At 43.5% G+C, this 118,291-nt stretch overlaps 3 protein-coding genes and 2 long non-coding RNA genes across 5 annotated transcripts in view; 2 read left to right on the top strand and 3 right to left on the bottom strand.

The window, feature by feature from the left end:
- col14a1b (collagen, type XIV, alpha 1b) overlaps positions 1 to 30,331 on the bottom strand; it is a gene marked incomplete at its 5' end in the record, with an annotated part of 113,270 nt that extends 82,939 nt beyond the window's left edge. Inside the window, 7 exons of the mRNA XM_084158273.1 lie at positions 265 to 502; positions 786 to 905; positions 1,232 to 1,384; positions 19,644 to 19,748; positions 19,908 to 20,048; positions 27,814 to 27,930; positions 30,241 to 30,331. Coding sequence (XP_084014399.1) covers positions 265 to 502; positions 786 to 905; positions 1,232 to 1,384; positions 19,644 to 19,748; positions 19,908 to 20,048; positions 27,814 to 27,930; positions 30,241 to 30,331 — 965 coding nt within the window. The remainder of the gene's footprint in view (positions 1 to 264; positions 503 to 785; positions 906 to 1,231; positions 1,385 to 19,643; positions 19,749 to 19,907; positions 20,049 to 27,813; positions 27,931 to 30,240) is intronic.
- A 3,807-nt stretch (positions 30,332 to 34,138) lies between these two features.
- LOC311123197 (DEP domain-containing mTOR-interacting protein-like) lies at positions 34,139 to 38,619 on the bottom strand. The gene is made up of 5 exons (XM_084158151.1): positions 38,395 to 38,619; positions 37,442 to 37,573; positions 37,245 to 37,315; positions 37,014 to 37,118; positions 34,139 to 36,845 (listed from the first exon to the last, which is right to left on the bottom strand). Exons 1-5 carry the CDS (start codon positions 38,411 to 38,413, stop codon positions 36,717 to 36,719), a joined length of 456 nt encoding a protein of 151 aa, XP_084014277.1. The 5' UTR covers positions 38,414 to 38,619; the 3' UTR covers positions 34,139 to 36,716.
- A 2,716-nt stretch (positions 38,620 to 41,335) lies between these two features.
- Positions 41,336 to 42,519, bottom strand: LOC311112336. The gene is made up of 2 exons (XR_014610861.1): positions 42,253 to 42,519; positions 41,336 to 42,176 (listed from the first exon to the last, which is right to left on the bottom strand). It is a non-coding gene; the product is annotated as an uncharacterized lncRNA (long non-coding RNA).
- Positions 42,520 to 61,407: 18,888 nt separating this feature from the next.
- Positions 61,408 to 103,872, top strand: enpp2l (ectonucleotide pyrophosphatase/phosphodiesterase 2-like). Its single transcript, XM_084154815.1, has 25 exons — positions 61,408 to 61,713; positions 63,298 to 63,403; positions 63,866 to 64,021; positions 64,308 to 64,433; positions 65,050 to 65,110; positions 65,377 to 65,474; positions 67,182 to 67,261; positions 67,479 to 67,598; positions 67,834 to 67,889; positions 68,432 to 68,497; positions 68,713 to 68,785; positions 69,092 to 69,200; positions 69,424 to 69,549; positions 69,688 to 69,719; positions 69,855 to 69,982; positions 70,112 to 70,196; positions 70,288 to 70,375; positions 70,542 to 70,711; positions 74,056 to 74,101; positions 79,622 to 79,761; positions 80,448 to 80,589; positions 80,834 to 80,911; positions 83,250 to 83,382; positions 94,921 to 95,074; positions 102,653 to 103,872. The coding sequence occupies exons 1-25, from the start codon at positions 61,696 to 61,698 to the stop codon at positions 102,821 to 102,823; spliced, it is 2,562 nt and encodes an 853-aa protein (XP_084010941.1). The 5' UTR covers positions 61,408 to 61,695; the 3' UTR covers positions 102,824 to 103,872.
- Positions 103,873 to 104,554: 682 nt separating this feature from the next.
- LOC311115524 lies at positions 104,555 to 105,517 on the top strand. Its single transcript, XR_014611278.1, has 3 exons — positions 104,555 to 104,841; positions 104,964 to 105,246; positions 105,364 to 105,517. It is a non-coding gene; the product is annotated as an uncharacterized lncRNA (long non-coding RNA).
- The last annotated feature ends 12,774 nt before the right edge of the window (positions 105,518 to 118,291 follow it).

Genomic DNA, 118,291 nt, shown 5'->3' with positions numbered 1-118,291 from the left:
AGAGAGAGAGAGAGAGAGAGAGAGAGAGAGAGAGAGAGAGAGAGAGAGAGAGAGAGGAGAGAGATGTAAACATGTTTCCCATGCCAATAAAGCCCTTTGAATTTAATTGAGAGAGAAAGAGAGAGAGAGAGATGAGTAGAATGAGACATCTCTAGATGACATATCACCACACTGAGTAGGTGTCAGAACAGGTGGCTTCACATTCAAACCAGACTGTATAAATGTTATAGGTGAAAAAATGTCCTCCGTCCGTCAAAAGTGTATCTGCATTCAATCTGTTTAACTACAGTAGTATATGAGCATTTAGAGAAAACTAAGATGAGGCTTTGTCTCGTACCAATGGCAAACAGCTCTATTCCCGCCTCTCTCAGACTCCGCGCTGGGGGTTGGACATCATCTTGAGACTTCCCATCTGTGATCAGGATACCAATTTTGGGAACACCGGCCCTGGATCCGGACTCGGGTTTGTAACTGTTCTCAAGGATGTACGTCAATGCAAGACCTAGAGAGAAAAAGATCAGCATACTGTCTAACTCCTGCATACACAGGGGTTATTGAGGACTGTCACATACAGTATTAGCATATTTGTTGGGTTATTGGGTTGCCTGGCTAAATGTCTAAGATATGGTCAAAATGTAATGGAAAACGGATTGTCAATCAGGTTATCTAATACAATGTGGTAGAATAACATTATGAGCGTAATTTGTGCCGTGTGGGTAATGTGTATTATGTGGAGATCAGTAGTATTACAGAGTACAGAGGAAGAAAGGATTCCTTTCCAGTACCCGTCAGTGTGTTCCCTCCTTTGTAGGGCAGGTTCTTCACAGCGTCGATGACTGCTTCTTTGGTGGTGAAAGTGTTCAGGTGCCACTCAATCCTGGGGTCACCACTGTACTGGGCCAGACCTGTGCAAAGGGAATCAACACTCAGGGTAGCTTCTCTCAACACACAATCACACGCTGTTATTGTACTGATGAGCAGCTAATAATTTATTACCCAGATGAAACACAACAACACAGAATGACAGTATCTGTGACTCGAGTGGGTGGAATAGAAAGGCTATGGCCATCACCATATGGCTAATTGGCTATCACCATCTAATCATGAGCGCTTTAGCAATGCTGCTTTCACATGCTTATAATTATAATGATGATGACAATGATAGGGAAACAACATCACCAATGAGGATGATAAAGAAACCAGTAAAATGGCTGACAGATTGTTTCCTCACCTATCCGGGTCTTGTCAAACTCCACATGGAAGGCGCTAACCAGATTCTCCAGGAACATGCGAACCAGACGGAAGTTTATCCGACCGATACTCCATGATCCGTCCACCAGGATCACAATATCCGCTATGGCCGGGGTCTTACACATGAACTGCTCTGTAAGGGAAAGACATACAGACCAGATATGTTTATACCAACATACTAATGACAAAGCATTAAAACATTAGCCTAGATAAAACACAAGAATATACAACACACCACTGCTGTAGCATAATGGGGAAAGTAAGGTCACTGAAGAGAGTAACTCAAATACTGGTAAACTGAATCAAACATCAAACAATTACAATGTTATCATGATAAAAAAAAAAAATATATATATATATATATATATATATATATATATATATATTATTTGAAGTGCAGCTTAGGTCCAAAGCATTTGTTTATTCAGTTCAATCCATCTTTCCACAAAATTCCCTGATGGACAATTTAGTTAATAATTCATGCAAAATAATGCTAGTGCTTATGAATACACCAGTCAATGAAGAGAAAATATGTCTTGATTAGGTGACATTTTATTTGAACACTCTATGATCCATAGCTTGTCACATAATAATATATATCATTATGCCTCTTCTCACAATCTGTGCCAATCCATAAAGTAGAGAGGCCTGTCATTAGACCATAAACAGACATGAGTGAAAGCCATTGAGCCAGAACTCTCTCTCTGTGTGGATTCAGAAGGTTTTTGCAGGATATGCACAAACCTGCATTGAATACTGTATGTCTCTTAAGTTCAGGAAAGAAACTCTGACTTTCACAGTTCAGAAAACTGTCAGACTTTCAGAATCTAAGACATAATTTTCCCAGAATCAAGATATTTTTTGTACAGTATATTTCTCCTATACCAATTGTTGTGTGTGAGAATTGTAAAATTGGGTGACCAGCAAAGACACAGATAACTGGAATAGGGCAGCAGTTTATTGTTTAAAAGCAAAATACTGTAAAAGTGATCCAGCATTCCATCACGCTTTATGGTGGATTACAATGATTGATTTCAGATTCTAAATTAGCTGTAGGTGGTGTGTGCCACTTTTCCGATTGAGCATTCAATGCACACAGCTGCAGTGGCACACAAATTCCGTCTGAGTTGAGAGGACAGATATCTTCTGGATGCTTTGCTCTACCTCTGGGGAGAGAGGAAATATAGTACAGTACATAAAGGCAATGTAGAGATCATCACTTAAACAATATTACAATCAAAAAGGTGTGGTTGCGGTATCAAATCCATGCAAAACATACACAAATTAAACAGGTGTACATACTATGTTGGTTGGAAAATATATAATATAATTCAATAACCATCTTATCCCTCAGATGTAGAAAAAATACTTGTTTACGCAATCTAGAGTGGAACTGCATTTTTTAAAGAGTCATTTAATTTGCTATTGACAGAAACAGAGTGGTCTATCACTTCCTACAAGTCTGTACAGTCCTGAATTTCAGTTTCCAAACCAATCAATATCTCAGCATAATAGACCTTAGTAAAGGAAATAAAACAACATCAATAACTTTACAGTATGAAGTGCTTTATGTGTGTCAACCTCATAAAATAACCTCCCAAAAGACCATTCTGTTTTCTGAACATTTAATTGAAGGGCAGGGCACCATTTTCGAGTGAATGAAAGAGCATTGTCTGAGTGCCTTTAATAGCAGGGCAGCAAACATAGCCAGGTGGATAGATGGTGGGAGAAGGGGAGGGAGAAGTGGGAAGAGAGGGAGGAGAGAGAGAGAGAGAGAGAGAGAGAGAGAGAGAGAGAGAGAGAGAGAGAGAGAGAGAAGAGAGAGAGAGAGAGAGAGAGAGAGAGAGAGAGAGAGAGAGAGAGAGAGAGAGAGAGAGAGAGAGAGAGAGAGAGAGAGAGAGAGAGAGAGAGAGAGAGAGAGAGAGAGAGAGAGAGAGAGAGAGAGAGAGAGAGAGAGAGAGAGAGAGAGAGAGAGAGAGAGAGAGAGAGAGAGAGAGAGAGGAGTAGAATGAGACATCTCTAGAAGACCTATCACTACACTGAGCAGGTGTCAGAACAGGTGGCTTCACATTCAAACCAGTTTTCCTAAATACACTATATAATAAGAAAGTATGTGGACACCCCTTCAAATTAGTGGATTCGGCTATTTCAGCCACACAAGTTCCTGACAGGTGTATAAAATCGAGCACACAGGCATGCAATCTCTATAGACAAACATTGGCAGTAGAATGGCCTTACTGACGAGCTCAGTGACTTTCAACGTGGCACCGTCATAGGATGCCACCTTTCCAAGAGAGGTATAGGAGGACAGAGGGAGGAGAGAGTGGTAGACACTATACAGACAGAGGGATAGGAGAAGGACACTGAAAGGTAGAGGGGATAGTAAGAATGGAGAAAGAGGGAGGGTGAAAGGGGGAGGGAGAGATTATATTAGAACATAGCTATTAGTGGAGGACCTCAGGCGCTTGTGGCTCTGACGGGTCACAGGGTCAACAGTCAAGGCCAAGGCGGGGTCAGGTTTAAGGCGACTGCAGTAACGCCTAGGGGGAGATGGAGCCAAGAATTCCCATTCCTCCATGTCAAAGCTGATCCATGCACCGGTCTCTCATCCGCATCCAGATTTATAATGTGTGTAATTTACACACACAGAGGACAGAAGTCACCATCGCTTCAAGCAAAGGGCCTAACATTCCTCTTCAAAAACATGAAAGGGCAAAATAGTTGTGTGCAGCAGCTAGTAGCAGATTCCACACGTGTATGTCCACTAGACAGATAACCTCAAAGGTCTGCTCATTAAACTACAGTATGAACATGGCAGGGTTAAAGTGATTGATTAGTGAAAGCTGTGCATGACAAAAGTGACACGTACGCACACATATACAGTACCAGTCAAAAGTTTGGACACACCTACTCATTCAAGGGTTTTTCTTTATTTTTACTATTTTCTACATTGTAGAATAATAGTGAAGACATCAAAACGATGAAATAACACATATGGAATCATGTAGTAACCAAAAGTGTTAAACAAATCAAAATATAGTTTATATTTTAGGTTCTTCAAAGTAGCCACCCTTTGCCTTGATGACTGCTTTGCAAATTTTTGGCATTCTCTCAACCAGCTTCACATGGAATGCTTATCCAACAGTCTTGAAGGAGTTCCCACATATGCTGAGCACTTGTTGGCTGCTTTTCCTTCACTCAGCGGTCCAACTCATCCCAAACCATCTCAATTGGGTTGAGGTCGGGTGATTGTGGAGGCCAGGTCATCTGATGCAGCACTCCATCACTCTCCTTCTTGGTCAAATAGCCCTTACACAGCCTGGAGGTGCGTTGGGTCATTGTCCTGTTGAAAAACAAATGATAGTCCCACTAAGCGCAAACCAGATGGGATAGCGTATCGCTGCAGAATGCTGTGCTAGCCATGCTGGTTAAGTGTGCCTTGAATTCTAAATACATCACAGACAGTGTCACCAGCAAAACACCCCCACACCATCACACCTCCTCCTCCATGCTTCACGGGGGGAACCACACATGTGGAGATCATCCGTTCACCTACTCTGCATCTCACAAAGACACGGCGGTTGGAACCAAAGGACAGATTTCCACCGGTCTAATGTCTATTGCTCGTGTTTCTTGGCCCAAGCAAGTCTCTTCTTCTTATTGGTGTCCTTTAGTAGTGTTTTTTTGCAGCAATTCGACCATAAACGCCTGATTCACACAGCCTCCTCTGAACAGTTGATGTTGAGATGTGTCTGTTACTTGAACTCTGCGAAGCATTTATTTGGGCTGCAATTTCTGAGGCTGGTAACTCTAATTAACTTATCTCCTGCAGCAGAGGTAACTCTGGGTCTTCCTTTCCTGTGGCGGTCCTCATGAGAGCTAGTTTCATCATAGCGCTTGATGGTTTTTGCGACTGCACTGCACTGAAATGTTCTGTATTGACTGACCTTCATGTCTTAAAGTAATGATGGACTGTCGTTTCTCTTTGCTTATTTGAGCTGTTCTTGCCATAATATGGACTTGGTCTTTTACCAAATAGGCCTATCTTCTGTATACCCCACCTACCTTGTCACAACACAACTGATTGTCTCAAACGCATTAGGAAGGAAATAAATTCCACAAATTAACTTTGAACAAGGCACACCTATTTTTTGAAATGCATTCCAGGTGACTACCTCATGAAGCTGGTTGAGAGAATGCCAAGAGTGTGCAAAGCTGTCATCAAGGCAAAGGGTTGCTACTTTGAAGAATCTAAAATATAACATATATTTTGATTTGTTTAACACTTTTTTGGGTACTACATGATTCCATATGTGTTATTTCATAGTTTTGATGTCTTCACTATTATTCTACAATGTAGAAAATAGTAAAAATAAAGAAAAACCCATGAATGAGTAGTTGTGTCCAAACTTTTGACTGGTACTGTATACACACACATACTTGCTTATTCCTATACAATGAGTGTACAAAACATGTTATTTCCATGACATAGATTGAACAGGTGAATCCAGGTGAAAGCTATGATCCCTTGTTAATGTCAGGGCCGTGTAGAAATGGTGTGGTGTGGAATCAGGTGCAGAAGCAGATTGATAGTCCAATAATCTTTACTGGAAAGTGCGAGGCAATAATCCAAAAACAGCCAGAGGCAAAACGCACACAGGCGTAAAATACAAGCGCGCATAAACAGGCGCGCAAAACTCTTCTCAACCGAGAAGTAAGCAATACAGTAGAGGCGTACCAAACACAGGTACGAAAATGACACCTAACACGAAACAATTACACACAACACTACACTAACAACAAGGAAACTAAATAGGGTGCTTAATAGACATAACACAAGACAGGTGTGGCTAACAGACAAAACTAGTCAAACAGAAAACATAGAGCGGTGGCAGCTAGTACTCCGGAGACGACGACCGGCGAAACCCGCCCGAACAAGGAGGAGGAGCTGCCTCGGCCGAAACCGTGACAGTACCCCCCCCCCTGACGCGCGGCTCCAGCCGTGCGCCGACTCCGGCCTCGGGGACGCCCAGGAGGGCGCGGCGCCGGGCGCGTAGGATGACCACGATGGAATTCGGTCATCAGGGACGGATCCAGAATATCCCTCCTCGGCACCCAGCACCGCTCCTCCGGACCGTACCCCTCCCACTCCACGAGATATTGGAGACCCCCCATCCGGCGTCTGGAATCCAGGATGGTCCGAACAGTGTACGCCGGAGCCCCCCCTTGAGGAGTCTCCTCAATCTCGAAGTCCTGGAGTGGACCAGCTACCACCGGCCTGAGGAGAGACACATGGAATGAGGGGTTAATATTCTTGTAATCAATAGGTAGTTCTAACCTGTAACACACCTCATTCAATCTCCTCAGGACTTTAAAAGGCCCCACAAACCGCCGACCCAGCTTCCGGCAGGGCAGGCGGAGGGGTAGGTTTCTGGTTGAGAGCCAGACTCGATCTCCAGGTGCGTACACTGGCCCCTCACTGCGGCGTAGGTCGGCGCTCGTCTTTTGTCGACGTATGGCACGCTGCAGATGGACATGAGCAGCGTTCCACGTCTCCTCCGAGCGCCCTACCCACTCATCCACAGCGGGGGCCTCGATCTGGCTCTCATGCCACGGTGCCAGAACCGGCTGATACCCTAAGACACACTGAAAAGGGGTTAGTCTAGTGGAGGAGTGGCGGAGAGAGTTCTGTGCCATCTCGGCCCAGGGCACATATCTCGCCCACTCCTCCGGCCGGTCCTGACAATATGACCTCAGAAACCTACCCACATCCTGGTTGACTCTTTCGACCTGCCCATTGCTCTCCGGGTGGTAACCCGAGGTAAGGCTCACCGAGACCCCCAAACGTTCCATAAATGCTCTCCAGACTCTGGAGGTAAACTGGGGGCCTCGATCAGACACTATATCCTCGGGTACCCCGTAATGCCGGAAGACGTGAGTAAATAGAGCCTCAGCGGTCTGTAGGGCAGTAGGAAGACCCGGCATGGGAAGGAGACGACAGGCCTTAGAGAACCGATCCACAACGACCAGGATGGTGGTATTCCCCTGAGAGGAGGGAAGATCGGTAACAAAATCCACCGATAGATGAGACCAGGGTCGCTGTGGAACGGGCAGGGGCTGTAATTTACCCCTGGGCAAATGTCTGGGTGCCTTACACTGGGCACATATTGAGCAGGAGGAGACATAAACCCTCACATCCCTGGCTAATGTTGGCCACCAGTACTTCATACTAAGGCAGTGCACCGTCCGGCCAATACCCGGATGTCCAGAGGAGGGCGACGTGTGAGCCCAATAAATCAACCGATCCCGGACCTCGAGCGGGACGTACGTCTGACCCACCGGACACTGTGGAGGACTAGGGTCGGTACGTAACGCCCGCTCGATCTCCGCATCGACCTCCCACACCACCGGTGCCACCAGACACGACTCCGGTAGTATGGGAATGGACTCCACGCACCTCTCCTCCGCGTCATACCGGCGGGACAGAGCATCTGCCTTCCCGTTCTGGGACCCAGGGATGTAAGTGATCTTAAACACAAACCGGGCGAGAAACATAGTCCATCGAGCCTGGCGAGGATTTAGTCTCCTAGCGGCCCGAATATATTCCAGGTTACGGTGATCGGTCAGAATAAGGAAAGGGTGCTGAGCCCCCTCAAGCCAATGCCTCCACACCTTTAGGGCCTGGACTACGGCTAACAGCTCCCTGTCCCTTACGTCATAATTCCGCTCCGCCGGACTGAGCTTCTTAGAATAAAAAGCACAGGGGCGGAGCTTAGGTGGTGTACCCGAGCGTTGAGATAGAACGGCCCCAATACCGGCCTCGGACGCGTCTACCTCAACTTGAAACGGTAAAGTGGGATCCGGGTGCGCCAACACCGGAGCCGAGGTAAACAGGTCCTTCAGTCTCCCAAAAGCCCTGTCCGCCTCAGCCGACCACTGCAAGCGCACCGGACCCCCCTTCAGAAGAGACGTAATGGGAGCTGCCACCTGTCCAAAACCCCGGATAAACCTCCGGTAGTAATTCGCAAAACCCAAAAACCGCTGCACCTCTTTAACCGTCGTTGGGGTTTGCCAATTACGCACGGCGGACACTCGGTCCACCTCCATTCTCACCCCTGACGCAGACAACTGGTAACCCAAAAAGGAAACTGACTCCTGGAAGAACAGGCATTTCTCAGCCTTGACATACAGGTCATGCTCCAACAGTCTCCTCAATACCCTGCGCACCAGGGCTACATGCTCGGCCCGAGTAGGGCTGTACACCAGAATATCATCGATGTACACCACCACTCCCTGCGCCTGCATGTCCCGGAAAATTTCATCTACAAACGATTGGAAGACTGATGGAGCATTCATTAACCCATATGGCATGACGAGATACTCGTAATGGCCGGAGGTAGTACTAAATGCTGTCTTCCACTCATCGCCCTCCCTAATGCGCACCAAATTATATGCGCTCCTGAGGTCCAATTTTGTGAAGAACCGTGCCCCGTGCAATGACTCCGTCATAGTCCCAATCAGCGGAAGTGGATAACTATATTTAACAGTCACCTGATTGAGACCGCGGTAGTCAATACACGGACGCAGACCTCCATCCTTCTTCTTCACAAAAAAGAAGCTCGAGGACGCGGGAGAAGTAGAGGTCCGTATGTATCCCTGTCTCAGAGACTCGGCAATGTAAGTTTCCATTGCCCTTTTCTCCTCCTGTGACAAAGGATACACATGGCTCCGCGGAAGCTCGGCTCCTGTCTGGAGGTCTATCGCACAATCCCCCTGTCTATGAGGTGGCAATCGTGCCGCTCGGGTTTTACTAAACACGAGTGCCAAATCCTCATACTCAGGAGGAATGTGCAGTGCGGACATCTGGTTCGGACTTTCCACCGAGGTCGCCCCTACGGAAACACCCAGACATAACCCCTCACACTGAGCAGACCACCCTTTAAGAGCCTTCTCTCGCCACGAAATAGTAGGATCATGGGTAGTCAACCAGGGAAGCCCCAGTACCACCGGATACGCAGGAGAGTCAATCAGATAGAGTTGAATCATCTCCTCATGACCCCCCTGCGTCATCATCCTAAGTGGCGCTGTGAGCTCCCCAATCCACCCAGATCCTAACGGACGACTATCTAAGGCATGTACGGGGAAAGGCTTATCGACTGGAAGGAGGGGAATCCCTAACTTAACACAGAATTTACGATCTATAAAATTCCCAGCTGCGCCTGAATCGACTAGCGCCTTATGCTGGGAACGAGGTGCAACCTGTGGAAAACAAACAGGTAATGTAAAGTGGACGACAGAAAGCTCTGGGTAAGTAGGGCGCCTACTCACCTGGGAGAACTCCCCACTGTATGGCCTGCCATCTCCCTCCTCAGGGAACCCTCCCCAGCACCTAGCCGCGGTGTGCCCTCCGCGGCCACACTTGGTGCAGGAGACTGCTCCCCTCGGGTTCCTTCCTCTTTTCGTTCTAGCGCCAGCCCCTCCGAGCTCCATCGGACTCGGCTCGGAGGTGCTGGAGGGTGGAATGGGAGGCCCCCATCTGGGACGCCCGCGGGTCGTGAGTAGGTTGTCCAGACGAATAGCCATGTCCACAAGCTGGTCAAAAGTTAAAGTAGCGTCCCTACACGCTAACTCCCTGCGGACGTCCTCCCTAAGGCTACACCTAAAATGGTCTATGAGGGCCCTCTCATTCCACCCCGCGTCAGCCGCTAGAGTCCGGAACTCCAGTGCGAATTCTTGAGCGCTCCTCATCCCCTGTCGGAGGTGGAATAGACGTTCCCCCGCCGCTCTTCCCTCTGGTGGATGGTCAAAGACCGCACGAAAGCGGCGGGAGAACTCCGCATAGGTGACTGTGGCGGAGTCTATTCCCCTCCATTCGGCGTTGGCCCACTCCAACGCCTTGCCGGTGAGACAGGAGATGAGGGCGGAAACGCTCTCGTATCCCGAGGGCGCCGGGTGTATAGTGGCCAGGTAGAGCTCCACTTGCAAAAGGAAACCCTGACACCCGGCAGCGGAGCCGTCGTACGCCCTCGGGAGCGAGAGCCGAATCCCACTGGGTTCCGGTGGATGAGTAGGCAGGTTCTCTGGTGGTGATGGAGCGACCGGTGGGGCTGTGGGAACACCGCTGATCTCCCAGCGCCGAAGAGTGTCCATGACGCCCTCCAACGCGTGCCCGATCCGATTGATGCGATGTTCCTGTCCCTGGAGACGGTCCTCCACGCTGTCGACTTGTGCTCCTGCTGATTCCATCGAAGAGGTGTGTAATTCTGTCAGGGCCGTGTAGAAATGGTGTGGTGTGGAATCAGGTGCAGAAGCAGATTGATAGTCCAATAATCTTTACTGGAAAGTGCGAGGCAATAATCCAAAAACAGCCAGAGGCAAAACGCACACAGGCGTAAAATACAAGCGCGCATAAACAGGCGCGCAAAACTCTTCTCAACCGAGAAGTAAGCAATACAGTAGAGGCGTACCAAACACAGGTACGAAAATGACACCTAACACGAAACAATTACACACAACACTACACTAACAACAAGGAAACTAAATAGGGTGCTTAATAGACATAACACAAGACAGGTGTGGCTAACAGACAAAACTAGTCAAACAGAAAACATAGAGCGGTGGCAGCTAGTACTCCGGAGACGACGACTGGCGAAACCCGCCCGAACAAGGAGGAGGAGCTACCTCGGCCGAAACCGTGACAGTTAAATCCACTTAAATCAGTGTAGAGGAAGGGGAGGAGACAGGTTAAAGGAGGACTTTTAAGCCTTAAGACAGTTGAGACATGGATTGTGTATGTGTTCCATTAAGAGGGTGAATGTGCAAGACAAAATATTTAAGTGCCTTTGAATGGGGTATGGTAGTAGGTGCCAGGCACACCGGTTTGAGTGTGTCAAGAACTGCAACGCTGCTGTCAACAGTTTCATTTACATTTTTGTCATTTAGCAGACACTCTTATCCAGAGCGACTTACAGTTAGTGAGTGCATACATGTTTCTTTTTTTTCATACTGGCCCCCAGTGTGTATTAAGAATGGTCCACCACCCAAAGGACATCCAGCCAACTTGACACAACTGTGGGAAGCATTGGAGTCAACATGGGCCAGCATCCCTGTGGAACGCTTTCGATATCTTGTAGAGTCCATGTCCCGACGAATTTAGGCTGTTCTAAGGGCAAAAGGGGGCGCAACTCAAGATTAGGATGGTGTTCCTAATGTTTTGTACACTCAGTGTAAATAAGCAAGTAAGAAATATAAAATCCTGTCACATATACCATGAATGTATGCAACTACTCCAAACAAACTAGCTCCCTCTGACAATAATAGATGTGATCAGCCAGTGGTCCCTCTGACAATAATAGATGTGATCAGCCAGTGGAGCTCAACACCAGCCCTCCTACCCCAGTGGCAAATCAAACCCTAATCATCTCATAGGGTTGACATTATTCACAGGAGCTGTCTCTGAGGAGCTCTACCATACAGGAGAATAATGAAATCATGCAGACCAAACTACACTGAACATAAATATAAACGCAACATTTAAAATGTAGGTCCCATGTTTCATGAGTTGAAATAAAAGATCCCAGACATTTTCCATACGCACAAGTAGCTCATTTCTCTCAAATGTTGTGCACAAATGTGTTTACATCCCTGTTAGTGAGCATTTCTCCTTTACCAAGATAATCCATATACCTGACAGGTGTGGCATATCAAGAAGCTGATTAAACAGCATGATCATTACACATATGCACTTTGTGCTGGGGACAATAAAAGTGCAGTTTTGTCACGCAACACAGATGTCTCAGATTTTGAATTTAATGTTCATTTCTCTACCATAAGCCACGTCCAACATCGTTTTAGAGAATTTGGCAGTACGTCCAACCAGCCTCACCACCGCAGATCACGCGTTGCATTTTATCGGTGGCAATCTGAATGCACAGAGATACCATGACGAGATCCTGAGGCCCATTGTTGTGCCATTCATCAGCTGCCATCACCTCATGTTTCAACATGATAATGCATGGCCCCATGTCGCAAGGATCTGTACACAATTCCTGGAAGCTGAAAATGTCCCTGTTCTTCCATGGCCTGCATGTCACCCATTGAGCATGTTTGGGATGCTCTGGAGCGGCGTGTACGAAAGCGTGTTCCAGTTCTCGCCAATGTCCACCAACTTCGCACAGTCATTGAAGAGGAGTGGGACAACATTCCACAGGCCACAATCAACAGCCTGATCAACTCTATGCGAAGAAGATGTGTTGCGCTGCATGAGGCAAATGGTGGTCACACCAGATACTGACTGGTTTTCTGATCCACGCCCCTACCTTTTTCTAAAGGTATCTGTGACCAACAGATGCATATCTGTATTCCCAGTCATGTGAAATCCATAGATTAGGGCCTAATTAATTGACTGATTCCTTTATACAACTGTAACTCGGTAAAATCTTTGAAATTGTTGCATGTTGCGTTTATTTTTGTTCAGTATATAAGGAGGAATCTCCATGATTCCCTCCCACAGGCATCTCACGGACTAGACCCAATAATACAAGCCTCAATATAGCGATGCTACTTTTCTCTTAATTCTATGCTAGTATATGGAATATGTGGCTGAAATATGTAAGGCATTAGATATGGGCAGTGCCTTATTAATAGTGATGGGATGGTGTGTGGTTCATACTGGTCCATTGATATCAGATTACGATAGGTCTCTATGGCATTCATAATTCTCTAGGGGATCAAGCTGGATTTTCCCTCATGCATTTCTCTAAACAATGCAGGAATAGGCTAATGTTTTTTGATGGGTAATTTAAAAAGAATCAACTTAAAACTGACGTTGTTGTGACAGAAAAATCTCCTTCTTTAAAACCTTTTGTCCAATAAAATCAAAAATGTGTCTACAGAACGTATGGCCTTCTGTCTGCATATTTTCCATCATACTTTCTCATACCATAAGCTTATTTGTGAAGATGTTAAAGCGTAGAGGCCCTACGGCCCCACTCCCAGTGAGTGATGTGACTACAGCGACTGGGGCAGAATGGAACAGGTAAAGCCTCACCTCTGGGTACTGGCTTCGTGATTGTGAGGCGATGTGGCATATGAAGAAAGGGCCGCGCTGTCGACCGAGCGAGGATGTTACTCGTTTATCTGTCAGCACCATCCGGCAGAGAACAGAACAATGAACAGACAATGTGACAACGTTCAGACGTTGTCGTGGGGACCCGGGGGAAATTACTGTAAGTCAGACGCATCCTTCGAATATTCAAATGCACTTCTGTCGCTAGAAACAATTAACGACAGACTGGAGGAGTTGGGGGATGTGACAGCCACACTGACTCACACACCTGGCAGGTGTGTGTGTGTGCGTGTGACATCTCAGAAAGTGTACTCTCTCTCACTCACTCACTCACTCACCCACAACCAAAACCAATAAAAACAAAGGAAACATCCCATTTTCTTTATAAGAAAACTGGTCCAAGCCTCCAAGGCTAAACACGTCCACCTAATGAATGATGCTGGTCAACAGAGGCCCATTCCACCTGACAATATGGACGTGATCACGTGCCATTTTTTCTCTGGAGGGGGTTAACTAGGTACCTTTAAACTTGTGCCTGCCTACCTGCCTGAGAGCATTCGTCACCTGTCACATTCCTAACCCTTCCATTTCCACTTGGGACTCCAAATTACTCTGTCTGAATGTCAAATTCCATTGATGGAGCTTTTGCTCCACGCTTCATAACTCAGAAAAGCATGCACTTGCATTAATGGAATGCCAGACTCTCTCTCAGTCTAGGCTACAGCACTATTTTGCTCACTTTTAATTTGGCTATATCAACAGTGCATCCGTCTGCGATGAGGCATGCTTTGATGATTCATCGTTCATCGTGATTTGTAGCATGGGGAAATGACATTGCGTTGAGTTGTTTGTTTATTGCTGATTCTGTACATAATGTATGGTGTAAGTTTGCAGTTGTCTGTATATGCATCAGCTAGAGCAGGGATGGGCAACTGGCGGACCGCGGCCCCCCTTTTGTAGGCCCGTAGATCAATAGTAGAATACACATGGTGCAATTTCAAAATGTGGTTGTGCATCAGCAGTTTTTCTCTTGTTATGTCAGTCAAGACAGTCACTCAATTAGCCCATGTCAGCTAACATTATTTTGATTGGATTGTTAGTGTAGCGTCCAGCTATCAACATTTTTAGTAATCATGGTTGAATTACCAACCTGGGGGCCACCATTGATCATCAGATATCATATTAAAAACTGCAAATATTTGTCTCCACCCTATGGCAAAATGTGTAGAATTGCAAGAAATTAGCTGTGAACTCCTTTCACCACAAGCCGACAGACCGAGCCAGCAAAGTGAACATTTTTTGTATGAAACTGTTATAAAACCTGTTATAACACCATGATATGAATGACATAATGACATAATCTCCCGAGTGGCGCAGTGATCTAAGGCACTGCATCGCAGTGCTAGCTGTGCCACTAGAGATCCTGGTTCGAATCCGGCGCACAATTGGCCCAGCGTCGTCCAGGGGAGGGAATGGCCGGCAGGGATGTAGCTCAGTTGGTAGAGCATGGTGTTTGCAACGGCAGGGTTGTGGGTTCGATTCCCATGGGGGGCCTGTATGCAAAAATAAGATACGAATAATGTATGCACTCACTAACTGTAAGTCGCTCTGGATAAGAGCATCTGCTAAATGACTAAAATGTAAATAATGCCTGTCACTCAATAGGAAGCAGTATCCCAAGTGTCCAGCATAAAAGTTTCAAATTTCCATTTGCCCATCAAATTATTTCCATTTCATTACAGTGTTCCTGCGTGTCTTACATGGACAGCATTATGGCTGGATATCAAAGGTACTGTACAGTCTGTTACCAAACTAATTAATTATAGGGAATTATAAATGAACACTGAGGGAATCCTGTGCCTTTGACACTGAACAGAGAATTCCAACAGTTATACTAGTTCAGCCTTTAAAAAACTGTGACTGTGTCCATGGTTAGAGATCCTGTAGCTACATTATTTTACCTCGGGTTGCTTATATGTCTTATGAAAATACTGTGTTTTCCAGACAGCCAAGAGAATTAGGAAAGTAAGCCATGCTTCAAAACACTAGTTTGCTCCTGTTAGTGCTGAATTAGTGCTATTTTACAAGGCAAATGGTCCAAAAAAAATCCACTACTGCACAGATATTTAATCGCATCTTAATCAACAAAAAATCTAAATAACGACCTCCTCCTTCACTAAACATTGCCTCAAAAGACACCACTACCATTACTTCTTCTGTCCCCATCTCTTAGCTGTTATTCATGAGCTTAGAGAAAACATCTCTGTCCTCCAAGCAGCCCTGCCTGTAGGCTACTGGAGACCACTAAAAGTCTTCCATGCTTAAAATATAACCTGTGGTTCCTGGGGGCTACACTACAGCGCGTTAGGGTCCCCTGATGAGTGGGGGACATCAGGAGCAAGCTGTGATTTCATTATCTCACCGGCCTCTCCGGATACAGTCCAATTACCTCCTTGTGAACAAATGACCGTGTAATTAAAGTTAAACAAATGGGCCATGTCATCGCAGCGTAATACTGTCTGGCAGCACCACATCCCCAACCACCTGCTAGTTAAGGGACATTGAGGACGCGTAATATCCTCCTTGACCCTCAAGCGACAGGGCGGATGATAAGCTAATGCTATCTGCGCTAACTTGAGCAGGTAGCAATGTAGCCAGCGGGAACTGAAAGCAGTCTAGCTGAAAGGTAAAGGATATGGTCTGGTACTGGTTGCGGTTATTGGTTCTGATGTACTGGTAACTGCTTATGCCGCTGCATATACAGTGCCTTCGGAAAGTATTCAGACCCCTTGACTTTTTCCACATTTTGTTAGGTTACAGCCTTATTCTAAAATTGATTACATTATTTTCCCCCCTCATCAATCTACACACAATACCCCATAATGACAAAGCAAAAACAGGTTTTTAGAAATGTTTGCTAATTTATTAAAAAATAAAAAACTGAAATATCACATTTACATAAGTATTCAGATCCTTTACTCAGTACTTTGTTGAAGCGCCTTTGGCAGCGATTACAGCCTCAAGTCTTTTTGGGTATGACGCTACAAGTTTGGCACACCTGTACTTGGGGAGTTTCTCCCATTCTTCTCTGCAGAGCCTCTCAAGCTCTGTCAGGTTGGATGGGGAGCGTCGCTGCACAGCTATTTTCAGGTCTCTCCAGAGATCTGGTTCAAGTCCGGGCTCTGGCAGGGCCACTCAAGAACATTCAGAGACTTGTCCCGAAGCTACACCTGCGTTGTCTTGGCTGAGTGCTTAGGGTCGTTGTCCTGTTGGAAGGTGAACCTTCGCCCCAGTCTGAGGTTCTAAGCACTCTGGAGCAGGTTTTCATCAAGGATCTCTCTGTATTTTGCTCTGTTCATTTTTGCCTCGATCCTGACTAGTCTCCCAGTCCCTGCCAATGAAAAACATCCCCACAGCATGAGGCTGTCACCACCATGCTTCACCGTAGGGATGGTGCCAGGTTTCCTCCAGACGTGGCGCTTGGCATTCAGGCCAAAGAGTTCAATCTTGGTTTCATCAGACCAGAGAATCTTGTTTCTTATGGTCTGAGAGTCTTTAGGTGCCTTTTGGCAAACTCCAAGCGGGCTGTCATGTGCCTTTTAATGAGTAGTGGCATCCGTCTGACCACTCTACCATAAAGGCCTGATTGGTGGAGTGCTGCAGAGATGGTTGTCCTTCTGGAAGGTTCTCCCATCTCCACAGAGGAACTCTAGAGCTCTGTCAGAGTGACCATCGGGTTCTTGGTCACCTCCCTGACCAAGGCCCTTCTCCCCCGATTGCTCAGTTTGGCCGGGCGGCCAGCTCTAGGAAGAGTCTTGGTGGTTGCAAACTTCTTCCATTTAAGAATGATGGAGGCTAATGTGTTCTTGGGGACCTTCAAGGCAGCAGACATTTTTCTGCACCCTTCCCCAGATCTGTGCCTCGACACAATCCTGTCTTGGAGCTCTACGGACAGTTCCTTCGACCTCTTGGCTTGGTTTTTGCTCTGACATGCATTGTCAACTGTGGGACCTTATATAGATATTTTTTTGCAAACATTTCTGAAAACCTGTTTTCGCTTTGCTATTATGGGGTATTGTGTGTAGATTGCTGAGGATTTGTATTTATTTCATCCATTTTAGAATAAGGCTGTAACGTAACAAAATGTGGAAAGTCAAGGGGTCTGAATACTTTCCGAAGGCACTGTAGAATGAAAACATAACTGGAAATAAATTAAAAGAGGTTAAGTAATGCCTATGATAATGTTATGGCAGTGTAATATACCACACGACACACGCCCATACCCATATAGTCATCTAGAGCCAAAAGGGGCTGAAAATCAATGTGGCATACATAAACTATGCCATTTTATCCCTTCACTGACTGACACCAATTACCTTTCGCTCAAAAATGTGTCAATCAACACTGAGCCTCGGTCCCAAACCCCGGCCACTGCACAACATAAGCGCTGCCATGGCGACGCATGAGTCATCCGGCCTTAATTACCTGTATGTGTCCCTTATGACACCACCGTCACCGCCGGAAGCGCCGACTCTGCCGAGCATGGCCCCAGCAGTTTCAATTAGGGCATAAATATTGGGGTCTAATATCCTTCCTGGGCCCAGTTCAGAGAGGGTAGGCGTGGAGCTAAGTGCTAGGTTGTGTGGGACTTTGGCTTCTGCCACACCTGTATGCCCTCTGGTATCCCTGCACACCCAGGCATGCAGGGAGCTATAGTGGGTTTACTTAGCAAGGCTGGAGCCATCCAAGAATGGGCCCCATGATAACATAGCAATGGTATTCTGCAAGTGTGGACAAGGAGCTAGCTGCCTGTGTCAACTGTCTACATGCAATGGAGAGAGAAAGGGAGAGTGGAGAGAGAGAGGGAGGGAGAGAGAGAGGGAGGGAGGAAGAGAAAATGGAGAGAAACAGTGAGGAGGAAGAAATGAGAGCTTGAGAGGGAAAGAAAGAGGTGGAAAAAGAGAGAGAAAGAGAGAAGAAGCTAGAGAGTGAGGGAGAAAGCAAAGCAGCATCATTATAGCGGAGTTAGTTTCCCCCTTCTGTCTTTTACTCATAGGCAATTCCAGCATTTTAAGAGCCTGCAGGTGATCCATCGCAGACCTCAAAGCACCACAGGGATCCTTACACCACACCCCATAACTGCAAAGCCTTCCCTCCTCAAACACTTTTTGACACCTCGGCCAAATCATAGCTCTTTATGCCAGAAGCACAGACGATCCAAGTCACCATGAGACACACACACCACAGGAGTTTCATAAACACTGTTACTATCTTTGTCTGAAAACAAACTCCTAAATCTCCCACTAATAGCCTGTTTCAGCCCACCAACAGCTCTTACAATATCCCTGTTTTTTTTTATATTGATGCTGGATACAGACAAGGAGGAATAATGTGGCAGACACTTTGAGATCAATCCTGTGCAAATAATCAATATTTAGTCCCTTAGGTCTCTTTTATCTGTTTGAACTCAACTGGAAGGGCATGTTAAAATACCTCTGCAACTATTGCATACATAACCTTTACCCTGACAGATGTTATTTCAGTTGGGGCTGAATCCTCCTATACAGTATTAGCCCTGAGACATAGCTGTAGATTCCTATGACATTACAGCTTTGTATCAGTGCCATGATGACTGGTTGTAAACTTTGTCATTCCTGTTTTTTAATAAATTCTCATTTATCATAACAGATTTATAACAACTTCATGCTCATTTTAAAAGGAAAACAGTTTAGGCTTACCTTGGTTTTGCAGAACACAGCAATCACTAGTAGATCATTGCTCCAAAATGCTTCAATGTCCAGTGCTTTTGGTTTAATCAGATCCACTCAGGCTCTTTCTGATTCAGGACCACAAGACAGTGCCTGTGGTGCCTCTGGTGTCTTGAAGTCCAATTACAAGTTTTGTATACTGGGATCCAATGTAGACTTACTTTTAACTGACCATTTTCCAGCCCTGGACTTTCCTTCAAAGTCCACTTGAAATGAAGCACATTGCAGTTCTTGCTCCAAGGAGTGAGCGAGAATGAGGATCACATTCAAGGCCTTTCTTCTTCAGAAAAGTTCAAACAAAAACATCACAAGGGCAATGTTTTCTAATTGTCGCATCCACTCCCAATTATAAATGTACAGCAGTCCACTCCACCACCAGGTATAGCCTCAGCACCAACCAAGAGGCCTTTGGAGCTTCAACTTACCTGTGTGTCATCAAGCTAATCTTCTCTATGTTGAAATCTTGGTTGAAATCCAGGTTTGTGTTGCGATTTGAAGACTGAGCCATGGCAATTTCCAGATTTCAGAGGTTGGTCACTCATACATTCCATACTTACCTTCAGATATCTCATTGTTCTCCTCGGTGACACTGGTGTCTTTCTGGTTCTTGGGTCGTACATTCTGGGGCTGTACGTTCTTATTGTCAGGCTCTGAAAGTTGGGCTGAAACAAACCAAACACATTTCCATTGACACATTATACTGTAGAATACATTTTGTCAAATATGTTGGAACAATGGCAATCACACAGACCAGCTATTTCCTTTGAATAAACCTCCTGAAATCGTAGAATAATTTGTAAAAGGTATAAGGCTCTTCTCACCCTCAAATGTTCCTAGAAGTGGCTTGCTCTCCTGAGCACCTTTCACAGCAGTGACCTTGACTGTGTATAACTTGCTGGGGTCAAAGTCTATGATCACTTTGGCTTCCTTCTTTGACACCTCTAGTTCAGTCTCCTCTGCATCTGTAATTGGGAGAAAGTAACAAAGAAGACCAAACTTTGTCAATATTCAAGAAATTGTTTTCACTTGTGTTCTGATTGTTTATTAAATGCATTCTATTAAAAATGAGTTACCATAATAGAAATATACTTTTTGAATATTTTGACTATTTTGAAATCTCCTTTTCAGGTGGAATGTCAGGAATGACATTTGATGTTGCAATGCAGGATACTACTGGATACGGGGGGGGGGGGGGGGTATCGGCAGTAAATGAACTGGGCAGTGGCTCAGCGGCTGCTGCAGGACAAGTAAAGAGAGGCCTCAGTGTTCCAACACACCTGAATTATTTTAAGCAGTACCCACAGGACATGGAGACACTCAGTTGGGACTCAAATAAAAAGGAGAGAATTCACTCACTGTGTAGCCTACTGATTCTAAATCAATTTCTATAAATCGAGACTGGCAGACAATTGAAGCACTTAAGGGAATGTAGCTAAAATGCACTATTTATGCATTGACCTTAGGTTTCATCATTCTTGTTTTGCATATCAGAACAGAACTACGGAATTACAATTATCCTGACATTTCACACTCATCTTTAACTGTGTTCACTGACACGTACAGTTCCTCCTTTATTACTATTTTGATATATCTGCTAAGCATGGCCTGAAGGCAACATGTTGCAAATGGAAGTGTGTAGGCATGTTGTAGAAATGGGGGTGTCAAGTCTTGTCAGGTCTTGCTTAAAGATGATTAAAAAATATATTTCGTGAGGGGATGCGCCCATCATAGGTAATTCATAGGTATTATGGAGGCCTTATCTGACACGACTAGACCTTAGATGCACCCCTATGAATGATTCAAACAATCTTGACCAATACTTCCGAATGTACAGCAGCATACTTGAAAAGCACTGATATTTTACTATCTTTTCAGCAAAATGTCTGTGTTCATACAACACACTCTGTATATATTTACATTTTAGTCATTTAGCAGACGCTCTTATCCAGAACGACTTACAGTTAGTGCATTCATCTTTAGATAGCTAGGTGGGACAACCACATATCACAGGCATACAAAATAAAATTTTCCTCAATAACGTAGCTATCAGCAGAGTCAGAGCTGGGGGGGGCTGTTTTTATGTCCTGCCAATGAAGGCTGATTTTATGTCCTGCCCAATGAAGGCTGTTTTTATGTCCTGCCCAATGCATTCGCCAAATAGTCAAATAGAAGGTGAGGAGGATTATTTAAGATACTGTTTGAAGAGGTAGGGTTTCAGTTGTTTTCGGAAGATGGGCAGGGACTCTGCTGTCCTAGCGTCAGGGGGAAGCTGGTTCCACCATTGGGGTGCCAGGACAGAGAAGAGCTTGGACTGGGCTGAGCGGGAGCTGCCCTCCCGTAGGGGTGGGAGGGCCAAGAGACCTGATGTGGCAGAACGGAATGCTCGGGTTGGGGTGTAGGGTTTGAGCATAGCCTGAAGGTAGGGAGGGGCATTTCCTCTTGGTCTTGTAGTGGATGCGAGCTTCGACTGGAAGGCAATGGAGTGTGCGGAGGAGCAGGGTGACATTTATTTTATTTATTTTTATTTAACCTTTATTTGACCAGGTAAGCCAGTTGAGAACAAGTTCTCATTTACAACTGCGACCTGGCCAAGATAAAGCAAAGCAGTGCGATAAAAACAACAACACAGAGTTATATATGGGGTAAACAAAACATAAAGTCAAAAATATATACAGTGTGTGCGAATTTAGTAAATTATGGAGGTAAGGCAATAAATAAATAGGCCATAGTGCAAAATAGTTACAATTTCGTATTAACACTGGAATGATAGATGTGCAAAAGATGATGTGCAAATAGAGATACTGGGGTGCAAATTAGCAAAATAAATAACAATATGGGGATGAGGTAGTTGGATGGGCTAATTACAGATGGGCTGGGTACAGGTGCAGTGATCGGTAAGCTGCTCTGACAACTGACGCCTAAAGTTAGTGAGGGAGATAAGAGTCTCCAGCTTCAGAGATTTTTGCATTTCGTTCCAGTTATTGGCAGCAGAGAACTGGAAGGAATGGCGGCCAAAGGAGGTGTTGGCTTTGGGGATGACCAGTGAAATATACCTGCTGGAGCGCAGACTACGTGTGGGTGTTGCTATGGTGACCAGTGAGCTAAGATAAGTCAGGGATTTGCCTAGCAGTGATTTATAGATGACCTGGAGCCAGTGGGTTTTGCGACGAATATGTAATGAGGGCCAGCCAACAAGAGCGTACAGGTCACAATGGTGGGTAGTATATGGGGCTTTGGTGACAAAACGGATGGCACTGTGATAGACTACATCCAATTTGCTGAGTAGAGTGTTGGAGGCTATTTTGTAAATGACATCGCCGAAGTCAGGGATCGGTAGGATAGTCCGTTTTACGAGGGCATGTTTGGTAGCATGAGTGAAGGAGGATTTGTTGCGAAATAGGAAGCCGATTCTAGATCTAACTTTTGATTGGAGATGCTTAATGTGAGTCTGGAAGGAGAGTTTACTGTCTAACCAGACACCTAGGTATTTGTAGTTGTCCACATACTCTAGGTCAGACCCGCCGAGATAAGTGATTCTAGTCGGGTGGGCGGGTGCAAGCAGCGTTCGGTTGAAAAGCATGCATTTAGTTTTACTAGTGTTTAAGAGCAGTTGGAGGCTACGGAAGGAGTGTTGTATGGCGTTGAAGCTCGTTTGGAGGTTTGTTAACACAGTGTCCAATGAAGGGCCAGATGTATACAAAATGGTGTCGTCTGCGTAGAGGTGGATCCGAGCGTCACCAGCAGCAAGAGCAACATCATTGATATACACAGAGAATAGAGTCGGCCCGAGAATTGAACCCTATGGCACCCCCATAGAGACTGCCAAAGGTCCAGACAACAGGCCCTCCGATTTGACACAATGAACTCTATCTGAGAAGTAGTAGGCAAGTTGCAGCGGAGGGTGCAGAGCTGGTGGCCGGGGTAGTGGTAGCCAGGTGGAAAGCATGGCCAGCCGTAGCAAAATGCTTATTGAAATTCTCGATTATTGTAGATTTAGTGTTTCCTAGCCTCAGTGCAGTGGGCAGTTGGGAGGGGGTGCTCTTATTCTCCATGGACTTTACAAGTGTCCCAAAACTTTTTGGAGTTAGTGCTACAGGATGCACATTTCTGTTTGAAAAAGCTAGCCTTTGCTTTCCTAACTGATTGTGTATATTGGTTCCTGACTTCCCTGAAAAGTTGCATATCGCGGGGGCTGTTCGATGCTAATGCAGTACGCCGCAGGATGTTTTTGTGCTGGTCATGGGCAGTCAAGTCTGAGGAGAACCAGGGGCTATATCTGTTCTTAGTTCTGCATTTTTTGAATGGGGCATGCTTATTTAAGATTGAGAGGAAAGCACTTTTAAAGAACAACCAGGCATCCTCTACTGACGGAATGAGGTCAATATCCATCCAGGATACCCGGGCCAGGTCAATTAGAAAGGCCTACTCACTAAAGTATTTTAGGGAGCGTTTGACAGTGATGAGGGGTGGTCGTTTGACCGCGGACCCATTACGGATGCAGGCAATAAGGCAGTGATCGCTGAGATCCTGGTTGAAGACAGCGGAGGTGTATTTAGAGGGTAAATTTGTCAGGATGATATCTATGAGGGTGCCCATGTTTACAGATTTTGGGTTGTACCTGGTAAGTTCGTTGATCATTTGTGTGAGATTGAGGGCATCTAGTTTAGATTATAGGTTGGCCGGGGTGTTAAGCATATCCCAGTTTAGGTCACCAAGCAGTACGAACTCTGAGGATAGATGGGGGCAATCAATTCACATATGGTGTTCAGGGCACAGCTGGGGGCTGAGGGGGGTCTGTAGCAAGCGGCAACAGTGAGAGACTTATTTCTGGAAAGGTGGATTTTTAGAAGTAGAAGCTCAAACTGTTTGGGCACAGACCTGGATAGTATGATAGAGCTCTGCAGGCTATCTCTACAGTAGATTGCAACCCCACCCCCTTTGGCAGTTCTATCGAGATGGAAAATTTTGTATTTTTTTGTTGTTGTAATTTTTGGTGGCCTTCCTAAGCCAGGATTCAAACACTGCTAGAACATCAGGGTTGGCGGAGTGTGCTAACGCAGTGAATAACTCAAACTTAGGAAGGAGGCTTCGGATGTTAACGTGCAAGAAACCAAGGCTTTTACGGTTACAGAAGTCAACAAATGATAACGCCTGGGGAGTAGGAGTGATACTGGGGGCTACAGGGCCTGGGTTAAACTCTACATCACCAGAGGAACAGAGGAGGAGTAGAATAAGGATACGGCTAAAGGCTTTAAGAACTGGTCTTCTAGTGCGTTGGGTACAGAGAAAAAAAAGGGGCAGATTTCCGGGCGTTGTAGAATAGATTCAGGGCATTATGTACAGACAAGGATATGGAAGGATATGAGTACAGTGGAGGTAAACCTAAGCGATGGGTAACGATGAAGGAGATAGCATCACTGGAGGCACCGACTGAGTTGGGGGTGGGACAAAGGAGCTGTCTAAGGCAGGTTGAGCTGGGCTGGGGGCTCTACAGTGAAATAGTACAATAAGAAATAACCGAAACAGCAATAAGCAAGGCATATTGACATGGGAGAGAGGCATAAAGCAATCACAGGTGTTATTCGAGAGAGCTAAGACAACAGCTGGTAATGGCGACAAGGTTTGGGCTGAGGCTAAACATAAACCGTACCGTATAAAGGAACAGTCCAGCAGGCATCAGCTGTTTAGCTGAGTTATCATAAGGTCCGGTCAACAGCAATAGGAGAGTTCGGAGGTAGTTCGGGGGCTGCTACAGCACTGGCGAGCAAGAGGCCTGGCTTGCGTGTGTTAGCGGGCCGGGGCTAGCAGATAGATCTTCGTGGTCGACGTCGTAACGGGAAGCCTGTTGAAACCACATCAGATGATTTCATCGGCAAACCAGTCGTGTTGGATCAGCGGGGCTCCGTGTCAACACTAGGAGGTCCCGTCCGGTTGACAGAGAGGTAGATAGCCGGGAGATGGGCCTGGCTCGAGGCTAGCTCAAGGCTAACTGGTGCTTGCTAAGGGGCAATGGTAATTAGCCAATGACAACAGCTGGTTGCGATGATCCGGCGCTAGGGTCCAGTGATTCCGGCAGAAAATCCGATATGCTCTGGGTCGATAGCACGCTGTGCAGACTGGCCGACAAATTGTCCAGGCTAGAGCTAGAGCTGGCTGGTGGGTAGTGCAGGCCACGGACAATGGTGAAGACGCTAACGGTGGCTAATAGCAAGTAGCCATTCGGTTGCAGCTAGACTAGTTTCAGCTTAAGGTTCTTGATAAAAGTTATAAAGAAATAATATAATCCTTTCCACGTTGGGTGAGGCGGGTTGCAGGAAAGTATATTTAGTTAAAGAATGAAAAGTAAAATTGAGAAATATAGACAAAAAAAAAAAAACTGGCTATTTACACAAGGACACAGAAAAAAACACAACCGCACTGCTTTGCCATCTTGGATTCCCATGCGAGAACTTGGGAAGGTTGAAAACCAGGCGGGCTGCTGCGTTCTGGATAAGTTGCATGGGTTTGATGGCACAAGTGGGGAGCCCAGCCAACAGCGAGTTGCAGTAGTCCAGCTGGGATAGGACACGCTTCCTGTGTGAGGTAGAGTAGTACTCTATGGATGTTGTAGAGCATGAACCTGCAGGAGCGGGTCACTGCTTTGATGTTTGCAGAGAAGGACAGGGTGTTTTCCAGGGTCACGCCAAGGTTCTTTGCACTCTGGGAGGGCGACACGGTGGAGTTGTCAACCGTGATGGAGAGTTCTTTGAGCCGGCAGGCCTTCCCCAGGAGGAAGAGCAGTTCCGTCTTGTTGAGGTTGAGCTTGAGGCAGTGGGCCGGCTCAAGCTGTCAGGAGGCCACCCTTACCCTAGGCTTACTATAACGAAAGCTGTTTCAACAGCAATGCATCGGGTGTATTTCATGCATTAGCCAAGAAGCCTATCCATAAAAGTTTTCTAAAATAATTGTCTACTTGTGAGGCTTTTGCCGTCATGCTTTTGCATTATTCACAATTCACATAGGCCTACCAGCAGTGCAAACTCCATTCGGCTTGTATCCATCCCCATTTCCAAAAAGTGCCTCTTGTCTGGTTACCAAAGACTCGCTCCACCAAACATATTAAAATGATTCAGTCCTACAGTTGGAGTTGGAGTCATTAAAACTAGTTTTTCAACCACTCCACAAATTTCTTTTTAACAAACTATAGTTTTGGCAAGTCGGTTAGGACATCTACTTTGTGCATGACACAAGTCATTTTTCCAACAATTGTTTACAGACAGATTATTTCACGTATAATTCACTGTATCACAATTCCAGTGGGTCAGACGTTTACATACACTAAGTTGACTGTGCCTTTAAACAGCTTGGAAAATTCCAGAAAATGATGTCATGGCTTTAGAAGCTTCTGATAGGCTAATTGACATCATTTGAATCAATTGGAGGTGTACCTGTGGATGTATTTCAAGGCCTACCTTCAAACTCAGTGCCTCTTTGCTTGACATCATGGGAAAATCAAAAGAAATCAGCCAAGACCTCAGAAAAAATTGGTATACCTCCACAAGTCTGGTTCATCCTTGGGAGCAATTTCCAAATGCCTGAAGGTACCACGTTAATCTGTACAAACAATAGTACGCAAATATAAACACCATGGGACCACGCATCCGTCATACCGCTCAGGAAGGAGACACGTTCTGTCTCCTAGAGATTAACGTACTTTGGTGCGAAAAGTGCAAATCAATCCCAGAACAACAGCATAGGACCTTGTGAAGATGCTGGACGAAACAGGTACAAAAGTATCTATATCCACAGTAAAACGAGTCCTATATCGACATAACCTGAAATGCCGCTCAGCAAGGAAGAAGCCACGGCTCCAAAACCATCGTTATATTTGGAGGAAAAAGGGGGGGCTTGCAAGCTGAAGAACACCATCCCAACCGTGAAGCACAGGGGTGGCAGCATCATGCTGTGGGGGTGCTTTGCTGCAGGAGGAACTGGTGCACTTCACAAAATAGATGGTATCATGAGGAAGGAAAATGTTGTGGATATATTGAAGCAACATCTCAAGACATCAGTCAGGAAGTTAAAGCTTGGTCGCAAATTGGTCTTCCAAATGGACAATGACCCCAGGCATACTTCCAAAGTTGTGGCAAAATGGCTTAATGACAACAAAGTCAAGGTATTGGAGTGGCCATCACAAAGCCCTGACCTCAATCCTATAGAAAATGTGGGGGCAGAACTGAAAAAGCGTGTGCGAGCAAGGAGGCCAACAAACCTGACTCAGTTACACCAGCTCTGTCAGGAGGAATGGGCCAAAATTCACCCAACTTATTGTGGGAAGCTTGTGGAAGGCTACCCGACACGTTTGACCCAAGTTAAACAATTTAAAGGCAATGCTACCAAATACTAATTGAGTGTATGTAAACCTCTGACCCACTGGGAATGTGATGAAAGAAATAAAAGCTGAAATAAATAATTCTCTCTACTATTATTCTGACATTTCACATTCTTAAAATAAAGTGGTGATCCTAACTGACCTAAGACAGGGACATTTTACTAGGATTAAATGTCCGGAATTGTGAAAAACTGAGTTTCAATGTATTTGGCTAAGGCGTATGTAAACTTCCAACTTCAACTGTATGTTTTCTACACTGCAAGTATGAAGCTGTTTGTGAAACACGGAACATCAGTTAGAAAGCGTAGTCCTTCAGGGCCGAATCGTAACTTGTTCGTAACATTGCTGGACCTTACCTGATTGTGTGCTATAAATAAATCTGTAGCTTTCAAAGTCTCCTTTAGGCTCTTTCCATGACACATGCAACTGGGTTGCGCTCAGGACTTTGAAACGAAGTCTTCGTGGGGTGGCACCTAGACAAAATAATAAACAAAACACCGTTTTTAACAATAACTGACTAACTCAAGAAGAGTTTGTAATATTGAATGCATGGTTAATATGACACCAAGACAGTGGTTGGGATTCAATCAAGCGTAAAAACCAATGTTCTTTGAAAAAACAGTCCCAATTCATTAACTAGTAGAGTGTGAAAGGTTTGGGGATTTTTTGCCAATCAAAATGCATGAAACTTGAGATTCCCCAGTTAAAAGTGATTATGAAACAGTTAGCAGCTAGATTGAACTCCAGCCAGAGTTTGGCGAGGTAACAGGCACTCCATCTGTGTTTCAACAGTCCTAAAAGATTGTATCTTGGCCAAATAAAAAAGATACAGATTCAAAGAGTGCCACAGATGTTACAAAAAAAGCAGTCACATTCTCTCCCTTTGCCATTGATAGCTCTCATATCTCTTTTGGAGGGGGGTCTTTTGTGCAGCACTTATCTCAGCATCAAAGTACCATCCCCGGTCTCATCATGATTGCATTTGGCTGGAGCAGTCGAATTGAGAGTGTATTACAAAGAGTGTGCTCTTTACTTTGAGGCCTTTCAGAGGAGAATGTGACTTTTTTTCAATTGCAGCAGCGACAAAGGGAAAGGCACTGGAATAGCATCTATTCCTGTCTTCAAGAAGATATCTATCTGCAAGTAGAACAATATACCACTTCACCACTTCCTCTTGGGTCAACATCCCATCAGCTCCGCACAGTAGTTAATACTAGGCATGACCAAATCCCAGAGAAAAAATACAAAATAAACATTCCCATCCAATTTTGTAATAATGGAAAGTGTTGCAAACAGTCCCACAAACTGGTCGTGTTTGTGTCCTCATTAGGAGCAGGAAACGATCTGGTGCCAATGTATTCTTTAAATACCTTCACTATGACTGACATAAATGAGAGCAAAGCTCTGCAGTTGAAACATACAGAATAATGATGTATGTATGGGAATATATTTGGAGACATTGATGTAGGTATGGAAAGAATACAACCAAGCACATAGAATGGAGTAACTCATCGGAAGGTAAAGAGCCCGGAGATGGTACATGGTGCAAACAGGCGAAAAATAATACTGTACTGAGCTCACCAACCTGAAAATGGGGGTGGGTATTCAGCAGGGCTTAACTCTCTCTGAAAAAAATATATTCTCTGAAGAATGTCATTTCCCAGAGTGAGAGAATTAGCAGGTGTGTTTGTGAGTGTTTTTTTTTTTTTTTTTTAAACCTTTAGAGACTTGATGCATCACCATGTACAGTGAGACAGGACATTTCCAGAACTGACGTCTCAGACTAGTAGTACGCTCGGTAAACAACATCTCCAAGACAAAGGACTTGCCTGTGTGAAAATGGGCTTAAGTTCTCATATATTTTTCATAGCCGTCTTGTGCAAACAGCCAGCAGGCTGCGGAGGGTTTAAGAGGCCTCAAGTACCCATGGGAAGTTTGGAAGTCAGATACAGAAAGTTTAATGCATTTTAATTCATATGTAAGAATTAGTTATAAGAAGTGCCATATTGGGTGAGCTGCTGACACTGTAGGGATGGGCATGTGGCCACATGCCATTGGGTGACAGTGACCTGTGTTCCCAGACATCCCTCCCTTGTCTATCGCCTCAAGGGCCGGATGCGTTCAGTTAAACCTCTTTAGCGCACTTTGAAGGAAACTTCTATTGAAGCCCACTGACAGTACACTTTGAACTCTGACCTGTAAAAAGGACAGGTTGTTTACTTTAAACAAGAGGGCGGTCCTTCAGAGCAGAATGCTTCTGCCGACACCCAATGGATGCTGTCCAAGGTGTAACGCTACAATACAACTCAAAGCGGCACTATGCTGTAGCCCAGGTTAGCACAGTGCAGAGTGCACGCTTAGCACAGGAATGCTTTGGTTCGTTTCACTTGAGGACTGGGCAACGGTGTCAAGACAAGCCCAGATAAACAAACTGCAGCTGTTTGAGGGTGCAGTTCTTGTTTGTCTTCACATCAACAAGGATAAGGCCAAAGGCAGATATTTTTTGCAACATTGGCTATATGGGCAAAGACCATAACGGTAGGTAGTTCATGTCAAAGCATATTCTCAAAACACTTGAGTCAACTGCAAATTGAATGTTAATGATGTGATTTTACACACAAAAATGAACTTATATTACCAGAAAATAGTGACTTTTCCCTTTGAAGTAAAATAATCACAAAGTGACAGTGACACAAAGACAAATGCTTCGACAAAAGCTGCACATCAAAAAGACACACACGGGACGACAGAGGATAAGAAGCAGCCTATATGATTGTGTTTACCTTGACCCTGAGCTGGTGCAGGTGAGAGAGAGATAAGAGCCAGACAGAGTAGATGACTCCATACCCACGTCATCAGTCCTGTAGCCGGCATCCTTCACACTGGTATAGGAGAGGCGCTCAGAAAACCTGACGAGACATCAAACGGAATGACAATACCTGATGCTATTGAAAATAAATAGATAAGTTCCGTTATTAAAGGAAGTCTATAGGAACAGCTTGACTGGAAGTCGTGTAGACTTTCAGTCATTGCGCTGACGCTAGTTAGCATTGGCTTGCGAAACTACAGCTAACTTCCTTCCTACGGGATGCAGAGACATAAAAATGTAATCCACAAGTTCATCTGACTCTGGGGAAGTAGATAAAGAGATTAATTGCCAAAATCTCAAACGATCCCTTTAATGCAATTTCATAATAAGGCGTGGATTTGGAGAAGTATTTAGGGATGTAACGATTCACCGATATGTATAGGTCCCGATTTAAGATACAAGTGCATCGGTCTGCGGACCCCAAACCGATCCAAATGAAGCATGTATCGGTAGGAAAATCGATTCAAATATTTTTTTTTGCTCATATTAAATTATTTCTGAAAATACCTCATCTTTTGTGACAACTGATGCATGCTCTCCTTCAGTGTGAAACTGCATGTAACTGTGTCTTGTAGTCATTGGTCTACAAGTCATTTTGTATGCGGAACAACCCCAGGCAATATCAGCAGCTTAGTCAAATTGCGCATTGTGCACATCAGAATTGAAACGCTAAAATGTCTTGCATGTGTGATATTAGGCTTTATTAGTTGAGTGACAACCTATGTAATTTGCTAGGTTATTGTTATCTATGCGCTGTTGAAAATGGTGTTTTACCGGAATTTCAACCAAAGAAATCTATGTAATGACGTTGTATCAACGTAAAAAAACTGATTTGCATTTGCAAAAAGTAATCAACGTAATGGCATTTTGTCTTTCTTTCACCCAACTTTTAACCATAATCCAATGACATGGTGATTATTATAATTTACAAAATTACATTGAATTCACGTTAGTTGAAAACTCAACCAAACTAGACATTGAACTGATGTCTGTGCCCAGTGGACACTCTCATCTGGCTATACCTGCTGAACGGGGCTTACTACAATATATTTTATTATAACTGTTCAGGTTTACCATCAGCAATAGTTATTGTAGTTTTGCTTTAAACAATCTGTGTATATGGTTATTTTTAGATATACAGGGTAAAGTTGATGATTTCATTATGAGGACAGTAATCACTGAGGCACACTGTATGGCCGAAGCAAGAGGAGAAGAGAAGATCCCTCCATAAAAACTTCCAAATGGTCAAAAACATTCCATTTTGAGATGGGGTGAAATCCAAAATTGTGCTATATATTCATTGGCTATGTCATAGCTAAAAAACAAAAAACATAGGCTACATTGCCCCCCTAATCTGATAGTGGTAGTGGGATGATAGATGCCTAGTCTCCCTTATTGCTCAGCTCAGGTGGCTACATACAGTAGTACATACAGTACACCATAGACATACATCATTTACACACACCACACTACACACACACACACACACACACACACAGAAGTCAGCTCAGACAGATCCAGCTCAGAGAGGCCCAGCTCATGAGCTCCATCAGCAGCAGATTTTAGTTTAGAATGAAAAATGAATGTGTTTATGCAACAAATGTTAGTGCATAAAATCGTATCACATCGAACCGAATCGCATCGATTTGTTCTCTAATCAAACCGAATTGCACGAATCGTTTCAAAATAAAACGTATCGTTCCTGTATCATATCGGAGCCCATGTATCTAGATACGTATCGAATCGTCCTGAAAGGGAAAGTTGTACATCCCTAGAAGTTATAGAGCAATTTTATGAATATCATTGATAACCTTCAAATAATTTTGGAAAGAATAAACTCATCAAAGCATCTAAACCATAATGACACCCAAAAATCATTCAAAGGATCTTTGCTCCTGCAGAGTACTGTGGCAGTAGTATTTTCTCAAACAAATGAAGGATGTAAAAAATAGATAAGCATGATGTCACACCTTTATCTCAAACTTATGCAAACACTTCAATAGGAATACTTCGTCATTAGGCTAGCTGGCATTTCAAAGCAGCACTTCAAATCGCCGTGCCTAATCAATTTACCTAAATAGCCTTCTAATCTTGCCATTATGACAAACTGAAGGTGTAAGAGTAGGCTAACCTACAGGTAAACCACAGTAGTAGTCCACTATCCTTGATGATGGTTCGTGTAGGCCTACAGACTTAGGTAAAAATGGAAAACGGCTGTACATTATTATTTTAATTATAAATATGATAAACAAACAGTATTGACGAAGTACAAAAACAGATATAGTAAATTGACCAAATCAAATTAGCATATATTGTCAAACGCGCCCCCACGTCCACTGTCGCATGAACGTGAGGTTCCACTTCCGACCACTTCTACTTTAAATGTGCTGTAATTAAACACTGACTTTATCCCAAACTAAAGAAAATATCTCATACCTTTTCAAAACATATGTTTACAGGTAATATTGCTCCCAAAGGACCCTTCCTCTGTGTCTTCCTTCGCCGGCTGTTGGCAAACTATCTTCAGCTCGCGCTCCTTCAGATTCAGACTTGCGAAGGTGGGTGTATCCCGTGCAGCTATTCATTCACCCATCCCTTGAGCGATTCATTCCTTCACCTCGTTTAATGTGTTTCGGCGGCAGCCAATATAAAAGAGGTGACAAGCTACGAAATATGAATTCTGTTCTGACCGCCCCCAGGCTAGGCTACCTGTTTTTACTCCTCGTTGGTTTGCTTGCTTTTTTTAAGGTATGTAATTTTCGCGCGCTTCTGGTCAGCACGAGCGCTACCTGCGCGCAATTCTTCACTGATGTGGCTGAAACATTAGAGGTAGCTTAATCTGGTAGCCATATGGTAATTTAGCATAGTCTATGTTATTATTATTATTATTATTATTATTATTATTATTATTATTATTATTATTATTATTATATTACACACACACACACACATAAGTGTTGTTATGTAGGCCTACAACAACAATATTTAACTGTCAACCTTTTACCTGCCTGGTTTCTGAGTAGCCTAGTCCTCTCAAGACCTGAATATGTCAACAATTTCAGGTTTCAAGGTTTCAATTTATAATACTATCTCCATCCTCATCTCTGCTCTATTATTTGTTTCCATTCCATCTATCTTGCCATCACTATCATCAGGTTGCAGCTAGTTGTTCTTGGCTCAATATGCAATGGGACATGTATGAAAGTGTCTATCAATCTTATGCTTATGCAACTAAAATATGTACCATCAGTCTATATTGTATTTGATCGGTTGGGTAAGAGATATAATAATTTCTGGAAAGTGACTTTGTTAAATTTTTTTTACTAACTACCTATATTGACCACATCAAATGTGTTAATGCCTTTCATAATAGGCCCCTATCTGTGTCAAGTTAAGAGGTCAGTGCAATCCGGTATCCTTGGGACGTCCCTACCCTAAACCCTAACCCTAACCTTAACCCCTCCTTAACAATAACCCTTACCTAGCCCTAACCTTAATCCTTACCTTAACCATTTTAAATGTCAACTTCAATGGGGTAGGGACATCCCAAGGATATCAGATAGCACGGACCCAAGTTAAGATACAGTACCATTAACTTTGATAATGTTGCACCAACCTTAATACAACCTAGCAACTGCTTCAAGAGGTCCTCTTGGACCTCTTGGAATAACGGATGTGTTACACTTACGGTCAGAGTGCCCATAAGGTTACCCCCGAATTTGCCACAGTGGTGTTATGAGTGGGATGGCACTCCGGTACAGCCTACATTTTTTTGAATGAATATCAAATGAAGTTGAATGTTTCACACAATAAATATTGTATTTTTTATTTAAATGGTTCCAAACACACAGGCTCTACTCTTGCTGTTGAAAAATATAGTTGTTTTGACTTATCTGAGTAACTTCTGGATAGCTGTTTTGATTAGACCATCTCACAGCAAACTAGTGCTCACTCATCAATGGACAGTTAACACGGCATTGACTAAAGGCTGACTGTGACTGAATACAGTGTGTTAGCATGGGTAGCCCATGAAGTCTTAGAGGCTACAAGAGCCCCTCGGGCTACACACCTTTCCCAGTTGGCTCCGATGTCGAATGTGTTTCTACAAGCACAGAGGGGTAGTTAGGTACGCTGTGTTTTATGCATCGCCATGACAGCAAAGTCATGGTCATGACAGAGGTGATAAAGAATCATCTTTTTAAAATCAATTACCTATGGAATCCCTCTTCAGCTCTCTTTATTGGAGGCCCCTTATGGGTTTCACGTTCCTGCAGTTATAGAATTGACAGTAGTAACTGTAGTTACAGTAGGATATGGTTACACTCTATCACTTACTCTTGCTTCTGAATACCATGTGCATTTGTGGATTTATAATGCTGAGCTCATCACTAGATGGAGTTTAAATAGCTCACAATTTCTGCCCTTGACATAAGACCTGACCCATCTAAAGAGCATTCCATGCTACTGCACATAAACCCTTGACCCCTTAACCCCTCTGCTGCCCTCATCAGAGTTATTTTAACATACGTTTCCTACACTAACAGGCACGAATCTGGATATTTTAGTATCCCTCTATTAATCTGTAGTGATAGCAACCCTAATAATAATGCAGGAAAAATCTATATAATGCAGGGAAAAAGCTTGTGGTTTGTTATTGTAATATTATTGTGGCAAATGTGACATCAAACAAACATGACAAACAAAAAAAAATCTCAAAGTACTGAAAAGGTCTTCACAGTAAAAAGCCTGTAAAAGAGATTTGGATATTCAGTCAATGAGATCCAATTGGGAAATATCAGTTGTATAGACGGTACATACTGCCACCTGGTGGTCAGAGCCATATCGTCTGCTTACGTTATTGAATGTTGTTCCTTATAGTTCATATGCCATCTACAGATATGATTGCACCATGCACACTCCTTGACCACTTAATCTTAATGTCAGTGTGATCCTGTTGATCTTGATCTTCAAGGTCATTTCAACTTTTATTGCAGTTTAAAGTTCATGTCATTGTTAAATAAATGCTCCTACTTTATTGCTATTAGATTGAAGCCGTTACAATTCTATCCATAATCTTGATGAAAATAAAAAATATTCCAGTGATGTTGCTAAAATAATTTGCTTAATTTGATGTGAGCCCTTATTTTAAAGATAATAAGATGTATTATTTGCAAGTGATGATCATTGCTTTAATATCATAAACATTGATACAAATACACATTTGCTAACATTTTAAATTGAGTTACTTTATTTCGTTAATTCATTGGCTAATTTAAATATTTTCACACTGATCAGACACTAACACAAATGTATATACTCTTTGCTGGCCTGCACCAATACCCTTTAAAGATCAGTTGACCATAGCAAATGTAGAGGGTCAGGCTATATGGCTATATAAAAGTACAAATCCTTTAGTGCTTTTGGTCCTTCATACCTTATGTTGGACCATGTGATCATGCATTACACTTGACATATTTTACAAAAAGCACAATATCACTGCTATAATCGCTCTGGATAAGAGCGTCTGCTAAATTACGTAAATGTAAATGTAATAATCTATCTATTTCTCTGTAAAGTGCTTTGACATAATTTGTTGTTTCAAAAATAAAAAAAGATTAACATGTTGATAGGCTACTACTGATTGATTATTTGAACTTTTATCAGTATTGTGGGCTTCCAAAAATATTGCAGTGGAATCAGAAACCAAGATGACATCCAAGCCTTTTTATGCTGCCACAAAGTATGTGGTCTGCAGTTTGACAGTATTGTGCTATTTTCAGTCCAATATGAATACAAGGTTTAAGTTACTCCTGCTACCAAACTTTAGAATTCAATGCCAAACATATTCAAAGCAAAATGCAAAGCTAATTCATCAAAACAACTTCTATTCAAAAACACCTCTGCCACGTCACAAAGTGTGGTGTTGTTTACAATATGTGCCACCTCACTTAATCAACAACACCCTAAGTACTTGTCTTTCTAGGAAGGGACCCTCCATTGGAGCAAACGAGGGAGTGGATGGAAAAGCAAACAGCAGGCAAGGAGTAGGCGCACAGGTCAAAAGTCTAAACCGCTGGGAGAGAACAAAAACACAAGCTGTATCCATGTTAACCACGGAACACTGGTCAGAGTCTCAGACTGATGATGTAAGCACACATGGCTTCACAGTGAGGCTCATCAGGTTTCTGTGGGGTCACTGTTGCTGTGACCCGCATCTCAGGTCGATCATGTAGCTAAGTCCATTTGGCTCCATATCAAGGTCATAAGGTTTCTATGGATTTGTTTCGGCCAATACAGTCCACATTCTTACTCTAAGCTTTCCACCACCAAGAGCCAATGGGTTACTGAGGCCTTAAGTTGACTGTAACCGAATACAACACAACCTCATCCTCAGCAATCAGACTCCTCCATAACCTCCATGACCACAGTTCGCGATCCAGTGAGGATGAGGTTGCTGACCGTCTTGTAGTCCAGAGACAGGACATCCAGACCATTGACAGAGACCACAAACTGGCACACCTGGAAAACAGACTTTGGTCAAATACTGCACGTATTGAAGATAATTTATGAGAGCTGCATATGGCAGAGGAAGAAGTTTAACAAATGTATTGATTTGACAAAGCTATCAACCTGTAGGCACTGGAGCTGCTCTTTGCACTAAATGTCCCACAATGCCATGGTACTCACTTTCACTCCTACTGCTGCTGCAGGGCCACTGGGGTCCACTGCCTGGATGTGACATGGCCTACTCCCCCTGACCACGAAGCCCCAGCCCACTGCATCACCCACAATCTGGAGATAGATTGATCACATTACTTACAAAGTAATAGAATCATGAAAAAGGTTATGGATTTTATTGATATTTGGTTGTGTTTCATTATTTTAGCATGAATAAGAAATAATACTGTGGTAACGTACTGTAAACGTCCTCTTTATGTATGGACCTCCTGGTCTCTGGAGCTCCTCTGGACTCACTTGTCTCTTCAGCACTGTCAATGGAACAAACACACTGTTAGCAGATTCTCAGTGTAATCATGAACAGTGGTGTTTAAATTGAATCTGCATAGTAGAGAGGACGTGATACAGCTTTAGGTGAAGACCAGAGAGATTCTTACCTGATTTGGGGTTTGACAGCACAGGTGAGGTAGGGGTAAGCATGGGACCTCTGTTACAATACCCATTGTTGCCACTACTAAGACTGTTATCATGCCCCCCAGACACCATCTTTCTTTCCTTGGATGGAGTGACTGAGAGAAGGAAAATAAGAATATATAGAGATATCACACAGAGAGCATAGACATGTTTTATGATTGAGAGTGATTGACAAAGTGTACTGAGAGGAAAAAGCACTAATAACAAAAGAAAGCCACCATGTTATTCATTCCGCACACACACATACACACACTCCAGTTTCAGAACTGTTTACTGTGCTGTAGTTTACAATAGAACACATCAAACACACCCCATATACCCCACTGCCTCCCGTTTCATATCTGAGTGTTATGAAATAACTAAGTGTCTGCTGCTAATCAAATATAGCCACATAATGTGCTGTATGAACACTCCCTGACCTGATTCATATCACAGTAACACTTCCTGACAAGCTAATATTCATCTAGCAGCCTATCCTGGAAGCTATGGCTACTGCCCTCACATAACAATCACCAGCATAGTATTATGATGACATATAGAATAAAGGTAAAATTCACCCCCAGCCAAACTCAATGCAATAATGCTTTCATCTGTGTTGGGTATCTCTTCTAATTTGTAGTTGCATATAATTGGACTGATCTATAATTTTCCATCAATAAAATGGTTCTCAATCTCACAAAAACAATGAATAAACAATACTTAATAAGAGCCCAACTAGGGGTAAAAACAGATCCACAGTCACTTGTGATACCATTGTATTCACAGCACTCATAAAGGTGAACTCAACACCAATGTTTATGATTTAACAAGAGGCACAATATTACATTAGCCATAGCAAATAAACCCAAACAAGTTCAGTAAACCTAAAATCAACACTTTCCACATATTTGCCTCACGTAATAAAAGTAGCCCTTACCAGCTGTCCGAGGTCCCATCGTAAAAATCACTTCAAAGGTTTGCCAGCCAAAGTGCCAAGTAACTTGGGAAGGTGCTGTCCACAATCCCTGATTATCTAGTCAGCTGTGGTGCTCCGGTGTAAATGTTAAATGTTAACCCCCAGAGAGAGTAAACAGTCTAGGCTGGCTGGGAGGGAGAGGGAGGGGTTGAGGGATGCCTTGTTGCCAGGCTATCCCAGGGTAGGAGATAAGAGCTGAGAAAGGCATATTGGGATCACTAATGCTCTAATGGAGGTAGGGAAAGAAACAGTGGAGTTTTCCACTGGTCACTGTGGTCAGGCAAGGTGGAGTGGAAGGACTGGACATTCTCTATTACATACAAGCGCACACAAACAAACACACACACACACACATTCTCTGTCATGGTACATGGATGAGAGACGTGGCCAGTGGGAAGGTTCATCAACAACAACAACATCCATATCAACAATGACTACATCCACAATGACATATGGACAAACAAACTGCTGATAATGGCCTAATGATAATGGCATTCTGTGAGATAAATCAAGAACATTCCTAGCTGTTGACAGCATGAGGCATTTGCCTCTATCTACAAATACAATATTCAATGTATTTACCCAATTATATAACAGGCCTATATAATAGCATTGGTCATTTGGAAACAAAGAAGCTGCAGGAAATGTAAAAGTAGTAGCAAATAGAACATAATAGGATCAAACATATTAGTTTCTAGAAACAAAAGTGTCCATGTGTTTGCTGGGTGCCATTGTGGTCAATGAACCTGTTCAATACTTTTTAAAACCATATGCCAATGACAGTCATCCTGCCATATAGTTTACTATCAATGTCCTAGATTATGTCAACTATATCCAAGAGAAAGTGTATTGTATCATTTCAATGACAAACCAAGATGATCATCAAACCAAGATGATCATTGACCACACACCAACACTGAGTGCATCATGATCAGTAGTATAACATTATGACCTCTATTCTGTGGCTCCTTTGCCTGGTTGCCCAGCCAGAGAGCAATATCCAATAGCAATGTCTCTCTCCTCTCACATTGCTAAAAAGTAGACATAATTCATAATGTATAGAGGTGAATCATGATCAATAGGCTGATAAAGTCTGATATGGATGACACACTGCCTGAGGTATTTAGAAAACATACAGCTCAATAACTTTACATACAGACGTAGGATGAGCATTCTTTTGTTGCTGAGAATCGTCCTGCACAGCAGGAAATGCAAACTTGTAGTGTATTCAAGGTTTAAAAAAGCTTCTAAAGTTTGTAATTTCCACTTTAAAATGTCAGACTTGATTTGCCCTAACGAAAAATGTATCAACCCCTACAAAAAATGTCCATAAATTATAATCCACATAATAATTCACATTTCCTGTTGCTGCAGGATTATTTTCCTGCTGTAGCAAATTGGCTCAAATTAAGATCCTACATCTATTTCCCCATATGTCCCCAAATAAAAAAACAGAATGTTCCTGGATATTAAACTACTATTACTAACAGTTAGGCTCTGCTCAAAGGTAGATGCCTCCGGATTTCAGAAAACGTACTGTGTGAGTGAGTGACTGTGCACAGACTCCGCTTATGTGATAATGCCCTAGAAGCTGGTGTTTCGAGGGTATATACACTACCAGTCATAAGTTTGGACACACCTACTCATTGAAGGGTTTTTCTTTATTTTTACTATTTTCTACATTGTAGAATAATAGTGAAGATATCAAAACTATGAAATAACACATATGGAATCATGTAGTAACAAAAAGGTGTGAAACAAATCAAAATATATTTTATATTTGAGATTCTTCAAATAGCCACCCTTTGCCTTGATGACTGCTTTGCACACTATTGGCATTCTCTCAACCAGCTTCATGAGGTAGTCACCTGGAATGCATTTCAAATAACAGGTGTGCCTTCTTAAAAGTTAATTTGTGGAATTTATTTCCTTCTTACAGTTTTTGCCTATTGCTTACACACTTTTTGCAGAATTTGGCTCATTATGTCAAAACTCAACACACAAGCCAATCAGACATAGCACTTGGAGATTAACAACTCACATATATGCCAAAATGAAACACTGCAATCAAAACTTAACACTCCTTTCTAAAAATGAAATTCTTGCAACAAAACCATACACACAAGCAACATTTGAATTACTCTTTCATATCACCAGCAACACACTGATGGGCTTTATATAAAACACTGCAGTCTTTGTGTTTCTATTGTTATTGTCATTTTATTGTCATTGTCTTCTGTAAAACTCAAAAGTAGAATTTCTGCATGTGGTTGCCGATCATATACTTTCCACGCCACGCTGAAAATAATTCCTTGATTGCATTTAGAAAGGGGCTGTAAGGGGGCAGGTATAAAACTGTGAAATTATTATGGTTGTTGAACCAATCTCAGACCAGAGCAGCCCGGTGGAAACTAACATTATCCCAGATGATAACAAACCTGGGCTGCTGTGGTCTGTCCTGCACAACTGCATGTAGTGCATCTAGAAATGCAATGATCTGTCCTGTATTGTAGGGACCTAGAGTGGCATGATGATGCAGGACTCCTTGGACACTACAGTTTTTTCCAACTGCTTACACACGTTTTCAAAACTGTCTCCTTTTTTCAAAACTCTACACACAATTCCCAAAACTGCACACACAAAATGCAAAATGCCTCACATCTCCTTCAAAATGTAACACTGCATTCAAAATGCCATAAACACATGTCAGAATGAAGCATTTGCATCAAATGGCAAACACATCTTTCATAATAGTAAATTTTTGGATATACCATGTAAACACTGTTGTTCTAAATCTAAAGCTCTATGGTCTTTCATAGGCTTATATCTACATTTCAATACAATGTTCTACAGTGAAAGTAATCTGCTGAGAGGGGTAACAAGTACACTGTAAACACCAATGCAATGTAGAAACAGAAAATATTTATTAGGCCAAACATTACTGTTGTATACAGTAGCACACAACAAAACCATAAACATATGTAAACCAAAAGTATATTCTTTAGAATACAGTAAAGAACACAATTGTGTGTGTGGGGTCCCGGGGGGCAGTCCAGGAATTGGTAGGGGGGTGGGCAGACACCAGTGCTAAGCTACGCTTCATCTCTTCTCCGGGTTGGGTCTGGCCACAATACTTTGTCCACATCACAAGATACGTTTTCTCTTGCCAAACATTGAGGAAAGTATCTCCTAGCATGGCATACCCAACCTTGGACAGAGGCAACCTCTATGTCCCCACATGCGTCCTCCATTGCCTGGAGAAGCGGCATGTGGGCATAGGGTTGGCGATCATACACTTTCCAGCGCCAGGCTGAGAATAATTCCTCTATGGGATTTAGAAAAGGTGAATATGGGTGTAGGTACAAAACTACAAATTGTGGATGGGTGGCAAACCAGTTTTGGACCAGAACAGCCCGGTGAAAACTAACATTGTCCCATATAACCACGAATCTAGCAGGCTCCTAATCTGGATCAGGGACAAGCATTGTGTAAATTGCATCCAGAAAAGTGAGCATATGGCCGGTGTTGTACGGACCCAGTGTGGCATTGTGATGGAGGACCCCGTTTTGAGTGATGGCAGCACACATAGTTATATTACCCCCACGCTGTCCAGGGACATTGGTAATTGCCCTCTGTCATATTACATTTCTTCCGCGGCACCTGGTTTTGGTGAGGTTGAAGCCAACTTCATCCACATAAATAAATTCATGGCGAATTACATGGGCATCCATCTCCAATACTCTCTGTAACAGACAAAAGGATATACAGATGAGTAAATATGGTATGTCTGAAGTACTGGAAGTAGTGTTGCATACATACCTCTACAAAGTCATGTCACAGATTCTTGACTCTGTCAGCGTTTCTCTCAGATGGCACCTTGTAAAGTTGTTTCATCGTCACTTGGTGCCGTTGGAGGATGCGTTGTATGGTTGACAGGCTTACAGCACTGATGTTGTTAAATATGGTGTCATTATTCAAGATATGCTCTCTTATCTCTCGAATCCTAATTGCATTGTTGGTCAAAACAATATTTATAATTGCAGTCTCTTGTACATCTGTAAACAAGCGTCCTCGTCCTCCATGATGTCTTTGCCTTTCCACTCTGTACAGAATTCAAACATAGTATGTGTTCAGCATAGGAACTGTAAACAATGTACAAAAAAAATGTGTACAGCATGATAACCAACCTCATTCATTCAATGCAGTGCAGTAAATGGATGGCTTAGAGTTACAAATGTTTATGCAATACTATGCAGTCATACGTATTTTACAGTACATTACTCTAATGCTAAAATAGTCATTAGATAGTTGCATACCTGTTCTCATTTCTGAAGGTTCGAATTATGGACGCCACTGTAAATCGACTCAAGTTGGGCTGGACTCTCAGTCCAGCCTCTCTCATGGTCAAACCGTGGTTGATCACATGATCAACAAGTGTTGCCCTAATCTCATCAGAGATGGCTCTCCTTCCTTCTCTTCTTTGGCCTCGTCCTAATAGAAGGATTACTTTATCCTATCCCAGGTATTCCTTAAAGAGGTGGGGTTTCAAATGTCTCCGGAAGGTGGTGAGTGACTCCGCTGTCCTGGCGTCGTGAGGGAGCTTGTTCCAACATTGGGGTGCCAGAGCAGCGAACAGTTTTGACTGGGCTGAGCGGGAACTATGCTTCCGCAGAGGAAGGGGAGCCAGCAGGCCAGAGGTGGATGAACGCAATGCCCTCGTTTGGGTGTAGGGACTGATCAGAGCCTGAAGGTACAGAGGTGCCGATCCCCTCACAGCTCCATAGGCAAGCACCATGGTCTTGTAACAGATGCGAGCTTCAACTGGAAGCCAGTGGAGTGTGCGGAGGAGCGGGGTGACGTGAGAGAATTTGGGAAGGTTGAACACCAGACGGGCTGCGGCATTCTGGATGAGTTGTAGGGGTTTAATGGCACAGGCAGGGAGCCCAGCCAACAGCGAGTTGCAGTAATCCAGACGGGAGATGACAAGTGCCTGGATTAGGACCTGTGCCGCTTCCTGTGTAAGGCAGGGTCGTACTCTCCGAATGTTGTAGAGCATGAACCTGCAGGATCGGGTCACCGCCTTGATGTTAGCGGAGAACGACAGGGTGTTGTCCAGGGTCACGCCAAGGCTCTTCGCACTCTGGGAGGAGGACACAACGGAGTTGTCAACCGTGATGGCGAGATCATGGAACGGGCAGTCCTTCCCCGGGAGGAAGAGCAGCTCCGTCTTGCCAGGGTTCAGCTTGAGGTGGTGATCCGTCATCCATACTGATATGTCTGCCAGACATGCAGAGATGCGATTCGCCACCTGGTTATCAGAAGGGGGAAAGGAGAAGATTAGTTGTGTATCGTCAGCGTAGCAATGATAGGAGAGGCCATGTGAGGATATGACAGAGCCAAGTGACTTGGTGTATAGGGAGAATAGGAGAGGGCCTAGAACTGAGCCCTGGGGGACACCAGTGGTGAGAGCACGTGGTGCGGAGACAGCTTCTCGCCACGCCACTTGGTAGGAGCGACCGGTCAGGTAGGACGCAATCCAGGAGTGAGCCGCGCCGGAGATGCCCAGCTCGGAGAGGGTGGAGAGGAGGATCTGATGGTTCACAGTATCAAAGGCAGCAGACAGGTCTAGAAGGACAAGAGCAGAGGAGAGAGAGTTAGCTTTAGCAGTGCGGAGAGCCTCCGTGACACAGAGAAGAGCAGTCTCAGTTGAATGACCAGTCCTGAAACCTGACTGGTTTGGATCAAGAAGGTCATTCTGAGAGAGATAGCAAGAGAGTTGGCTAAAGACGGCACGCTCAATAGTTTTGGAAAGAAAAGAAAGAAGGGATACTGGTCTGTAGTTGTTGACATCAGTGGGATCGAGTGTTGGTTTTTTGAGAAGGGGTGCAACTCTCGCTCTCTTGAAGACGGAAGGGACATAGCCAGCGGTCAAGGATGAGTTGATCAGCGAGGTGAGGTAGGGGAGAAGGTCACCGGAGATGGTCTGGAGAAGAGAGGAGGGGATGGGGTCAAGCGGGCAGGTTGTTGGGCGGCCTGCAGTCACAAGTCGCAGGATTTTATCTGGAGAGAGGGGAGAAAGAAGTCAAAGCATAGGGTAGGGCAGTGTGAGCAGGACCAGCAGTGTCATTAGACTTAACAAACGAGGATCGGATGTCGTCAACCTTCTTTTCAAAGTGGTTGACGAAGTCATCCACAGAGAGAGAGGAGGGGGGGGGGGGGGGGGATTCAGCAGGGAGGAGAATGTGGCAAAGAGCTTCCTAGGGTTAGAGGCAGATGCTTGGAATTTAGAGTGGTAGAAAGTGGCCTTAGCAGCAGAAACAGATGAAGAAAATGTAGAGAGGAGGGAGTGAAAAGATGCCAGGTCGGCAGGGAGTTTAGTTTTCTTCCATTTCCGCTCCGCTGCCCGGAGCTCTGTTCTGTGAGCTCGCAATGAGTCATCAAGCCACGGAGCTGGAGGGGAGGACCGAGCCGGCCGGGAGGATAGGGGACACAGACAGTCAAAGGATGCAGAAAGGGAGGAGAGGAGGGTTGAGGAGGCAGAATCAGGAGATTGGAGGGAGAAGGATTGAGCAGAGGGAAGAGATGATAGGATGGAAGAGGAGAGAGTAGTGGGAGAGAGAGAGCGAAGGTTGCGGCGGCGCATTACCATCTGTGTAGGGGCAGAGTGAGTAGTGTTGGAGGAGAGCGAGAGAGAAAAGGATACAAAGTAGTGGTCGGAGACATGGAGGGGAGTTGCAGTGAGATTAGTAGAAGAGCAGCATCTAGTAAAGATGAGGTCAAGCGTATTGCCTGCCTTGTGAGTAGGGGGGGACGGTGAGAGGGTGAGGTCAAAAGAGGAGAGGAGTGGAAAGAAGGAGGCAGAGAGAAATGAGTCAAATGTAGACGTAGGGAGGTTGAAATCCCCCAAAACTGTGAGGGGTGAGCCATCCTCAGGAAAGGAACTTATCAAGGCGTCAAGCTCATTGATGAACTCTCCAAGGGAACCTGGAGGGCGATAGATGACAAGGATATTAAGCTTAAATGGGCTAGTGACTGTGACAGCATGGAATTCAAATGAGGAGATAGACAGATGGGTTAGGGGAAAAATTGAGAATGTCCACTTGGGAGAGATGAGGATTCCTGTGCCACCACCCCTCTGACCAGATGCTCTCGGGGTATGCGAGAACACATGGTCAGACGAGGAGAGAGCAGTAGGAGTAGCAGTGTTTTCAGTGGTAATCCATGTTTCCGTCAGCGCCAGGAAGTCGAGGGACTGGAGGTTAGCATAGGCTGGGATGAAGTCAGCCTTGTTGGCAGCAGAACGGCAGTTCCAGAGGCTGCCTGAGACCTGGAACTCCAGGTGTGGGGTGCGTGCAGGGACCACCAGGTTAGAGAGGCAGCAGCCACGCGGTGTGAGGCGTTTGTGTAGCCTGTGCGGAGAGGAGAGAACAGGGATAGGCAGAGGCATAGTTGACAGGCTGTAGCAAATGGCTACAATAATGCAGAGGAGATCGGAATGAAATGAACTAAACATCTGGGAAAGGAGAGAGTAGGGCCTCCCTCACCAAAACTTCCACTTCCAACGACAGTCCATCATTACTTTAAGACATGAATGTCAGTCAATACAGAAAATGTCAAGAACTTTGAAAGTTTCTTCAAGTGCAGTCGCAAAAACCATCAAGCGCTATGATGAAACTAGCTCTCATGAGGACCGCCACAGGAATGGAAGACCCAGAGTTACCTTTGCTGCAGAGGATAAGTTCATTAGTTACCAGCCTCAGAAATTGCAGCCCAAATAAATGCTTCACAGAGTTCAAGTCACAGACACATTATCAACATCAACTGTTCAGACGGGACTGTGTGAATCAGGCCTTCATGGTCGAATTGCTGCAAAGAACCACTACTAAAGGACACCAATAAGAAGAAAATACTTGCTTGGGCCAATAAACACGAGCAATGGACATTAGACCGGTGGAAATGTGTCCTTTGGTCTGGAGTCCAAATTGGAGATTTTTGGTTCCAACCGCCGTGTCTTTGTGAGACGCGGTGTGGGTGAACAGATGATCTCCAAATGTGTAGTTCCCACCGTAAAGCATGGAGGAGGAGGTATTATGGTGTGGGGGTGCTTTGCTGGTGACACTGTCTGTGATTTATTTAGAATTCAAGGCACACTTAACCAGCATGGCTACCACAGCATTATGCAGCGATACGCCATCCCATCTGGTTTGGGCTTATTGGGACTATCATTTGCTTTTCAACAGGACAGTGACCCAACACACCTCCAGGCTGTGTAAGGGCTATTTTACCAAGAAGGAGAGTGATGGAATGCTGCATCAGATGACCTGGCCTCCACAATCCCCTGACCCCAACCCAATTGAGATGGTTTGGGATGACTCAGACGGCAGAGTGAAGGAAAAGCAGCCAACAACTGCTCAGCATATGTGGGAACTCCTGGTTGAGAGAATGCCAAGAGTGTGCAAAGCTGTCATCAAGGCAAAGGGTGTCTATTTGAAGAATCTCAAATATAAAATATATTTTGATTTGTTTAACACTTTTTTGGTTACTACATGATTCAATATGTGTTATTTCATCGTTTTGATGTCTTCACTATTCTTCTACAATGTAGAAAATAGTAAAAATAAAGAAAAACCCTTGAATGAGTAGGTGTGTCCAAACTTTTGACTGGTACTGTATATATCCTCCAAACACCGACTTCGATGGCATTATCACTTTTATACAACGGGTTACCAACATATTCAAATAATGATTGACATATTTTCATAAAAAACTTTATTTTGATGAATTTATTCATACTATTTCATTCTTCCATAAGATATAGTCCCGACACAAATCTAGGGTTGCTACCCAAGCCGGTCGGTCGTTCGTTCTATCGGTTCGGTTGCCAGAGACGCGACCCAGTAGTTCAGTCTTTTTGTTCTGTATCTATGGACGCGACCCAGTCATTAATTCTAAATGTTCCATTGCCATACTGGCTGGCAATGTTCTTATCCCTTGCTTGCTAGCTAGCCAACTACGGCTAATTTACAGTCACGTCAAATAGTGCAGCTAGAATAACAACAGTAGCTGCATTTACACTTGTTTAAGCTGTTTTCTAGTGTCCATTTTCTGGATACATCCATAACAATGAGCTAATGAGGCTCGTTTTTGCATGGCATAGAAAATGTGCTATATCTTGTCAGGACACTGTTGTTCAGAGGAGATAGCCAACAACACAGCTAATACAATCAATTCAAACTTACGCTGGAAAGACCGCAAACTAGCTGCACTTCGTTTCATTTTACCTTTTTTCAATTGACATTTATTTGTATATATCCATAAAAATGATGCCAGCTGATTCATGATTTCGACTGGCTGAGAAACACTGCCTTCCTGTCTCGTCCCGACTCCCGACACATTCATTACTATGGGACAGCTGGAGATCGAATTTGAATATTGAAACAATGTTGCAAATGTCGGAGAGACAGACGGCAAGGTTTATACAAATCTCCGCTGTTGAAAACTAAATGTTAGTCTGAAAGAAGTGTGAGATTATGTCTAGATGCTTTTTATAGTGGAATTCAAGTTTATAAATTGCCTGGCTGGGCTGATGAGACAGTGGATTGCGCAGTCAGATGGAACAGAGTAAATAGGCATTTTAACGTCGTAGATTTAGCCGGTGGTAACTTTTGGAATAGACACTGGCTGAAATGTGGTTTTAACCAATCAGCATTCAGGATTAGAACCACCCTTTGTATAATAGTAAATAAACTTGCTATGGCAGGTTTGACTGAATTCACACTGTACAGTATGTACTATACTGTATGTGTCCCAACTTCCTTCAATACATGTCTCTGTCTGTCCCCAGGTCAAGATGACCATAAAAGCCTGCACTGAACAGTGACAAAAACATAGAAGATAAGCTAAGTTTAGAGAGCTGCAAGATGACAGTACAGTCAACATGATAGTATTACCACATTACTTACTGTTTATCAGCACGTGTACTACATTGGAACCACAAATGTAGTTTAGATTTGTCCTTGCTTTGTATCATGTATAACAGAGTCCATCCCTGCTATAGGCCTACATGATAGCAATGGCATACACACAGTGTCATTTCACAGTAATTTTTACAGCGGGGCTTGTTTCAACAGTCAACACGTGTCACTTCTGTTTGTCTTGTACATGGTTAATCATTGCCATTTAAGGTCAGTTGACAGACGGTTGAAGAAATGACACAATTTTCAGGAGACAATGGTTGGTCAGCTGGATGTGGTGTTTCGGTCAAGTTTCAGTGTAGCGCATGAGCAAAAGTGTTAACAGTACCAGGGTTGGTGACCACTGTTATGATGCTTTTGTATTATATATAACATTGCCATCTACTGGCCATAGACTGAGTAACAGTGGTGCATTAAAAAAACGACTACCATTTTGTTGATCATAATCAGTGGAGGCTGGTGGGGGGAGCTATAGGAGGACAGGCTCATTGTAATGTCTGTAATGGAATAAATGGAACGGTATCAAACATATGAAACATGTTTGACTCGATCCATTCATACCATTTCAGCCATTACAATGAGCCCGTCCTCCTATAGTCCTTCCACCAGCCTCCTCTGATCAAAATAATGTGCTAATAATGCAATCATAGTTTGTAATTCTTTGCTAAAAACTTTTCAGTTTGATACATCTCTTTGAAGTTCAATAGATCCTTTAGACCAGGGGTGTCAAACTCATTTTAGCTCAGGGGCCACATGGAGGAAAATCTATTCCCAAGTGGGCTGGACCGGAAAAATCATGGTATATATAACTTAAAAACAACAACTTCAGATTGTTTTCTTTGTTTTAATACGATCAACATACAACATAAAGCTGGAGCCTGAGGACAGTGTGTCCAAAATAGTACAAGCACAACATCACTATTAATCATAAAACACGTCAAGTTTATTTGAAAATTCTAAAGAAAAAGAACACACAAACACACAATGCCTCAGTGATTAACAGAACTGTTTCACAGATCACAGAACTATATCAGGGTGTAATTTCTCAGGCAGAAATGTAGATAAAAATAATGAAATCCTGTTCCCCAAACAAGTGCAAGAACCACAGAGTCAAGAATAGGTTAAATATACAAATAAAATAAAATCAATTAAAAACAATAGCACATCAACATAAAAACATATAAACATAAAGCTGGAGCCTGAGGACTGTGTCCAAAAGCACAACATCACTATTAATCATAAAACACCTCAAGTTATTTGAAAGTTCTGAGGACAAAGAACACACAAACACACAATGCCTCAGTGATTAACAGAACTGTTTCACAGATCACAGAACTATATCAGGGTGTAATTTCTCAGGCAGAAATGTAGATAAAAATAATGAAATCCTGTTCCCCAAACAAGTGCAAGAACCACAGAGTCAAGAATAGGTTAAATATACAAATAAAATAAAATCAATTAAAAACAATAGCACATCAACATAAAAACATATAAACATAAAGCTGGAGCCTGAGGACTGTGTCCAAAAGCACAACATCACTATTAATCATAAAACACCTCAAGTTATTTGAAAGTTCTGAGGACAAAGAACACACAAACACACAATGCCTCAGTGATTAACAGAACTGTTTCACAGATCACAGAACTATATCAGGGTGTAATTTCTCAGGCAGAAATGTAGATAAAAATAATGAAATCCTGTTCCCCAAACAAGTGCAAGAACCACAGAGTCAAGAATAGGTTAAATATACAAATAAAATAAAATCAATTAAAAACAATAGCACATCAACATAAAAACATATAAACATAAAGCTGGAGCCTGAGGACAGTGTCCAAAAGCACAACATCACTATTAATCATAAAACACCTCAAGTTATTTGAAAGTTCTGAGGACAAAGAACACACAAACACACAATGCCTCAGTGATTCACAGAAGTATATCACAGATCACAGAACTATATCAGGATGTCATTTCTCAGGCAGAAATGTAGATAAAAATAATGAAATCCTGTTCCCCAAACAAGTGCAAGAACCACAGAGTCAAGAATAGGTTAAATATACAAATCAAATCAAATCAATTAAAAACAATAGCACATCAACATAAAAACATATAAACATAAATCTGAAAGCGTTGCTCAAACTCCCGTAACAGTCCAGTTATTTTATCTTTGAACCGCTTCATGTCTGCCACATGTTGGGTCGCGCACACATTTTTCAGACAGGGGAAGTGAGCTGCATCACCACCGGCAAGTTGCGTCTCCCACAATGACAGCTTCAACTTGAAAGAACTTATGCTGTCATAATACTGCGTGACAACTTTGTTGCGCCCTTGCAGCTGTTTGTTCAAGTTATTCAGGTGCTCTGTAACATCCACCATAAATGCAAGGTCCTGCATCCATTCTGCGGAATCAAATTCTAACACTGGTTTGCCCTTTTCTTCCATGAACTGTTCAATTTCTTCTCGTAAATCAAAGAAACGCCTCAGCACAGCACCTCGGCTTAACCATCTTACCTCAGTGTGGTATGGCAGGCCATAGATGTGGTCTTTCTCTCTGAGAAGGCTGTCAAACTGACGGTGATTCAGGCTTCTGGATCGGATGAAATTAACAGTTTGGATGACCACCTTCATGACGTTATCCATCTTTAATGACTTGCAACACAAAGCCTCCTGGTGCAAAATACAGTGAAAAGTCAAAAAATCACGTCCTCCATTTGCAGATTGCACTTTCTCTCTGAACTTTGTCACAACGCCTGCTTTTTTCCCGATCATTGAGGGCGCACCATCTGTAGCCAGGCTGACAGCGCGGGACCAGTCCACTCCGACCCTGTCCAGCGCGCCGACGAGTGCGGTAAAAATATCAGCTGCTGTCGTTGTATCTGTCATCGGCACCAACTCCACGAACTCCTCGGTGACGGTCAATGTGTCATCAACTCCGCGGATGAAAATGGCCAGTTGTGCAACATCTGTAATGTCAGTGCTTTCATCAATTGCAACCGAAAACGCAATAAATGACTTTACTTTTTGCTTCAACTGGCTGTCCAAATCCACTGAAAGATCGGAAATCCTGTCTGCAACTGTGTTTCTTGTCAGGCTGATATTTGCAAAAGCCTGCCGCTTTTCAGGGCACACAATCTCCGCTGCCTTCATCATGCATGTTTTTACAAATTCACCCTCACTAAATGGTTTTGAAGCCACTGCGATTTCATTAGCAATGAGGTAGCTAGCTTTCACTGCAGCGTCACTGATGTCTCGGCTGTGAGTAAACACAGACTGCTGTTTCTTCAGACCCGCCAACAGTTCATTCACCTTCTCTCATCTCCGCTGTCCTTGAAAGTTGTCATATTTGTCGGCATGAAGACTCACATAGTGGCGACGAAGGTTATATTCTTTCAGCATAAATAGGATGACAATTTTTCTTGGAACACTCTGCACTCTGCGTCCACTTTTCTCTTTTTTGACAGAGACATATTGGGGCAATGAGGGTGCCAAAGCACATAATGTTAAAAGTAGAAGCCGTAATAAATATCGCGGGCAAAACAAAGTAGCTCATTGGCTGCTCGTGCTTGACCTACTTGCTCTGCCCCGGTATAAACAGTTTGCTTGCTTAACACAATTGCTATTGCGCCATCCAGTGGACGCAATTGGAACAGCAGTTTATTTTATTGAAAAATTGCAGCGCATTTTTATACTTTACAAAATTATTATAAATGTTTTTTTTTTTTTTTATCATCTCGCGGGCCGGATTAAACCCGTTTGCGGGCCTGATCCGGCCCGCGGGCCGGACGTTTGACACCCCTGCTTTAGACTCTTTATTGGGTTGTAAGAAAAAACAATGTCCTCTATTTTCACAGACAGTCTCCATCCAAGATCTTTATACTAGTTCGGTGGTAATTATTGAGGACATCTATATTTGTTTCTAACAATGGACAAGTTAACTGACAAGCAGTCAAGAGCAAGACAAAGGAGATGATCATGGACTACAGGAAAAGGAGGGCCGAACAGGCCCCCATTAACATCGACGGGGCTGTAGTGGAGCGTGTCGAGAGTTTCAAGTTCCTTGGTGTCCACATCACCAACAAACTATCATGGTCCAAACACACCAAGATAGTCGTGAAGAGGGCACGACAACACCTTTTCCCCCTCAGGAGACTGAAAAGATTTGGCATGGGTCCCCAGATCCTCAAAAAGTTCTACAACTGCACCATCGAGAGCATCCTGGCTGGTTGCATCACCGCCTGGTATGGCAACTGCTCGGCATCTGACCGTAAGGCGCTACACAGGGTAGTGCATACGGCCCAATACATCACTGGGGCCAAGCTTCCTGTCATCCAGGACCTATATACTAGGAGGTGCCAGAGGAAGGCCCAAAAAATGGTCAAAGACTCCAGTCACCAAAGTCATAGACTGTTCTCTCTGCTACCGCACGGCAAGCGGAATTGGAGCACCAAGTCTAGTTCCAAAAGGCTTCTCAACAGCTTCTACCCCCAAGCTATAAGACTGCTGAACAATTAATCAAATGGCCATCCAGACTATTTACATTGACTCGCTGTTTATTATCTATGCATAGTCACTTTACCCCAACCTACATCTACAAACTACCTCGACTAACCTGTACCCCCTGTATATAGCCTCGTTATTGTTATGTAATTTTATTGTGTTACTTTTCATTTGTTACTTTAGTTTATTTAGTAAATATTTTCTTAACTCTATTTCTTGAACTGCATTGTTGGTTAAGAGCTTGTAAGTAAGCATTTCACGGTAAGGTAAGGTTGTATTCGGCGCATGTGACAAATAACATTTGATTTGATTTGATCCAGCCAGGTTGATATTTGTAGTTGTACAGTAGCAGTGCTTTAACAAAGAACCTATGACTGTAGTTTACTCAAAGTAGAAATGATGTCAGTACCACTATTCACCAGCAGAGACAGTACGTTTCAGGATGAGGAGTTCAAGAGTCCCAATGCAGATAGTGCATTGATGCAACCTTGTCATCAGCTGTTTAGATTAACAGTTAAACCAGAGAGGTTTCAAACTCTTCGGCTAAACAAATTCATTGGGATTTCAGGAATGTGTAAATTATAAAGCAATGGACAGTTTTTAAATACTGAATGGGAACCTAGATTAGGACAGAAAATAGCCGCCCTCACCTATAGGGTGTGCTGTTGAGACTACTCTAGACCATTGAAAAACAGTGTTTTTTCCAGATACTGTATTTTGCAACAAGACATGATATTTATTCAGAATAGATTAATCCAAAAATGATGTTTTTGTCCCATATTTTTTTCTTGAATTCAAATAGAGGAAGAATGGTCCTCCACTTCCTCCAATGACGTTGAAGTTCCTAACAACTGATACAGCTTCAGATATTTTTTAATCACACAAATGGTTAAATGAAGACTCCACCCAAAAACTATCTTTTGGTATTTGTTTCATTAGTCCATTGTTGACATAGTCCCAAAATGTTTTGCTTGTCATCAATCACGTTTTCAAGATATGTAACTTTCAAAGTACAGAAATCATCCCTGTTTGATTACTTTTGCATCATATGATGCTGCGTTTTTTAAAAGAATTGCAGAGCATAGAGACATACAGCCTCAAACCTGCCAGCCTTTCAAGGAGCAAACTTTCAACGCACAATGATCAAATTTGTGAATACTGGCTTGGCCTTAACAATACTATAAAGAAATAATACCCCTGAACCAGCCTTTCAGCATGCGGTACAAGTTCAAATATGTTTTTTTAGTTACATTGCATTGTTTGCACTAGGTCGGTGGTGCTACATTAGTGGGCTGTGTGTGCAAAACCACTACACACTATGAGCAATAAACAACATGAATAACATAAAACAATAACATGTTACGTCTGTCTGTAGGCTGTGGGATATGAGTATCATGAGGAACAATTCTACTGGTGTGCTGGTTTTTGCATCACTGTTTATTTGGACGAATCATGCATGATTGGCATGGCATCTTTTTAATTTTCAAAAAAGGAGGGGTTCATTTGGCAATAGACTTGGATGAGGTTTTAAGAGGTGAGGGGGTGTTGACTTGTCTGCTACCAGATAGGATCCACCGTGGTTCCGCCACTTGTACTAGGTGAAACATCTCAGCCTTTCCCCACAGACCCAAATCGAGAAGCTGGCGGGAAGTCAGCGGTCAAGCGAGATTTGGTTCTGGGTTGCCAAGATTACCTTTAATATGATTAGTTCTCTGTAAACATTACATGGAATACGTATTCCAAGAAAAGGGTAACATACACAAATATACAATGCTGTCTTTAAAGGGACAGTTCACTTCGAAATCATAACGTTTTCAGACCTCAAAAGTAGTCTGACATTATGATTCCACTTCACACGGCAATGGATGCGTAGATCCAGCTACATGACCCAAATGAATAGATGGATCAGCACCAAATAAAATAATATCTTCTCCAGTCACTTTAATTGAGGCATATAGACCTAGGTGAACTGTCCCTTTAACCTTTGCTGGGATTAGCTGACAACCACCATCATTGTATGCACTCACTTAACTGTAAGTCGCTCTGGATAAGAGTGTCTGCTAAATGACTAAAATGTAAATGTAAATGTAATTGTCAAAAAGACACCCAATGGCATCAATGAGGTACATTGGCTAATGAAAATCCTAGAAATGCCTCATAGGATGACAAGTAATCTTTACGTTGTTACAGATGACTAGTGTGTGTGTGTGTGTGTGTGGTGGGGCAAATATTTACAAACTTTGTCCAAAGTGCAGTAGTGTGCTCTTTCACATTGCTATCAACCAATGTCAGCATAAGCTTATTTGAGTGTACTCTTGACATGACTTCCCATAACCATATTACTGTCCATTTTATTCCTGGACAATTCTTAATATGTTCAATTAATCTAGAGCGACAACAATTTTCCTTTTAAGTTCTGTCATAGTGGTTGACACATTTGACTGCACAAAGACTGAGGCAGGGTGGGTCCCGAGCAATGGTTTCTGCACGTGGACCAGTGACAAACTCATAAATTCATTATATTCGTCTTTGTCTAATGTATTTTCTTTAACCATTTCAACTTGTGGTGTGTATCTGGCGTTAGAAAAAAAACATGCAGGATTCTCTAGTTGAAATTCGCAGGATAACATTGTTAGAAATCATATCCAATAAGTGTCCTTATAGTAAAGTTAGCAACCAGAGCCTGAGTGGGAAGAGACTGTGTCCAAGCCAAGACAGGCTGTAATTTTAGTCCGTATCGGAAGTTCCCCTTTGTGTGTGTGTGTGTGTGTGTGTGTGTGTGAGAGAGAGAGAGAGAGAGAGAGAGAGAGAGAGAGAGAGAGAGAGAGAGAGAGAGAGAGAGAGAGAGAGAGAGAGAGAGAGAGAGAGAGAGAGAGAGAGAGAGAGAGAGAGAGAGAGAGAGAGAGAGATGAGAGGAGAGAGAGAGAGGAGAGAGGAGAGAGAGAGAGAGAGAGAGAGAGAGAGAGAGAGAGGAGAGAGAGAGAGAGGAGAGAGAGAGAGAGAGAGGAGAGAGAGAGAGAGAGAGAGAGAGAGAGAGAGAGAGAGAGAGAGAGAGAGAGAGAGAGAGAGAGAGAGAGAGAGAGAGAGAGAGAGAGAGAGAGAGAGAGGAGAGAGAGAGAGAGAGAGAGAGAGAGAGAGAGAGAGAGAGAGAGAGAGAGAGAGAGAGAAATATTTTTTAAATTAATCTGGTCCCCAGGTGACATGGAAGTTGAAACCCTATCCTGTAGGATCAGGGAGGTAAGCATAGCCCCAAGGTAGCAGAGTCTCACGTCCCAATCAAACTTCTACATGGCCATGCCAGGTAATCCGCTCCAAAGGCTGAATAGCCGAATGAGACAGGACAAGCTTTTAGTCTTAACGCTGTGTCTTTCAACAGATACCCATGACTCCCTAAGCCTCCAACGGCTGAATAAAACAGCATTGTTTGATAAATATTTCATGACATCGGAGTACATTTTAGGAAGTGGATGCCCTCAAGCAAAGGTTGTCCTGTTTAGTTTCAAAACAGTAAAGCAGTGACAGAGAGACTCCTGTAAAGGGCTTGACTCCCAGAAAAAAAGAGATTTCGGAGTATTGGTAACATTGGCGTCTTTATAATGCTGTGGATAAGAGCCCTTGCTAAATGAATGTAATATAACATTGTGTACTGTACTGTATATCAGCATGCACTGAAGGACGCCCCTGTGGGCTGTTTGAACCCTCTATAATTATAGCCTTGAGAGTAGCATTGAGTAACTGTTCACTTTGCATTGTGACGTCCCCTTTGACTCAGTAAACAGAACAGAATGATCGGTAAACTAGACAGAATGGGGTGTATTTGTTGTAGTAAATGAAATTGAGGACTCATACCTCAAATATGCGTTACCCCGTTCAGTATCAAAATACTTTTATCTTTGCTTTTTGGGTTTGATGAATTAAGAGCATAATCACACAGGCAATTACAAATGGCAAGAGGAGTGCTTTTCCATGCATTTCTAAAACATTTTTCAATAAGGTGTCAATTTCAAGTCAAATCCCTAGTACCACAAGTAGAGGTCAACAAGGGGACACATGCCATACCTGACATACAGTACAGGCCTATCTGTTATCTCAATGTGTCCTCATCTTCATAATAAACATGGAATCACCCTGTGCGCTCACCCTCCCATGCAAGGGTGTAGATGTAAATGTTGACACTGGAAATATATCTTTCATCATTTGAGTTTGTCTCTTTAAACTGATTTTAAGGTATCTAGTCTTGTTGCCCTATGGTAAATAGCACCAAACCGCTTGTGTTTGTTTTCCGTTGAATAAAGTTTCAAAACGTTTTGCTACAGATGTAGGATCTAAATTTGATCACCCTGTTGCAAGATAGCTTTTTATGCAATGCAGGAACTTTAAAACGTGTAGTGTATTTGAGGTTTAAAAAGGCTTCTGAAGTTTGCAATTTCCACTTTGACATTTCAGACTTAATTTTCCCTTGCAAAAATGTATCATCCCCTACAAAAATGCCCATTAATTATAATCCACGTAATAATTCACATTTCCTGTTGCTGCAGGATTATTTTCCTGCTGTAGCAAACTGGCTCAAATTAAGACCTGAAATCTATACAGTGTGCCCGACTCAGTATGCCTATATTGGGGTTAAACACTGTGGGAGGCCAATTTATTGATGTCTCAGACCTTTATTGTTACAAAGACCACAAAGATGATTGTATGTTATTGCTAAGCTTTTTACAATTCTTCTTTAAGAGAAGATGAATGCCTTGTTTTACGTGAAGGGGAGTTAAGTATAGTGTTATAACAGTGATGATTGGTCCCCTGTAGCTCAGTTGGTAGAGCATGGCGCTTGCAACGCCAGGGTTGTGGGTTCGTTTCCCACGGGGGGCCAATATGAAAATGTATGCACTCACTAACTGTAAGTCGCTCTGGATAAGAGCGTCTGCTAAATGACTAAAATGTAAAATGTAGATATTGGGGGGGGATGAACAGTAGACTGGGGGACCTCCCCCAGACTTTTTGTTAACATTTTAAAATGCATTTCCTGCAATTCTACACAGTTTGCCATGTGACTGACAGAAAATGTTGCAGTTTTAAAATAACTGTCCCGTGAAAATCAAACTTTTAAAAGTTAATATTCTGTTAACACATACCCAAATAATGTTGTTGACTCATCCTATACTTGTATTTGTGGCTACAGCATGAATTTGAGAAAAATAACACTTAAAAAAAAACTCCTCAAAATGCTTGCTATTTCTAGAATACTGAGGAGGATGAGCTGGCCAATCAGCGTTTTACTCGCATCAATATTTTTTATGACCGGTATACGCCCACACCATTCTGTTGTTGGGGTATGCCCACACCATTCCAACACAGAAAAATCTGCTTTTTAACATACTTAATTAAAACTATTTGGAAGGAAAACTATTTAACTTATATTGTAATTAATTATAGGTAGTATTTCATAGAAATCTCCTAACACTGGACAGTTACTTTAAAGGTTGACTTTGAGCAAAACCCCAAAAATAACGGCTTTAAACTGTATAACTGATCAATGCATCATCATACCAGGTAATGTAGTGCTTAAAAACCAAAATAAATGAATTACAGTTTTTCTGAATCGCTAAAACACTAAACCCCATTCTCTGAACCAAATGCTCAGTGGCCTAAACCCATTTGTAGAATCAATCACTCTAAACACATTCTCACTCACTAAAACACATTTCGCACTGTGATGCACTTGTGTTACAGAATGGTAAACACAGGCGGCAAAAGTTAAACACAACTACAGCACAGTTGTCATCGTTTACACACAATGACTCCAAATTGTTCACACTTGTTTCTAATGATGTGATCAAACCAATTGTACAGAATATAAGCCAGTTCAGAGTGCACAGGTGGCACAGGTGCGTTGAATGTTGATACCAACAATGGATGGAAACAATCTGAGAGGCAGAGGAGGAAGAGTATGTGTAAGAGGTGGTGGACGAGGAGGAAGAGTACGAGGACGAGGAAGAGCAAGACCAAGAACAGTAATTTCAGAAGAAATTCAAGCAACTGTGATAGACCATGTTGTGGTTCATGGAATGACAATGAGGGAAGCAGGACAACCCAATTTGAGCAGATTCTCTGTGGCCACCATAATCAGGACATTCAGAGAAGAGAACAGGTAATTGTTTCTTTTTATTTTGGTCATTGAAAGTTGACTGTATACATTTGATTCAGTACATCACTTTGTCAATAGAAAGGGGACTGAAGAAGAAAGAAAATTTTTTCTTACCATACAATATTTTACGTATAGAAGTAATGTCCATTACTATTTTTACTGTATGCATACGTTTGTAAGTGCATTTTCCCTTTTTGTAGAATTGCAAGACTACCACATGAGTGTGGAAGGCCTGCTATGTTCTCCCAACAGCAAGAGGCTCTCATTGTTGATATGGTCCTTCAAAACAATGCCATCCGACCGCGTGAAATACAGCAAAGAGTTGTTGAACACAATGTAAACTTTGAAGGAATCAACAGTGTCAGCCTTTCTACCATTGACCGTGTCCTCCAGCGCAACAGGGTACGCATGAAGCAAGTGTACAGAGTACCCTTTGAGCGCAACTCAGAAAGGGTCAAAGATCTACGATTTCAGTATGTGCAAGTAAGTGTACACTCAGACACTTTCAGCGCTGACGCTTACAGTACAATGCTATGCTACTAGCCTACTGTTACTGTAAACTGCACTATATTGTAGTGTATGTAAATCAGGAGTGCATACAAATGCACTATTGCAGAGGTCTGTCTTTCTGTATCACTTACTAAACTACTTATTTATCTATTTTTATATATAGAGAGTGTTTGAATTGTATTCCATGGAAAGGCCCCATGAATACATTTTTGTAGATGAAGCAGGGTTCAATCTGGCGAAGAGGAGAAGGAGAGGCAGGAACATAATTGGCCAACGTGCCATTGTGGAAGTCCCTGGCCAGCGTGGTGGCAATGTCACCCTTTGTGCAGCCATAAGTAATCGTGGGGTTCTCCACCGTCATGCAACCCTGGGGCCATATAACACTAAACATCTTCTTACATTTCTGGGTGGTCTTCGGGATGTTTTGTTTGAGCGTGAGCAGCAGGATCATCAGCAGGCAGTGCATCCTGTCTATGTCGTGGTTTGGGACAATGTCAGCTTTCACCGTGGTGTCCGGATACGCGAGTGGTTCAACATCAACCAGCGATTCATAAATGTTTGCCTTCCACCATACAGCCCTTTCCTCAACCCAATATAATAGTTTTTCTCTGCGTGGAGGTGGAAGGTCTATGACCGAAACCCATATACCAGGGAAAATCTCTTACAGGCAATGGAATTGGCCTGTGGTGACATAGGTGTGGAGTGTTGTCAAGGCTGGATCCGGCACACCAGAGGGTTTTTCCCCCGTTGCCTGGCAAGGGACAATGCTGTGATGTGGACGAAGTCCTCTGGCCGGAACCAGCACAAAGACGTGATGCTGAGGCAGAATGAATCTCTCATTGACTTTGATTTCGCAGTTGCACAACATTTTTGAGTGTACTGTAATGTGCTTTTCATTTAGAGTTTTCTTTGTTCTTTGGGCTTTTGCAGTTGGACTACTGTATTTTTATGCAAGTGCTGAATATACAGACATTCAATACTGTATTACTTTCAGTACTTACAGTATACAATATATTCACTGTACTAAATTGTGATTACTATACTTTTTGTTTTAATTGCAAAATGCGTTTACTATATACAATTTTTAAAAAATATCTGTAACTACATGCCCTGGACACTGTGTTCTCCATTTTTTTGATGTAGTGTCTAATGAACGCTCTGTAGTGTTTATATATTGACTGGCTGTGTGTATGATCTGAAAGCATTGTTTGTTTTTCAGCACAGATTAAATGGTTTTGAGGAGATTATTTAATTTTGCCAGAAGAGTCAGGGGTTTTATGAATGTAGTTTGAAGATTTGGTTTTGTGTTTAAAGTTTTGAGAAAATGGGTGAAGGTTTCAAGAAATGTGTCTTAACAATCGAGAAAAACTGTAATAAGATATTTAGCTACAGAAGTGCCATGTTTTACTGATCTCTACAGCTTCAGTCCCAAAAGAAATCCTGTGAAATGACATCAACACATACTGGAGGAGTTACTGGCTAGCTACAAGTGGCTAACTTAGCTGACGAACTAACTGCACAGGTAGCAGCTCACATGACCAGAATGACACATTGATGAACCACCAAAGGCACACGCCATTTCTGTTTGAAAATTGAGAACGTTTTTCTTGCCCAAAGTCGACCATTAAAGCGAATTAATTAATTATTTGGGGGGACAGTCTACCTTTTCTGAATATTGGGGGGGGGGACATGTCCCCCCATCCCCTGTGGCAATTTCGCTATGCTACCAAGGCCAAAAGTTCTTGGTGTGGTGTTTTCTAAAATGATTTTACAGCTGTCATTTCAACATAAGCTGTAGTTGAGGAAGTGTTATAAAAACCTACCCCCTTCTCTCTCTGAGCACCTCTCTCGCCCTCTCCCTCGGTCATTGCGCGGGTTGTGCGTAGGAGTGAACCCACAGTCTAGTGCTGACTATGGTTTACAGAACATCTGCCAGCAGCACCAGTGTACCAGAGCGCAGCTGTCACCATTACTTAATCTGCATTGGTTTGCAGCAAAAAGCAAATTGAGCAAGACAACTCAACAGCGCTGAACCCCAGCGCCCTGTCCATCGATTCAGAACGGTCAGGGTGGACTTTGCCCACCATTTTCTGACACTTTTGGGGAATGCACTAAGAGGATACGCTATTTGGAACATGTTACTGGGAAAATTGGTACGGTAAGATTGTTGCATAATTGTTGTATTCTGAAATGTAGTCTTGAAATTCTTTGGATTTCTTTTGGGCAACCTGACTAAATGCTAAATGCGTCCTTGCAACATATTGATCAGTGTAGGGAAGAAATTGTATTTTGAATCGTATTGGCAGGCGTCCAGATCTTGCAAGCGAGCTATAAGAAACCGTATGTAATTATTCATTCTATGCATTAACATATTATCTTCAACGAAAATAAACAACTGATGAATAGCCAAATTGTCGGTAGGCTACATACAGTCTATAAATAGTGGCACACGCACTTGTTTACCCGGGCAATTAAACATGCTAATTGGCTAATGATTAATATTTTGTATAGTCATGTAAGGCTCCGTTATGTTCTATGACACATTATTTTTAATTGTCTTAATTGATGCCAGCTTTTATTTGAGAGTAAATGTTTCAACTGAAACTGAATAGGCCTATGTGTCAGATGTATCAGTTTAAGTGCAGCAGTTCAGATGAACTTGAAACAATATTGATGCAATCAATGAGTGACAGGAATCGTCTGTTCAGACTGATTAGCTTATATAATGAATCACATTCATTTAAGTCTTCTCTTAATTGTCACAGATATCAGCATCTTACTGAGATTTTCTTTGTATATATATACACAGAGTGGTCTAATCAGGGATCAAATCACAAAGATTGTAAACATAAAGGGCTTGTTTGGACAAATGTAAAATATTGTCTATATAACGTTGAAAAAGACAATAAACAGGGGGGTCGTTTTTAAAAAGCGATATTTGTGTATTAAATATTTTACCATGATAATCAAGTTATACATACATTCAGCTTTTCTGTCCTCCAATAGAAAAACAAACCTCTCTTCAAACTTGGGGCGGCAGGTAGCTTAGTGGTTAAGAGCGTTGTGCCAGTAACCGAAAGGTCGCTGGTTCTAATCCCCGAGCCGACTAGATGAAATATCTGTCGATGTGCCCTTGAGCAAGGCACTTAACCCTAATTGCTCCTGTAAGTCGCTCTGGATAAGAGCGTCTGCTAAATGACATAAATGTAAACTTCAAACTGTGTGCTGCTTATGGAATAACAAAAGGCAACCACTAGTTGTGATGATTTTAAAGGAGTACTTCAAGCTAAAAAGTATTATGTTCCTCTCTTCAAGGATACTCTGGTTTGTTTGATCATATTTCAAGCTCAACACATACACTAGTAATAACAGAATATTTATCAATATGATGGCGCTATCATCAGACCTGAGTCAAATATAGGCTATAGGTCAAGTTCTTTCAACTAGCCTATTTAAGGTGCACTTGATTTTGGGACTATTCCATTGGTTCCATTGTACAGTGTAGGCTAAATAATGCTAAGCTTGAGTATTTGAATGTAGTTGACATCAACCAGTATACAAATATCTAAGTTGTCACAGTACCTACCTATAACTGGTATTTTTTTACCAGTAAAAAAAAAAAGGATTTGGGGATTTGTTTGAATTAATCAGGTAGATTACCTAATGTTCTAGGCTTGACTCCTTGATTCTGATGTTGCGTGAACAGCTTTAGGATGACATCTATCTCTTATTCTCAGGTAGTTGTTCTCTTCGCACTCCTTACGGGATCCAGTGTTAGTGTGGCATATGTCTTTCAAGCAAGTCGACCTGGAGAAGATGCGGGATCTCCGCCACAAACCAAAAGTGAGACATGGATTGATGTGTTGACATCAGGCCTTTCCTGCTCTGACACTCAGTTGGCTAATAAGGGTTTTATTACAGTATAATAAAATAGAGAGTAATATAACCGTTTTGTCAATCAAAGATTGAAATTGTTTGTTGGCATCACCACTGTACCTTTTCTTCCATATTGCACCATTTTCTGGTACAGTAGGCTAATAGACTTACAGCAGTAACCCAATATTTAAGATTGACGTTACATTTTCTGCAGCCTGGTCACCTTTAGCCTTGGTCATTTGTGTTGTCATGATGCCATAGCCTATAATGTGAAACACACAAACTGTGTTTACCAGGCTACATTTTCAGTGCACTGAAGTGTTTGCTAGTGAGTATGCTGTCCATATTAGGACATATCCATGGAAGTTGTGTCAGTCACATGTTGGTGTGTCTCGTTAGCATTGTGCTAATTGTGTTCTCTTGTCCCAGCTATCTCAGACTCCCTGTGGGTTAGCTCAGCAGGATCATGTAAGGGCAGATGTTTTGAATTGGAGGAAGCTTTACCGCCAGGTTGCAGATGTGACAACTTGTGCAAAACCTACTACAGCTGCTGCTCAGATTTCGATGAGCACTGTTTAAAAACAGGTTGGTGTACCAGCTTGTCTTTGAACTGTTTTCTCGTACTGTATCTCTTACTGTGGTGCTATGGTTCAATTAAGGAATAAGGCCCGAGGGGGTGTGGTATATGGCTAATATACCACAGCTAACCATCCACTACTGTTGAAAAGAATTTACACCAAATTAAACAATGGCTGATATTGAATTTGCTTTCTGATTGATTGTGTGTGCATGAGTCATGACTATGGTTTTGTAGTAGCTAGTTATTGATGCTGAATACAGACTCTTACTGTATGTCCCTTCCCTGGTGCAGCGGGTGGCTTTGAGTGCAGTGAAGATCGCTGTGGGGAGACGAGAAACGATGACCATGCTTGCCACTGCTCAGAAGACTGTCTGTCGAGAGGAGACTGCTGCACCAACTACAAAGCTCTCTGCAAAGGTACACACTCAAACTAGGGATGTGTGAAAGGCTGTTGAAGAAAGTGAATTTAGGTCAGTTCATTCCGTATTGGACACCGAAGGGACCCAAATGGGAAGGTAGTCGGTTAGAAGGTAAAGTAGAATGTGGGCTTTGGGTTCTTGTTGTGCATTTTTCTTTTGGACTGCAGAAGTGCATTACTTTCACCTATGTTGTTTGCTCTACAATGAACTGATAAAAAGTGCAAGTTGTGAGTCTCTTATATACATAGTAACTTTCACATTCTACATCAGGAGTATTCAACTCTTACACTACGAGGTCCAGAGCCTGCTGGTTTTCTGTTCTACCTAATCATTAATTGCACCCACCTGGTGTCCCAGGTCTAAATCAGTCCCTGATTAAAAGGGCAACCATGAAAATATGCAGTGAATCTGGCTTCGAGGTCCAGAGTTGAGTTTGAGGGTTCTACATGGCATACATGTATTATATTCTTCTCACACTCTGACAACCTTCAATAATCCAAATACTTTCAAAATGAAGAAGTGAAACTATTTCTTTTGAATCAAATTCCAATGCACCGGCAACAGACTTTTGCAGACTTGCGCTGACTTTAACTTACATTTTTTTCCTATTGCAGGAGACGCTAAATGGGTGGACGGTGAGTGTGAGGAGATCACAGGCCCTGAATGTCCTGCAGGGTAAGGCTGAATCAAAAACTCAATAAATGTTATGAATGATTTTATCCTCAGAAACAGTGACAGTGGCTTTATGGTCTGGGGAAAAGGGCAGAAGCTGAGCAGCCAGCTCCAACTTGGACTGGAACCAGTAGCCCTGCGGGCACCTTTTGACCTAACACTACAAGGCCATATGGTTCCCATATAATTTGTGTAAACTAAAGAAGTGACATCACATCAACAGTTAATTTTCCATGACAACTTTTGAGTATTTTGACCTTTTTTCACAGTTTTATCCGCCCTCCTCTGATCATGCTGTCGGTGGATGGGTTCCGGGCCTCCTACATGAAGAAGGGCAAAGCGGTGATCCCCAACATGGAGAAACTGAGTAAGTCACTTCCACTCACATCCTGACACTAGATAGGCCATACTGTAGCTATACTCTTGTTGAAGGCAGAAAAAGTCAAGAACCCAAGCAACTTAGTTACATTGGAGAAAAAAAGTATTTAGTCAGCCACCAATTGTGCAAGTTCTCCCACTTAAAAAGATGAGAGAGGCCTGTAATTTTCATCATAGGTACACGTCAACTATGACAGACAAATTGAGAAAATAAATCCAGAAAATCACATTGTAGGATATTTAATGAATTTATTTGCAAATTATGGTGGAAAATAAGTATTTGGTCACCTACAAACAAGCAAGATTTCTGGCTCTCACAGACCTGTAACTTCTTCTTTAAGAGGCTCCTCTGTCCTCCACTCGTTACCTGTATTAATGGCACCTGTTTGAACTTGTTATCAGTATAAAAGACACCTGTCCACAACCTCAAACAGTCACACTCCAAACTCCACTATGGCCAAGACCAAAGAGCTGTCAAAGGACACCAGAAACAAAATTGTAGACCTGCACCAGGCTGGGAAGACTGAATCTGCAATAGGTAAGCAGCATGGTTTGAAGAAATCAACTGTGGGAGCAATTATTAGGAAATGGAAGACATACAAGACCACTGATAATCTCCCTCGATCTGGGGCTCCACGCAAGATCTCACCCCGTGGGGTCAAAATGATCACAAGAACGGTGAGCAAAAATCCCAGAACCACAAGGGGGGACCTAGTGAATGACCTGCAGAGAGCTGGGACCAAAGTAACAAAGCCTACCATCAGTAACACACTACGCCGCCAGGGACTCAAATCCTGCAGTGCCAGACGTGTCCCCCTGCTTAAGCCAGTACATGTCCAGGCCCGTCTGAAGTTTGCTAGAGTGCATTTGGATGATCCAGAAGAGGATTGGGAGAATGTCATATGGTCAGATGAAACCAAAATAGAACTTTTTGGTAAAAACTCAACTCGTCGTGTTTGGAGGACAAAGAATGCTGAGTTGCATCCAAAGAACACCATACCTACTGTGAAGCATGGGGGTGGAAACATCATGCTTTGGGGCTGTTTTTCTGCAAAGGGACCAGGACGACTGATCCGTGTAAAGGAAAGAATGAATGGGGCCATGTATCGTGAGATTTTGAGTGAAAATCTCCTTATGGATTTTTTTTCCTCATTTTGTCTGTCATAGTTGACGTGTACCTATGATGAAAATTACATGCTTCTCTCATCTTTTTAAGTGGGAGAACTTGCACAATTGGTGGCTGACTAAATACTTTTTTTCCCCACTGTACATATCAATCAAATGTATTTCATAAAGTCCTTTTTACATCAGCAGTTGTCACAAAGTGCCTTACAGATACCCAGCCTAAACCCCAAAGCGCAAGTAATGCAGAGGCAGAAGCACAGTGGCTAGGAAAAACTCCCTAGAAGGCATACGGGTCTCTAGGAATAAAACAACCTCCTGCTCTACTCTACGCTACTCTACTCTACTCTACTCTGCTCTACTCTGCTCTACGCTACTCTGCTCTACTCTACTCTGCTCTACTCTATTCTGCTCTACGCTACTCTGCTCTACTCTACTCTACGCTACTATTATGTTTTAGACCAGAATGGATGTGTTGAAGGGAGGTGCTTTCACTTTAGATTTCATGCATTGTGATGAAAGATTCTAGGCTACTGATACTATATTGATAATTTGCTAATTTCTTCCCATATAGGAACATGTGGCACTCATGCACCCTACATGCGACCAGTGTACCCCTCCAAAACCTTCCCCAATTTGTATACTCTTGCCACGGTATGGTTACTTATTCCAATGCATGTCCATATGAATATACCACTATTTTATTGAAACTTTAAATAAAATATGTTTTCAATTAGATGGTTTCCAATTTCCAAGTCATATGCATTGTAACAACATGTAACAACATTATAATAACATTGTAACAACTTTTAAACAGATCTTCGTCAATTATGTTTCTCTGGTATATCTATGAGTTGTGATTTTTTTCAAGGGGCTTTATCCCGAGTCTCATGGAATAGTGGGAAATTCCATGCATGACCCAGTGTTTGACGCCAACTTCAACCTGAGGGGGAGGGAGAAACTGAACCACCGCTGGTGGGGTGGCCAACCTGTGAGTGTATAGATACTGTCCAATTCTTCACACTTACACAGTTTTTAAACTTAGGGAAATACACTAATATGTTTGCAGAATCACAATGACATTTATAGTGTAAGATAGCAACTTGGAGCAGCATCAAGTTGTTAGTAATGGATAAGATAATAAGTGAATGTGTTTTTTGCATAATGTATGCCTCATGTTTTATATCTGAGCTTGGAACATTGCCTGTTTCCCTGTATGTCTGTAGATCTGGATCACTGCAGAGAAGCAAGGGGTGAAGGCTGGCACCTTCTTCTGGCCATGGTGAGTTAACTTGGTCTCTTTGTCAATGACTATTTTGACCTTCAACTACTGTGGCCTGTTAGAGCAAAATGACACAACAAATAATTGATCAGTTGATTCAAAAACCAAGACCATTAATTATTTATGAAACATTAATACTGAGTGGTGAAACTGAATATATAGATGATGATAAGGCACAACATAAACACAAATAAGTTCTGATTTTACTTGTGAAATAATGTAAATAACTTGCATATCTATGACCTAATAATCACAAGGGGGTCATTGCTGCGGCACATCCTTACAAACAATACCCCCCACACAAGCAGACACATTGGCCATTGAGCATGGTAGCGTAGAGCCCAGTTTGTTTTGCTGGCGAGTTTCACTAATTAGCATACACACGTCAGACTGCCAGTCAAACACTTTGGTTGATATTTCTACGTTTTGACACCCTTTTTGTTTTTTGTGAAAAAATGTACCCCCATAACATGTAGTTATTCTAGAACTAAGTCATGAGATACTTGCAAGTATACTTGACTGACATGTCTGTGTCGTTGCAGGGTGATTCCACTAGAGAGGAGAATCCTGACCATCCTGCGATGGCTTAGTCTTCCTGACGATGAGAGGTTAGATATTCATCCCCAATGCTCATTAAATATGAACATCAACATGTGCCAACCTCACTTCCACCAATTTTCCCAACCAAATTTCCACAAAAGACTCAGAGATGGACTAAGCTACTCAGCCTTATAAGAGCGTTAATAGATACTTAATAGAGAATCAAGCTACTGTACTGTACTGAGGTCAGTGGTTGAGCTGTGTGTCTGTGTGCTGTCTTTAGGCCCTATGTGTACGCTGTCCACTCAGAGCAGCCTGACACGTTCGGACACAGACTGGGACCCTTCAGCAACGAGGTGAGCTCCTCTGATTGTCCCCAGTCCCGAATTGGTTCGACAGATAGAGAGCCGCTGGTGGAGGAGATTAGGCCAGAGATGGTTGATGGTTGCTATGGGGCGGGGTGGGTGTTGTGAGGGGGGGGGGGTCAAGTAAGAGCAACTCATCTTAAGGTGATAAAGCGCTAAGTCATGTTGCGGTCTCTAACTTTGGTGATATTTACGCATTAATACTGTAAATACAGGTAAAATGTTATCATGAACCACAACTGATAAATTCCAGAGATTACTTACTGTAGTAACCTTTGTGTGTTTTGTGTCTTATAGTTGGACAACCCCCTGAGGGAGATTGATAATGTCATTGGTCAGCTGATGAACGGCCTGAAGCAGATGAACCTACACCGCTGTGTCAACATCATCGTCGTTGGAGACCATGGTATGGAAGAACGGACCACAAGGACCACCATTTTGAATTGTATCTGCACTAGCCTATGTCTACTCTGGTTAACTGACCTAATAACACCAAAACATATTTCCCTGATGTCTTGATAACATTGTGAAAAAATACATATTTACCTTGTTGTAATCTTGTTATTTTGTTCCATGAGAAATGTTTACTAACCTTGGCTTATGCATAACTTGTCTCTTTCTGCCCCTAGGAATGGAGGAGGCCCACTGTGATAGGACTGAGTTCCTCAGCACCTATCCTCTGAACGTGGATGAGATCAATCTGATCCCTGGATCTCTTGGGAGAATCCGGGCCCGGGATCCCAAATCAACCACCTGTGAGTTACACAGTACTGTAAGGGAATGGACATAGCAGGCTAGATTCATGAACTAGAATGTGTTCAAACATCTTTCTTTCTTTCTAGTTTATATTTTCCTATGTATCTGTTTTACTTTTTTATGTTAACTTTTTTCAGATGACCCAAAAGTAGTTGTGGCAAATCTTACAGTAAGTACACATGAAAAATGAACAAAACAAAACAATGATTATGTTTTTGTTAGATATTTTGCTGGCTGTGTAGAACTTTCTGTAAGTCATCTACATGTGTGATCACAGAGTCCATGTAATGACCTTGTTTTACAGTGTAAAATGCCAACCCAGCACTTTAAGCCTTACTTGAAACAACACCTCCCAAAACGGCTTCACTACGCCAACAACCGCAGAATTGAGGATGTCCACTTACTCATGGAGAGAAAGTGGCACATTGCCAGGTATTGTATTTTTCTACAGTACTAGTACTATCAACTCAACTAGATTAAGTTAAAAAGCATTGTATGGAATTTGGGGACTAATTGGCATTTGTCTAAAACTTTTTATTTTGTATATTCTATGTGATGCAGGAAAGTGCCTGAAAACAGGAGGCATCCTGGGAGATGTGGTTTCTTTGGTGACCACGGATTTGACAATAAGATCACCAGTATGCGGGTAAACCACTTAAATTAAAATAACGTTTTCCAGATATTGTATTCTTAGCTGCTTGTGTTTACCTTGTTTCCAATGTTTGTTCCCTGTATAGACTATCTTTTTGGGCTACGGACCAAGCTTTATGTTCCAGACAAAAGTGGCAGAATTTGAAAATATCGAGTTGTACAATGTCATGTGCGGTACGATTTCTTTCTGTACTTAAGTGCTATTACGAGTTTATTTGTTGGCACCACCAATTACTCTGAAAACGATATTTACAATAAATATTTCATAACTAGGAAATATAAAGTTTCTGTGGAAACTTTGTTCCATACAAAATCAATCTCATATGCCCTTCTTTCTCAGACCTCCTGGGCTTGACCCCTGCCCCTAACAATGGAACCCATGGGAGTCTGAATGACATGCTGAAAGCCCCTCCTTTCACACCCACCATGCCAGAGGAAGTGACTGCTCCCACCAGCTCTGACACTACCTCAGCCACGACCTACGACCTGGGATGTAGCTGTGACAATGAGGTCAGTGATGAGGTCATGAGTGGAAACCAACTCAAAGAGTTTTATAGAGTAACAGGGTTGGGGTCCATTCCATTTTAAACCCCTAAGGTCGATGTCCGCGCCCTCGCGGAAATCAAATTAGCATAAATAAAAAAAATCCCCAGATAAGTCTGCCAGTTTAAGCTAGAGATATCAGGTTTTTTTTACATTGGATGCGTCTCAATCCACCGCATCCGCCTATGTTGCCCCTCCACATCTGCAGTGAAAGGTGATAGAGCTAGAGCGGTGTTTGTCAGACCATGAGACGTCCTGAAAATCGGTCTTCTCACAAATTCGTATGTAGCGTCCGAACATTTGGCCCAAAAAATTGTCAAAGACTCCAGTCACCCAAATCATAGACTGTTCTCTCTGCTACCGCACGGCAAGCGGTACTGGAGCGCCAAGGCTCCTTAACAGCTTCTACTCCCAAGCCATAAGACTGCTGAACAATTAATCAAATGGCCATCTGGACTATTTGCATTGACACTGCTGCTACTCGCTGTTTATTATCTATGCATAGTCACTTTACCCCTACCTACATGTACAAATGACCTCGACTAACCTGTACCCCCGCACATTGACTCGGTTCCGGTACCCCCTGTATATAGCCTCGTTATTGTTATTTTATTGTGTTATTATTATTATAATTTTTTTGTTTACATTAGTTTATTTAGTAAATATTTTCTTAACTCTATTTTCTTAAAACGGCATTGTTGGTTAAGGGCTTGTAAGTAAGCATTTCACGGTAAGGTTGTGAAATGCCTGTTGTATTCGGCGCATGTGACAAATAAAATGTGATTTGATTTGATAAACTAATATGACCCCTCTGTGGAAAGGTGAGGCTCTCACGAACACGTACATGTCGGTTGTTCTGAAAGTCCCCTGGTACCAGTTGAAAAAATTAATGGAAGTATATATGGAGACTGTTAAGTGCCAAAAATAAGGGGTTAAACACATGTAAAAATAAAATAAAACATGTTTCCTGATCTTTGTCTTGGGTGGCAGGTAACCTAGCAGTTAAGAGCATTGGGACAGTAGATGAAAGGTTGCTGGTTCAAACCCCTGAGCTGACTAGGTGAAAAATCTGTCAATGTGCCCTTGAGCAAGGCACTTAACCCTAATTGCTTCTGTAAGTCACTCTGGATAAGAGCGTCTGCTAAATGACATAAATGTAAAAATATATATAGGACAGACACTTCAGAACAAACTTCCTTTTTAGTTTTTTGGGGGCACTATCTGTTTTTCCATGTATGGAATCTGTTATTCAGTGTGTTGGTATGGGCTAATAGCAGTAAGGCCAAAAATAATTTTTCATCAAATATTTGTAATTTTCTTTGTATACTTCAAGAGGTCTTAAAATTCAAAATCAAATAGCAAAATGACCCTTGGCATGACCTTCTTAAAACAATTCCATATAGACAGGGCTTAGACTCTTGTGGGTTAATTCAGGTCATTTGGGAGCTATATTGAAATTCCAATTCCTTTCCATTTATTACAGCTAAATGACAGTCATAAATGATTGAAATCGCTTCTTAAAGGTCCAATGCAGTCGTTAAAAAAATCACATACGACTAATAAAACTTAAAACTTGTTTTAAATTAAAATGATCAAAAAGAAACAAAAATAGACTGTCTGGGAGTGGTCTGAGTGGAGAGGGGAAAACTGAAAACTAGCTGTTATTGGCAGAGATTTGGAACTCTCTTTCTTATTGGTCTATTAACTAATTTACCACCTGGTGATGTCACCAGGCAGGCAAAAACTCCATCCCACTAAAACGGGCTGAAATATCAGGCAGTCTTTTCAAACAGCTCTTACACTAAAAGGGCATTATCATAATTTTCACAATTTCACAGTATTATTCCAACCTCATAGTGTGGAAATATACTGTACACTGAACAAAAATATAAATGCGTTGTGTTGGTCCCATGTTTCATGAGCTGAAATGAAATATCCCAGAAATGTTCCATACGCACAAAAAGCTTATTTCTCTCAATTCTTTTGCACTAATTTGTTTACATCCCTCATAGTGAGCATTTCACCTTTGCCAATATAATCCATCCACCTGACAGGTGTGGCATATGAAGAAAGCTGATTAAACAACCTGATCATTACACAGGTGCACCTTGTGCTGGGGACAATAAAAGGCCACTCTAAAATGTGCAGTTTTGTCACAACACAATGCCACAGATGTCTCAAGTTTTGAGGGAGCATGCAATTGGCATGCTGACTGCAGGAATGTCCACCAGAGTTGTTGCCAGAGAATTGAATGTTCATTTCTCTACCAACGTCGTTTTAGAGAATTTGGCAGTACGTCCAACCGGCCTCACAACCACAGACCACTTGTAACCACGCCAGCCCAGGACCTCAATATCCGGTTTCTTCACTTACGGGATTATCTGAGACCAGCCACCCGGACAGCTGATGAAACTGTGGGTTTGCACAACCGAATAATTTCTGCACAAACTGTCAGAAACGTCTCAGGGAAGCTCATCTGCGTGCTCGTCGTCCTAACCAGAGTCTTGACCTGACTGCAGTTCTGCGACGTAACCGACTTCAGTTGGCAAATGCTCACCTTCGATGGCCACTGGCACGCTGGAGAAGTGTGCTCTTCACGGATGGTTTGCTGATGTCAACGTTGTGAACAGAGTGCACCATGGTGGCGTTGGGGTTATGGTATGTGCAGGCATAAGCTACAGACAACGAACACGATTGCATTTTATCGTTGGCAATATGAATGCGCAGAGATACCATGATGAGATCCTGAGGCCCATTGTCGCGCCATTCATCCGCCGCCATCACCTCATGTTGCAAGGGTCTGTACACAATTCCTGGAAGCTGAAAATGTCCCAGTTCTTCCATGGCCTGCAAACTCACCAGACATGTCACCCATTGAGTATTTTTGGGATGCTCTGGATTGACGTGTACGACAGCATGTTCCAGTTCCCACCAATATCCAGCAACTTCGCACAGCCATTGAAGAGGAGTGGGACAACATTCCACAGGCCACAATCAACAGCCTGATCAACTCTATGCAAAGGAGATGTCGCGCTGCATGAGGCAAATGGTGGTCACACCAGATACTGACTGGTTTTCTAATCCACGCCCCTACTTTTTTTTTGTGACCAACAGATGCATATCTGTATTCCCAGTCATGTGAAATCCATAGATTAGGGCCTAATGAATCTATTTCAATTGACTGATTTCCTTATATGAACTGTAACTCAGTAAAATCGTATACATTTATTTTTGTTCAGTGTATATAAAACACAGGAAAATCATGCTTTTGACTGCAATTGGATTTTAAGGTCTCTGTTCCTCTGTTACAGAACAAAGTAGAGGAGAACAATCAGAGATTCAGACCAGCAGCAGATGGTAAGTGTCAATCTTTTAGAGTGTATTCGGTTACAGTTTATTTAAAGTGATAGTTAACTTTTTTTGTCACTTTTTTTTTGCTTATTTTTCACTTACCTAGGGTGTTGTGGAGTAATCCAAATAATTAAAAGGTTTGTTTGCTGGTTATTTACCAAATTCCAGAATCTCCTGGCTAACAGTTTTAGAAAATGTGAAAGATTGTATCAGTTAGCGGCTCATTCAAAAATATTACAACTGGCCTAGTCTCTCGTGACAAGGTATGACATGAAACGCGAAAAATGCTAATATCGATGATATTGATTAGTGTTTTTAAACACTAATGGCCAGGTAAACAAAACAAAATCATGGATTGCTTTCTTACCTTGTCCATAAACTGCTCACAGGGTAAAGAAACTGTCATTTTGTAATTTGGGTGAACTATCTTTTTAACTATATTTAAACTCATACCCTGACTTTCCCACTTACTGAGTTTAGCATCCGCCTGACGTGTAACCTGTGGCACTGTGTGGCTTAACAGCTTTGCTTCCTCACTCACACGTCCGCTACTGGGATTGATCTTGTGTCCTCTGTATCCCAAACACCTGACCGCACTCTCGAATCACAATAGCCAGCAGCACCACCAAAATGCAAGCAATTCCATGACTCTGGTGGTGGTATTTTAAGCTGAGTGAGCTTTACCAACTCAACTTGGTTAAACTCGCCCCTCTCAGTCCACAGCAACCCCAGCCTTTGAGCTGAGCACACTGCAGATCCAGGGCACGGCACCACTGTAACTGGCGGCATGCTACTTGCTTAACAGCTTTGCTTGTCAGCTTTGCTTCCTAGCTCACAGGTCCACTACTGAAAGGGATTGATCTTGCGTCATTTGTCTCACAAATACACGTGACTGCCCTTTTGAAACACCTTAGCCAGCTGACCCACCGAAAAGCAATTGAATGGCACAGGTGGTGGTATTTCAAGCTGAAGAGTGAGCTTTTCCAACTCAACTCGGTTGCACCATGACAATGTGAATGTGATTGGTCGAGAACCCATAGTGCAGAGCGTTACACATTGTACACACTCCTGAGTTTCTCCAGCCAGCTCCAACACCTTATCCCCATGCTTTTGAATACACCAACTAATGCTAATGCTAATCCTAATACTAATGCTAATGCGCTAACTGATACAATTAGTTTCCACTAGCATTGCTACATCCCCAAAAAACACTAGCCAGGGAATTCTGGACCTTACTATTGAACCAGCTAAAGAACTTAGAACTTTGGATGAAACAACAACACTCAGGTAAGTCGAAAGCAAAAAAAACAAGTGTCCAGTTTTTTAACTGGCACTTCACCAGTTTTTAACCTTATATTTGTTATCGCCAGCATCATATCAGTGTCTACATGTGAAAACATATTTTCTACATTCTGTAATAAAAAATATAAGAAGAACCAGAAAATTGCAATATGCATGTAAAATGAAATATTCAGACAACATTGCAATATTTAGACAATATAAAATAAAAAGACTACTATACAGTGGGGAAAAAAAGTATTTAGTCAGCCACCAATTGTGCAAGTTCTCCCACTTAAAAAGATGAGAGAGGCCTGTAATTTTCATCATAGGTACACGTCAACTATGACAGACAAAATGAGATTTTTTTTCTCCAGAAAATCACATTGTAGGATTTTTAATGAATTTATTTGCAAATTATGGTGGAAAATAAGTATTTGGTCAATAACAAAAGTTTCTCAATACTTTGTTATATACCCTTTGTTGGCAATGACACAGGTCAAACGTTTTCTGTAAGTCTTCACAAGGTTTTCACACACTGTTGCTGGTATTTTGGCCCATTCCTCCATGCAGATCTCCTCTAGAGCAGTGATGTTTTGGGGCTGTCGCTGGGCAACACGGACTTTCAACTCCCTCCAAAGATTTTCTATGGGGTTGAGATCTGGAGACTGGCTAGGCCACTCCAGGACCTTGAAATGCTTCTTACGAAGCCACTCCTTCGTTGCCCGGGCGGTGTGTTTGGGATCATTGTCATGCTGAAAGACCCAGCCACGTTTCATCTTCAATGCCCTTGCTGATGGAAGGAGGTTTTCACTCAAAATCTCACGATACATGGCCCCATTCATTCTTTCCTTTACACGGATCAGTCGTCCTGGTCCCTTTGCAGAAAAACAGCCCCAAAGCATGATGTTTCCACCCCCATGCTTCACAGTAGGTATGGTGTTCTTTGGATGCAACTCAGCATTCTTTGTCCTCCAAACACGACGAGTTGAGTTTTTACCAAAAAGTTCTATTTTGGTTTCATCTGACCATATGACATTCTCCCAATCCTCTTCTGGATCATCCAAATGCACTCTAGCAAACTTCAGACGGGCCTGGACATGTACTGGCTTAAGCAGGGGGACACGTCTGGCACTGCAGGATTTGAGTCCCTGGCGGCGTAGTGTGTTACTGATGGTAGGCTTTGTTACTTTGGTCCCAGCTCTCTGCAGGTCATTCACTAGGTCCCCCCGTGTGGTTCTGGGATTTTTGCTCACCGTTCTTGTGATCATTTTGACCCCACAGGGTGAGATCTTGCGTGGAGCCCCAGATCGAGGGAGATTATCAGTGGTCTTGTATGTCTTCCATTTCCTAATAATTGCTCCCACAGTTGATTTCTTCAAACCAAGCTGCTTACCTATTGCAGATTCAGTCTTCCCAGCCTGGTGCAGGTCTACAATTTTGTTTCTGGTGTCCTTTGACAGCTCTTTGGTCTTGGCCATTGTGGAGTTTGGAGTGTGACTGTTTGAGGTTGTGGACAGGTGTCTTTTATACTGATAACAAGTTCAAACAGGTGCCAATAATACAGGTAACGAGTGGAGGACAGAGGAGCCTCTTAAAGAAGAAGTTACAGGTCTGTGAGAGCCAGAAATCTTGCTTGTTTGTAGGTGACCAAATACTTATTTTCCACCATAATTTGCAAATAAATTCATAAAAAATCCTACAATGTGATTTTCTGGATTTATTTTCCTCAATTTGTCTGTCATAGTTGACGTGTACCTATGATGAAAATTACAGGCCTCTCTCATCTTTTTAAGTGGGTGTCACGATCGTCATAATGAGTGGACCAAGGCGCAGCGTGATATGCGTACATCTCTTTAATAGTGTACTAGCAACACGATACAAAATACAAAACAACAAAATGAAACGTGAAGTCCTCGGTCACATACACAAACCTACACGGAACAAGATCCCACAAAACACAAGTGCACAACAGGCTGCCTAAGTATGGTTCCCAATCAGAGACAACAAGCAACAGCTGATTCACGTTGCCTCTGATTGAGAACCACCCCGGCCAACATAGAAACACATAACCTAGAACAGAACATAGAAAACGAAACATAGACACTACACAAAGAAACTAACACCCTGGCTCAACATACAAGAGTCCCCAGAGCCAGGGCGTGACAGTACCCCCCCCCCCCCCCCCAAAGGCGCGGACTGCGACCGCGCCAACATAAACCCAACAGGGGAGGGGCCGGGTGGGCATTCCACCTCGGAGGCGGATCCGGCTCCGGGCGTGACCACCACCCTCTAACAACCCCCCCGTAGCGCCCCTGGTCTGGTCTGGCCCCGCTGGCTGGAGCTGGACTGGACATCGGTGGCGCGGATTGCTTAGGCTCCGGTGTGGAGCAGCCGACCTGTACCTGACCAGGCACCGGTGAAACAGGCACGGGCTGTGCCGGACTGACGACGCGCACCACAGGCTTGGTGCGGAGAGCAGGAACGGGCCGGACCGGGCTGACGACGTGCACCATTGGCTTGGTGCGGGGAGCAGGGACGAGCCGGACCGGGCTGACGAAGCGCACCACTGGCTTGGTGCGGGGAGCAGGAACAGGCCGGACCGGGCTGACGACGCGCACCATTGGCTTGGTGCGGGGAGCAGGAATGGGCCGGACCGGGCTGACGAAGCGCACCACTGGCTTGGTACGGGGAGCAGGAACAGGCCGGGCCGGGCTGGCGACGCGCACCATAGGCTTGGTGCGGGGAGCAGGAACAGGCCGGGCCGGGCTGGCGACGCGCACCATTGGCTTGGTGCGGAGAGCAGGAACAGGCCGGGCCGGGCTGGCGACGCGCACCATTGGCTTGGTGCGGGGAGCAGGGACGGGCCGGACCGGGCTGACGAAGCGCACCACTGGCTTGGTGCGGGGAGCAGGGACAGGCCGGACCGGGCTGACGACGCGCACCATTGGCTTGGTGCGAGGGGCAGGAACAGGCCGGGCCGGGCTGGCGACGCGCACCACAGGCTTGGTGCGGGGAGCAGGAACAGGCCGGGCCGGGCTGGCGACGCGCACCATTGGCTTGGTGCGAGGGGCAGGAACAGGCCGGGCCGGGCTGGCGACGCGTACCATTGGCTTGGTGCGAGGGGCAGGAACAGGCCGGGCCGGGCTGGCGACGCGCACCACAGGCTTGGTGCGAGGGGCAGGAACCGGCCGGGCCGGGCTAGCGACGCCCACCACAGGCTTGGTACGAGGGGCAGGAACAGGCCGGGCCGGGCCGGGCTAGCAACGCGCACCACAGGCTTGGTGCGAGGGGCAGGAACAGGCCGGGCCGGGCTGGCAACCCGCTTCACAGGCTTGGTGCGAGGGACAGGAACAGGCCGGACCGTACTGGGAACACACATCACTGGCCTTGTGTGGGGATCAGGAACGGGCCGGACCGGACTGGTAACACACCTCATTACATCTCGCCGTGCCTCTACACTCTCCTTCCCTCTACTGACCAATGGCCCCCGTAACCTGGTGGCCTTCTCTCCTCGTCCACAAACTCGCCCTTTATCTGCCTCCAGCAGCCCCGTCGTCCATGCCGTGTGCCCCCCCCAATTTTTTTTATTGGGGGTGCCTCTCGCCTGTCCGACGACGGCCCGGTTGGCGCCGCTTCTCCTCTCCTGCCTGGGTCTCCCCCTTCATCGCCCTCCGGTAACGGACGGCCTCCTCCTCCGTGATCTGCCCCCAACCGAGGAGGACATCCACTAATGTTACCTCCGGCGTTTGCTCCTGGACACGCTGCTTGGTCCTGTATTGGTGGGATCTTCTGTCACAATCGTCATAATGAGTGGACCAAGGCGCAGCGTGATATGCGTACATCTCTTTAATAGTGTACTAGCAACACGATACAAAATACAAAATACAAAACAATAATACGAAACGTGAAGTCCTCGGTCACATACACAAACCTACACGGAACAAGATCCCACAAAACACAAGTGCACAACAGGCTGCCTACGTAGAAACACATAACCTAGAACAGAACATAGAAAACGAAACATAGACACTACACAAAGAAACTAACACCCTGGCTCAACATACAAGAGTCCCCAGAGCCAGGGCGTGACAGTGGGAGAACTTGCACAATTGGTGGCTGACTAAATACTTTTTTTCCCCACTGTATATTCACATAGCCTAATGTAGAATTCAAATAAAAAAGTGACTGATTTTGAGCCCAGGTTAACTACTGCCCTACGTGCTTGATTAACTGGTATTTTCACAGACGCAACACACCTCCCCTTCGGTCGACCAGCGGTTCTTTTCCAAACGACGTATAGCCTCCTCCTCCACAGTGACTTCATCAGTGGATACAGTCAGGAGCTCTCCATGCCCCTATGGACGTCCTTCACAGTGCCCAAACAAGTAGGCTATTCATCACATGGACCACAACAAATGGAACTAGTAGTAGTAATTTAATGAGTCGATCCATATGATTTGAGAGCTTGTCCTCAGACCTGGGTCATGTTGATTCGTTGATCATTGGTTGCCGAACGGTTTTTGAATTGTGACCCACATAAGGCTTTTCTAGTTTTCTTGTTATCCACAGAATAGACACACACAAAAAGATCATAGCCACAGCCCAGTCTTTGGTCAGGGACTGGCAATGACCTACCAGTCGGTCCAGTGCCATCATTTGGGAAGCATTAGGTCATATCTTTCCAAAGCTCTTTTGAAATGTCTCTGTTTACTTGAGTGGTTGCAAGGAGTAGCATGTGTGAAAACAATTAGTACTCCTGTTGGGAGATCGTAAATGTTATTTTGGTCTTTGACTCAACTGGTTAATTGCATTTTATATTAAAATGAGCCTGGTTTTGTTTTATTGGGGGGAGAGAACCTGGATAGGTACTTGCGTAACACTAACCTAACAGAACCCTATACAGACCCAGACACGATACAGCACACAAATACCAACTAATGACATGGCCCCAATCACATACAGCAACACTGTATTGGGTGTTTGTTAACACTGGCTGTTTGTATACCGGTTTTCTCTCATTTCGCGATGGGATTTCACGATGTGTTACTAATGACAACATATTCCCTTCCAGGAAGAAGTCAAGCCCCTCCCTGAGCCTGAGCCAGTGATTGAGTGTGTGAGAGCAGACATGCGGGTCGCTCCAGAACACAGCCAGGCCTGCACCACATACAGCCAGCACACCGATGGCTCCTATGGCTTCCTCTATCCACCAGGTGGGTCGCACACTAGCCCACCCTTGGTCATGTTCATTAAGGCACACTGAAGCAAAACATTTTGCAATGCAAAACGAAAACAAGCATTTCTTATTGGACAAGTTCAGACAGTACCTCCTTTTTCACTCAGTTATGTGCTTAATGAAGAATACCCTGGTCTTGGGGAGCTACAGGGTATGGAGGTTTTTGTTCCAGGTCTAAATGGGAGGTAAATGAAAGTATATATTTGTATTTTTTATGCTAGAGCTGGCCATGTCTTCTGAATCAAAATATGATGCATCACTGATCACAAACACCGTTCCCATGTACCCTGCATTTAAAAGTGAGTATTAATGTATTTATATCTACTTATATGAATTTGAATATCTATACATCATTTATTTTTATTTTTATTTACACTGCTCAAAAAAATAAAGGGAACACTTAAACAACACATCCTAGATCTGAATGAATGAAATAATCTTATTAAATACTTTTTTCTTTACATAGTTGAATGTGCTGACAACAAAATCACACAAAAATTATCAATGGAAATCACATTTATCTGGATTTGGAGTCACCCTCAAAATTAAAGTGGAAAACCACACTACAGGCTGATCCAACGTTGATGTAATGTCCTTAAAACAAGTCAAAATGAGTCTCCTGAGGGATCTCCTCCCAGACCTGGACTAAAGCATCCGCCAACTCCTGGACAGTCTGTGGTGCAACGTGGCGTTGGTGGATGGAGCGAGACATGATGTCCCAGATGTGCTCAATTGGATTCAGGTCTGGGGAACGGGCGGTCCATAGCATCAATGCCTTCCTCTTGCAGGAACTGCTGACACACTCCAGCCACATGAGGTCTAGCATTGTCTTGCATTAGGAGGAACCCAGGGCCAACCGCACCAGCATATGGTCTCACAAGGGGTCTGAGGATCTCATCTCGGTACCTAATGGCAGTCAGGCTACCTCTGGCGAGCACATGGAGGGCTGTGCGGCCCCCCAAAGAAATGCCACCCCACACCATGACTGACCCACCGCCAAACCGGTCATGCTGGAGGATGTTGCAGGCAGCAGAACGTTCTCCACGGCGTCTCCAGACTCTGTCACGTCTGTCACATGTGCTCAGTGTGAATCTGCTTTCATCTGTGAAGAGCACAGGGCGCCAGTGGCGAATTTGCCAATCTTGGTGTTCTCTGGCAAATGCCAAACGTCCTGCACGGTGTTGGGCTGTAAGCACAACCCCCACCTGTGGACGTCGGGCCCTCATACCACCCTCATGGAGTCTGTTTCTGACCGTTTGAGCAGACACATGCACATTTGTGGCCTGCTGGAGGTCATTTTGCAGGGCTCTGGCAGTGCTCCTCCTGCTCCTCCTTGCACAAAAGCGGAGGTAGCGGTCCTGCTGCTGGGTTGTTGCCCTCCTACAGCCTCCTCCACGTCTCCTGATGTACTGGCCTGTCTCCTGGTAGTGCCTCCATGCTCTGGACACTACACTGACAGACACAGCAAACCTTCTTGCCACAGCTCGCATTGATGTGCCATCCTGGATGAGCTGCACTACCTGAGCCACTTGTGTGGTTTGTAGACTCCGTCTCATGCTACCACTAGAGTGAAAGCACCGCCAGCATTCAAAAGTGACCAAAACATCAGCCAGGAAGCATAGGAACTGAGAAGTGGTCTGTGGTCACCACCTGCAGAACCACTCCTTTATTGGGGGTGTCTTGCTAATTGCCTATAATTTCCACCTGTTGTCTATTCCATTTGCACAACAGCATGTGAAATGTATTGTCAATCAGTGTTGCTTCCTAAGTGGACAGTTTGATTTCACAGAAGTGTGATTGACTTACATTGTGTTGTTTAAGTGTTCCCTTTATTTTTTTGAGCAGTGTATATTTTTCCAACTCCTTTGAAAATACTGGTTCAAATACTTCATAAATCTGTCACTGCGTTTTGTTAAGAAGGTTGTTGTTATACTGTAGGTCCTCAAAGGATATCATTGTTGCTCACTTTCAGTTTTTCTCTGGTAGATGCTTCCTTCCAAAGCTATTACAGTTACAAATCATATTGTACATGTGGCCCTCTGGACTCTTGTGTTGCATCTTTGCTTGGACTGCCCATTCTGATGTGTGGAGGGAGAGGTGGGAGGAGGAGTGAGGAGGGAGGCTAGTCGGATGACCTCAGGTCTGGGAGAGAAGGGACAGGCTGACACCCATTGTCCCCCCCCCCCCCCCCCCCCACCCCACACACACACACACACATACAAAGACAGCCTCAGTCCAGGCCAGTGAAGCCTGGTGTGGTGAAAGACTGTAGAAAAGGATGTGAAGGGCAGTTCCCTTGTCTGGGGACTTTTAGTGTGGGAAATGACTTTTACTTCCTCTTGAAGGAATTAGCATCAAGATCAGACCAGCAGCCTTTGACTTTTGAAATGCTTATAAGGTGCCCTGCCATAATTCAAATGCTGCAATAGCACATTAATAACGTTTATTCACAAAATGCTATACACAGATGCAGTATAGAGAGCATTTTTCAAGGCTGGATATAAGCATTCATTTCAGTTCATGACCTAAACGCATTCATGCAACAGGTAATTTACACAATGTTACAAAACATTTGATTTGGTTCTCCAATTGTTGATTGTCTTGTTCCCTTGTTCTCTTTTCCCTTAAACTCTGCAGAAGTATGGAGCTACCTCCAGGGGACTCTTCTCAAGCGCTATGCAGAGGAGAATAACGGAATAAACGTGGTCACCGGTCCCATCTTTGACAACAACTACGATGGCCTCCGGGACACCACTGTGAAAATCAAAGAGTAAGGGCTCAGATACCCCAGTAGTGGTTGCTGGCCGAGAGTACTTAGCACCTCTGAAAGTAACTTGCGAACCGAGTGCGTACCGATTTTACACCGATTTTACATCTACAGCGGGTAGTCCCTAAAACATGATCGGCAGATGAACGCTATATCCACATTTGGTGCGATGTGTGCAAGCCTTAAGTGTGACAGACTAAATTGATGGGTCATGTGAAGGAAATGCTATAACAACCCCCCCAGCCACACCTAGCTAAGTGGATGGGTCATTATTGTCTAGACATGTACACATGTTCATGAAATACAATAGATGGCCTTAATCACCCCCAGACACACCTGGCTAACTTGATGGGTCATGTAATCATCTGGCGAAGTGGAGTCTTTTGTCTAGACATGTAGCTAGCTAGCTAAACAATGAACCGGCATAATACCAACTCGTACTACTACCAATACAAACATGGTCATAGCTGTAGTATGAATCTGCAGGTAGCTAAAGCTAAATAGGTTCAATGTTAGCTAGCTAACATTAGACTATAACTAGCAATGCAAATTGTTTTCTGATTCGAATAATATTACTACACAGATCATACACGTAATGTTAGCTAGCGAGCCAACAAGCTAACGTTCGCTAGCTAGCTAACAGTACGCTTTAACTTGCAAGGAAAACTACTTTTTGACAAAATTAGAAACGTATAATATCTGAAAATGCAGCTAGACTCTTACATGGATGAACGCTTCATGGCAGACTGGAACCATTTAACTATTTTGTTTGTTTGTAGCTACATCTTGTTTGGCCAGCGTTATGTCAAGTCACTCCGGTTCACACTGACGTGGTGTGTGCAGAAAGTAGCCCATCACTTTTCCAACTGATCTGTCGATAGCGCCTGCTAAATTCAGTGCATCAATGTTGTTGAGAAAAGTAGCAAAACTTTTATAACTAACGTTATATCTTTCAAAAATGGCGCGGTAGAAAGGACTCTCAACACATACTGAGCAGCTCACGTTATATACAGAAGCATGCTACATGGCAGACCAATCCAAACTCATCTCCCGGCATGTCCAGCCCATTCATTATCTCAGCCAATCATGGCTAGCGGGAAGGTTCCTGTCTTTTTCCGTGGCTAAACCAACTAGGCTCGTAATTTAACACTTTTATTCGTATTTACGGATGGAATACAAGTTTGTTATTAAAGCACATGAAAGTTCACATGTTCCAGAAGGCATTTCTGCCAAAAAACGCATTTTGATAAAAAATAAATGTTTACGTTCAAATGCCTCTCCTGTGAAGTGCGACATACGCCTAGTTTCCTGAAACGACTCACATATCGCAATATTATTTTGGGACGATATTATATCGATATTTGACTCTAAGTGTTGATTTTGCTACTGTAGTTAGCGTTAGCTAGCGCTAGTCGGCTGTACCTGCTCCAAAGCTCCAGTATTTTTCAACCTATAGTTTGTTCTCCGTCTTCTTTTTAAATAGTGTGCCAACATGTTTTCAGCCCTTTCAATTCCCTGACTGATCAAAATGTGTTTTCTCATGCTCTCTCTTGTGTCTCTGCAGCAGACATATGGTGATCAATATGTTCATAACATCAAATCGCAATAAAATCGCAGTATCGAATCGCAATACATATAGTATCGTGAGGATCTTGAGAATCACAAAACATATCGTAACGGCACCTAAGTATCGTGATAATATCGTATCGTGAGGTCCCTAGCAATTCCCAGCCCTAGTGACAGGTCAAGATGATGCCCTTTGACCTGTGTTTGTAAGATGTTACAAACAAAGGGGATCATGTTTTGTGTTATTGTATTTTTATGTTCAAATAGTTATGGCTGTTCAATTGGAGTGATCTGGATTCATTTGGATGTATTTTTTTTTTTTTTACTGGCTGGTATAATTACCTTTGAGATCTCCTTTCCCCCAGCAGCGATGCGTGGGTAAAATCAATGGGGAAGCCAAGCCAGGCAAATATTTTTTTTGCGTTGTTTTCTCTATAACCCATTAGAAATACATTTATATGGCACCTTTATAGCTGATATAAGGCCAAGAAGCCATAGCCTACATTGTTTCACAGACAGTTCCAAAGTACAAGTGTCACACAGTGGCAGAATAAATTCAACCACATACATTTGTGTTTCATCACAGCTAAAACCGGAGAGTAACTTTTGTCCTGTTTTAAGTCCACAAAGATAATATTGCATGCAACAAACAGTTACATGACCTACACAGCATGGTCAAATTCAAGTTAAAGTTATTTGGAAAAGTTAATTTCACCATCGGTTTGCTCAAGTTATAATAACATTCTTACTAAAATGTTTCTGAAGCAGCAAGATTAAAATAGCCTAATGGGAAATACAACTACAATGCACTTCAACTTTGACATGTTGTAGGCTAACTTTAGGGAGAAGCCCCCGGAATACTGATGTTAACTTGTGGTAACCCCAAGATGTGCATTAAAACAGACTCGGAGCGCTCTAACTATTGATTCAGGACCACGGAGAGTTACCGGAGAGCGCAGCCTCCACTATCAGCACCTCCAGTTGGACAGTGCCTCTCTGGCGGAGGCAGCATCTCAACGAGCACATTCACACTGACTCATCACAATAATATATGCAAGTTAGAATAAACCTGGGTAGAATAAATGCCCACAGTCTAGACTAGATAAATAGTTAAGTATTACCAAGCAAACATGAAATAAACCGAGCTAAAACAATGAATAACATGGTACACAAATTACAAGCATTTAGACATTTAAACAACAACATTTCAACAACATCAAGTATATGCCTAGTCTAATACAATGGAACTTTAAAAACACATGTTGACTCACCCTACTTGTTGACTCACCTTCCTCTCTTTCATGCTGGCAAAATGGTAAATGACTATGTCATACAGTACTCCACTGGACTTAAGTTCATGCAGCACACAAGTTTCCATTGACATTTCTGCCAAATGCGTGAGTCTCTCTTGTTCACAGCTATTATGTAGGTAGGTTTTAATCCTTTTCAGACAGGAAAATGACCTTTCAGCTGATGTACTTGTAACAGGGATGGTGAGCATCAGTTTCAGGAGCTTGCATACCTCAGGTAAAGTGGTGGTCAGGTAATTTTTCACGAGTGATTGCAGCAGCTCACCTGGTGGTTTGTGGAAGGAGGCATCAGCATAGACTACCTACAGCTAATTTTTCAACCTCTGGTTGTCAAAGAAAGGGTACGTCTGGAACAGCTGTGTGAGTACTCTGTCAGGAAATCCCTCTTGCTTGGAGTACTCGGGAAATGACCCATGATCAAGAACACAGAAGAAGTCAAGGCTCTTCATGTCAGCAAACCTCTGGGTCATGTGTAGTATGATTCCATAGAGTATTTTGAAGTACAGTTGTTGGTATCTGTCCAGGAAGCCTGGGTCATTGTCAGCGTTGTCCCGGTGGTTGAGTCCCTGCTCATAGTCATCCCAGCCACGGCTGAGTCTTTTGCGTCTTTCATCTTCCATTCCATCAATCTGGATAGTGTTGTCATATATCCTTTGAAACTTCGCATCACTTCTAATGGCTTTCAATGCATTCAGTGTACTATCAACCCATACACAATAATGTCTTACATCAAGAGATTTGCTCTGCAGGGCCTGAAACAGCAGTTCTGTGAGTCCAAAAATGGCCTTGAAAACACCAAGTAAAAAAGTGAACATGAACTCCTTCAGTTTCTGTTTCAGAGCACTGCTCTGGGCAATTTAATCTTTATCCCAGCCGGGCTCAGTAATGATCCGATCAAAAACAATATCCAATGATCTCTGGCCTTCGTGCACAGCATGCACTGCTCTACTTTTGAAGTTCCAACGAGTGGCACAGCCTCAGTAAGCATGGCTGTCTTTTTGCATGACCAGCTAAAAAGGTTAATAAAAATAATAATAATTATCATCTTGAATATTGCTTGTCCCCTTTGCTAAAACTAAGTTTAGTTTGTGGGCATAACAATGAATGAACAGCGCATATTGACAGTGGGTTTTCATGAGTGCCTGAACCCCACCTCGCTGCCCACTCATGCAGCTTGCCCCGTCGTAAGTCTGGCAGATGAGTTTGGCTGCTGGGTTGTATTTGTCGATAGTTTCCATTACAACGGTGATCGCCTCTGCGTTTCTCTCTGCGCTCACATCGAAAAACCCCAGGAATCTCTCACATATAACACCCTTATCATTGACATAGCGTGCTATGATTGTCAATTGAATTTGCAGGATATGTCTGTGGTGTCATCCACCTTGACTGGTCTCACTGTCAATTTCACTTTGTATCATGTCTGCGATGCTATGAATGATGTCCTTTTGTATGGTGTTTGACATACAGTGGGGGAAAAAAGTATTTAGTCAGCCACCAATTGTGCAAGTTCTCCCACTTAAAAAGATGAGAGAGGCCTGTAATTTTCATCATAGGTACACGTCAACTATGACAGACAAAATGAGGGAAAAAAATCCAGAAAATCACATTGTAGAATCTTTAATGAATTTATTTGCAAATTATGGTGGAAAATAAGTATTTGGTCAATAACAAAAGTTTCTCAATACTTTGTTATATACCCTTTGTTGGCAATGACACAGGTCAAACGTTTTCTGTAAGTCTTCACAAGGTTTTCACACACTGTTGCTGGTATTTTGGCCCATTCCTCCATGCAGATCTCCTCTAGAGCAGTGATGTTTTGGGGCTGTCGCTGGGCAACACGGACTTTCAACTCCCTCCAAAGATTTTCTATGGGGTTGAGATCTGGAGACTGGCTAGGCCACTCCAGGACCTTGAAATGCTTCTTACGAAGCCACTCCTCCGTTGCCCGGGCGGTGTGTTTGGGATCATTGTCATGCTGAAAGACCCAGCCACGTTTCATCTTCAATGCCCTTGCTGATGGAAGGAGGTTTTCACTCAAAATCTCACGATACATGGCCCCATTCATTCTTTCCTTTACACGGATCAGTCGTCCTGGTCCCTTTGCAGAAAAACAGCCCCAAAGCATGATGTTTCCACCCCCATGCTTCACAGTAGGTATGGTGTTCTTTGGATGCAGCTCAGCATTCTTTGTCCTCCAAACACGACGAGTTGAGTTTTTACCAAAAAGTTCTATTTTGGTTTCATCTGACCATATGACATTCTCCCAATCCTCTTCTGGATCATCCAAATGCACTCTAGCAAACTTCAGACAGGCCTGGACATGTACTGGCTTAAGCAGGGGGACACTGCAGGATTTGAGTCCCTGGCGGCGTAGTGTGTTACTGATGGTAGGCTTTGTTACTTTGGTCCCAGCTCTCTGCAGGTCATTCACTAGGTCCCCCCGTGTGGTTCTGGGATTTTTGCTCACCGTTCTTGTGATCATTTTGACCCCACGGGGTGAGATCTTGCGTGGAGCCCCAGATCGAGGGAGATTATCAGTGGTCTTGTATGTCTTCCATTTCCTAAGAATTGCTCCCACAGTTGATTTCTTCGAACCAAGCTGCTTACCTATTGCAGATTCAGTCTTCCCAGCCTGGTGCAGGTCTACAATTTTGTTTCTGGTGTCCTTTGACAGCTCTTTGGTCTTGGCCATAGTGGAGTTTGGAGTGTGACTGTTTGAGGTTGTGGACAGGTGTCTTTTATACTGATAACAAGTTCAAACAGGTGCCATTAATACAGGTAACGAGTGGAGGACAGAGGAGCCTCTTAAAGAAGAAGTTACAGGTCTGTGAGAGCCAGAAATCTTGCTTGTTTGTAGGTGACCAAATACTTATTTTCCACCATAATTTGCAAATAAATTCATAAAAAATCCTACAATGTGATTTTCTGGATTTCTTTTCCTCAATTTGTCTGTCATAGTTGACGTGTACCTATGATGAAAATTACAGGCCTCTCTCATCTTTTTAAGTGGGAGAACTTGCACAATTGGTGGCTGACTAAATACTTTTTTTCCCCACTGTACCTGTAAATATGGTGCTTGTCTCAAGGTGTTCAGCCATGGCAGTATCGAACTCTGCAAATGCATTGACAAGTTCTACAAAATTACTTTTGTTAAGGCTTGTTGCTGACTCGTCATACCCCCTGAAGGCTTGCTCCTGCTATCCCAGGTACAGTTTCTTCAGAATGTCTCTGTTTTTATTCACCTGTTCGTTGTGCCTCTGGACACTGATCACTGCGGCCCGGTCGAGAGCCTCGTTGATCCGGACTCGACCAAAGAGCTTTAGTTTCAGGCTCGCCATAATGTGTGTATGCATATCGGTCAAGGGACCTGCCCAGGTTTGCAAGATCAGAAAAACCAGTGGTGGCCCAGGGGTTGTTGAGTAAACATGTGCTCTTGTCAAATAGAAGGCATGGTCAGCAAAACATATTTTTTAACCTAGCACTCCCAGTTAGCCAGTCGTATTGTAATTCTCAGTGTTGAAAGATCGGGTCAAGTACAAGTTTACAAAATCGTTTTGAACTAGAAACTCTAGATCCCTATCTCCATCCATAGCTAGCTACTGCAGGACACAGTCCAGAAGCTGACAGTGACATTTTGCTTTGGTGTGATTTGATTGGAGTGAAGCCGAATCCAAACTGGCCTCTCTTGACATTTGTTTTGGCTGCACCAAGACCATTCAGAGTTAAGCTCGCTCATCTCAGCTCAACACTGATTGGCTATTATTTTATACTTTTTTTATCAAGGGAAGCCAAATGCTAGGTGGCTTCCCTTGCTATTGAATTCAATGTTACGGGCGGCAACATCATGTTATACTCTTTTTGACCAGACAGCATCAAATACATGGGCTACACATAGGCTACTGAGACAGAGGTGCGCTGTTTCCTTGCATTGAGATATAGATTCAGCCTGGCCACTTGCGAATTGAATGAAAATGATAAAACACAGAGAGATGAAAAATGTATTATATATATATATATACAGTGGGGGAAAAAATTATTTACTCAGCCACCAATTGTGCAAGTTCTCCCACTTAAAAAGATGAGAGAGGCCTGTAATTTTCATCATAGGTACACGTCAACTATGACAGACAAATTGAGAATTTTTTTTCCAGAAAATCACATTGTAGGATTTTTTATGAATTTATTTGCAAATTATGGTGGAAAATAAGTATTTGGTCACCTACAAACAAGCAAGATTTCTGGCTCTCACAGACCTGTAACTTCTTCTTTAAGAGGCTCCTCTGTCCTTCACTCGTTACCTGTATTAATGGCACCTGTTTGAACTTGTTATCAGTATAAAAGACACCTGTCCACAACCTCAAACAGTCACACTCCAAACTCCACTATGGCCAAGACCAAAGAGCTGTCAAAGGACACCAGAAACAAAATTGTAGACCTGCACCAGGCTGGGAAGACTGAATCTGCAATAGGTAAGCAGCTTGGTTTGAAGAAATCAACTGTGGGAGCAATTATTAGGAAATGGAAGACATACAAGACCACTGATAATCTCCCTCGATCTGGGGCTCCACGCAAGATCTCACCCCGTGGGGTCAAAATGATCACAAGAACGGTGAGCAAAAATCCCAGAACCACACGGGGGTCCTAGTGAATGACCTGCAGAGAACTGGGACCAAAGTAACAAAACCTACCATCAGTAACACACTACGCCGCCAGGGACTCAAATCCTGCAGTGCCAAACGTGTCCCCCTGCTTAAGCCAGTACATGTCCAGGCCTGTCTGAAGTTTGCTAGAGTGCATTTGGATGATCCAGAAGAGGATTGGGAGAATGTCATATGGTCAGATGAAACCAAAATATAACTTTTTGATAAAAACTCAACTCGTCGTGTTTGGAGGACAAAAAATGCTGAGTTGCATCCAAAGAACACCATACCTACTGTGAAGCATGGGGGTGGAAACATCATGCTTTGGGGCTGTTTTTCTGCAAAGGGACCAGGACTACTGATCCATGTAAAGGAAAGAATGAATGGGGCCATGTATCGTGAGATTTTGAGTGAAAACCTCCTTCCATCAGCAAGGGCATTGAAGATGAAACGTGGCTGGGTCCTTCAGCATGACAATGATCCCAAACACACCGCCCAGGCAACGAAGGAGTGGCTTCTTAAGAAGCATTTCAAGGTCCTGGAGTGGCCTAGCCAGTCTCCAGATCTCAACCCCATAGAAAATCTTTGGAGGGAGTTGAAAGTCTGTGTTGCCCAGCGACAGCCCCAAAACATCACTGCTCTAGAGGAGATCTGCATGGAGGAATGGGCCAAAATACCAGCAACAGTTTGTGAAAACCTTGTGAAGACTTACAGAAAACATTTGACCTGTGTCATTGCCAACAAAGGGTATATAACAAAGTATTGAGAAACTTTTGTTATTGACCAAATACTTATTTTCCACCATAATTTGCAAATAAATTCATTAAAAATCCTACAATGTGATTTTCTGGATTTTTTTTCTTCTCATTTTGTCTGTCATAGTTGACGTGTACCTATGATGAAAATTACAGGCCTCTCTCATCTTTTTAAGTGGGAGAACTTGCACAATTGGTGGCTGACTAAATACTTTTTTTCCCCACTGTACCTGGCTTCCCTTGGCGTCCATGAATACATGCCACTGCTTTTACCGAAATAATGAGTGTCACAAGCATAACCACCAGGATAAATGTATGGGCTTGTCCTCCTAACTAGTGGAGGAATAGGTTACTGAATATGGTACTGACACCCATCCATTTTAGTAGCAATTGAAGTTCAGATAAATGGGAAAGTACTGTAATATACATATGCATACATACATTTGGGGGTGATATTTCATAAATTATAGCATCTGAATTCTGGAATTGTTCAGAGCCAATTCTTCTGATTGTAACCGCTGTGTTTGTTTAATAAGACCGACCAGGTCCGGTTCCTCTGGTCATGATTGTTTAGTTTTGTGTCTACACCTGTGTGTGTTTCTGTGTGTGTGTGTGTCAAATCAAATCAAATTGTATTTGTCACATGTTTTGTAAACAACAGGTGTAAACAACAATGCAGAGAGAAAAAATTCGAAATAATATAAAAATAATAACACGAGGAATAAATACACAATGAGTAACGATAACTTGGCTACATACACGGGGTACCAGTACCGAGTCGATGTGCATGGGGTACGAGGTAATTGAGGTAGATATGTACATATAGGTAGGGGTAATGTGACTAGGCAACAGGATAGATAATAAACAGTAACAGCAGCGTATGTGATGAGTCAAAATAGTTAGTACAAAAAGGGTCAATGCAGATAGTCTGAGTAGCTATTGGTTAACTATTTAACTTACTGTTTAGCAGTCTTATGGCTTGGGGGTAGAAGCTGTTCAGGGTCCTATTGGTTCCAGACCTGGTGCATCAGTACCGCTTGTCGTGCGGTAGCAGAGTGAACAGTCTGACTTGGGTGGCTGGAGTCTTTGACAATTTTTAGGGTCTTCCTCTGACACCACCTGGTATAGAGGTCCTGGATGGCAGGGAGCTCGGCCCCAGTGATGTACTGGGCTGTACGCACTACCCTCTGTAGCGCATTGTGGTCGGATGCCAAGCACTTACCAACCAAGTTGTGATGCAGCCAGTCAAGATGCTCTCAATAGTGCAGCCGTATAACGTTTTTAGGATCTGAGGGCCCATGCCGAATTGTTGTGCCCTCTTCACGGCTGTGTCGGTGTGTGTGGACCATGATTATTCCTTAGTGATGTGGAGGGGACTAAGCATGCACCGCTGAGGGGCCCACGTGTTGAGGTCAGTGTTGCGGATGTGTTGTTGCCTACCCTCACCACCTGGGAGTGGCCCTTCATGAAGTCCAGGACCTAGTTGCAAAGGGAGGTGTTTAATCCCAGGGTCCTTAGTTAAGTGATAAACTTGGAGGGCACTATGGTGTTGAATGCTGAGCCGTAGTCAATGAACAGCATTCTCACGTAGGTGTTCCTTTTGTCCAGGTGGGAAAGGGCAGTGTGGCGTGCAATAGAGATTGCGTCATCTGTGGATCTGTTGGGGTAGTATGTAAATTGGACTGGGTCCAGGGTGTCTGAGATGATGGTATTGATGTGAGCCATGACCAGCCGTTTAAAGCATTAAATGGGGCGATAGTCATTTAGACAGGTTACCTTGGCGTTCTTGGGCACAGGGACTATGGTGGTCTGCTAACCTGTTTAAAGGTCTTACTCACATTGGCTACGGAGAGCGTGATCACACAGTCGTCCAGAACAGCTGGTGCTCTCATGCATGGTTCAGTGTTGGTAGCCTCGAAGCGAACATACAGTTGAAGTCAGAAGTTTAGATTTAAACTCAGTTTTTCACAATTCCTGACATTTAATCCTAGTAAAAATTCCCTGTTTTAGGTCAGTTAGGATCACCACTTTATTTTAAGAATGTGAAATGTCAGAATAATAGTAGAGAGAATGATTTATTTCAGCTTTTATTTCTTTCATCACATTCCCAGTGGGTCAGAAGTTTACATACACTAAATTAGTATTTGGTAGCATTGCCTTTAAATTGTTTCACTTGGGTCAAACGTTTCGGGTAGCCTTCCACAAGCTTCCCACAATAAGTTGGGTGAATTTTGTCCCATTCCTCCTGACAGAGCTGGTGTAACTGAGTCAGGTTTGTAGGCCTCCTTGCTCGCACACACTTTTTCAGTTCTGCCCACAAATGTTCTATAGGATTGAGGTCAGGGCTTTGTGATGGCCACTCCAATACCTTGACTTTGTTGTCCTTAAGCCATTTTGCCACAACTTTAGAAGTATGCTTGGGGTCATTGTCCATTTGGAAGACCCATTTGCGACCAAGCTTTAACTTCCTGACTGATGTCTTGAGATGTTGCTTCAATATATCCACATAATTTTCCTTCCTCATGATGCCATCTATTTTGTGAAGTGCACCAGTTCCTCCTGCAGCAAAGCACCCCCACAGCATGATGCTGCCACCCCCGTGCTTCAAGGTTGGGATGGTGTTCTTCGGCTTGCAAGCCACCCACTTTTTCCTCCAAACATAACAATGGTCATTATGGACAAACAGTTCTATTTTTGTTTCATCAGACCAGAGGACATTTCTCCAAAAAGTACGATCTTTGTCCCCATGTGCAGTTGCAAACCGTAGTCTGGCTTTTTTATGGCAGTTTTGGAGCAGTGGCTTCTTCCTTGCTGAGCGGCCTTTCAGGTTATGTCGATATAGGACTCGTTTTACTGTGGATATAGATACTTTTGTACCTGTTTCCTCCAGCATCTTCACAAGGTCCTATGCTGTTGTTCTGGGATTGATTTTCACTTTTCGCACCAAAGTACGTTCATCTCTAGGAGACAGAACGCATCTCCTTCCTGAGCGGTATGACGGCTGCGCTGTCCCATGGTGTTTATACTTGCGTACTATTGTTTGTACAGATGAACGTGGTATCTTCAGGCGTTTGGAAATTGCTCCCATGGATGAACCAGACATGTGGAGGTCTACAATATTTTTTCTGAGGTCTTGCTGAATTATTTTGATTTGCCCATGATGTCAAGCAAAGGGGGGGTGTATGTGTGTGGCTGTTTGTGTGTGGGTGTGGGTGTTTGTGCGTGCCTGTATCTTCATTAAAGTGAGCGCTATGTGACTGTGACCCCCAGGTACGCCGGAGTCTCGGCTCCGGTCCCCACCCACTACTACGTAGTGATCACCAACTGTCAGGATGTCAACCAGACGGCTGAGGTGTGTGACGGCCCCCTCAATATCTTCTCCTTCCTCCTACCCCACCGTTCAGACAATGACGAGAGCTGCAAGGTAATTCTCTCACCACATGGGGGCACTATGTCTATGACTCTCTCTCTGCTTGAAGAAGCCTACATTAGAAATGTAAGTTAACTGCAGATCTAGGATCAGGTTTTCCTACCGCCACCCCTTACCGTAACCATGAGATGGATGAAATAGTATCTGACCCTGTATGAGTGGTTATGTGTAACTTGGCACTGGCTCCACCATTCTTTCCCATGGCTGGGCCTCTCTAAAGCAACACTTAAAGTTGCTTTAGACACAGTGCACAACCCATAAAAATAGAATCCAACCACTACATTTTTGTCAGAGCGCGTGTTTATTTCACAGAACGATACCATATAATTTACAAGCTATTTACTTAGAAATTACATGGCAAAAGATGGTGAACTAATTCAACTAACGTTATTCCCTTGACAACTTCTTGGCACCACATGGTACTTTCATGCTAATTAATACTTCAAAAGTCTTACATCATTGAATCGTCCTCTGTAGCTCAATTGGTAGAGCATGGCGCTTGTAACGCCAGGGTAGTGGGTTCGATCCCCGGGACCACCCATACGTAAAAATGAATGCACGCATGACTGTAAGTTGCTTTGGATGAAAGCGTCTGCTAAATGGCATATTATTATTATTTCAAGGGAACAGTTAAATGGTGTAGTGGATGTACTTAGTTCATTCCAGTGCACAGTCCTTGAGTCAACTCTGCATCTAACAACCTTTACCACAGTTTCTTATGTTCAGACTTCCATTCATGGGACATCACTTGCCCTACTGAATTATTGGAGTGACCTTTAGAATGAATACAGATGACCATCTCTGTAGGCTACTTGTCACTCTTCTCACTAACCTTTTGCTGCACAAACTCATAAAGGGCCTGATTCAGGGCCGAGATAAGCATTCACAACTCTGACCTTCGCGTTAATGACTTAAACAATATGCAGATTACACATTAAGTTTGAAACTGAATTTATTTGCAGTTTGATTAGGATGTATTCAACTTTGTATTGTCAGCAGAAGATGGCATTTATTGCAGCCTTCTGTGTCAGTTCAAATTTCACAATACAGTGCCTTCGGAAAGTATTCAGACCCCTTGACTTTTTCCAAATTTTGTTACGTTACAGCCTTATTCTAAAATTGATTAAATAAAAAAATTGCCTCAGCAATCTACACACGATACCCCATAATCACAAAGCGAAAACAGGTTTTTAGAAATATAAAAAACAGAAATACCTTATTTACATAAGTATTCAGACCCTTTGCTATGAGACTCGAAATTGAGCTCAGGTGCATCCTGTTTCAATTGATCATCCTTGAGATGTTTCTACAACTGGATTGGAGTCCACCTGTGGTAAATTGAATTGATTGGGCATGATTTGGAAAGGCACACACCTGTCTATACAGTGAGGGACAAAAGTATTTGATCCCCTGCTGATTTTGTTCATTTGCCCACTGACAAAGAAATGATCAGTCTATAATTTTAATGGTAGGTTTATTTGAACAGTGAGAGACAGAATAACAACAAAAAAATTCAGAAAAAAGCATGTCAAAAATGTTATAAATTGATTTGCATTTTAATGAGGGAAATAAGTATTTGACCCCCTCTCAATCAGAAAGATTTCTGGCTCCCAGGTGTCTTTTATACAGGTAACGAGCTGAGATTAGAAGCACACTCTTAAAGGGAGTGCTCCTAATCTCAGTTTGTTACCTGTATAAAAGACACCTGTCCACAGAAGCAATCAATCAATCAGATTCCAAACTCTCCACCATGGCCAAGACCAAAGAGCTCTCCAAGGATGTCAGGGACAAGATTGTAGACCTACACAAGGCTGGAATGGGCTACAAGACCATCGCCAATCAGCTTGGTGAGAAGGTGACAACAGTTGGTGTGATTATTCGCAAATGGAAGAAACACAAAATAACTGTCAATCTCCCTCGGCCTGGGGCTCCTTGCAAGATCTCACCTCGTGGAGTTGCAATGATCATGAGAACGGTGAGGAATCAGCCCAGAACTACACGGGAGGGTCTTGTCAATGATCTCAAGGCAGCTGGGACCATAGACACCAAGAAAACAATTGGTAACACACTACGCCGTGAAGAACTGAAATCCTGCAGCGCCCGCAAGGTCCCCCTGCTCAAGAAAGCACATATACAGGGCCATCTGAAGTTTGCCAATGAACATCTGAATGATTCAGAGGAGAACTGGGTGAAAGTGTTGTGGTCAGATGAGACCAAAATCAAGCTCTTTGGTATCAACTCAACTCGCCGTGTTTGGAGGAGGAGGAATGCTGCCTATGACCCCAAGAACACCATCCCCACCGTCAAACATGGAGGTGGAAACATTATGCTTTGGGGGTGTTTTTCTGCTAAGGGGACAGGACAACTTAACCGCATCAAAGGGACGATGGATGGGGCAATGTACCGTCAAATCTTGGGTGAGAACCTCCTTCCCTCAGCCAGCGCATTGAAAATGGGTCGTGGATGGGTATTCCAGCATGACAATGACCCAAAACACACGGCCAAGGCAACAAAGGAGTGGCTCAAGAAGAAGCACATTAAGGTCCTGGAGTGGCCTAGCCAGTCTCCAGACCTTAATCCCATAGAAAATCTGTGGAGGGAGCTGAAGGTTCGAGTTGCCAAACGTCAGCCTCGAAACCTTAATGACTTGGAGAAGATCTGCAAAGGGGAGTGGAACAAAATCCCTCCTGAAATGTGTGCAAACCTGGTGGCCAACTACAAGAAACGTCTGACCTCTGTGATTGCCAACAAGGGTTTTGCCACCAAGTACTAAGTAATGTTTTGCAGAGGGGTCAAATACTTATTTCCCTAATTAAAATGTGAATCAATTTATTACATTTTCTACATGCGTTTTTCTGGATTTTTTTGTTGTTATTCTGTCTCTCACTGTTCAAATAAACCTACCATTAAAATGATAGACTGATCATTTCTTTGTAAGTGGGCAAACGTACAAAATCAGCAGGGGATCAAATACTTTTTTCCATAACTGTATAAGGTTCCACAGTTGACAGTGCACGTCAGAGCAAAAACCAAGCCATGAGGCCAAAGGTATTGTCCGTAGAGCTCCGAGACAGGATTGTATCGAGGCACAGATCTGGAGAAGGGTACCAAAACATTTCTGCAGCATTGAAGGTCCCCAAGAACACAGTGGCCTCAATCATTCATAAATGGAAGAAGTTTGGAACCACCAAGACTCTTCCTAGAGCTGGCTGCCCGGCCAAACTGAGCAATCGGGGGAGAAGTGCCTTGGTCAGGGAGGTGACCAAGAACCCGTGATCACTCTGACAGAGCTCCAGAGTTCCTTTGTGGAGATGGGAGAACCTTCCAGAAGGACAACCATCTCTGCAGCACTCCACCAATCAGGCCTTTATGGTAGAGTGGCCAGACTGAAGCCACTCCTCAGTAAAAGGGACATGACAGCCCGCTTGGAGTTTGCCAATAGGCACCTAAAGACTCTCAGTCCATAAGAAACAAGATTCTCTGGTCTGATAAAACCAAGATTGAAGATGAATGCCAAGCGTCACGTCTGGCGGAAACCTGGCACCATCCCTACGGTGAAGCATGGTGGTGGCAGCATCATGCTGTGGGGATGTTTTTCAGTGGCAGGGACTGAGAGACTAGTCAGGATCGAGGCAAAGATGAACGGAGCAAAATACAGAGAGATCCTTAATGAAAACCTACTCCAGAGCACTCAGGACCTCAGACTGGGGCGAAGGTTCACCTTCCAACAGGACAATGACCCTAAGCACACAGCCAAGACAACACAGGAGTGGCTTTGGGACAAGTCTCTGAATGTCCTTGAGTGGCCCAGCCAGAGCCCGGACTTGAACCCGATCGAACATCTCTGGAGGGACCTGAAAATAGCTGTGCAGCAACGCTCCCCATCCAACCTGACAGAGCTTGAGAGGATCTGCAGAGAAGAATGGGAGAAACTCCCCAAATACAGGTGTGCCAAGCTTGTAGCGTCATTCTCAAGAAGACTCGAGGCTGTAATCGCTGCCAAAGGTGCTAAAGTAAAGGGTAAAGTAAAGAGTAAAGGGTCTGAATACTTATGTAAATATAATATTTCAGTTGTTTATTTTTAATACATTTGCAAACATTTCTAAAAACCTGTTTTTGCTTTGCCATTATGGGGTATTGTGTGTAGATTGATGAGGGGAAAAAAACAAGTTAATCAATTTTAGAATAAGGCTGTAACGTCACAAAATGTGGAAAAAGTCAAGTGGTCTGAATACTTTCCGAATGCACTGTATGTTATTTTACGAATTCCCTGCCGTTGACAGTTTTTTTGTTGTACAGTATAGTCATTTAGCAGACGTTCTTATCCAGAGCAACTTACAGGAGCAATTACATTTACATTTTAGTCATTTAGCAGACGCTCTTATCCAGAGCGACTTACAGTTAGTGAGTGCATAATTATTATAATGTTTAATTTTTTTTGTTCATACTGGCCCCCAACCCTGGCGTTGCAAACGCCATGCTCTACCAACTGAGCTACATCCCTGCCGGCCATTCCTTCCCCTATCCTGGACGACGCAGGGCCAATTTTGCGCAGCCCCATGGGTCTCCCGGTCGCGGCCGGCTACGACAGAGCCTGGATTCGAACCAGGATCTCTAGTGGCCCAGCTAGCACTGCGCTGCAGTGCCTTAGACTACTGCGCCACTCGGGTTAAGTGCCATGCGCCAATTAGGGTTAAGTGCCGTGCTCAAGGGCACATCGACAGATTTTTCACCTCATCGGCTCGGGGATTGGTAACCTAGCGCTTAACCACTAGGCTACCAATTGTGGATTTCAAAATGGAGTGCTATGATAACAAATATATCTTGTTCACTATGTGTAAGCGTCATACTGGAATGAACAATAATTTCTGCATTGACCCTCTGGTCTCATGATGATAATGATAATTACCTTTTATTGTATACTCTTGAGGCTGTATAGGTCTACTGTTTGAACCATTGGTATTTCATTAGTACTACTGTTTATGAGCATGATCACTTATCTGTTTGTGACCTTTACTAAACGTACTGTAATTGCTAATCTGAGGCTACATGACCATCACCAATTATCCCACGGTATCAGTTTATGACCGTGACCTCTTGTCTATCTGTGTAGAACCATGACCGTGTCTTGTGACGGTCATATATGTCACGCCCTGGCTCTGGGACTCTGTTATGTTGAGCCAGGGTGTGTGGTTTCTATGTGTTTTGTGTGCTAGGGTGATTGTCTAGTTCGTTTGTTTGTATGTTGGCCGGTGTGGTTCTCAATCAGAGGCAACGTGAATCAGCTGTTGCTTGTTGTCTCTGATTGGGAACCATATTTAGGTAGCCTGTTTTTCCACAGTGTTTGTGGGATCTTGTTCCGTATGGTTTGTATTGTAACCAAGGACTTCACGTTTCGTATCGTTTGTTGTTTTGTTCGTGTGATCATCTCTAATAAAAAAGTATGTTCACTTATCACGCTGCGCATTGGTCCACTTCCTCCGACGTTCGTGACAGAAGATCCCACCATCACTGGACCAAGCAGCGTGTCCAGGAGCCAACGCCAGAGAGGGCTCTAAAGGATATCAACCTCGACTGGGTCAAGCCGCGGGAGGAGGAGAGAGGCTGGACTTTGGAGCAGAGGAGCGAGAGTCTGGCGAGAGCCATGGAGGCCTGGCCCACGGGGAGGAGAGACGCCCAGAAATTTTTTAGGGGGGGGGGGCTCACGCCGTGGACGACGGGGCAGCAGGAGGCCGGGATAGAGTGGTTCAGCGGGTTGGCAAAGGAGGCCGCCAGGTTACGGGAGTCACTGGTCACCAGGGGGAAGGAGAATGTAGAGGCACGGCGAGAGTTACTGGGGTGTGTTGCCAGTCCAGTCCGGCCCGTTCCTGATCCCCGCGTAGGGCCAGTGGTGTGTGTCCCCAGTACGGTCCGGCTTGTTCCTGTCCCTCGCACCGAGCCTGTGGTGCGCGTCGCCAGCCCGGTCCGGCATGTTCCTGCCCCTCGCACCGAGCCTGTGGTGCGCGTCGCCAGCCCGGTCCGGCATGTTCCTGCCCCTCGCACCAAGCCTGTGGTGCGCGTCGTCAGCCCGGTCCAGCCTGTTCCTGCTCCCCGCACCAAGCCAGTGGTGCGCTTCGTCAGCCCGGTTCGGCCCGTCCCTGCTCCCCGCACCAAGCCTGTGGTGCGCGTCGTCAGCCCGGTCCGGCCTGTTCCTGCCCCTCGCACCGAGCCTGTGGTGCGCGTCGCCAGCCCGGTCCGGCATGTTCCTGCCCCTCGCACCAAGCCTGTGGTGCGCGTCGTCAGCCCGGTCCGGCCTGTTCCTGCTTCCCGCACCAAGCCAGTGGTGCGCTTCGTCAGCCCGGTTCGGCCCGTCCCTGCTCCCCGCACCAAGCCTGTGGTGCGCGTCGTCAGCCCGGTCCGGCCTGTTCCTGCCCCTCGCACCGAGCCTGTGGTGCGCGTCGCCAGCCCGGTCCGGCATGTTCCTGCCCCTCGCACCAAGCCTGTGGTGCGCGTCGTCAGCCCGGTCCGGCCTGTTCCTGCTTCCCGCACCAAGCCAGTGGTGCGCTTCGTCAGCCCGGTTCGGCCCGTCCCTGCTCCCCGCACCAAGCCAATGGTGTGCGTCGTCAGCCCGGTTCGGCCCGTCCCTGCTCCCCGCACCAAGCCAATGGTGCGCGTCGTCAGCCCGATCCGGCCCGTCCCTGCTCCCCGCACCGAGCCTGTGGTGCGCGTCGTCAGTCCGGCACAGCCCGTGCCTGTTTCCACCGGTGCCTGGTCCGGCACCGGTCAGCTGCTCCACTCCGGAGCTAGAGCAATCCGCTCCACCAGTGTTCAGTCCAGCTCCGGCCAGCAGGGCCAGATCGGACCAGGGGCGCTTTGGGGGGTTGGTTGGAGGGTGGGGGTCAAGCCCGGAGCCGGAACCGCCTCCGAGGAGGAATGCCCACCCGGCCCTCCCCTGTTCGGTTTATGTTTGGCGCGGTCGCAGTCCGCGCCTTTGGGGGGGTACTGTCACGCCCTGGCTCTGGGACTCTGTTATGTTGAGCCAGGGTGTGTGGTTTCTATGTGTTTTGTGTGCTAGGGTGATTGTCTAGTTCGTTTGTTTCTATGTTGGCCGGTGTGGTTCTCAATCAGAGGCAACGTGAATCAGCTGTTGCTTGTTGTCTCTGATTGGGAACCATATTTAGGTAGCCTGTTTTTCCACAGTGTTTGTGGGATCTTGTTCCGTATGGTTTGTATTGTAACCAAGGACTTCACGTTTCGTATCGTTTGTTGTTTTGTTCGTGTGATCATCTCTAATAAAAAAGTATGTTCACTTATCACGCTGCGCATTGGTCCACTTCCTCCGACGTTCGTGACAATATAGTGAGTTTTCTATGAATGCAGCTAGTTTATTTTTTGGTAACGTCATTGTAATTTCCGCTCTTTCGAAATTGATGACCGTGTAACTCTGTGTGTAGTCTTTTGAAATGCTTTCTATAAATAATACAAAGAGATTGAATGAGCCAGGCGATGATCATAATAATGTCAGATTTACATATGATTTATATGTAACATACATACATAAACATTTCATCTTGACTTGTGGTGGTCCTGCAGAGCTCAGAGGACGAGTCACAGTGGGTGGAGGAGCTGCTGAAGCTGCACACAGCGCGGGTCAGAGACGTGGAGATCCTCACAGGCCTGGACATGTACCGCTCCACCACCCTGAACTACACCCAGACCCTCTCCCTCAAGACCTACCTGCACACCTTCGAGAGTGACACCTAAAACAGACACACACAAACTCACTCTCACTGTATCTATATATCGTTTTCCCTCTCTTCTCAATCTTGTTACTGTGTTTTACTTCCCCTCTCTGTCTCTCCCCTCTCTGTACCAATTACTATCTATCTCTATCTCTATCTCTATCTCTATCTCTCTCTCTCTCTCTCTCTCTCTCTCTCTCTCTCTCTCTCTCTCTCTCTCTCTCTCTCTCTCTCTCTCTCTCTCTCTCTCTCGTACATCTCTGATCTTTAGGTGTATATTTGTATACAATTTGTCATATTTATTAGGTAGAAGATAATAATGCTACCACTTAGTCACACTAATCCAGAGAGCTCTTGTGTTTGAAAAATAGAAGTGGAATTAGACTTTTGTTGTGTGTGGTTTGAGAGAAAGTGTTGTGTCGTGAATGGAGTGTTTGGGGAAGTGGAGTAATGGGTTGAATTAGGTAATGGGCACTTTTGGTTGCAGGAAGATGATTTCATATCTCTTAAAGTCGCACAGTGATGATGTACTATAGCCTGAAGTATCTATGTAATTGGTGTGAAGACTTTATTGCCACCTCCTACACCTACATAAGGTTTACATAAGGATGACATAGCAAATGTTATAAACAGTTGAGGCATCAATGACAACTTGCTGTAATACTTTATTGGTGACACAAAGTGTTGTTCAGGTTAGCTAACAGGCTAGTGCATTGGTGTTATAGGTGTTATACGTGCTAAGTCAGTTGTTATAAGCTCTTATAACTGTGTTATACCAACTTTAACAACTGGTATATGATGTTAATGACAGTGTTATGTAGGCCTTATGACAGTGGAGTCAAGTGCAATGTTTGGCATTGAGCGTACTGTACTAAATCTATTACTGATGACGGCCCTGCTTGCAGCACACTTAACTCAGTCAAAGTCATACAGATTCATCACAATTAGTAATCATTTTCATGTCATTTAATACAAGCTCCATTGAGGGCCTCAAATGGTTGATATACTGTATGTTGATGGTATCTGGTTATGTTTTCCCTTCTAAATTGTGTATTACAGTTTTTCTCGATTGCTAAGACACATTTCTTGAAACCTTCACCCATTTTCTCAAAACTTTCAACACAAAACCAAATCTTCAAACTACATTCACAAAACCCCTGACTCTTCTGGCAAAATCAAACAATTGCCTCAAAACCATTTAATCTGTGCTCAAAATCAAACAATGCTTTCAGATCATACACACAGCCAGTCAATATATAAACACTACAGAGCGTTCATTAGACACTACATCAAAAAATGCAGAACACAGCGTCCAGGGCATGTAGTTACACCATTAAAATAAAAAAATTATATAGTAAACACATTTTGCAATTACAGTTTTTTACGATTGCTTACACACTAAAACTAAACTTTTCCCACAATTAGCAAAACCTTACACTCAAGGAGCAAAACACAAGGCTAGATTTGCACAACTGTAAGCACATTGTCAGCTTCACACTATTTGCAAAACATTACACACAGTGATTTGCAAAACACTAAACACACTTGTATTCATCAGAAACAGAAGTATATCATGATGTCACTTCCTTGCAATTCCAAAGCACTGACTGTGAAATTACCACACCTATGAGCCAATCTGTTAAACACAGCCATCAGGTGCACAAACACATGATTGCTAAATTGTAGACACACCAATCAGGTTTAAGCACTATAAAAATGCAGCAGGTAGGTTCACCTGCCTTCAACCAAAATGGAAGGAGTCAGAAGAAGAGTGAGGGTGAGAGGAGGAGTACACAGAGGAGGAGAAGGAGGTAGAGGAAGAGGCAGAGGCCGAGCCAGAGGTCGAGGAAGACCTGAAGCAGGAGGAGAACGTGCACAAAGAAGAAGAGGACCAAACTTATCAAATGACATTCGTGCAACACTAGTGGACCATGTTGTGAACCACAGATTGACGCTGAGGGAGGCTGGACTGAGAGTTCAGCCAAATCTTAGCAGATATACAGTGGCATCTGTTATAAGGACTTTTCGACAGGAAAACAGGTAAAAGAAGATCTTTCTACAGTTACAGTAATCAGCCGCTTATTGTATGCACCATATCAGCACTTGTGATACCCCTTCCTGTGACATTGTACAGTAAGTTACATGTATTATTCTCTACATAGGATCGAGGGTCGGGAACGACAAGGAGGAAGGGGGCCCATATTCACGCAAGAACAAGAGAGAGAGATTATATACATGGTTTTGGCCAATAATACTATCAGGCTCAGAGAACTACAAGCCAACATTATCGGTGACCATGCCATTTTCAATCATATCCATCAGGTCTCTCAGTCAACACTGGCACGCATCCTGAAAATACATCAGGTTCAAATGAAACAACTTTATCGAGTGCCTTTTGAGCGGAATTCAGAGAGGGTCAAACGGCAGCGGCATGAGTATGTGGAGGTTTGTATTGTTCACTTTAGCACTGTGATGTTGCATACTGCACACATGACTTTTTTACATTGACTGTATACTAGACCTATCCTGAACCACACAATCTTGTCTTTCACTGTATTTCAGAGAGTTTTGCGGATGGATGCTGAGGAAATCCTGAATGAATTCATAGACAGTGGGGGAAAAAAGTATTTAGTCAGCCACCAATTGTGATGAGAGAGGCCTGTAATTTTCATCATAGGTACACGTCAACTATGACAGACAAAATTAGGAAAAAGAATCCAGAAAATCACATTGTAGGATTTTTAATGAATTTATTTGCAAATTATGGTGGAAAATAAGTATTTGGTCAATAACAAAAGTTTCTCAATACTTTGTTATATACCCTTTGTTGGCAATGACACAGGTCAAACGTTTTCTGTAAGTCTTCATAAGGTTTTCACACACTGTTGCTGGTATTTTGGCCCATTCCTCCATGCAGATCTCCTCTAGAGCAGTGATGTTTTGGGGCTGTCGATGGGCAACACAGACTTTCAACTCCCTCCAAAGATTTTCTATGGGGTTGAGATCTGGAGACTGGCTAGGCCACTCCAGGACCTTGAAATGCTTCTTACGAAGCCACTCCTTCGTTGCCCGGGCGGTGTGTTTGGGATCATTGTCATGCTGAAGGACCCAGCCACGTTTCATCTTCAATGCCCTTGCTGATGGAAGGAGGTTTTCACTCAAAATCTCACGATACATGGCCCCATTCATTCTTTCCTTTACACGGATCAGTCGTCCTGGTCCCTTTGCAGAAAAATAGCCCCAAAGCATGATGTTTCCACCCCCATGCTTCACAGTAGGTATGGTGTTCTTTGAATGCAACTCAGCATTCTTTGTCCTCCAAACACGACGAGTTGAGTTTTTACCAAAAAGTTATATTTTGGTTTCATCTGACCATATGAAATTCTCCCAATCCTCTTCTGGATCATCCAAATGCACTCTAGCAAACTTCAGACGGGCCTGGATATGTACTGGCTTAAGCAGGGGGACACGTCTGGCACTGCAGGATTTGAGTCGCTGGCGGCGTAGTGTGTTTCTGATGGTAGGCTTTGTTACTTTGGTCCCAGCTCTCTGCAGGTCATTCACTAGGTCCCCCCGTGTTGTTCTGGGATTTTTGCTCACCGTTCTTGTGATCATTTTGACCCCACGGGGTGAGATCTTGCGTGGAGCCCCAGATCGAGGGAGATTATCAGTGGTCTTGTATGTCTTCCATTTCCTAATAATTGCTCCCACAGTTGATTTCTTCAAACCAAGCTGCTTACCTATTGCAGATTCAGTCTTCCCAGCCTGGTGCAGGTCTACAATTTTGTTTCTGGTGTCCTTTGACAGCTCTTTGGTCTTGGCCATTGTGGAGTTTGGAGTGTGACTGTTTGAGGTTGTGGACAGGTGTCTTTTATACTGATAACAAGTTCAAACAGGTGCCATTACAGTTTTTTTTGATTGCTTAAGCACAATTTTCAAAACAGGGCCCGTGTTTTCAAAACACTACAGACAATTAGCACAACCACACACCCAATTAGCAAAACACTACAGATCCTTTGCAAAATTAAACACTCTTGTAAAAACTATACACTTCTTTTTAAAAACCACACTTTGTTACCATATGAAACACACACGTTTCACATTACTATACTCTGTTTGCACGAGTTACACTCTGCTGTGATAAACCAAAAACACTTTTAGCACTTCTACTTCCCTATGATTAGAGTAGGCTACTATCAACAAAGTACAAATATAATGTAAATTCACCAAACACTACACAAGACCAATGTTGCAGACTGAAGAAACTCATTTATTTCTCAACACGCCCAAAATGTTGACATGGAGATTCATAATACTGTAACCAAACGTCACTTTACGTATTGTAAGTTCAAATTTTTTTTTTTAAAATAACTAGACATTGTCTCTTCGCCTAGCTGGATCTGGCCAGAGAATTTCATCAACATCGCAGGCAATGTTGTCATTAGCAAGACACCTTGGAAAGAAACGTCTTGAATGACGAATCCATCCTTGCATTGCTGCTACCTCCATCTGGTCACAGGCCTCCTCCATGGCTTGGATGAGGGGTACCTCAGCCTGGAGACGGAGATCATATACCTTCCACCGCCATGCCGAGAAAAACTCTTCTATAGGGTTGAGGAATGGAGAGTATGGTGGAAGATATAGGACGGTGAAATGTGGATGTTGCTGAAACCAGTTCTGAACCAGAGCAGAGCGGTGGAAAGACACATTGTCCCAGACAACAATGTATTGCATATGATCGATTTGATTTGCTGCTGTTATGTTGTGCAATTGGTCCAAGAATGTAAGTATGAGTGCTGTGTTGTAAGGGCCCATATGGGCATGGCGGTGGAGGACCCCATTCTGTGTAATGGCTGCACAGAGTGTTATATTACCCCCACGTTGCCCTGGGACATTGACTATAGCCCTGTGGCCAATGATGTTTCTTCCCCTCCTTCGTGTTCTCGTCAGGTTGAACCCAGCCTCATCTACGTAAATGAACTCATGCTGGATCTCCTCTCCATCCATTCGTAAAACTCTCTGAAAAACAGTGTCAGGCAAAATTGTGTAGTTCAGTGTAGATCTAGTATACATATTACAGTACAGTAAAAGATTATGAGACAGTATGCAAGATCACACTGCTAAAGTGAATACATACCTCTGCATAATCATGCCGCAGTCGTTTCACCCTTTCGGAATTGCGCTCGAAAGGCACTCGATAAATTTGCTTCATTTGAATATGTTTTTTTTTTAGGATGCGTGCCAGTGTTGATGTTGAGACCTGATGGATATCGTTGAAAATGGCGTGGTTATTGACAATGTTAGCTTGGAGCTGCTTGAGTGTTATAGCATTGTTGGCCAAAACCATGTTTACTATCTCCCTCTCTTGCTGTTCTGTGAACATAGGAGGCCTTCCCCCTTGTCGTCCCTGACCCTCAATCCTATGTAGAAAAAAAAACAGTATACAATAGTACAGTAATTTCACAGGAAAAGGTAACAGAAGTGCTGATAGTGCATAGAATATAGTACTGTAAGCAGTTACTGAAACCGTGCAGATGTTTTTGATATGATGATATTTTTACAATACCTATTTTCCAGTCGAAATGTTCTCATCACACTTGCCACTGTATATCGGCTTAGATTTGGCTGTACTCGCAGTCCAGCCTCCCTCAGCGTCAGGCCGTGGTTGACAATGTGGTCAACCAGTGTTGCGCGGATCTCATTTGTCAGATTCGGTCCTCTTTGAGCACCTTCTTGTCTTCCTCTTCCTCTTCCTCTTCCTCCCCTTCCTCCTCCTCCTCGTCCTCCTCCTCGTCCTCCTCGTTCTCCTCGTCCTCCTCGTTCTCCTCGTTCCCCTCCTCGTTCTCCTCGTTCTCCTCCTCGTTCTCCTCGTCCTCCTCGTTCTCCTCGTTCTCCTCCTCGTCCTCCTCGTTCTCCTCGTTCTCCTCGTCGTCCTCCTCCTCCTCCTCCTCCTCGTCTTACTCTTTCTCTGACTCTTTCCATTGTGCTTGAAGACCGATGAACTCACCTGCTGCTTTTTATAGTGCTTATACACCTGATTGGTGTGTCTACAATTAAGCAAACGAGTGTTTGCACACCTGATGACTGTGTTGAACCAATTGGTTGGACGGTGTGGTAATTTGACAGTCAGTGCTTTGGTATTGCAAGGACGTGACTTCATGATAGATTTTTGTGTGTAATGTATGTTAACTGTGTTTAGTGTTTTGCAAATCACTGTGTGTAGAGTTTTGCAACAAGTGTAAGGTTGACAATGTGCTTATAGTTGTGCAAATATGGGCTGATGTTTTGCTTCTTGAGTGTAAGGTTTTGCTAATAGTGTACTACTTTTAATTTTAGTGTGTAAGCAATCCAAAAAAACTGTAATACAAGTAACGAGTGGAGGACAGAGGAGCCTCTTAAAGAAGAAGTTACAGGTCTGTGAGATCCAGAAATCTTGCTTGTTTGTAGGTTACCAAATACTTATTTTCCACCATAATTTGCAAATAAATTCATAAAAAATCCAACAATGTGATTTTCTGGATTTTTTTTCCTCAATTTGTCTGTCATAGTTGACGTGTACCTATGATGAAAATTACAGGCCTCTCTCATCTTTTTAAGTGGGAGAACTTGCACAATTGGTGGCTGACTAAATACTTTTTCCCCCCACTGTATATTGATGAGGCAGGGTTCAACCTCACAAAAGCAAGAAGGAGAGGCAGAAATATCATTGGCCACAGGGCTATAATCAATGTCCCAGGGCAAGGTGGGGGTAACATCACCCTTTGCGCTGCCATTTCACAGCATGGGGTTCTCCTCCGGCATGCCAAAATGGGCCCTTACAACACACCTCACATTCTTGCATTTTTGGACCGATTGCACCACATCGTCACAGCAGGTAATGAAATGCACCAGATGCAATACACTGTCATCTGGGACAATGTGTCATTCCACCGCTCTGCTTTGGTCCAGAACTGGTTTCAACACCATCCACAGTTGACAGTACTATACCTTCCACCATACTCTCCATTTCTAAACCCTATCGAATAGTTTTTCTCTGCATGGCGGTGGAAGGTTTACGATCTCCAGCCCCAGGCTCAGGGACCCCTCATTCAGGCCATGGAGGACGCCTATGACCAAGTCGACGCCGCAGCTGTGCAAGGATGGATTCGACATTCAAGACGGTTCTTCCCGCGTTGTCTTGCTAATGAGGATATTGCTTGTGATGTTGATGAAATTCTCTGGCCAGATCCAGCTAGGCGAAGAGATAATGTATAGAATGTTTACTGTAGTATTTTCTGTACAATATTGTCAGTTTTTTTCAGATTATTTTTTATGTTTGTTGTTGTTGTTATTTACTGTAATTGTAACCTGTACTGGATACAGTATTTTACATTTGTTTGCTGAGCTAACAGTGTTATGCACACTACTGTAGTAGCATGAAAACTGGGACATGTTTTGTTGTGATTCTCCATGTTGACATGTTGACTGATTTGGGTATATGGAGAGAAATAAATGATATTTTCCTCAGTCTGCAGCATTGGTCTTGTGTAGTGTTTGGATAGTTGCACTTTCTCTGTGTACTTCATTTACAGTACTCTAATCACTGAGAATTAGACTTGCTAAAAGTGTTTTAGGTTAGCAACAGCAGTGTGTAACTGGTTCAAAAAGATTGAAGTCATGTGAAATGTTTGTGTTTCGTATGGAAACAAAATATTGTTTTTATGAAGTCGTGTATAGTTTTGACAAAAGTGTTCCATTTTGCAAATGATCTGAAGTGTTGTGCTACTTTGGTGTAGGGTTGTGCTAATTGTGTGTAGTGTTTTGACAAACCGGGCCCTGTTTTCAAAATTGTGCTTAAACAATTGAAAAAACTGTAAAACAAAAGGTATAGTAATCACAACTTAGTAAAGTGAATATATTGTATACTGTAAGTACTGCAAGTAATAAAGTATTGAATGTCTGTATATTCAGCACTTGCATAAAAATACAGTAGTCCAACTGCAAAAGCCCAAAGAACAAAGAAAACTCTAAATGAAAAGCACATTACAGTACACTCAAAAATGTTGTGCAACTGCGAAATCAAAGTTAATGAGAGATTCATTCTGCCTCAGCATCACGTCTTTGTGCTGGTTCCGGCCAGAGGACTTCGTCCACATCACAGGCAACGTTGTCCCTTGCCAGGCAACGGGGGAAAAACCCTCTGGTGTGCCGGATCCAGCCTTGACAACACTCCACTCCACACCTATGTCACCACAGGCCAATTCCATTGCCTGTAAGAGATTTCCCCTGGTATATGGATTTCGGTCATAGACCTTCCACCGCCACGCAGAGAAAAACTATTCTATTGGGTTGAGGAAAGGGCTGTATGGTGGAAGGCAAACATTTATGAATCGCTGGTTGATGTTGAACCACTCGCGTATCCGGACACCACGGTGAAAGCTGACATTGTCCCAAACCACGACATAGACAGGATGCACTGCCTGCTGATGATCCTGCTGCTCACGCTCAAACAAAACATCCCGAAGACCACCCAGAAATGTAAGAAGATGTTCAGTGTTATATGGCCCCAGGGTTGCATGACGGTGGAGAACCCCACGATTACTTATGGCTGCACAAAGCGTGACATTGCCACCACGCTGGCCAGGGACTTCCACAATGGCACGTTGGCCAATTATGTTCCTGCCTCTCCTTCTCCTCTTCGCCAGATTGAACCCTGCTTCATCTACAAAAATGTATTAATGTGGCCTTTCCATGGAATCCAATTCAAACACTCTCTATATATAAAAATAGATAAATAAGTAGTTTAGTAAGTGATACAGAAAGACAGACTTCTGCAATAGTACATTTGTATGCACTCCTGATTTACATACACTACAATATAGTGCAGTTTACAGTAACAGTAGGCTAGTAGCATAGCATTGTACTGTAAGCATCAGCGCTGAAAGTGTCTGAGTGTACACTTACTTGCACATACTGAAATCGTAGATCTTTGACCCTTTCTGAGTTGCGCTCAAAGGGTACTCTGTACACTTGCTTCATGCGTACCCTGTTGCGCTGGAGGACACGGTCAATGGTAGATAGGCTGACACTGTTGATTCCTTCAAAGTTTACATTGTGTTCAACAACTCTTTGCTGTATTTCATGCGGTCGGATGGCATTGTTTTGAAGGACCATATCAACAATGAGAGCCTTTTGCTGTTGGGAGAACATAGCAGGCCTTCCACACTCATGTGGTAGTCTTGCAATTCTACAAAAAGGGAAAATGCACTTACAAACATATACATACAGTAAAAATAGTAATGGACATTACTTCTATACGTAAAATATTGTATGGTAAGAAAATTATTCTTTTTTTCCCCAGTCCCCTTTCTATTGACAAAGTGATGTACTTGTATACAGTCAACTTTCAATGACCAAAATAAAAAGAAACAATTACCTGTTCTCTTCTCTGAATGTCCTGATTATGGTGGCCACAGAGAATCTGTTCAAATTGGGTTGTACTCTTTGTCCTGCTTCCCTCATTGTCATTCCATGAACAACAACATGGTCTATCACAGTTGCTTGAATTTCTTCTGAAATTACTGTTCTTGGTCTTGCTCTTCCTCTTCCTCGTACTCTTCCTCCTCGTCCACCACCTCTTACACGTACTCTTCCTCCTCTGCCTCTCAGATTGTTTCCATCCATTGTTGGTATCAACATTCAACGCACCTGTGCCACCTGTGCACTCTGATTAACAATTTAGGATTGTTAATGTTTTTAACTCAGTTTTTAAACCCTACGATAGAGGTAAATGCAGAACGCGGCTTGAGCATGGAGATTATTTGGTATACTAGTAAGAAGGGGTTTCCATATTTTGTCTGCGAGTGTTAGCAACTGGGTCTCGCTGAACGTGAAAGAGCTTTAAGTGTAATAATGGGTTAAATGAGGTGTAAACAGATCACTAGTTGATGTGAAAACAGAGGATGTCAAAAGGCTGGTGAATGTTATCGGTGTGAAATGGCTAGCTAGTTAGCGGTGAGAGCTAGTGGGGTTTCATTTGGTGACATAACTTGCTATGCGACAGGGAAGTAGTTGTTTAACTTGCTTTGCAAGGATTGCGGATTTTGTGGAGCGACGGGTAATGGTGTTTCGATGGTAAATGTTGTTGATATGTGTAGAGCGTCCCTGGTTCGAGCCCAGGAAGGGACAGAAAGCAAATATTTTACATTGATGCTATTGACCTAGATTACTAGATGAATTGATAACATTACGTCAAAGGAATTGTCTTACCAGCACATAGCGAATAGTATAACATAGTAATTAAAGTTGCATATCGGTGAATAGATGTTTTATTTGTTTTGACTATAACTTCACAATAATTTATATATTGTTGAGGTACCGTTATATGGAAAGTTAGCGATAGAGAATAATAGATATTGTTGTCACGGTTTCGGCCGAGGCTGCTCCTCCTCCTGGTTCGGGCAGGCTTCGGCGGTCGTCGTCCCCGGAGTACTAGCTGCCACCGATCTATGTTTCATGTTCGTTTGGTTTTGTCTTTATGTTGTACACCTGTGTCTTGTTAGTCCTCGTTAGTGTCCTATTTAGTTCTCGTTGGTTGTGTTTGTCTTTGTGTGTGATTGCTCTTCTGTTTTCGTGTTGGAGCTACGTACTTCCCTCCAGTGTTTTGGAGAGGTTTTTCGCACATGTTAGTGCGCCGTTTGTTTGACGCCTGTGTGCGCCGTGATTTCGCCTTCGGGCTTATTGTGCTTATTTTCTACGTGAATATTGCACTAAAGTCTTTTGGGCTGAGCTTCTGCGTCCTGCGCTTGATTCATGCACCACACCCACCTTCAGCACCCCTTGACAATTGTAGAGGGTTTACAAAGTAAGTAAGTTAATTGGGTGATGAAACACGTTGAATTGATGTTGAATTGGATTGTTTAATAAGACTGGCATTAAAATAATTATTAATATTTAGGTGAATGAAAATATGTTATTAGGTAGTAGTGCTTTGTGGAGAAAATTTACTAATGACATGATTTTGTAAGAGGGTGAAAGGAAGTAGTGATAGTTGGGCTATATTGACATATGTAGGAAGCATTGGGATGATATGAAGAACATGTCTAGATGGTTGAATATGGAACGTTATTTGATCATTGGTAATTATTATTATTAAATTCTATAGTTTGTTTAAACAACATGTTATGCAGTTATGCAGACAGTTCATTAATTCTAAAAACTATAATCTGTTTATGGTACGTTGAACAATGGGATATAGTTGTTACTATTAGGATGATGGATTAAGTAAACATTTTTTGTATGTTATGAAGTTATTAAACAATAGGTTTATATTTTAAAACATCAATGCAACAGGTTGCGATGATTAAATGAATAGAAAGGGGTTATAGGTTTATATTAGAAGGTGTAGTGAACTTAATGAAACATGGTATTATCTAGTGTTTTGTGAGTGGGCGTTTTTCTTTTTTTCCCAGGATTGATGGAAGTCTACTATAGCATTATGTTAAGGGAAGAGTAGGAGACAACGTATCTCACATTTTTTAAATAGATGCATGGGATAAAATATCACGTCTTACTTACACGGAGTACGTGATTGTATTGGCTAATGACTGAAATATGACATTTACAGGGGTGACAGGAACAATAGAAGGGGAAACAGATGTTCCTATGTTGTTGATCAAGTAAACGATAATGGATCATTTGATATGGGATCACATGGAGCAGATTTAGGGGTTCAATAATCATTGTGAGATTTAAAGAGGATATGATCTGAAGGGTAATCAATTAAACATAATCATTGTATACTTGAGGAATTTTGAGTGGTTATCATCTTTTGAGAGATTTTATATAATCTTTTTATGGAGTAGTTATGAGGAATTAGATTGATACAAACGATTATTGATGAGATAGGACTGTGTATATCTGTATCATGTTTTGTGTGTACTTACTATTTTTGGATTACTGATTGTAATTGAATGTTAACAAAATGTATAATTTCTCTTCCAGGAGAAAGGGGATTTGCTTATCTCATTGGAATGTTGCCCAGGGCTAGGGGAGCAGTTTAGTGAAGTTGGGCAGTATTAGGTCGTAAAAGGGAGCTACCAAATTAAGTAAGGCCTGGCTATTTTTGTTTGTTGTTTTTCAATTGGGTTTTTCAAATAAAACACAACACACCTAGTAGGATGTTTATAAAGGGTCTTTATTTTGATTTTAGGGGTTTTTCAACAGGTCAAAGGTGATAAGTCTTAAAGGAGCACACACAGTGAATTTTATGAAGTATTGTTTTTCTTTTTTGACTGAGTTTTGGGTATACATGATTTCTTATGAGAAGAAATGTCATGAGGAATTAATGTACACTTGAGATAAGTAACATTTATGAAATGTTTTGAATGTTGGTAATGTTTAGTATACTATTGGATGGAACAATTCGTTGAAGGATTTCAATGACCTCTGAACTCTGTTTTGACTTTCTAGTGTGACTTGATCATCCACACTGGTAATTCTAAAGACAATGAGAAGAGGACTTTAAGATAGTTTATTTTACCGAGTTGAGGGTAATTTATAAAACTGAAAATTGTGAAGAAGTTTATAATTTGGTAATAATATATGTGATTCGAACCATAAAATAACAAGAGAGAGAGAGCTTTCCCTGAATGAGGGATACCTGTTGCTAGTAAATTGTACTAATCTTGGATTACTTTGCGGGATAGAAGTAAATTAAGGTATTACGTTGTCATTTTAATAAAATGTATTATTATGGTTTAATAGGCAATGTTGGTGTTTTGTTTTTGAAAGCATGAATCACGTTGTGACTCATGTGTTCAGAAAAGGGGGTAGTAATGATGGTAAGAGGATTTATTGGTACATTTGAATATTGTAGTAAGAATATGAGCAGTAGTAATTAATGTGTTATGGGTTAGATTTAATGTTTTAGGGAAAAATGTATTTGTGGTATAAGGTAGAATGTAGTGGAGGCATGTCTATGGAAACTAGTGACTATAACATTTTACATTTACATTTTCGTCATTTAGAAGACACTCTTATCCAGAGCGATTTTTTTTTTTTTTGGGGGGGTGGTGATAGGATTACTTTATCCTATCCCAGGTATTCCATAAAGAGGTGGGGTTTCAAGTGTCTCCGGAAGGTGGTGAGTGACTCCGCTGTCCTGGCGTCGTGAGGGAGCTTGTTCCACCATTGGGGTGCCAGAGCAGCGAACAGATTTGACTGGGCTGAGCGGGAACTGTGCTTCTGCAGAGGTAGGGGGGCCAGCAGGCCAGAGGTGGATGAACGCAATGCCCTCGTTTGGGTGTAGGGACTGATCAGAGCCTGAAGGTACGGAGGTGCCGTTCCCCTCACAGCTCCGTAGGTAAGCACCATGGTCTTGTAGCAGATGCGAGCTTCAACTGGAAGCCAGTGGAGTGTGCGGAGGAGCGGGGTGACGTCAGAGAACTTGGGAAGGTTGAACACCAGACGGGCTGCAGCGTTCTGGATGAGTTGTAGGGGTTTAATGGCACAGGCAGGGAGCCCAGCCAACAACGAGTTGCAGTAATCCAGACGGGAGATGACAAGTGCCTGGATTAGGACCTGTGCCGCTTCCTGTGTGAGGCAGGGTCGTACTCTGCGAATGTTGTAGAGCATGAACCTACAGGATCGGGTCACCACCTTGATGTTAGCGGAGAACGACAGGGTGTTGTCCAGGGTCACGCCAAGGCTCTTTGCACTCTGGGAGGAGGACACAACGAAGTTGTCAACCGTGATGGCGAGATCATGGAACGGGCAGTCCTTCCCCGGGAGGAAGAGCAGCTCCGTCTTGCCGAGGTTCAGCTTGAGGTGGTGATCCGTCATCCACACTGATATGTCTGCCAGACATGCAGAGATGCGATTCGCCACCTGGTTATCAGAAGGGGGAAAGGAGAAGATTAATTGTGTGTCGTCTGCGTAGCAATGATAGAAGAGACCATGTGAGGATATGACAGAGCCAAGTGACTTGGTGTATAGCGAGAATAGGAGAGGGCCTACAACTGAGCCCTGGGGGACACCAGTGGTGAGCGCACGTGGTGCGGAGACAGATTCTCGCCACGCCACCTGGTAGGAGCGACCTGTCAGGTAGGACGCAATCCAAGAGTGAGCCGCGCCGGAGATGCCCAACTCGGAGAGGGTGGAGAGGAGGATCTGATGGTTCACAGTATCAAAGGCAGCAGATAGGTCTAGAAGGACGAGAGCAGAGGAGAGAGAGTTAGCTTTAGCAGTGCGGAGAGCCTCCGTGACACAGAGAAGAGCAGTCTCAGTTGAATGACCAGTCTTGAAACCTGACTTGTTTGGATCAAGAAGGTCATTCTGAGAGAGATAGCAAGAGAGTTGGCTAAAGACGGCACGCTCAAGAGTTTTGGAGAGAAAAGAAAGAAGGCATACTGGTCTGTAGTTGTTGACATCGGAGGGATCGAATGTAGGTTTTTTGAGAAAGGGTGCAACTCTCGCTCTCTTGAAGACGGAAGGGACATAGCCAGCGGTCAAGGATGAGTTGATGAGCGAGGTGAGGTAAGGAAGAAGGTCTCCGGAAATGGTCTGGAGAAGAGAGGAGGGGATAAGGTCAAGCGGGCAGGTTGTTGGGCGGCCGGCCGTCACAAGTCGCAAGATTTCATCTGGAGAGAGAGGGGAGAAAGTGTCATTTGACTTAACAAACGAGGATCGGATGTCGTCAACCTTCTTTTCAAAATGGTTGACGAAGTCATCCACAGAGAGGGGGGGGGGGGGATTCAGCAGGGAGGAGAAGGTGGCAAAGAGCTTCCTAGGGTTAGAGGTAGATGCTTGGAATTTAGAGTGGTTGAAAGTGGCTTTAGCAGCAGAAACAGAGGAAGAAAATGTAGAGAGGAGGGAGTGAAAAGATGCCAGGTCCGCAGGGAGTCTAGTTTTCCTCCATTTCCGCTCGGCTGCCCGGAGCCCTGTTCTGTGAGCTCGCAATGAGTCGTCAAGCCACGGAGCAGGAGGGGAGGACCGAGCCGGCCTGGAGGATAGGGGACATAGAGAGTCAAAGGATGCAGAAAGGGAGGAGAGGAGGGTTGAGGAGGCAGAATCAGGAGATTGGAGGGAGAAGGATTTAGCAGAGGGAAGAGATGATAGGATGGAAGAGGAGAGAGTAGCGGGAGAGAGAGAGCGAAGGTTGCGATGGCGCATTACCATCTAAGTAGGGGCAGAGTGAGTAGTGTTGGAGGAGAGCGAGAGAGAAAAGGATACAAAGTAGTGGTCGGAGACTTGGAGGGGAGTTGCAGTGAGCTTAGTAGAAGAACAGCATCTAGTAAAGATGAGGTCAAGCGTATTGCCTGCCTTGTGAGTAGGGGGGGACGGTGAGAGGGTGAGGTCAAAAGAGGAGAGGAGTGGAAAGAAGGAGGCAGAGAGAAATGAGTCAAAGGTAGACGTAGGGACGTTAAAGTCACCAAGAACTGTGAGGGGTGAACCATCCTCAGGAAAGGAACTTATCAAGGCGTCAAGCTCATTGATGAACTCTCCAAGGGAA

The sequence above is a fragment of the Coregonus lavaretus genome, assembly GCF_964263955.1.
Source record: "Coregonus lavaretus genome assembly, chromosome: 3".
Taxonomy (NCBI): Eukaryota; Metazoa; Chordata; class Actinopteri; order Salmoniformes; family Salmonidae; genus Coregonus; species Coregonus lavaretus.
This window is presented reverse-complemented; position numbering and strand designations above follow the sequence as displayed.

What these genes read in the sequence shown, in the direction of transcription:
- LOC311123197 (XM_084158151.1), bottom strand. An exon ending in GCTGTCAAACCCCAAATCAG is followed by an intron (nt 37,316 to 37,441) that starts GTAAGAATCTCT and finishes TTCCATTGACAG; the next exon opens with TGCTGAAGAGACAAGTGAGT. An exon ending in CAGCAGCAGTAGGAGTGAAA is followed by an intron (nt 36,846 to 37,013) that starts GTGAGTACCATG and finishes TCTGTTTTCCAG; the next exon opens with GTGTGCCAGTTTGTGGTCTC.
- enpp2l (XM_084154815.1), top strand. An exon ending in GATGTAGCTGTGACAATGAG is followed by an intron (nt 70,712 to 74,055) that starts GTCAGTGATGAG and finishes CCTCTGTTACAG; the next exon opens with AACAAAGTAGAGGAGAACAA. An exon ending in ATTCAGACCAGCAGCAGATG is followed by an intron (nt 74,102 to 79,621) that starts GTAAGTGTCAAT and finishes GTATTTTCACAG; the next exon opens with ACGCAACACACCTCCCCTTC.